This window comes from Papilio xuthus, unplaced genomic scaffold, assembly GCF_000836235.2.
Source record: "Papilio xuthus unplaced genomic scaffold, Pxut_1.1 DF827542.1, whole genome shotgun sequence".
In the NCBI taxonomy this organism is placed as follows: Eukaryota; Metazoa; Arthropoda; class Insecta; order Lepidoptera; family Papilionidae; genus Papilio; species Papilio xuthus.
This window is the reverse complement of record NW_013531107.1, coordinates 3,431,522-3,575,700: the sequence shown is the minus strand read 5'-3', so window position 1 is coordinate 3,575,700 and position 144,179 is coordinate 3,431,522. Positions and strand designations below refer to the sequence as shown.

At 32.9% G+C, this 144,179-nt stretch overlaps 10 protein-coding genes and 1 non-coding gene across 23 annotated transcripts; 5 read left to right on the top strand and 6 right to left on the bottom strand.

Annotated features, from left to right (window-relative positions):
- Nucleotides 1-15,633: 15,633 nt before the first annotated feature.
- Nucleotides 15,634-15,714, bottom strand: TRNAI-AAU (transfer RNA isoleucine (anticodon AAU)). The gene is given in 2 exon segments: nt 15,634-15,669; nt 15,678-15,714. It is a non-coding gene; the product is annotated as a tRNA-Ile (tRNA).
- Nucleotides 15,715-21,182: 5,468 nt separating this feature from the next.
- LOC106119172 (uncharacterized) lies at nt 21,183-41,445 on the top strand. The gene is made up of 46 exons (XM_013314075.1): nt 21,183-21,270; nt 21,441-21,594; nt 22,097-22,343; nt 22,629-22,738; nt 23,305-23,480; nt 23,782-23,851; nt 24,182-24,313; nt 24,799-25,009; nt 25,301-25,479; nt 25,838-25,915; nt 26,007-26,114; nt 26,341-26,482; nt 26,593-26,735; nt 27,242-27,415; nt 28,148-28,375; nt 29,069-29,170; nt 29,414-29,575; nt 29,758-29,859; nt 30,128-30,219; nt 30,293-30,410; nt 30,803-30,922; nt 31,311-31,409; nt 31,776-31,883; nt 31,964-32,059; nt 32,150-32,238; nt 32,885-33,008; nt 33,205-33,399; nt 33,749-33,808; nt 34,123-34,351; nt 34,438-34,491; nt 34,598-34,749; nt 35,370-35,489; nt 35,772-35,987; nt 36,270-36,344; nt 36,926-37,121; nt 37,285-37,362; nt 37,539-37,666; nt 38,144-38,296; nt 38,758-38,891; nt 38,971-39,088; nt 39,313-39,437; nt 39,775-40,040; nt 40,165-40,229; nt 40,313-40,472; nt 40,825-41,021; nt 41,252-41,445. Exons 1-46 carry the CDS (start codon nt 21,224-21,226, stop codon nt 41,360-41,362), a joined length of 6,243 nt encoding a protein of 2,080 aa, XP_013169529.1. The 5' UTR covers nt 21,183-21,223; the 3' UTR covers nt 41,363-41,445.
- A 231-nt stretch (nt 41,446-41,676) lies between these two features.
- LOC106118867 (ubiquitin carboxyl-terminal hydrolase 7) lies at nt 41,677-46,581 on the bottom strand. Of its 3 annotated transcripts, none has more exons than XM_013313624.1 (10): nt 46,309-46,581; nt 45,445-45,764; nt 44,933-45,096; nt 44,571-44,830; nt 43,830-44,004; nt 43,456-43,648; nt 43,055-43,208; nt 42,629-42,762; nt 42,103-42,209; nt 41,677-42,004 (listed from the first exon to the last, which is right to left on the bottom strand). In XM_013313624.1, the coding sequence occupies exons 1-10, from the start codon at nt 46,363-46,365 to the stop codon at nt 41,865-41,867; spliced, it is 1,704 nt and encodes a 567-aa protein (XP_013169078.1). In that variant the 5' UTR covers nt 46,366-46,581; the 3' UTR covers nt 41,677-41,864. The 3 variants fall into 3 exon arrangements, with proteins under 3 accessions (XP_013169078.1, XP_013169079.1, XP_013169080.1); XM_013313625.1 differs by having other exon boundaries at nt 41,678-41,897; nt 42,113-42,209; nt 46,309-46,579; XM_013313626.1 differs by having other exon boundaries at nt 41,904-42,004; nt 42,113-42,209; nt 46,309-46,578.
- Nucleotides 46,582-50,597: 4,016 nt separating this feature from the next.
- LOC106118921 (boophilin-G2) lies at nt 50,598-52,782 on the top strand. The gene is made up of 5 exons (XM_013313683.1): nt 50,598-50,872; nt 51,152-51,230; nt 51,793-51,902; nt 52,000-52,087; nt 52,593-52,782. The coding sequence occupies exons 1-5, from the start codon at nt 50,671-50,673 to the stop codon at nt 52,708-52,710; spliced, it is 597 nt and encodes a 198-aa protein (XP_013169137.1). The 5' UTR covers nt 50,598-50,670; the 3' UTR covers nt 52,711-52,782.
- A 17,181-nt stretch (nt 52,783-69,963) lies between these two features.
- On the bottom strand, nt 69,964-84,065 carry Usp7 (Ubiquitin-specific protease 7). 6 transcript variants are annotated; one of them, XM_013313795.1, is made up of 23 exons: nt 83,833-84,065; nt 83,614-83,743; nt 81,955-82,076; nt 80,038-80,366; nt 79,522-79,685; nt 79,020-79,137; nt 78,644-78,785; nt 78,210-78,384; nt 77,828-78,020; nt 77,409-77,562; nt 76,992-77,128; nt 76,778-76,874; nt 76,430-76,666; nt 75,829-76,102; nt 75,462-75,553; nt 74,484-74,641; nt 73,944-74,051; nt 73,222-73,402; nt 72,836-72,957; nt 72,516-72,651; nt 72,259-72,417; nt 72,045-72,138; nt 69,964-71,945 (listed from the first exon to the last, which is right to left on the bottom strand). In XM_013313795.1, exons 2-23 carry the CDS (start codon nt 83,690-83,692, stop codon nt 71,830-71,832), a joined length of 3,387 nt encoding a protein of 1,128 aa, XP_013169249.1. In that variant the 5' UTR covers nt 83,693-83,743; nt 83,833-84,065; the 3' UTR covers nt 69,964-71,829. The 6 variants fall into 6 exon arrangements, with proteins under 6 accessions (XP_013169249.1, XP_013169243.1, XP_013169245.1 ...); XM_013313789.1 differs by having other exon boundaries at nt 69,964-71,930; nt 83,833-83,919; XM_013313791.1 differs by having other exon boundaries at nt 73,222-73,384; nt 83,833-83,919.
- A 1,097-nt stretch (nt 84,066-85,162) lies between these two features.
- asun (integrator complex subunit 13 asun) lies at nt 85,163-89,985 on the top strand. The gene is made up of 13 exons (XM_013313569.1): nt 85,163-85,500; nt 85,720-85,794; nt 86,002-86,147; nt 86,453-86,599; nt 86,762-86,852; nt 86,990-87,118; nt 87,312-87,422; nt 87,616-87,776; nt 88,002-88,142; nt 88,347-88,497; nt 88,745-88,887; nt 89,243-89,391; nt 89,726-89,985. The coding sequence occupies exons 1-13, from the start codon at nt 85,285-85,287 to the stop codon at nt 89,968-89,970; spliced, it is 1,905 nt and encodes a 634-aa protein (XP_013169023.1). The 5' UTR covers nt 85,163-85,284; the 3' UTR covers nt 89,971-89,985.
- Nucleotides 89,986-90,124: 139 nt separating this feature from the next.
- On the bottom strand, nt 90,125-97,558 carry Amun (protein amun). Of its 4 annotated transcripts, XR_001227948.1 has the most exons (8): nt 96,990-97,556; nt 96,536-96,814; nt 94,489-94,585; nt 93,752-94,063; nt 92,903-93,092; nt 91,900-92,059; nt 91,439-91,633; nt 90,125-90,395 (listed from the first exon to the last, which is right to left on the bottom strand). XR_001227948.1 is itself a non-coding variant. In XM_013313931.1 (7 exons), the coding sequence occupies exons 3-7, from the start codon at nt 94,531-94,533 to the stop codon at nt 91,531-91,533; spliced, it is 810 nt and encodes a 269-aa protein (XP_013169385.1). In that variant the 5' UTR covers nt 94,534-94,585; nt 96,719-96,814; nt 96,990-97,558; the 3' UTR covers nt 90,125-91,530. The 4 variants fall into 4 exon arrangements, 3 of the variants coding, with proteins under 3 accessions (XP_013169385.1, XP_013169384.1, XP_013169387.1); XM_013313931.1 differs by having other exon boundaries at nt 90,125-91,633; nt 96,719-96,814; nt 96,990-97,558; XM_013313930.1 differs by having other exon boundaries at nt 90,125-91,633; nt 96,990-97,555.
- A 2,258-nt stretch (nt 97,559-99,816) lies between these two features.
- Ucp4A (Uncoupling protein 4A) lies at nt 99,817-114,289 on the top strand. 3 transcript variants are annotated; one of them, XM_013313770.1, is made up of 7 exons: nt 99,817-100,035; nt 110,594-110,747; nt 111,164-111,240; nt 111,881-112,076; nt 112,401-112,577; nt 112,948-113,170; nt 114,086-114,289. In XM_013313770.1, exons 2-7 carry the CDS (start codon nt 110,645-110,647, stop codon nt 114,258-114,260), a joined length of 951 nt encoding a protein of 316 aa, XP_013169224.1. In that variant the 5' UTR covers nt 99,817-100,035; nt 110,594-110,644; the 3' UTR covers nt 114,261-114,289. The 3 variants fall into 3 exon arrangements, with proteins under 3 accessions (XP_013169224.1, XP_013169226.1, XP_013169225.1); XM_013313772.1 differs by lacking the exon at nt 99,817-100,035 and adding an exon at nt 104,510-104,778; XM_013313771.1 differs by lacking the exon at nt 99,817-100,035 and adding an exon at nt 108,959-109,233.
- A 3,632-nt stretch (nt 114,290-117,921) lies between these two features.
- Nucleotides 117,922-130,461, bottom strand: drk (growth factor receptor-bound protein 2 drk). Its single transcript, XM_013313773.1, has 6 exons — nt 130,156-130,461; nt 129,974-130,071; nt 129,611-129,730; nt 123,691-123,856; nt 119,878-119,988; nt 117,922-119,051 (listed from the first exon to the last, which is right to left on the bottom strand). Exons 1-6 carry the CDS (start codon nt 130,231-130,233, stop codon nt 118,989-118,991), a joined length of 636 nt encoding a protein of 211 aa, XP_013169227.1. The 5' UTR covers nt 130,234-130,461; the 3' UTR covers nt 117,922-118,988.
- A 351-nt stretch (nt 130,462-130,812) lies between these two features.
- Nucleotides 130,813-133,144, top strand: sta (stubarista 40S ribosomal protein SA). The gene is made up of 7 exons (XM_013314089.1): nt 130,813-130,918; nt 131,093-131,220; nt 131,400-131,633; nt 131,895-132,059; nt 132,300-132,461; nt 132,583-132,735; nt 132,990-133,144. The coding sequence occupies exons 2-7, from the start codon at nt 131,122-131,124 to the stop codon at nt 133,101-133,103; spliced, it is 927 nt and encodes a 308-aa protein (XP_013169543.1). The 5' UTR covers nt 130,813-130,918; nt 131,093-131,121; the 3' UTR covers nt 133,104-133,144.
- A 1,619-nt stretch (nt 133,145-134,763) lies between these two features.
- spag4 (sperm-associated antigen 4) lies at nt 134,764-142,754 on the bottom strand. Its single transcript, XM_013313525.1, has 6 exons — nt 142,683-142,754; nt 141,336-141,423; nt 141,176-141,231; nt 136,857-137,046; nt 135,908-136,025; nt 134,764-134,976 (listed from the first exon to the last, which is right to left on the bottom strand). The coding sequence occupies exons 2-6, from the start codon at nt 141,416-141,418 to the stop codon at nt 134,764-134,766; spliced, it is 660 nt and encodes a 219-aa protein (XP_013168979.1). The 5' UTR covers nt 141,419-141,423; nt 142,683-142,754.
- Nucleotides 142,755-144,179: the final 1,425 nt, after the last annotated feature.

Genomic DNA, 144,179 nt, shown 5'->3' with positions numbered 1-144,179 from the left:
ATGATTTAATCAAAAGTTTTCCAACTCGACGTTTTAAATTTTCTACGTTATTATTAATTCTTTGACCAGCTTTGGATAAGACAAAAATCTGTACGTGAAGAACTAGTACTTTTAATAAATACTTCGTTAACATAAAGTTATCGTAGAGACTCTGAAATGTGACAAGTTATGTTATATTCATGTTACTGTAAAAGCACGAACTCTAGTCAATCTTAAGATTTACCAACTAGATACGACGTACAACCGAAAAGTCACGTGATCTCGTTTATTTCGATCACTTAACACTATTCACTAATGAGTTAAGTATTTAGGAACTAGTTTTTTACTAGGCAACTTTTGAAAAATATAATAAATCGACCTATCAGTTAAAGAAACTCTTGAAGTATTAAACTCACCCTTGTGCTGATAACAGCTGTATCATAGAGAAATAGAGTTATGTAGATAACTCCTGATGAAAACATTAGTGTCATCTGAAAACGAAAAGGATTTATTAAATATTGCGTTGATATAAAATACTATTTGTCGATGGGTCATATGCATTATGCCGTAACTCATTTTTCAGCAAAATTACATTTTTTTGTCTCTCTCTCTCTCTTATAGTTGAAATATTTTATTTCAATAAAAACAATTTTAATGGAATGTCGACTTAACATAAAAAAATGCAAATATAATTTTGATAAAACTGAAGTAACTTTCCTGAAAAAATTTAATTTTTGTCTTACTACAATATACATAGGAGCCGTAACTACGAGTATAAACAAATGTGAAACAGTTTAAAATACCTGTAAACTGAATATCTTATTAAACATAATAATAGCTTCTGTGATAAAAGTGAATACATCAGACCACTCTGTTGTTATATTTTTGTATTGAATACTCATAGAGTCAGATACAATGTCCGTCTGTACAAATACAGTGGCGACGAATGGTTTTTCTTTTATAATTGATCTTAGTATACATTCCAATTGTTCCGATATTAAATATAATATTACATACAGTATATAATAATTATAAAAGAAACGCAACTCATATATTGAAGCATTGATCTTAAGAATAACAATAACAAAGAAAGGTAAACTGTGTCCTGGCATATTTAAATATCTAGAACTAGCCCATGGTAGTCCTGTTTTTAACACTAAGTATGGTATCAATGTTAAAAGCAATATTATTTTTCTCTTTTCGAAATTCTTCAAATATTTATCATCCCTCGTAACAAACGTGTCATTAGAATCCAAAAAGTTAAACATAATTTCGTAATGTTTTGAATGATAATACGATAATAATATGAATAACATCGAATTAAAAAGAGATAAATTAAAATATATCATATCGGGAAAGTGAAAATATAATTTGTAATATGCACAAATAATTCCATTTGTAAGAGAAAGAAATATTTCTATAAATATTAATAAACAGATAATGACACGTTTTCGTTTATTCAAAACATATAAATTTGGAAATAAAAATAATATATTTCCTAAAATAAAGAAAATACGCAGTGCTTTTAAAACCTTCATTCTTATAAGACTAATAGTGACTATGATAGAATGAATGGTCAACGCATACTGATCGAATTAAAGTGCTACATTTATTATGAATTCTCGTTAAATGGATGATTCTATATTAAACCATTTCCTTAATAACCTGGGTAACTATGACAACAGAATTATCAATACTGAATCATGCAGAAAACACATTAAGACTCCAATAGTATATATTATTAGCTTTCTTATACCCTTTTTCTTATGCCCTACTTCTCTTAGACTACATGTTACATGGAGGCGTAGTCTTATTTATATCTTACTAATTACTAATATTATAAATGCGAATGTTAAGAAGGATGGATGTTTGTTAGAAAGTATCTCCAACTGCTAAAAGGATCTCGCTGAAATTTGGCATAGATGTCGAACATAGTCTGGAAGAACGCATAAGATGATATTTTTTTTTAATCACACGTATATGGAGTCGCTGGCGACAGCTAGTAAAGTAAATAACTTGAAGGTCCATTTCGATGGGAAAGAGAATTAATAGAGAAAGAAAATGCGTTACAGCTAAATGTCATGTTTAATCTAGATCGCTCCAAAGATTGTTACCATTTATTGCATTTGTTGATAATATTAACTAGAATGTACGTTTCATATTATCAAATTAATGGGTGCAAGCTTTTAAAACTAATGTATTCCTAGTCACGGATAAGAGATTAATATATATTTGAAAGTACGCTGTAGCCCGGACTATCATATTCCAATTTGCATTGATGTCCCTCGTTTGGATCGCAAACTTCGTGTAGCAACTGGATCCACTAAGTATTAAATTTATAATCCTAATCAAACATAAAAAATTGATTTCCTTGTAAATTTATTATCTTCGAACACTGCAGACAAAACTTATATTATTAAAATGCCAAATATCTAACAATATTAAAAATAATTTTAAAAGTAAAAATTTCAAATGGAACCTCAGTTGTCATTCATCATCATCATCATCCTCATCATCAGCTAATTATACGTCCCTACCGAGGCGCTCGGAGTCTACCCTAAGTAAGGGTGACTAGGCCATTGTCAACCACGCTAGCCCAGTGCGGATTGGTTGACTACATATCTTTGAATTTTCTTCACAGATATGTGAAGGTTACATCACGATATTTTCCTTCACTGTACAGTTATCATTATTGTATTTTAATTTGATGAAATTATTTTACAATTCTAAGGTCTAGTTTAATTATTAACAACATCCTTTATAAAGGCAAATTTGACAGCTAAGAATTTATATTACCAAAATTGCGTCATAACTTTGACAATGTTGATAGTTAAAACGATGTCGTTGCAATTTTAATAGCGTCATAAGATTATAATAGTGCCCGCATAAATACCGACACTGTAACGGCCGAATTCAATAATCGATCTACAACCATTGTGCTTATTTAATATTAATCCTATTGATTCCTTACTTGATTTAAAATTCTAATTAGCAACGGGAAAACCTGGTCCAATGTATATTTAATCATTTTTAGTAACGCTACCTAACGTCCGCAAATCTATGCGCGTGATAGCTATTATTAATTTAAAAATAAACTTAATTATTAGCCTATGTGTTCTTATAAACTATTTTAAATCTATGCCAAATTTCAGCGAGATCTATTCAGCTGTTCTGGAGATATTTTTCATAAACATCCATCCATCCATCTAAACTATCGCATTTATAATATTAGTAAGATAGTAAGATTAGTCTTTTTGATTCTTTACTCGATTTAAAAATCTCGATAGCTGTAGGAAAATCTGGTCTATGTACTTTTAAACATTTTAGTACTTACTATAATTAAAATATTGTAATGTATTAATTTTACTGTTTACTTTTTAGTTACCGTAGTTACGAAGTTATAACAATAAAGTAGAAGGTTATGAAAACAATATTCTATAAGCTTCTACGATATTAACACTTCTACGGAATTATGTAATAATTACAGTTTACTTCTAATACTCGGTTAGATAAGATCTCCTAATAATTTATACTCGTACTGATATTATGAAGATTTTCAAACCTTTTAAAATGTTGTTAATTATAGGAAATATTTTATTTCTATTCAGAAATATATGCTTTGTTCGTACAAGAATTCGTGTACTTATGATATTTGTTGTTTTTCTAGAAATATCTATATCTATATATAATTGTTTTATAATTGCTTATTTTTATTTATATTATCATTTAAGCGATTTCATAAATATATATATGGTATTCTGTAATTCGTTGATTTTTATATTATTCTCATGTTACTATTCGAAAAAATTTCAAAAGTTAATAATCTATTTTAATAAGTACAGTTATTTTTTTACTAAAGATGAATTGTATTTGAGAAATATTAAAAAAAAGAATCGGATTGTGACGATAATTTTTATTTTATTTGTTATCTTAAAAAGTATATTTGTTATTGTCAGTTTAAAATTTTATTATCTTTTGAGAAGAGAATTTTCCGTATTTTTGACGATGTGTTTTCGAATCAATTCATTTTTACATGATATTCGTTATTTTTATGAATATTTATTGTTATTCTCACTTTTGTCATTAATATCGGATCAATTAGATTGCGTGATAAGATCAATAGATAAAGAGATGGAATACATTTCTTCGAACCTTGAAACTTTTGCTATGAAAACTGAATCCTACGAGAAGAATATCAAACTATGGTCAAAGATATATTCTGGTATAGCGGATACTACAGATATATTCAATGACATTTTCGGCATACAGGTATATTTTTTTATCTTGAAGTGGCAAATGAATAAGCGGCGACCTGATTTCGCCGAAATGGCGAAGCAACTGCTCTCAAAAGGCATACGCAATAGCGGATGTGTTGCCCATAATTGATATTGTTAAGAAGTGCTAATTTCACAAATTAATTGTGGAACTATTATGTAACAATTTTGAAATATTCTGAAAGTTTTGTTTTCTTTTAGAGATTTTCTTTTTTTTATATCAGGTGGCAAACGAGCGAACGGCTACCTGAAATCGCTGAAATAGCGAAGGGACCGTTGCTCATAGACATACGCAATTGCATATGCGTTGCCTACCTTCAATCGACGGAGGAGAGGATGCACAAAAAGAAAATATTTTCCCTTTCCATGCATCCTCTCATCCGGAAAGTCCACTTCCACTTCCCATCCTTTCCTTATAAGAAAAATGGTGGGAAGGGAAAGATGATTAAATTAGGCCTCCGGGACGCATACTCATCAGACGAAATGCGGAATTGCTTCCAATTCACGCCTGTCTTCTGTGTGGTCGTGGTATTTCACCGGGCGAGCTGGGCCAATTCGTGCAAAGGTGTTAAAGCGGGCTCTACCACTGTTAAATCTTATATTATCTAATCTCAGCAATGGTTAATCTATTAATTTAAAATAAAACGATCTTATTGTTCCTCAGATGACAATAATGTTAATCTCGGCTGTTACGTACATCACTATTTTTCTATACACAATTACATTTCTAAGTGTATATGTAAGTATTTAAATTGTTTTATTTACTGGCATTCCATTCCTGAAAAACTTAACAAAAACATGACTCAAACATCTCTCTATCATTGTAATAAAATTAGAGCGTAGTATGTATGTAAAATCGAAAAAAAAATATTTCGTAAACATCACGTATTTGCTTAATTTTACACAACGAAAATGTTTGTCTGTATGTTTGCTAGACCGCTTTTGTTCGCTTATAAAAATAGCCGATGCAGAGACTCTACACCGACATAGTCGCGTGCCACCGCTAGTCACATTTTTTTGTAGAAACATTAGCAAGCTACGCTACACATTCTCTAGACTTCAAGTTAAAAGCAAATTGAAAGATTACTTTTGATATGTTTAAATTCAACCAACCCGCACTTGGCCAGCGTGGTTGACTATGGCGTAGTCACCCGTAGCTTAGGGTAGGATCCGAGCCCCTCGGAAGGGTCATATAATGAGCTGATGATGATGTTTAAATAATGACTTGTTTCCAGGGCTTGTACGATACTGCCACATTGGTTGTTTATGTTCAAAAAACAATAATCATGCAAATACAAATTTTACTTTTATCATACAAAGCTCAAAAGATAAATAATAAAGTGGAAACTCTGAGACGACGTCTTGGCAGACTTTTACTTGATTCACTAAACAGTAAGTATACTTTACTTCTTACTAATATTATAAATGAGAATGTTTAATGGATGGATGTTTGTTTGATGATATCTCGATAACAGCTGTATGGATCTTGCTGAAATCTGGAAAGAAAACCTAGGCTACTGATTAAGTTTTTTTTAAATACCGCGCGGACGTAGTCGCAGGCGACATCTAGTTTGAGGTAAAATTAAAAAACGAAAGATTACTGAATTATTTTAGTTGCACACGAGTATCTGTTTAATTAATAATTAAGTCTAGAAGTAGGTATAAAAATATATTATACTTAAATGTTTTTTTTTTATTTCCCTAGAACTATAGAACTAAGAAACACAATGAGCTAGATACTCCATATAAAATACGTACTATTTTTGTATTAAAACTGTTAAATAATTTTACAGACTGCAACAAATACCGAGCGACCAAGGATCTGTTGCGTTTTATAACTCATCGTCGATTGCGGATCAAAGCGTTCGGTTCAATTCCAGTGGATATGACTTTACCTCCCAGTTGTGTAATGCTGTTCACCTCGTATACTGTGATCGCTTTACAATTTAACAATGTACTTTAATTTATCGTAAAATTATAAACAGGAAATCTTTTATTGTTTGTTTGTTTGCATTGAATACACTCCGAAACTACTGGGAAGCCAGACTATCCCTAGTGACATAGGCTATACTTTTTACTAGATTTTTTAACTCCATGGAGACGTAATTGCGGGCAAGTCCCAGCGCTTACTAATTTGTTATATGGAATTTCAAAATATTAAAATAAAAAAGTAACTGCTTCGCAAATTCTTATGGTCAATATAAGTTTAAGTTTTATGTTATCTTATCTTCCCTCTCATTTTCATAAAAATAAAAGAGATAACAATAGGTTTTTGTACGGATGTTTCTACAATGGAAACTCAAAGTAAAACAAATCTGACAAATAACAGCATAGAGCCTCCACGACCCTAATCTTTGGCGGACAACTAAAGCCCTTTTGATTTATCATCCGACGATAAATTTCTTGCGCAGGAAATGACTAACAATTCTTTTTAATTCGAAAAGCTTTTCCTTGCATTTATGTAGATACAAGAATAAACATAAGATTGACTCTACGACTCTGGGTTAAGTATTCTTTGATGTCTAATAAGATTTCTATTCATCATGCACTTAACCTGCCACTTAACTATGAACTCCAAATAACTGATTTAACTATTAAAATAATAAAATAGTCATTAAATGTTAAGTTAGGAATAAAAAGTTATGGATATATAATTTTGTGCCTTAAGTTCTTTACGATTGAGTATGTTTTACAATGAGTAACGTGAATTCGGAGTCAGTGACAATCAGCGAGTATGCAGTAAGAAAACAGTTCGCTAATGAGATCCTTCATCCTCTCATTTCCTTTTTATGTAAAGCCGCTCTTTGCCGACATATTTTTTTCTGTATTGTAATGCAGCGTCATATAGGCCCATATATAGTACAGAAAACAACGCACCTAGCTTATAAAATATTTATGAATTATGTTGAGCGTCGGTGGCTCAGGGGTTAAGCACTTGACTTGTAATCTGCAGATCGTGGGTTCAACTCCTGCCATGTACCAATGCGTTTTTTCGATGTTCGATTTACATATACAATTATCCGATGTTCTTACGGTGAAGGAAGACATCGTGATGCAACCTGCACATGCGAATAAATTCAAACATATGAGTGAAGTCAATCAACCCTCACTGGGCCACCGTAGTTACCTAGTACCTCTTAACTTAGAGTAGGCTCCGAACCCCTCAGTGGGGATGCGGATACACAGAGATTTAACAACTAAATTTACTGCAGACAAACGACGAAGTATCAAACTGTTCGGGCCCTTTGAGTCACAAAACAATCAACACAAACAAACATCCAATATCTATTAGACAGGCAATATTTTATTAGAGAATTAAAAAAAGGAAACAGAAACAAGATTTTATCAATAGTAGCGTATTTAAATAAAGTGTCATAAATATGTCACAAAATAACATTTTTTTTTTCGTGCATCATTAATCTAAAGCTATAACAATAAATTCCAGCTTGATACCTTCACCCGTTTTGGAGAAGAAAGGGTTTTGACAGACAGACGGACGGACAACAAAGTGATCCTATAAGGGTTCCGTTTTTTTACTATGAGGTACGGAACCCTAAAAACAAAACTTTAACGGTCGTTATACCGTGCTCTATTTCCATAACTAAGCTATTAAAACTTATTTTAAGATAGAACATTATATTACTTTGTATCTATACAATTAAAAACATCCCGAAACATTAATATTTATATGTTCTAGCGGTGGAAACCAAACAATTATTTTTCCACCAAATGAGTTCCATTATGCACTAATCTTAAAATATGACTCTTTGGTTTCAAAGTTATGAGTCTAAAAATCTTTTTCAGCGTTTAAACAATATTATTAAATTGCAAAGCAAGTATTGTGTATGAAGTGTAGAGCATTATAAAAGTAGGTGCCAAACTCATCTTTATATCTATAGAGCCGAAAGCTTGTATTCGCGTCTCGCCACTGGAAATATGATCTAGAAAATCTTCGGTAGCCTTATAGAATTTGTCATCTGAAAAATATTTTACTAATATTATAAATGCAAAAGTTTAGATGAATGAATGCTTGTTAGAAAATATCAACAGAACAAACAGCTCTACAGGTCTCGCTGTAATTTGGTATAGATGCAGAACATCTTTCAATACCGCGCAGACGAAATCACGGATAGCTAGTCTAAAATGAAACGTAAAATTATGTTATTACAATTAAAAATACATACCGGCTAAAGATAAAATAAATATTTTAGCAACACAACGTTTCAAGTGTTCAACATTATTACACAATATTTGACCAGTTCTGGATAAAATGAAAATCTGAATGTGAAAAACTATAATTCTCGATAAATAATTGATGACGATCACAATATCAATGTGACGCTGAAACATTAAAATGATAATTTTGTTAATTAAAACAAACTTTGCATTGCGTAAATATGTTACAACCAAAGGTATTCAACAAATGTAGACAGGACACGAACCGAAGTGCAATCGGGTAAGAAGTCTAGTTTCTACTTTTGCCCACTAAAATGCACGACGCACAAAGTACAAGTAAAAAACGTATAGATTACTAAAAAAATGCAATTATTTTTTTTGTAGAATGTTTCTGTATTTTAAGAAACTATTTTTTTTTGAAAATCTTTGATTTTAACATATCTTTAAAATAAAAATATAATACTTACGTTCACAATTAGATCAGTCATCTCATACAAGAATGAAGTTACATAAAAGATCGTAGATGATATCATGATGGAGAACTATAATAAAATGAAAAGGTCAAAATGTTAGTGGACACAATATAATATATATATATATAAAAAAAATTAAACAAGCCAACTCTATTTTATTAGGCATACTACGTAGTACAAAACGTGTGTAACCGTGTGTTTCTAAGACCGAAATCTTCATTTAAATTATATTGTTATCTCTGTTTTGTCAAATAACTGACAGGGATGTATATGTTTTATACAGAGATTTTTGTCTCAGAAATCCACGGTTAGCCGTTCTTAACTAAGTAAATGTCTCGCATTTTTTTAATGAAATTAATAATAAAATACCTGAATACCAAAAATCCCGTTAAAAAGCTTAATAGCTTCTTCAACGTATGAAAATGCTTCGGACCATTCCGATAACTTTTTCAAATACTGATTTTGTACTAACTGGTGTAAAGATGTATCCGATATATCAAAGTTTCTGGCAATAAAACGTTTTTGTCTAACAACAGACCTGATAATACATTCCAACTGTTCCGAAAATGTATACAGTAACGCACACATCAATAAATATTCATAAAAGAAACGAGCATCCCAAAACAAAGCATTAATTTTAAGTATAATAAAAAATAAATTTGGCTGATCGTGAGTACTATAATATCTCGAATAAATTAATGATGGTATTATTTTCACTACCACATATAAAATTAAAACCAAAAAAAACATTTTTCTTTTCCTTTCCAACTTTTTCAAATACATATCATCGTTTTCCATAAAATCGTTGTTAGAATTCAAGACATGTAACATATTTTTACATTTTTTGGAATGATAAATGGATAAAATTATTAAAACTATTGAATTTATTAGCGTTACTTGCAAATGCAAAACGTCTGAAAAGCGTTTATATAAATTAAAATAAAAACATGCGATACTATTGAAGATACTAAGCGTAATATCTGATATAATAATGCAATAAATAATATAACGTGTCCCTCGACTTTTAAAAGAAATATTACGAAATAAAAGTAAAAAGTTTCCGAGAATGAATAAAAATCGTATAGGCTTCAGAATTATCATTATTATTATTTTACGAAACACAATGTACTGATTACACGGACGGAGAAGTTAGTTTTAACACCAAACAAAAGGAATACAACGTTTTAAATTAATGAATAATTTCCTTAATGAATAATGTGACAATGACATTAATATTATATGTTTTTCGATGATTGAAGAGTTATATTTACTTATGTATATACATAAAACGTATTAAGAAGAAATTATTTAATAACACATGTCATTGTAAATGTAATTTTTTGACTCCCACCTTCCCATTTGTGATATGTCGTGGGGTTTTAGACTACTTTCCCCATGCCCAAAATTGCATCATATGTAATTTTTACTACCAATAAATATTGGGTTTTTAAAGTACAATCTTTAAATACAGATACAATGTAATTGAATTTATTTTATTGCCCTAAAAATACTCGTGATATCTTATTTTAAAATTCCCCTTTCATGATGTTTCTTGATTTTTTTCGGAACACCTCCGCCGCCTTCTAACCTAATGGTATAATGGACGATCGCTTTGCAGATTATATGCATTATGTCTACTATAACTCTGATTTAATAAAATAAATAAATTGAACTAAGTAACTGTAAAATAACAGTATTATTCTCTTTTTTAAGAGAACGAGAGAGAATAAAATGTATTTTATACAACTGTCGTAAGTATATCGTCAATGGAAATCCACAGTTATGAGAAGTTCTTAATGTTTTAAGAACATGTTAGGTGTAATTCGAGGCCAGGCAGTTTAGTAAAGTGTAACCAAGGATTGAAGTTAAGTTACTGAAGTTACAAAAAAATCGAGAAATAGAAAATTAAAGAGAAATTATTTAAATATAGTCTTTATTGATAAATGATTAATTTTCCTTTTTAATTAAATAAATTATCTCGAAAATATTACGATATGTTTTTTATCGTCGTACCGTATCGTATACCTAATTATTATAAAAAAATTAATTACATAACCACAAATATCGAATAATTAGATTATTAAAATTGTTAGCTTGTGGTATTTCCCTTGTTTCTCTGTGTTTGAATTGGACTAAGCACTTATAATACACGTCATCGATTTATTAACTTACAAGATATTGATTTGTCAACTGACTAAATAGATGTCTTGTAAGTCCGTGAAATTTAAATCCACAAACACAATTTTTTTATTTTCAAAAAAGATAAGTATGTAAATATTAAATTATTCTAACTTTCGTGAGCGTTATACTAAACTGATATATAAACACGGCTAAACACTCACGTATATACGTCCGGTGGCGGCACCGACTAGTTTCGAGCCCATCGGGGGCCCTTCATCAGGGTTCTCTCAGGGCTCATCACTGTGTGAGCGACGGGCCGCGTCCGCGAAATAATACCAGTGCCACTCATCCTGATGAAGGGCCCCCGATGGGCTCGAAACTAGTCGGTGCCGCCACCGGACGTATATACGTGAGTGTTTAGCCGTGTTTATATATCAAGTATGTAAATAGTTATGTAACGGGATCTTAATAAAATTTAACATCAAGTTTGCATCGTACTTTGTTTTTTTTCACCATGAAGACAAACAACATAGAAAATTTAACATTTAAATATTGATTTATTTCCTCGTATCATAAAGGTATATGGTGTATTTAAATGAATAGGAACAACTCAATAAATAAACACGTGCATTTTAATGATTAATATCCACCATAAAATTCTAAATATGATTTTTACAGTTTACAGTACGTTATTAAATTGTAACGCAAGTATTGTGTACGAAGTAATGACCATTATATAAGTAGGTGGCAACCGCATATCCACATCTATAGAGCCGAAAGCTTGAATCCGCGTCTGACCACTCGAAATGTACTCCAACATGTCTCTTGAAGCCTCATAGAATTTCTCGTCTAAAACAAATTGAAGGAAAGTAGATTTTAATTTGACCAAGATATTAGGTTACTTACTAACATTAACATAATGAAGGCATTTAATTTTATACATTGATATATATACATACCAACTAATGATAAGATATAAATTTTTCCAATACGTCGTTTCAAATGTTCCACATTATTAAGAACTCTTTGCCCGGCTTTGGATAAAACGATCACCAATATAAGATTAATGACAAGTCGCAAAATATACATCACAATTGCCACATTATAATAGTCATGCTGGAACATAAATTATAAGTACTAAGTACGTCACGTGGTCGGATTTCATAGGTTTACGTTGCCTCGTCTACAAAGAGATTTAGTCTTCCTCATACTCACCTTGATACTTAAAGATGCTATATCGTAAAGAAATAAACCGACGTAAAAAGTTCCCGATGTTAACATCACAGCCAACTGGAATTAATTACATAAGATTAGATTACAACTAAACGTGAGTTTCACTGCCGTAAAAATATAGCAAAAATATTTTTGTGATCATTTGCATTGGAGTTTTGGCAGTAGAATCTCACGGTAACAAAAACATCAAATTGTATTATAACGGAATACCTGTAGACCGAAAATAGTATTAAACAGCTTTATAGCTTCCGTAACATGTGTTAATGCCTCAAACCATTCTGATATCTTTTCTACGTACTGTTTACATAAAAATTCATTTGGTAGTGTAGATGTTAGCTGAAAATTAGCTGATACACAACGTTTATGCTTAACAACCGATCTTATTATACATTCCAATTGTTCAGAAAACATAAACAATACTGCAATCATTAACAAACATTCGTAAATATAGCGAAAATCCCACCAAAAAGAATTTATTTTTAAAATCATCATAACATAAAGAGGTAAGCCATGATCAATAGTGAAGTATTTAGAATGAAATATAGGGAATGTTATTTTTAGTAAAAAATACGCGATTAGAACTACTGTAAAAATTGTTTTCATCTTTTCGAAATTCTTCAAATAAATATTGTCTTTATTAATAAAATCATTGTTTAGTTCCAAAGAGGTTAACATCTTTTTAAAATTATCGCCATGATAAAAAGATAAAAATATAATGAATGTAGAATTAATACAGAAAACATTCAAGAATATAATATCAGCGAAACGAAAGTACATTTTGAAATAAACACATGCAAATATATTACTTATACTTAGAAATAAATCTAATAAAATAACAAAATAAATATAATAAACATTTCTTCGACTCATGAAAGATACATTGCGAAACGATAGTAAGATATTTCCTATAATAAAAAACAAACGAAAAGACTTTAGAATTTTCATTATATTTCCACAAAACGTAATGTTACGAAATTCAATATGAAATGATCAAAAAATAGCTAGCTGTTAATATTCAAAAGTAAAAAATAATTTAGTAATGAATAATTTCATTAAGTTTGTAACTATGACAACGGAATTGTAAATATTTCGTTGTTAATCATAATTCGTATTTTCTACATATGGTTTTAGTATTTAACTAATGTATGAATTAGGAAATATGTGTAATCCGACATTATAAAAAATTCCTAAATTGCCGTTTATATGTTTGTATTAAATAATCTTTGAAACAATATTTTCTCATCATCAGCTCACTATACGTCCCCACCGAGGGGCTCGGAGCTTATCCAAGTTACGGGTAACTAGGCCATAGTCAACCACGCTGGCCCAGTACGGGTTGTGTGACTTGACACATATCTTTTTAATTCTTCTCAGATATGTGCAGGTTGCATCACGATGTTTTCCTTCACCGTAAGCACGTCGGATAAATGTACATATGTAAATCGAAAATCTCAAAACACATTGGTACAGGGTGGGATTCGATCTCAGGACCTGCAGATTACAAATCAAGTGTCTAAACCTCTGAGCCATCAACGCTTCCTATATGTACTATATATACGAATAATTTCTACTTAACGAATATCTATACATGTGTTAAAAATTGTATGTTATATCTAGGTTTCATATATTTACGGTAACGTTAAAGTTAATATTTTGTTTCCATATATATCAAGAATTACTTTGAAATTATACACCAAGGGTTGTTATTAATTTTTTAATGTTGGTTTTTAAACATATGTACAAAGAATAAATGCATTTTTAATTTTCTTTTTATGTCGATGGAAACGAAAAAGTAAAAAAGAGTTAGAAAAAGTAGAAATAATATTACAAAAAGTAAAATTTAACCAATAAAATGCCCCTTTACAATTTGAAAATGGAACAATTTCTCTGCTTTTTTCGTATATGTCTCGATTAAATAATTAAAACAAATCGTTGACAAAATTTCAGATAGAACAATCAGACGAAGCCATTAATTTGCGGCCGGCAAGTTAGGACCGCTATAATTCAAGGTGGATTTATTTGGCTACATTCGCCGCCACTCAATCCTATTCTGTTTTCTATTTAACGCAATCAATTTAAATATTTAACAAATTAAGTTCAATATATTTATATCTTAATCAGATATTCCAGACTTAAAAAAAAAACAACGTAACTCATACTTCGTTGGGTTGTTAAAAATACATAAATTTTGTTAATACTTCGGAACTAAACTAAATATGAGATTTTTGTGCATTTCCCATAGTAATTATTAACCCTCGTTTCACGTAACTTACCTTCAGCAACAACCTTAGCATTACAACATCATTTATTTATCTATCATATTCTTAATATAGTAAAATAAAAAAAATATACAAAATATATTATATTAAAAATATAGCCGACTGCATAATCCCATGACTCAAACAACCAGTGGTCAGGGCTACAGAAACAGGAACCTTCTCGTGATGCGCGCGGTGTCTATGATAACTGCCTTTTGTATCGGGCCCTTAATTTTTTTTATATCATAAGGTGGCAATAAGCGAGCGGCTACCTGAAATCGCTGAGATAGCGAAGTGACCGTTGCCCATAGACACACGCAATTGCATATCCGTGTATCTATTATCCTTAATCCAACTGTTTAGGGAGATCTTCTTGAGATGTTAGTCGAAGCTCTTCGCGTACAACTATTAGTAAGTTCATCTAAAACTTTCTCTTTTTAACATAACCGTATATAAATGGAGAGGCGATTGCTAGCTTTTGTTTCATTCTGATTTACACGCGCTGTTAATGTTACGTGACAATTAATGCCCTCTATATTATTAGTCAGAATCTACACCATCGCGCCAAAGCGGAGAAGATCAGATAAACATAAAACATTACGTTTTATATCCAGTCCATTTATAGAGATCAGTGTCTGCACGCCACAATGGAAAATTATTTTGTTTTCTGATTGGTAATTGAGCTGAGATAAGCTTATCCAAACGAACTGCAATAGTAACAGATAGCACGTTATTATGGATTACATTGTCCAAAGATAAACTATGAAAACATTATTTCAGTGTTTAGAAATGTAGATAAATATATAAATATCATTATAGGGCCAAAATTATACCTAAATAAATTACATTAGAAATTACTATTAAACTAATCCTAAAAATCCCGAAGTATAAAGCAAGTCATCGCGTGATTTGGGCTACATTTTTAATAGTGAAATCCGTAGTCTGGAATAAAAACAGTAACACGACATTATACTAAATTTAACAAATGTTTGCGCGTAAAATAGAGTTATTACTACTGGACTTTAAACCATGAACTTATTTCAACCGTATTAAATACTTCAAAAACTTAAAAATGTGACCCACAATCCGTAAATATCCAATAAATGGATGAAAAAAAGACAGCTCGTGAGGGATTTGAACCCCCGACCACCAATATTTAATTATATTAAACGGGCGCTCTAACCGCTGAGCTAACGAGCTCGTGCTTACAATTATTAACATTGACATTGCTACAAAACATTTACATTACTGTTTCAAAATTGTCCGTAAAATTTTCTTTTATACAGTATAGTACACTTTCGTTATAGGCAATAGAGGGCGTAAGATAAAGTTCCTTTATCTCTTTGACTACACAAGCAAAAAGTTTATCGCGATTTATACTAGATTACTTAACGTATCAAAACAAAACAAATGCGAATCGAAATATTTAAACAAGAAATGATTACTATAAAAACATGGCATTTGTTTTTACACTTGTAAATGTTAACGTTCCTATCGATTTACTTTCAGCGAACTGGCAGAAAAATATACAAACTTTTACTTAAAAAAATAAATGACCGGTTGTCAATTTATAAATAAACTAGCTGTCGCACGCAACTCCGCCTGCGCGGATAGTAGCTTATTCTCAGACCTACTGAATATGCATATAAAATTGAACATTGTGATACGAGAATGTTATATATAATTAAAACGGTCTAACGCCCAGTCTAACAATTTTTTTAGGATATAATCATGTGCTCACGCTGGCTGTGCGTACGCCGTTAAAGTAAATTAATGACTGAATTAAAATTTGTCGTCCATGCAATACAAACTGCGGCAGCTATTAATTCTACTGCAATGGAGCCAAAGCAAGGAATTTATGCCGCCGTAATGGCAATAACTTTAACCATTATGTATCATTATTCTAATATAAAATATCGTGATATCGTTTACATAAAATTATTAGGTATTTAATACGAGTAGAAAATATAATATTTGTCAAAGTAAATAATTCGTAATCAGACTTTTAAAAAAATAGTTGTATTCCCTTCTTCTCTACAATAATTTTAACAGTTTCAAGTTGCACCTTTTGTCAATTTCTTTTAAAAATGTGTCTTTTTTTGCTTACCATTATTATTATTAGACGATTATGCGAATATTTGGATGATATTTGTTAGTAGTTAACTCCGGAACGACTCTCTGAAATTTGTCATATATGTAGAACATAAATTATATTAACATTGAAAGAACACATAAGATACTAATTAAGTTTTTTTTTAATCCTGCGCGGACGGAGTCGAGGGGTATAGCTAGTCTATCATATAAAAATGTATTTATAATGATATTTTGCACAACTTTGCAGCCTTTTTAGCGCTATAAATCCTAGATAATGGTTTTCCCGCTACCGGATTAATGATATGGCTATGTATTGTGCACGGTTGACCGGCCTACGTGCATTTTATATGGATGTAAATTTCGAATTTACATAATTTTACTTAGTATGATTAAGATGTGTTAAAATTACAAAATATCACAAAAACCTCGGTAAACACATCGGAGTTTCATGAGATTTACTCAAAAACTACTAAATTACAGTAGTTTTTAAGTTCGGAAATGTACAGTTTTATTGTTCTATTCATAGCGTTAATTTTATTTTAAAATGTTTTAGACAATGTATCTTGAATTGGCGGCTATGGGTTTAAGCACTTGACTTAATCTGCAGGTCTCGGGTACCAATGTGACTTTCGATTTATATATGTACCTTTATCCGATGTTCTTAAGGCGAAGGAAAATATCATGATGCAACCTGCGAAGAAATTGCCAGCTTGGTAGACTGTGGCCTAGTCATCCCTTACTTAGGCTCCGAGCACCTAAGTGGAGTCGTATAGTGAGCTGATGACTGAAATTGTAATCAACGTATGATACGTAAACCTAAACACACTATTTTAGAAAACATCGCTGGCCTAGACAAAATGCATTAAAGTTATTAAACAGTCTCAGCACTCTGTAGATAAAGTTTTCACTAAACATAAAACATTACACTTTTGAAAATTGCAAACCTTTTATATTATTAAATTTCTGACTGCAGCTTTTAATGCGGGTACGCTTTTGACATAAAGTTTGATAAACCACTATCATATGATGATTAAATGTGTATATATTCCAGACTATTCAACAGAAATCATATTTAGTAAGAATGTTATGTTCTTGTTAAAAAATAAAACAAAAATATACTCTGACTTTTATTAAAATCTCCGTTTTTGTTATGGTAGTAACAGTGTTAACACTAGCAACTGCTTCAGTTGCGCAAATCGAGCCGTCTCAACCGGTGCTACCACGACCACACAGATAACAGACGTGAAGTGGAAGCAATTCCGCGTTTCGTCTGATGGGTTTGCGTTTGCGAATTCTTATGAGGAAGGGATCGGAACTGGAGATAATGGTGATAGGTAATGCAACTGAAAATGGGAATATCTATGGGGTGGCGGTCACTTCGCTCTTTTGGCGAATTTAGGTATAACAAAATACTGCAGTGAAATTTGTTTTCTCTTAAATAAGCAGTCTTCAATGTAGATTTCTCACTTTAAGTGTACACTTATGAAATTCCTTAGCGACCATTCAATCACTCTGAGTACAGCAGTTAGTTATAATCTTTGGAACGTAACAATAACGTTACATCTGCTTTTCTTTCCTTCAGTAAACACTTTCCAGAGCACCATCGTTAAAGATGAGACGCGTTGATTAATGTCTTAAATGAATGGATGTCTCAACAAGCTCAGCCTTTTATTTTTAATGAACGAAGAAAAATCGTTTTACTTCTTGACTTTTAAGTTTTTATCTTAAAATTAAAACTAAATTTAAAAGTAAGGTAAAATGAATACTTTTAGTAGCTGTATATCTTTGAAATCTCTATTGAATTTAAAGAATTTGTAAGTAAAAAAACTACAAATATTAAATTAAAGCATAAAGATTTCTTGAAATTAACGAATTGATTACGATCCGAAGTTCACTATTATGGCGAGTACACAGTATATCAGAGTATGTTTGTATAAATACGTTGCTATCAATACCCAGTCTACACTCCAATCAATCGTTTCATCCTCATCGTTGCGTTACATAACCTAACAATAATCTTTCGATTTGTTTTCTCAATTCTTATTTATACGTATTCGTACAGATACAATCCATATTATTTTTAAGATTTAAACCAAGCAAAATAAAAAGAAAAACATTTAAGACCTTGTTATATGAAAGTTATAACTTCAACGTACTTTCAGTTCGAATAAGAGATGGCACTGTTTTTAATTAATTGAAGACATTGTAAAGAAAATTATTTTAAATACCTTTTCAGAATCATAACTCAGAATATAATAAAAAAATAATTATCTGCAATCAGATTAATTTTGATTAATATCTCGTAGAATAAAGTCAATATATATTATTTATCTTAGTCTTTTATGTTCCATCAAATCTTGTAAATTTATTATAGCGCCATCTTGTTTGTATTGATACAAAACAAGAATAAAAATGGCTAAATTATGTAATTACTTTTTAATTACATAATCTTGTTCTAATATTGTATAGGATGATATGTACATAATTATATAGCTATTAAGGCGATGTAAAATTTTCATATGTTGTCAATTTTTGTATATGAAGCCATACAGCTTGGTGGCTCAGCGGCCCAGAGCAAAGCCACGACCACCACTATGACATGGGATATCCATCTCATAGTGGTGGTAGTGCTTTTGTTCACCAATTCTTTTTTTTTTCATAAACTAAGAGTTTTTAGTAATTAAAATTTTTGCACAACATTGTAGAACCTTCTGCTACGTTTTGGCTTTAATAAAATGTAAAAAAAAAATTATGTACTATACCTACGTATAACTTTATTTTAACTTGTATTTTTTTATAAAAATTTATAGAGACTGGTACATTAAGAGATGCAATATGTATATTTAAGCCATATAAAAATCTTGCATATTTTATTTATAACTAGCTGTCGCCCGCGACTCCGTCCGCCTGGAATGAAAAACAAATTAATTAGTTCTTGGCATTTATTTGAATTTATCTCACCTTTTAAACCTTCCCTTGACCTCCACGAACATTACAAGACCAAGATAAGATAAATACGTTCAGCTGTTCTCGAGTTTTAGCGAGACTAACGAACAGCAATTGATTTTTATATGTAAAGAAAAAGATATCAACTAATCATATCAAGTTACAATATATGACGTAGAAAATAAGGAACGATTGCGGAAGAAACTTCGGCTTCAAACTTAGCATTCTGTTTTAACCGAATAAAATTCCTTATAAATTTAATTACCATAGTATTGACTTAACTAAGACAGGTTAAATACACAAAGTATACTGTTAAAGATTTTCGTAACGCTTTTAAAAGAGTTAAACGCAGTAAAAGGAACATAAAGGAAACGGTAACACCGCTAATTAGAGCAGCAAAGCTTTGCGAGGTAAAGTCGATGAGTTCTTTGTGAATGAACCGGTCTTTAGTTAACAATGCAATTGAAAGCTAAGTTGTTTATAATATAGCTAGCTACATTACCACTACTACTAGTGGTTGTTACTACATATTACATCAAATACTAGAGGTTTTCTACAGTTTTGTACGAATTACATATTTACGTTTCATATTTAGATGTTTCATCCTTTCCGATCAACTCTCAAAATATTTGGTGGCCAGTAACGAAACATCTGCCCGAAAACATGTTGTATCTTTTTTAAAAAGCATCTTCTTACTACTACGGCACTGTTGTTAAGTTGTTATTGTAAAAATTTTTAATTATAATCAAAAAAATAATACTCTCTCAGCTCTTGAGGGTTTCGGGAAACATGCGAAAAAAAAGCAAAACTAGACTTTAAATAATTCTCCCCTCTGGTTATATAACCTTTGTTAATTAAACCTGATGTTCAGTATATTTTGACGATTACTTTCGTTTGGTACATAAATAAAATGTAGAAAGTAAATCTGAGTAGAATTTCGCTAGGAAAATTACAAACAGAATATACGTAATTAGACTTACATTCCTATATGTAGTTTCGGATCTATTTCATCATCTACTTGGATTGCTTCACATTGAGGCTTGATGTTAAACTATTCACATAAACATTGTTCCAAAAATGAGAAGTTAAAATATCAAAACATGTCACCACGTTCAATAGAAGTAGGTCATGCATATCTGACCTGTCGCACTCTGCGCTACGGCTTACGTTAATCCGCTTTGTACTGCCGTTTGCAGCCTTCACAGTTCAACCGCTATTCATCCGTTTGGATTTTCGATATTTTGACAACGATAATATCTAACTTTATCTTCCATTCTTATAGAAGAGTAAAAATTATTAGTGTGTTTAATACTTAAATTAATTGAATACAACTAAAATTCAAAATACCTTAAATGTTATGTTTGAAGATAAATTTTTGATATTCTAACCGTGGGTTTCCTAGACCAAAATCTCTGTATTAAACACATCGTCATCCCCGTCATTATCTTTGACAAAACAGAGATATTGAGGATTTCAGTCTGAGAATTCCGCGGTAAGAAACAGAATACAGAACATGTTAATCGGCGTATAAATAGGAAAGAGTTATTGACAAAATAATAAACGTTCTTAATTTAAAACTGTTTTAAAACAAACCTACTAGATTATACTCTATTAGGTTACGGCATATATTGCCTTTGTATTTTAAATAATTATTCTTTGAGATACCGTAATGCAGAAGAGCTTTAGTGAACCCTCTTTAGGAACTATCGGAACTGGGTGAGAATTTTGTTGAACATATTTTGGTTACGTAGTTTAAATAAGTAGCAACTGATCATTAGTAAATTAACTTGATTTGAACAGTAAAACAAAAATAATCTAGAAACATACTTATAACAGCATTTCAATAGCATGGATAAATGGATGAAAATATTTGTATTTTGCTCTAGAACGATTTCCTTAAATGCAATTGCAATGAGTCATATGAGTTTACATCAAAACAAAATAAAATCAACAAGATTCAAGGGTAATTTTATGTGGAATGGCCGAATTGGAATCGTTACAAGTTTTATGCTCGACCTTCCATGGAAATTGTCGTGGCAGGTAAAGGCTTTTGTCTCTAAAATAATAGAAAAAAGTTTTTTTTTACGTTTGAATATATTTGAATACTTTTGCGGTTTTGCCAAAGCCCATTTGCTACTTTAAAATGACTTTTCAGCAATAACAAGCTAGTTTCAAGCAACTTATAAATACCATATTTTGTATACGTTGTGCTGTGGGTTTACACTGTTGAAATAAACATACACAAATATACTATCGTCTTTCTCAGTTTCTTTAAAAACACCTAGATATTGTTGTATGTTTTATGTAGATGTTTAGCAGTGGAAACACGGTTATATAGGGAAAATATTTTCTTTCTGAGCATCCTCTCCTCCGTCGATTAAAGGTAGGCAACGCATATGCAATTGTGTATGTCTATGGGCAACGGTCACTTCGCTACTTAAGCGATTTCAGGTGTCCGCTCGCTCGTTTGCCACCTTATGATATAAAAAAAAACTGAAATTACAGAAAAAACTACTTATTAAATATAAAGTTGTATTTACAGATATTTATACTAGTGTTGATAATCTATAAATTTATCATTCATCTACTCGTCGTATATTATTTGGAGAAGACATTGTTAATATTGGAAGCAACACTTATTATAGCCGAAGTTTTCTTTACGGTTGACGTTATTTTACATTTACTTCACGCGTTTTGGCCTCTAGTCAGACTGCATATGAGAGTCTTTAAAAGGAACTACGTCGTGCTGTTTTATGACGTCATATCTTTAGCGCCATTATCAATTATATGTAAGTAAACGTACTCTTCATAATCAAATGATTACCGCATTTAAAGTTATTTAATGGTTGGTTGATTTCTGAAACCGATATATCTGTTTCAAACATATTACTACCTCTGTTTCATCAAAGATAACTACAGGGATGAAAGGATTTTGATCTCAGAAACCCACGGTGACTATCATAGTTATTGTGAGAAATCCACACTAAGAGTCTACATCCTTAGTGACCAATTATGTATTCTGAGTGCGTCAAATAAGCAATAAACTAGAGTAAATATGGCCATATTATTTCCAGTTAAATACAACCCAAATTATATATATTTAGCAACGATTGGCAGTTGGTTGGGTGTTGGAAGAATTTATAGAATGTATGTTCTATTTACAAATATCAAAGAAACAGTAAGTGTAAGTATTTATAATCAATTATTACAATAAAACAACGATAAATTAATTATTTAACTTAGTGTTTGTGCAAGTGTATATATTTGCTACCAATTTATAGTAGCATATTAAGTTATTTTTATAGATGACTAATTTTATAATATACAAATTTTTATATTTGTTTAACTTTATTAATTTTTTTTGTCATCATTATTTTAGATTTCTTGTGATTGCTTTATTCTTGTTATTTAAATTCTCTTTATTTACTTTTATCATTGCTAGTGATTAAAATTATACTTTTATTGTCATTATAATATTGAAATGCTTTTAATGTTTATATGTTAAATCTTTATCTAAACATCTATATATATAAAAATCAGTTGCTATTTGTTAGTCTGGCTAAAACTCGAGAACGGTTGAACGGATTTATCTTATCTTGCTTTTGAAATGTTTGTGGAGGTCTAGGAAAGGTTTAAAAGGTAAAAAAAATCGAATAGTTGCCGGGAGAACCCTTTAGAAACCTTTTTTTTTAATTCCGCGCGAATGGAGTCGCGGGTGGCAGCTAATATTAAAATATAATTATATTTTAGATGCGAAGCTATCGTATGAAAGTATATATTACGGAACATGTGTTATCAGTGATCTTGTTATCACACATCAGCACATGCCTGTGGTACTCAATGCACGTGCCACAATCTGATATGAAAGAATGGCATAAGCTCGGATATCCCGAACATGTTAATAGAAAAAAGTTGCAATTTAATAGGTAAGTTTTACCATATAATATAGGCCAACTACTAACCAACGCAGGGACATTTTAGTCAGTCCCTACTTCGCTTAGTCGGCTTCCGATTGCAACTTTTTTTTCATATCAAGTTTGTACCTTGTATGTTTTTATGCGAGGTAATAATTTATTTCAAACTATATGCAAGAAGTATATAGCATTGAAATATATATGACGGTGCCTACAAGCTGGAATTCAGAACGTGGAAATTACAAATGCATTAACCACTACGCTATCGATAAAGATAAATCAAAATAATGTTATGTTTTTGGCCATGTTTCAGTTACGAATCTTGCTGGTATTATTGTACGTGTCGGTTATTTAATGTAATTTTTGGCGATTCTTTTCCATTGGTAAGGAGAAAATAATTATTTAGACCAGTAAATAATTATATTTAGTCGAATTCTGATAAGCGAGAAACTTCTAAAAGGGAGATTTATTGTCCGGTCCCGACGAACATCCTTGATAGGCGAAAATTCTGGTTAGAGAGAAACCTCTATATACTATATAATAAACTCTAATAAACTCTCGCTTACCCAGGTTCGCCTGTATTACTTTTAGTTATCCTTTAAAACATCTCTTTTTGAGTCTTAATAAAGTTTTAAAAGTCAGTCCTTTTTTGTTAAAATAATATCCTGGACTGGTATTATATGCGTAATTCCAGCAACAATGTATTTTTTCAGCGTGCAAGTGAAAAATTGCTTACATCATTTTTAATGCTATTCGGTTGCGTTTTCCTGCGTTACCAATTCATTGGAAACTTAACATGGGAAATGGTTCTGAAGCAACGGCGATGGTTTACGTTCGTAGATAGAGTGAGTAGAAATCATTAATTTATTAAAAATACAATAATCTAAAGTGCAAATAGCCTATTGCTTTACATTCCACTACATGCTTGTAGTTCAAATTTTTTAAAGGAGTAGGGGGCAAACGTGCAACGAATCTCCTAAAATTATTTGATCCGACGCCCATGGACATCTGCAACGCCAGAGGAACCGCAGATCCGTTGCTGGCCTTTAAGGAAGGTGTATGCTCTTTTCTTGAAGGCCCTAAGTCGTAACTGTTTGGAAATACCGCTGTACGTAGTTTGCTGTGGAAGTTGTGTAGTTTTAAATACCTATATTTACTTTTGTTGAGTCACAAATGTTTGTAGTAAAAATCAATGTCGGGTTAAATGAAATGTTTAGGGGAAGTATTGTTATTAAGCTCTAAAGCTAAGGTAATTGAAATTGTTACAAGAAATATAAAAAAAAATACTAATTAAGTAATTTTATTAAGTAAATTTTGTAATTATTTCCAGTATCACCACATGATAAACTATTTAAAATTACGCGGAGCCTCGGCTACCTTGACCGAACAGACTGAAAGATATAAGACTCAGCTTTGGAAAATGAAAGACGGTATCCTAAGTTCGAATTACTTTCGCCAGTTACCGATTTCCTTACAGATGGAACTTATATTTGATATTAATGTTGGACACTTCCATGATACAATGCTTTTTAGTCATTGTGGTATGTTATATTGTCTAACTTATTTCTCAATATAAAGTAATTTAAACTCAAACAACACCAAAGTTACATGTGTCAAAAACGACCAAATCACTTTAGGGAAAAGTAATGTTTGGTCGTACTCGCTTAGGCGAGGAAACTGCGAAGCGGTCAGAAAACTAGTGAACCGAGTTGAATAAAAAAAACTATTTACTAATAGAAATCCTAACTATCTCCGCAACATATTTTTACTCTACCAAGACGAATCCAGTATTAAGTAGAATTAAAAAATAATAATAATAAGTATATTTTTAGATGAAGCATTTATGCGTCAAGTTTCCTTACTAATGAGACACGAGATATATTTAAGCGGTCAGCAAATCTGGTGCCAAGGCGTAGTGAAAGGAGGAATGATATGGATAAAGAAGGGTGTCGTAGAGTTATTGTCCGATGAAGATGATGAAAGTCCAATGATCGCATTTAAAGAAGGAACCGTTAGTAATTTAAATAACTGCTGTAATCTTTCTTCTTACTTATATTATAAATGCGAATGTTTGGATAAATGAATGGATGTTTATTTAAAGATATCTCCAGTACGGCTGAACGGATCGCGTTGAAATTTGTCATACGTATAGAACTTAGATTGGAAGAACACATAGACTACATTTTTTTTTAATTCCGCGAGGACTGAATCGCGGGAGACAGCTAGTTAGTCAATAACTTTAGGAGTCTTTAAGTGTAGATATAAAACTGTAACATCTGAGGAACGCCAACTGGCCATTTACCGACTTTGAAAGTTAAAGAAAGGTCTATAAATAAATTTTATTAATGTTATTCTTTGGATTTTTATAGGTTCTTGGAGAGATATGTTTATTTTATTCAATTCCAGCGAAAGTAACAATAAAAGCTGCAACTTATGTAGAATTACAGGTAAATAAATAAAATTCTTTATTAAATCATACTTTTTTAAGCGTTAAAAGACGTTATTCGTAATATTATTAAACATTTTCCATCTAAAAAGGTGCTACGTCGAACAGAATTTTTAAGAGCAATGAACGAAAATCCAGTTAAACTCAAAGGAATAAGGGACAAAGTTGAAAGTCGTCTTTCAAATTCAAAGCGGAGACAAGTAATTAAATTTTGTATTTACAACTTAAAAAGCTTACTAGATTTACTTAATAGATTTAGCTAAGATAATTTAAAATATAAACATATCCTAATAAACTTTCATATTGTGTATGCTACTGAGATTTATTGTTAATCATAAAACGACTGAATATGTTAATTACAGGCATTTCATTATAAAACATGCTAGGAATTTATATTTATTAGTAAGTATAGTTAATTTCTTTAAGGAAGCAATAACAAATTATGATAAAGGTGATTCAAGACTTATAAGAACACGGTATCGACCTATGAAGGTATTCAAAGAACATTTATCTGGACTTGAAGAGGAAGATTCTACATTCGTAGATGATTCCCATTTATATTATAGAGGTAAATAATATAAAAAAAAATATAGTTTAGAAAAAACTTATTTACGAGTTTGAAAGGCAAATCACTTTTACAGAATTCAATTTATTCTAAAACGCTTTATTCCATTCTAGATGAAAATAACGTTCGTCAAAGAAAGTTTACAACGGAGTACTTGGAGCTTTATAAAATTTCTGAGAACGTTACAACGATGGATGAACCAACCATTTGCCTTAAATCTAAATTTCCATGGATTCTAGAGCCCAATACTGATTTTGTACGTCAACTTATCAAATTTTTTTGCAGTTAAAAATGTAATAATATCTATAAATTAGCTCACGAGGTTACCAACATATTGCGTGTGTAATCGACTACCATTATTCTGATAGTCGTATCAGTGAATGGACTAATAGCGAAGAGCTTCGACCTTAAGAAGCCCTCGTTAAACAGTTGAATACGAAAGGATATTATGGTAACCTCGCGCATTACGAGGAGGTTTCTTTCTATGCAGCCCTGATCACTAGTTGCTTGACTTAAAGCTTTCCGCAGCCGTTGGTGTACTAGTTTTTATTAATATACTAGCTGTCGCCCGCGACTACGTCCGCGCGGAATTAAAAAAAAAACATAATAAGTAGCCTATGTGTTCTTCCAGACTATGTTCAACATCCATGCCAAATTACACTGAAATCCGTTGAGCAGTTCTGGAAATACCTTCTAACAATTATCCATACATCTAAACTTTTTTATTTCTTATATTAATAAGATTATTTTTTTTATTTTCAGACATTAATGTTTGATATAGCACATTTTGTTATGATCTTATATGTTTGCGTAATGTCACCGTACTTGGCGATTCGAACTCACGAGAAGAGTTGGGAAAAAGTGATGACTACAGTTGTATTTAGCGGTTTGTTATTTAATATTTACATACAACTTACTACAGCTGTTGTTGATAAGGTATGTTTCCTATACCATTGTTATTACATATTAAACTAGCTGTCGCCCGCGACTCCGTCCGCGGGGATATATAAAAAAACTAAATATATAGATAAGTTAAATAATAAGCAGCTCTTCAAGGCATAGATTCAAAAAAAGAATAAATAGTATCGTATGTCTGTCTCCTGGCTCTAAGCTACCTCCTCACCAATTATGAACTAGATCGGTAAAGCCGTTCTTGAGTTATAAATAGTGTAACTAACACGCCTTTCTTTTATATATATAGATAGATAGATTAGTCAGAAAGAATCCTTTGGCATGAATGGCGCTTTCGTTACAAAGTCATATGTCAGAATGATTAGTGAATGGACATAAACGTCGCAGTTTAATAAGGCTAGTGTTGCGCCACTACACCGACAGTGTCGGAATTTCTTCCTAACACTAATAATATAAATGTGAATGTTTAGATGGATGGATTTTTGTTAGAAGGTATCTTCAGATCGACTCAATTCGCTGACATTTGGCATAGATGTAGAACATAGTCTGGAAGTACACATAAGCTACTAATTATTTATTTTTTAATTACGCACGAACAGACAGAGTCGCAGGCAACATCTCTTATAAAGGGATCATTGCACATCTTAAACATTGTTAATTTTAATGTTGGCACTCTTATCTGATCTTTTTATCTACATATTTACAAAGTTTGCTTTTAATTATATGTAAATCTATCTGTCAATTTCATATTTCCAGAATACAATAAAGGACACTGTGAAAGACATAGCCGAAGTAAAGATGGCGAATCTAGGATTTTACTTAGATGTTTTATCGATATTTCCTTTGCATATATTTACCGATACTCTTGACCCAAAAAGGGAATCAATTTTAAGTCAATTAGTGGTGATGCTACCTATTCTCCAAGTTTGGCACATTTGGAGCTACCTGTCTAAATGGGAAAAAAACTTTAATGTTAGCGTCAGGGTAAGATTTTTTTTTATATCATAAGGTGGCAAACGAGCGGGCGGCCACGTGAAATCGCTGACATAGCGAAGTGACCGTTGCCCATAGACATACGCAATTACATATGCGTTACCTACCTTTAATCGACGGAGGAGAGGATGCACAGAAAGAAAATATTTTCCCTTCCCATGCATCCTCTCATCCGGAAAGTCCACTTCCACTTCCCATCCTTCCCTTACAAGAAAAAGGATGGGAAGGGAAAGAGGACTAAATTAGGCCCCCGGGACGCACACTCACCAGACGAAACGCGGAATTGCTTCCACTTGACGCCTCTCTTCTGTGTGGTCGTGGTATTTCACCGGGCGAGTCGGGCCAATTCGTGCGAAGATGTTAAAGCGGGCTCTACCACTGTTTGGATTATTTAAAAAAATACTCCACAGATAATAATATAGATTGTTATGATACAAAAATCGTTTATATCGGATATTACTAAGACTTGTTTTAATAGCTTGCTGTTGACGTAATCAAGTCAAAACACGTAAACAAGTATACAGTGAAACATATTTGGAACTTTATTTCTAAGATGTTAAGATTGATTTTCCTCTAAACATTTATGTTAGAGTGTGTTCAGATCTGGCAAATACACCGCGCCGTAAGATCTGGACGCATCGTTACAAAGTGATCAACAAATGTTAATAATAATTTTTTCCACAGTTCATTTGCTTATTAAAGTACGCTCTACTAATCACGATCTCCTGTTACTGGTCAGGATGCTTGCTTTACCTTATTGCTTGTCCAAAGAAATTGTGCATAGATGTGAGTACATATTTTATATTTTTCTAATTGTTATAACATACTAGCCGTCGCCCGCGACTATGTCCGCGTGGAATGAAAAAAAAAATAGAATTTTTCTCACGTTTAAACCTTCGCTAGACTTTCGAGAACATTTCAATAGCAAGATAAGATAAATCCGTTCAGCCGTTCTCGAGTTTTAGCGAGACTAACGAACATCAATTGATTTTTATGTATATACATTATAACCAAATGAACTCTTTCCAGAGATCATGGATGGCTCAATTGATCTATTGGGAGACAAAAATCTTCGTCACAAACGACGCTAAGCACGAAAAACCTATAATAACTGCACTCGACTTCGGAACATCAATTTTCACAGGCAGTGGGACTTCGGACTTAGCTCCAGGAATAAGAGATCTAATATTTGTACGTATGTTATACAGTAATCAATCATGCAATATTAAACCGTATTAACATGAGTACAAGACATATTTTCGAATGCCAATAAATGTTATAAAGTAAGTAAAATAAGTACTAAAGAAAACTTCATTATATCTTGATATATTTGAATTCGTAAGAAATAATTTCAATAAAAAAAGTATTTTCAGGTAACTCTCTTGCTCATCGCTGGATCTTACTTAGGTTGTTTTTACATCGCTAAAGTTTGTAGCATTTATTTACTTCTTACACAACGAAAATTAAAATTCAAGGTAAAATTACTAATTACCATTTACCGTGTATTTCTGAGACCAAAGGCTCGTTTAAAATATATTTTTATCTCTGTTTTATCAAATATAATGACAGGGATGACGATATGTTATATACAAAGATTTTGTTCTCAGAAACAAAGTTTGTTGCTATTATTACCGTGGATTTCCACTGCTCAAACACAAACAAAAACATACTGATTTTTGTACTAGATATACTTCTACTGAAAACCTACTGTTATGGAGTCTAATTGAGTTTACATTTTAACAGGAATCAATGCGTGAATTATTTTATTTTCTATCTGTGAATCACGTGAGCAGCAAAATTAAAGCTCGCGTTAAGAAGTTCTTCTGTGTGCAATGGTATTTTTTTAATGAATATAACATATATTTTATACATTTTGAAGTAATTTCACATTTGCAAGTATATTTTCAGGTATTATAACAACGCTGTATCAGCCGATGAAATTTTCAAAGACATATCTCCGAATTTACAACAAGAAATATTGTCTGTAGAAATGGTAGACACATTGCTATGTTGCACATTGTTTCAAGTATGTTTTATTTAATAATTTTACCTAATTAATTTACAAAACATAAAACAACTATTTATTATTAATAGTGGTATAATACGTACTTTATGAGTTTCCAAAATTTAATATGGTAAAGGAAAACATCGTAATGTAATTTGCACGTATCAGGTAAGAAATTCAAACATACGTGTGAAGTCAACAAACCGATACTAGGCCAACGTGGTTGATTAGTTACCCCTGACTTAGGGTAGGCTTCGACACCACCAGTGGGAACGTATAGTAAGCAGATGATGATTTTGGGAATAACTTGTACAAAAACTGACATTCCTATCGTTATTGTCTTTGTTTTAAGACAGTAAATATTTAAAACTACGTTTATAACAGGAGTATTCCATCTATAAAACATATTCCAGGAATCCAGTCATGATTTCCTACAAACAGTAGCAGCAAACATCAAAACAATTGTACTACCTGATAACGAAATCGTACAACATGCAGGAGATATTGGCAGAGATATGTATATTTTATCTAAAGTTAGTTATGAAGTTTTAATGTTACGATTTTTTATACGCAAATAAGTGTAAATAATATAAAAAGAGAGCGTTGGTGGCTCAGGGGTCAAGCCAAGCACTTCACACTCATTCAAGCATTCTGTAAGTCCTGGCTTCGAATGTCGCCAGGTACCGATGAGTTTTTCGATTTACATATATACATTTATCCGCCGTCCTTACTGTGAAAGAAAACATCGTGATGCAACCTGCACGTATCAGAGAAGAAATTCAAAGATATGTATAAAGTAAACCAACCCGCACTGGGCCAGCGTGGTTGACTATGGCCTAGTCACCCTTGATTTAGGGTAGGCTCCGAGCCCCTAGTTAAGGACGTATAGTGAGCTGATGAGGTAATATAAAATTATTTTAGGGTCATTGCAATGTAATTAATTACAAAGGAGTGACAGTTAACAATGGTGGACCTGGAAGTAAGTTCGGTGTATTCGAAATGCTATATGGACTTCCCAAAGTAAGAACATACCATCATTTACATTTCTATTTTACTAAAATCTCATTAGGATCGGTTTGATTTTGGTGGAAAGTTGATATGATTTAACTGTCATTAGACATACTTGATCAAACATTTGTAGAGTTGATGGTTTTTGCTAAAGAAACTAAATTCTTTATGTCAAAGTTATAACCATACTGGCTGTCAAGGCAGCTGTGTCCATACAGAATTTATAGCCTTTGTGTTCTTCCAGACCATGTTCTTTATCTATGCCAAATTTCAGCGAGATCTATAATTCTATTCTGGAGATATCTTCTAACAAACATCCATCCAAACATTCTCATTTATAATATTAGTAAGATTTTTAATTAAACTTAATTTATACAGGTGTACACTGTAGTTACATCAACCAATTGCATTTTATTGCATCTCGACTACCGCACCTTGGTACAGTGCTGGAGTATATTTCCTGACATCAGTCACATTGTTATGACGGTACAGAGTAATAGATAAACAGAGAAGTCAATTTTATTAACACAATGAATTTACTAGTTAACTTTCTTATTAATTTACAGGTTCTTCATGATCCTGTAATTTGTGAGCAAGCTAAATTATTTGAAAATGCAAAACCACTAACTGGTAAACTCGATGTTAAAACAAACAGAATAGCTGTAAGATATTTTAATTATATTAATGTTAATGTAAAATATAATTTAGATAAAAAAATAACATAAAATAAATTCTCTTTATTTATTTTACAGCAAGAAATTAAAGAGAGTTTCATAGTTATAAATGACCGTGAAGAGAAAACGCATTATTTAAAAGCTTTCGAGCAATTAGGAGTTATGAGGTATATATCTACATCTACACTAATAACATAAATAGGACAGATTTGTATTTCGTATGTTTGTAACTTATAAACTTAAAAAATACTAGATCGATTTAAACAATTTTTTACGTTTCAAATGATACATTATCTCTGAGTAACATAGGATATTTTTTTTAATACATATTACGCTAGGACTAGCTGCCAGTTCTAATATATGTACATGGTTATCGTTATTGCACATTTTTCATTTAACAGTGGTAGAGCCCGCTTTAACATCTTCGCACGAATTAGCCCGGCTCTGCCGGTGAAATACCACGACCACACAGAAGACAGGCGTCAAGTAGAAGCTATTCCGCGTTTCGTCTGATGAGTGTGCGTCCCGGAGGCCTAATTTAGTCCTCTTTCCCTTCCCACCTTTTTTCTTATAAGGAAAGGATGGAAGGTGGAAGTGGACTTTCCGGATAAGAGGATGCATGGAAAGGGAATATATTTTCTTTCTTTGCATCCTCTCCTCCGCCGATTAAAGGTAGGCAACGCATATGCAATTGCGTATGTCTATGGGCAACGGTCACCTCGCTATTTCAGCGATTTCTGGTGGCCGCTAGCTCGTTTTCCACCTTATGAAATAAAAAAAAAATTGCAATTTTACTGTTATTAATTTTTTCAGATTGCTTCGATATATATTTCTACCAATATGTATCACCCCGCATGGTATATTTTTAAAGTTTTGGTGCACTTTACGATTGGTTGTAGCCATCTATTATATTTTAGTCGTTCCTTATAATATTTCAGTAAGTTTTAAATAATATTTAGATTACCTTTAAACAAATATTCGAATCGAATAGTTATACTTTCAAACCCGACATAACTTTTTTGTTTTCCCCGAAGAGATAAGTATACGTTAGGCATTTCCCCGCGATAAAAAAATGCTTTTGTACATTTAAAATTTTTGGCATTTATTTTAAGTTATAATTTTAATATTTTTAGACTAAGCAACATAAATATGGCAACAGTTATATTTGGTCAGATATATTCCTGTACCTCGACATTGTCGTGATGGCGTACGTCGCGTACTATGATGAAAGATACTTATTAGTAACACATCCTTTGCTGACTGTAACACGATATTTGAAGCATGCATTTGTCTTGGACATTATAAGTGTCTTTCCCTTCGAACAATTGGTAAGATAACCACTAAAAACCTCGTTCAAATTAATAACATCATAAATATGATCAGATACACATCCCAACTTCCCTGAATTAAGGTTGACTTGACTATAGTCAACCAAGTTGGCCCAGTGCGGGTTTCTTGACTTCACACATATCTTTGAATCTCTTCTCAGTTGCATCACGATGTTTTCCTTCACCGTAAGAACGTCGGATAAATGTACATATGTATATCGAATATCGAAAACACATTCGTACATGGTGGGATTCGAACCCAGGACCTGCATGCAAATCAAGTGCTTAACCCCTGAGCCACCGGCGCTTAACGCTTAAAATTGATTTTAAATCCTTCTCTATTTTACAGTCGAATATTATAAATGAACATTCTGATACAGACTTGTATAGATTGAATCGCATATTACTGGTAAGTGAAATCCTGCCACAGGCATCATTTAACCTATTGGCGCTATGTCGCCTCGCCTATTCGTTCTCCTAACATATTTGGATCAGAAACCAGAGGTGAGGAGTGTTTTTATAAGAGAAGGGGTCAAACGAATCGCCAACGCCAGAGGAACCGCAAATGCGTTGCCGATATTAAAGCAATAGCGTACACCTTATGCTATTGTTGTTGTATTGACTTCTTTAACTTTAAAAACATAAAATCCTTAATCTATGATTATTGCTTAGTGTATATTTCTCACTTTATACATGAGATATCTGTTTTTTATTTTCTCTTAGGTGACCCGAGTATTAGGGGCATTTTCGTATTGGGAGAATGATATAATGAGAATTAATCAAGCAGTTGTATTATTCAAATTCTTGCCTCTTGTTGCGACTGTGGTCAACTCGGCTACTGCGTTCATATTCACCAGTTCCTGTCAGCCATTCCTTCCTCCAGATTCTTATTATGTCTTAGTGAATTGTTCGCGAACATTCGTTATATCTGGCAATACATATGAGATTAAATGTAAGTTTAAATATCTAACTTCAGCGATATACAATTAATTATTAATATTTTTATTACTTTGATTTTTCTATAATTTTTTTTTACAGATGCAATAACGGAATACGTTCATACCTTTTATTGGGTGTTTGAATTATTTGTTGGTAAATAAATTATACTTTCTGTATTCACAAAATAATATCATTTAATATAATATTAGTTGTAATTTCTTTGTGTATAAACGTATTAATTATACAATCTCTAAAATAGGTTGCGGATGCACACCAATTGTGCTATCGAATAAAGCGGACGTTTGGTTAAGTATGGCTCTTCAAATAACAGGAGCTCTTTATTTCGCTTTTATGTTTGGATATATAGCATCCACACAGTCAACTGCATCCCACGCATTATTAGAACATACTGTAAGTATTGTTAGGAAGAAAATCCTACACTGTGCCGGTGTACTGGCACAACACTAGCCTTACTAAAATGTCGACGTTTATGTCTCCTCACTAATCTTTCTTATACTTGATGATTCATTACGAAAGCGCGCCATTCGCGCTAAAGGATTCTAACTAATAATGTCTAAAAATACTTACAATTCCCAATATTGTGTATCTTATATATAAAATTCTTGTGTCATAAATTTCGTTCCCATACTCCTCCGTAACGGCTTGACCGATTCTCATGAAATTTTGTGAGCATATTCAGTAGGTCTGCGAATCGTCCAACATCTATATTTAATCCCGCGCAGACGGAGTCGCGGGCGACAGTTAGTATTACAAAAAAATGTAGTTATAATTTTTTTTGATACCGTGTTGTATTATGTTAGTGCATCTAGTATTTTTACAACGACTTAAATCATTGCATTTTCCATATTAACCCTTATTGTGGCAAGATATCTTTTTTGAAGAAAAGCAAAAAACAAAGTTAAAAATTATTTTATAGTGATCGTATATTTTTATAAAGTTATATGTATGGTATACTATACAAAATAAACATAAAGATTAAATTAAAGTTATTGTGTTATAAATCTTTTTAGGAACAGACAAGCGACTTGGCTGATTTTTTATACCAGCAAAATGTAGATCCGACGATCACTATGAAAACACTGAAATACTTCGAATATGTTTGGAAAAGAACCAATGGCAGTAACGCACAGGTAAATCTCATATTGAGTACTGGGTTGCCAATGATTTTCGTGCGTATGTATAATTTTTTTCTTGAGGTATCCAGCGTAAGTAGTTTGACGATTTTTTAGAGTTGTTTGCAATAACAAAACATACTAATATCACAGGTTTTTCATTCAAAATAAGATGCAAAACAATGTTTTAGTATTTTTGTTTCGGCAATGTAAATTCATTATAAAAATATTCGTAGTTACCCCCCACATATCATAAATATAATGCTGATAGGAATAATAACAATTACGTGAACCCCACAGCAAATATGTCGAGGACTTAACTCTGCATTAATGGAAGATACTTTAGTTTTTATGTATGAGAGAGCATTAAGAGAGGTGCCGCTGTTCGGTAGAGTCGAACGATCGTTCATCAGAGTCATCACGCAACATTTACACGAAATGTACTTTCTTAAAGGAGACACCGTTATACAATGCAAAGATGTACAGAACGATATATTTATTATCTATAGAGGAAAGGTATTTAAATGGCTAGATTATTAACATAAGTAACTAGCTGCAGCCCGCAGCCCCGTCCGCACGGGATTAAAACAACCTTAGTAGTCTATATGTTCTTCCAGGCTATGTTCTACATCTACGCCAAATTTCATCAAACTTCCATCCATCCATTCAAACTTTCGCGTTTATAATACTATTATAATCAGTATAATGTTAGATACTATTATATTTTTTAATTCTTGATAATCCATCGCTTATAATAGCAACCAACAAAGGTTTATGTTTGTGTATTACGATTTTCAGGTCGACGTGTTAAGTACATACAACGAAATGATAACATGTATGGGACCTGGTGGCATGTTTGGGAATTTCACCGGGGTAAATATAAACATGTATTTCGCAATATAACTCAATTCGTATAAGGTTGACGTATAGGTAGGACGAGAATAATTAACTCTTACAGCGAGCAATGATTCATCAATATGTTCGCTAGTCTATTTGACAGAGAAATATTTTTAGTATACTGTAAAAGAAAGCTACTACATCATTCAAGTAATGTCTTGCGTTGTAAAAGATGCATATATATAGAACCTTATGTAATACCTATATAATTTTAATCAACAATAAAGATATCATCATCATTAGCTTACTATACTGGGAGGCTACGAGTCTACCCTAAGTTAGGGGTCTCTAGACCATAGTGAACCTTGCAGGTCCAATGCGGGTTGGTTGACTTGACATCTTTAAATTTCTTCGCAGATATGTGCAGGTTGGACGATGTTTTCCTTAACCGTAAGAACGTCTGATAAATGTAAATATGTGAATCGAAAAACATATTGGTATATGGCGTAATTCGAACCCAGAACCTGCTAATTACAAGTCAAGTGTTTTAATCCCTGAGCCACCGAGGCTTTCAATTAATGTATAGTTAAGAAAGATATGTAAATAATATATTACAGCAATCAACATCATGTTCTGAAGTAGCTATTTACGCGAGTAGAAGCTTAGACTTGTTGGTTTTACCAAGTCAAACATTCTTTAATTTGGTCAAATATTATCCTAAAATACAAGAACCATTGCGCAAAGCATTTGAAGTGTCAAAAGATTACATACTACCAATATCGATGGACGTAGATAGCGATGATGAATCTACAGGTATTTAAACAAAACTTATACTTTTGTAGATATTTCATAAATTAATATATGAAAAAAAATGAAGTCGACTAAAAAACTAATAAACAAGTTTTACTAATAGTTATCTTCAGATAAAGTTGCTCTTCGAAGTTAGTAGTGTTTTTAATGTTAATTTATTTTATAGAAGATTCCGACTTTGATCTGCAATCTCAAGATTCAGCTATCGATTCTAGAAGTGGGTCAAGCCGATTTGAAGTGCCAGGTAAAGTTCCTTTATAGTTATATAACTTTAATCCAAACTAGAATCACAAAAACGGATATGAGCATTCCCGTACATTAAAACAAATGTATGTAAAATTTAAGTTTGTAAGATATTTGTGACATTTTTATTTTAGGGATATAAAAAGGAAAATAGTATTAAATATATATTTTCCCCAGTAGGACAAATATCATTGCGAAGTTCTCATTCAAACATCAGTCAGTCTAAATCAGCAGCTAGTGTTATAAGCTATCAGAGTTATATGCGTCTGTCGAATCTGTTCAGACCTGGGACATTACTGTTTCAAGTAAGTAAACTTTATCACTTCGGTAACCACAAGAATTTTTTTTATTTATAATATTAGGTGGCATAGGGGCAAGCGGCCTCCTAGATTCGTCCAAAATAGCGAAGCGACCGCTCCCAGACATCCGCAATTACAACTACAAAGCAAGCAACTGCTTCGTCGAGGTTGAACTGAACGAGTTTATTTACCTTTGTCCAATCTACTTCTTCTTCCCATCCTTTTCTTATAACAAATGATGTGAAGGAAAAAGACTAAAATTAGTCCTGCAGCACGCACATTCACCATATGTAAGGCGGAATTGCTTCCAATTCACGCCTGTCTTAGGTATGATCGTCGTATTGCTCCGGCCTACTTCATGCCATACATGTTATTGTGCTGGTGTCGGTCGACTCCCACGTCATTGTATTCAATATTAATAACATACAATTTTATTACTTGTACAATGATCAATGCTTTTTAATTACCATAATATTGTTTTAGGCATTCGGATATCTGACATGTATTATGGCTACCGCTAACTATGTACTCATACTGTACGAGCTTGTCACGCTTAATGATTGTTACATCATATTCTGGGTTCAATCAGCATTCGATATATATTTTTACTTGAAGATCTACACGTATATGCATCAGGTATTATGTATTATATTTTTAAACGTCTTAATTAATGCCTTCTCAGTACGTTAATACAGTGAAGGAATTAAATATAATAAATAATTTTAGTTGATAGTTTTAGACAGTATAAGTTAGAATCATTTAGCGTGAATGACGTGCTCTCGTTACAAAGTCCAGTGTAAGAGTGAATAATTAGGGGACACAAACGTCGACACCCTAGTTAGGTTAGTATTGCGTCAATTAACCAGCACATTTTCGGAACTCCTTCCTAACAATAGGAATGAAAACTAATAAACCATGTTTTGAATACTATTATTACGTAAACGGGAAGCTAAAATTTGACCTTAAAAATACGTGTGCGTGTTTTGCCCTCCTATGATTATAAAAGAAATAAAAATATTATTAATTTTGTATTTGGAATGTGAAGTATGAGAGGAAAATTTTAACCTACATATAAATAATAATCTTATCACTGTCAGGGGTATCTTAATAAACATGGAGAGTTAATATTGAGTCACTCTAAATGCCGGCGTAGATATTTCAAACACAAACTCTGGGTATGGACCGATGTTATTGCCAATTTCCCTCTAGAGCTCTTCGGATTTTGTTTTTCGTAAGTAAACAAATGCATTTTTATTGTTTCCATTTTTTATTTAATTTTATGCTAATCTAATTGTTTACATTCTTTATAGAGATCCGTTGAAAGCAATGCACTACTTGCGTGGTACCAAATTGTTAAGATTGAAACATATATACGACTTTTATTGCAAGACTGCCGCTGAATTAACAAATAATCTAACAACTTTACAAGTAATTGGATTACATTTTTATAATTTGTAGTTCAAGCTGTAACATTGGCTTCTCATCAGCGCTCTCTATCTATTTTATAACATGTATCCTAATTTTTACCAACCCACACTGGACCAGCGTGGTTGACTGTCGCCTAGTCACCCGTAACTTAGGGTAGGCTCCGAGCGCCTCAGTGGGGAATTATAGTGAGCCGATGATGATGATCTTAAAATATACTTTTTCAGTCGATGACCACAGTTTTCTTGGTGGTACTGTTTATACATACATTTACTTGTATCTGGCTGGTTACACTGATCGCGACATCGCCTTATCAATTTATTAGGACTTTAAAAATGCATCTTATCGACGAGTGAGTAAAGTTATTTAATATTTTATGGTGAATGTTATACATTTTACAAAAATACATTTCCGTAGTAGTTAATGAAATTCGCAATATTTATATCTTACTACTATCATAAATGCGTATGTTTGGATGGATGGATGGATGTTTGTTAGAAATTATCTTCAGAACTGTTGCATGGTTCTCGCTGAAATTTGGCATAGGTATAGAATATAGCCTGGAAGAACACACGGGCTACCAATTAGGTTTTCTTTTCATTCTGCGAGGATGAAGACGCGGACGACAGCTAGTATTGGTATATTTCAAATTAGTACTAAAATAGAAATTAAATATTTATCTTTTTTAGAGACACACCACAACAGCGATGGGATTACACCACATCTTTATATTTAGTGATATCTGAATTAACTGGAACCGGTGGCGATGAGATTCACATTGGCGATATATTTCCAATGGCGATATTAGTAATTTGTCTTATTTGTGGCAAAATGTTAGCGGCTATTGTTGTCGCCACTTCTATACAAATCGCCTATTCCACTAAATATGCATTGAATAGTTACGAAATGAAAACAGAAGAGTTAATTGATCTACTGAGGAACCAAGGGTTATCGGGTAAATAAAATTCTATAATACGTTTTTTTTATTCACGTAATTTACACATGTAAATAATAATAATATCATAATTTTTATAAACACAAGAGCTGATAAAAGAATAATTTAATATTTTATATTTCAGATTATCAATTAAAAAAGTTTTGGAAATACGTTCGACAGCTATGGGTCAACGAACGAGGTCGTCAGGTAAACTTTGCTAACAGTTCAGTCAAAACTAACTTTATTAACTTGCAATATTTCTGAATATCTAAATATAATATCCGGAATAGTTACCAGATTTAATGATGAAAACACCGTACGTGTTGCGCTGCGACCTCATGACCGCTATGTTTGGTCACCATTTGAGGAACTGTTATCTTTTTGCTGAAACCGGAGAGCCATTTCTACGTCAATTGACCGCTGCATTGAATTACACGGTTTTCTTTCCCGGTAAGATCCTCCGTTGCATAAATGTTATTCTAATTTAGAGTTTCTACTGTCTTTATATTTTATTATAAATATAAAGATTTTTGTAAAATGGAATCTTCAAAACAGCACAACGGAATTCGCTTACATTTGGCATTTACAACATTGTCTGGAAGAACGTCTAGGCTACAAAGTTTCTTTTTTTAATTCCGCGCGGACAGAGCCGCGGGTAAAATCTAGTTGTCTATAAGAAAACAAAGATAAGCAAGTTGTGCGGACATGATCAAACCTTCTATTAGTTTGAGTCTTTTATCCCTTATAGATAATTTTTTGCACAATTACTTCCAGAATATAATAATGTCTATCTTTGATAAAGGTAACTACATAGTGGTGGCAGGAGACAGCGAGGCATGTATGTTTTGGGTAGCGTCAGGCGCAGTGTCTGTGGTCTCGGTGCGCGCAGATCTCACGGAGACTACACACGAGACACTCAGCGCTGGCGACGCGTTCGGTATGCTGCAGGGACTGAATCGAGGCGTATCTCATTACTTCTCATATAGAGCTGATACTAAGGTATAATTTATTAAATCTTAAACCATATTACCATATGCAAACGTCTATAATATTTTATGTAACCTAATCCACAGCACTTTGCAGTGTTACCCCACTTTGAACCATCGAACCTTAGAGTAAAGAAGTTTGATACATCAAAAGATTCTTAGAGCTTCAAAAGAAAAGCCTATAGCATTTCCTCGTATCTGTTGACTAGCTACAATACTTTTAATGTTGGTATATTGTTACAGGTGGGTATTTTAACTTTAAGTCTAGATTCTTGGATTAACATTCTACCTTACTTTCCTACTGCTCAGAAAATTATTTCGGAAAGATCAGAAGTCTTATTTGCCCAGATTTAAAGATATATTTTTTTATGTTTAAACATATGTACTATTTAGTTTGAGTAAATAAAAATATGTAATAACTGCATATTATACTTTTACTGTAAAATATTGTTAAGGTTGCGGAATTACGGGTACTTGGTCTAGTGCGGGTTGGTTTACTTCACAGATATTCTATTTGAATCTTTGAATTTCTTCCTTCACCGTAAGAACGCTACTGACGTTCTCAACAATCGATTTCGAAAAACGATATAAAAAATATAAAATAGTCATTTAAGCTTGGTATTATATAACAATACCGAAAAAAATTGCTTTTGGAAAAACATTTATTAACAGAAACACATAAATAATTACAATAAAATATACACAAAGTAAAGAGCTATATTGATTTAAAAATATCCATGGAATTTACACGAAATCTGTCACCATCGGCGTCATGCTAATTTAAAAAAAAAAGAGTAAAATTAAACAAAAAAAAACACAAAGTAATCAATCACAAAACGGTGTTATGGTGTTCGTTCTATCTTCCTTTATATTTAGAGCTCGCTAAAGCCTGTAAAGTGAAGAATTGCTTTAATGCACTGAATATCTTCGCGTAGTACTTAGCGGAGCTTACAGATGTGTCTGATTTAATTTTTCTGCACTTTACTTTTCTGCCGCCTGAAATGGGCAATTTAAAATTGCATAAAATAAAAAAAATTAAATAAAAAAAATATAAACACGTATACATGTCGGTCATGCGAGAGATCGATATTTACATGTTCTTACCATCTCGTATCTCATCTCTTCGTTGATCCGCTCGTACAAGTCCGCTGGGATATCGTTTTCTGTTACATCTTGGAGGACATAGTTCAGTTGTGATGTTCTAGAAAAAGCAAAAGTTCATTCTTAAAAAATTTAAAAAAACACCTGCAAGCAAAACCTTTCGAAAAAAATCAAAATCGGAGCATCAGGGGCGGAGTTACGCGGTAACATAAAAAAAGAGAACATGCAGATTAATAACCTCCTTCTTTTTGTAATCGGCTAAAAAAATCAATTCTAAAACACATTACTATCGCTGTGGACCAACAAATTTATATTAAAATTAAAGTCGTAAAGGACTCCAGAACACTCATACTAATTTTAACGATGACGATGCGATGGCGATCGTCACAAATATTCATAATAGGCTCACTATTTTTTTCATAGACAATGAATGAATGGGATGACGATATGAATTACGCTTGCACACGCAACTAGTACTTATAAAAAATAATAAGACCAACTGATTATTACTGTACTTACTGTATATAGATAAGCATGTATGCACTCGTAGCACGTCTCGCTAAATAAGGCGCATCCTCTTTGCCTCCAAAGTTGTACTCTATCGCTTCTTTTTTTCTGCACCGCGACACGACGTCGTCGTCGAACTTACACCACTGAAATACGAGTATTAATTGATATAAAGCATGTATCTAAAAACTTAAAAACGATTTAATAATGTAAAAAGTAGAACTAATATTTAAACCCGCCTTATTCAGGAGGCTAATGTTTTGCGCGCATGTTTTAGTTGTGCTTACGTCAATTTTACTATCACATCCTGTAGGTTTAACGACTAAATTGATTTTAATACGTTAAGTGATATTCGGTTCGTATTATTTCCATAAGTGTCATAGAGGAGTCGAGGTTTTTGTACTCTACTCTTCTTTCGGTCGGTTAATAACGACGTACCTTTCCATCCCCTTTTGGATTGATGAAGACCACATAATGACCTCCATGATTATCACCAGAATGCACCAACACAGCATGTAATGTGTAATGTGCAGGCACTTGGGGAATCTCCTGAAGGTACGGATCCAAATTTATCTCTTCGTAAAATTCAAACCTGCACAAATAATAAATAGATTTGAATGTACTCGTTCATTGTTGCTACTGGTACTCCATAAAATCTTTTACAAGTTTTATAAAAAACAAAAATGGGACACGGAAATAGACAGTGTAGTCCTGCTGACTTTAAATGTTCTTATTATGATGAATACTTTTTCGATTCCCATTTAGGTCGTTGACTTAGTCAAACAATTTTTTTCGATCCAGCTATGGCCACAGTCTTCAAATTACCCATATAAATATACCTGTCATTGAATTTTACGGAAGCATCGCTCTGCGGGTCGTACTGGAATCTCATGAGGTGTAAATGCAATACTGGTGGAAACTCGTCAAAACGCACTCCCTTCTCCGCCTCTTGCAGGCCGTGCTCGCCCGCATCGTATTTGTTCTCACCATCCAATGTTTCCGTACTGATATAGTCTTTGAAGGATTCGTATACTAGAAAAGATATAGCACAAATGTATCAAGCAATTGATTTATAGCGTTAGTTATCGTACAGCCAAATGATGTAATTATTTTTTAAAGAAGTATCATAGCTCTGTATTATAAATATGACAGAATTCATAGCAATCAGTGTAACGTAAAACTATTTTCTTTTAATTCTTGAATACATACTAACAATTATTTTTGCCCTTCACACTTAGTTGAATGTCATAAAACGTCTCCACTCGAGTGCTACTGCAATTAACGTTTTTGCACTTAATGAATGACGTCATTTTACCCTCGAACAGCTTTGGAACCGTGCCTTCTACTAAAGTACCTTTCATTTTATTCTCTAACTTATCTAATAATACCTGCAAATAATGAATATTTAGTTTGTCACAGAATGATTTGAAAAATGTTATTAAAATAAACTGCTTATTAGGTTAGTATGTAAGAGACAATTTTTTTTTATATCATAAGGTGGCAAACGATCGAGCGGCCACCTGAAATCGCTGAAATAGCGAAGTGACCGTTGCCCATAGACATACGCAATTGCATATGCGTTGCCTACCTTTAATCGAAGGAGGAGAGTATGCACAGAAAGAAAATATTTTCCCCTCCCTTGCATCCTCTCATCGGGAAAGTCCACTTCCACTTCCCATCCTTTCCTTATAAGAAAAAGGGTGAGAAGGGAAAGAGGACTAAATTAGGCCTCCGGGACGCACACTCATCAGACGAAACGCGGAATTGCTTCCACTTCACGTCTGTCTTCTGTGTGTTCGGTGGTGGTATTTCACAGAGCGAGCCGGGCCAATTCGTGCGAAGATGTTAAAGCGGGCTATACCACTGTTATATAGACAAGTAGATTAATTTGTTTTCTTTTAATTAACTATTCTAGATCCTAGTAATATCAAAGTAATTTAGTTCATAAACTTACTCGAAGAAATTCTTGAACGTCATGTTGCATAAAAGAATCTAGTGTCTCCCAACCAAAGCTCTTTGTCAGCTTCTTAGTTGCAACTGGCTTCTCAGAAAATTGTAGGTCAAAGAAAACGCGTTGTAGCGCAAAGGCAACAGAACGGGAACTATCGTCTCCGACGGTCGGTATTTTATAAACTGCCTTGCGTAACACATTAGTAAAGAAAAGAGTTTGCAATAACGAGTTCATGTAGCAAGTCGCTCCTTGGTTCTTAAGACCTGGAATGCACTTGGTTAAATTATGTTTACGTATTGTTCTAAAACATTTAAATAATATCAAAATTCTTTGAGTATAACTAGAGAAAGATTTTATCTTCATACCAACATATCCGGTGTGTTTTTTAGAATCCCAAGCCACGCCGTGCGGTGCCTCCGCAACCACGTGTGCCTCTATTGTTATAGCATCGTCTTTTACGAAACCATTTTCGATATCCAAAAGATCTTTCCACGATATAAAGTGTGTAAATCCCCAATCATCTTCCTTGCTACAATTTGAAAATGAAATTTATCAAATATTGTGTTACTAGCTGTCGCCCGCAATTCCTTCCGCGCGGAATTTAAAAAAAAAACATTAATGGCCTATGTGATCTTCCAGACTATATTCTATATGTATGCCAAATGTCATCGAGATCAGCTGTTCTGGAGATACATTCAAACAAACAGCCATCTAAACATTCGCATTTATAATATTAGTAAGAAGTGAGATTTTCTAGAGGTAGTGGGTCCATAAAATTCGTATATCCTTGCCAAACTCACTAAGATATCTTATCCTACGTCTACACTATGGCTTTAGTCTAATTGAAGCCATTATAAGTAAACAATAGTTACGTTACCTGTGATACATATGGTGAACTTTTCTACACAGATGTTGGCCATCTGGCTTGTACGATAAGAGTTTGATTTCACCCAATCCATAGCACGACCAGCCAGGAGAATCACAGTCGCCATTACACTGCAGAAAGATACCAAGACCCTTTTGTTGCTGACGATCAGGGGTGGTAGTGTTACGTACAAGAACTAGAATCTTCCACGGCAGACATCGGATATAACATGGCGGCGATAGGACCTGTTCCTTCAGTTGACTGACATTCTGGACAGTGAAACGGAACGTAGCTTCGGGTCGGGCGATGTCATCCTCGTCATTTATTACGTCCTGGAATTAAATTATAATCATTGCTTTATTTTAGTCCTCTTTAGAATTTGACTGAGAAGAGGCGCATGAGTTAGGGAAATGTCCCTTTTCTGTGCGTCCCGTCCTCCGTCGATTAAAGGTTGGCAACGTATTTACAATTGCGGATGTCTATGGGCAGCGGTTCGCTTAGCTATTTCGGCGAATTAAGGCAGCATGCTCGTTTTGCACCTTATAATTTTAAAAAATATATTATAAAAAGCAATTGGAACTACATGCGACAGTTATCGAAGGAAAGCTTGGAATTAGTGCATCAGGACCCCTCGAAAAGTACATCGGAATTATATAATATATAAACGCGGTACCATGACAAAATTTCTATTAAAATACATACGAGTAGATACTTTACACACTGAGGCATATTTCACATCCGACAAATGTTGATAATAATCCAAATATGTAGAGCCGTAGAGTACGTAACCCTCCTATATTTGTAATATTTTTACCTTTAATGTGGTATACTTTGATGTCTCCATAATGCTATATATAATGTAATAAAGGTTCTTACCGTGGTCAAAGGAATTAAATCTGTCGTCGTATTCTCAGCAGTACTTGTTTCAATCATTTTAAAGTCTCAAATTCTGACAAATTTGACAATAAATCATTTAGAAACCAATTCCACTTATTCGTCCAGTCTTAACGTTACAGTTATATTATTGCGTCGATAATTTTAAACTTTAATAGCAATTAATATTATAAATATTTAACTATGATTAAATGATTTGTTTGTATGTAAAGGTCATAATGGTTATCAAATAAAAAACACAAATTTTGTAGAGTTCAGGCCGATGACATGTGTCATTTTCAGTATTTTAAGACGTAACAACTTTTCGAAATTTAAAAAGAAATTATTAGGTTTTAGTAGCTTGAATAATAAAAACGAGGCGCAATAAAAACTCTTTTGATTGTTCCTCTATTTGTGATTTGTTGAAATTATGTGTTTATTCTTTTAATTAACATTTTTATTATAATCATATCTACATTGTCTCTTAACGGTAAGCGAAATCGTGGTCGAGCGTGATATTATTAGTGATAAAAAAGCTTCTTTCATTAATTTGCAATCCAATATCACAAAACCTTACTTTAATCGTCGCAGAATGATATTATTTAAATATACTTAATATAGTTTTAAAATTAATTACGACAGCACTAATCCTCCGACAACATTGTGTCAAATTAAATGGACCAGCCGACGGCCGCGCTTAATTAAATTTTGTAACGGGCCTTGTAATTAAAATGTCGTCGGGGAATATCAATCCATCGTAAGGCCCTTCTTACATAAGGCAACGTAAATCTTTGAAACTGTGATTTTGATCGCTAAGTAAACTTACACGATACAATGATAGAGAACCATTTGTCGCCGACATTTTGTCCTATCATTAACAGGAATGTTGTTACAGACTGATTAACTGTACTGACCGAATAGGCGACGCACGTTGACAATTCAATGTTCGTTGTACGGATCGCGCGCTACGCGTTACTGACTACTAAAGGCTGGAACAAAAGTATTTGAATTTTGGGTAGCCTTGTGTACGATGGGTCTAAGATTGTAAGAAGACGATAACATTTAATCATACTCCAGTTTTTGAAGTGAAGTAACAAAAGAAAGTGTCATATACCTTCATAAAAAAGAAAAGACAGTCTTTCAGCAAAATAATTACGTTCTATATTACAAAGTATTTAATTTTTTCATTATTTTATATACAGTGCGACATCTATTCGGCCTAGGAAGAAAATTAAGGTGCTCAAAATATGAACATAACATTTCTTGAGTATAACTTAGGCCAATCAGATCAGATAAATTTGTCGCACTATTCTCTCTCTCTGTCTAGCTCGTATCTTACAAGGTGATAGGGTTGGTCCTAGTCTCTTCCACTTCGCTCTGTCCACGACATCTTCGTCTGAAACTTGGCACTCATCATGTTACACACACTAAATTTTTTCATAAATAGGATATTGTCAATAAAGAATTTTTATAGATAAAAATGTGAGTACTCACCTATAATACTGTTTCTTTTAATATTATTAGGGTAAACGATGGTCTAGGTCGATGGGGCCGCAAAGTCCTAGAGTGGCGGCCACGGACAGGTCGACGCAGCGTGGACAGGCCTCCCGCAAGATAGACCGATGACCTGGTCAAGGTTGCGGGACCGTCCTGGATGCAGGTGGCACAAGACCGGTCATCGTGGCGATCTTTGGAGGAGGCCTATGCCCAGCAGTGGGCGTCTCATGGCTGACAGGAAGGAAGGAAGGAAACGAAACATGATTATGTTCAGCTTAAGTGATAGACACATTTACGGCGTATCGTATCGTATGCTAGCAAAATAATAAGACCATGTAAATAGTTACAGTTAATATACAGCATATTGTCAGCTAATATAATCAAAGTTGATGAAATGTCTTCATGATTAAAGAAGCAAGCTCGGCTAATTAGAAGTTTTTGCCTCGCGGCGAGGATTATGGCCGGCGAGACTGGCGGTAATTGCTCGTCTGCTCGTCGGTCGTCTCCCTGCCCTTAATCAGTTTTAGCTTCGTCGCCGGCAACTTTTCCTAAATTAACAATACTTATATAGATATTTATACATCTTTATTCTATTATTTTACTGAACTGACAATAGTCAAAGGCTTATTAAAAAATTGTCTCTTACATAAATTTAAGTAATTTTATATATAGAATAAAGAACTTTATGCTTATCTTTTCGGGGAACGCTAACAAAATGTGGCCAGGTATAGTGTTCGGCGTACAAAAGATAGGAATTTTTTCTTTAATGTGACTTACTTATGCCCAATGCGGGGATCTCAGTGCGTTCTTATATCTTCACGTGGTGGTTTTTATGCATGATGCTATTATACGTGCAGTTACCATAACTAATACTAAATGGCACACTCAGTCATTAATTGCTCGATAAGTTGGTCCCTTAGTGCAGATTTCTCGTACAACATTAATGGATGGAATCTGAGTGCTACTGACGCATACAGAAAGGCGAGTGTTGTTTGTAATTGCTTTGAACCTTCTCATCGATGAAATATCTTCGTTAATTAACGTAAAGCTTGGCTATTAATTAGGTTTTTTGCGTGTCGGAGGGGATTATAGTCTCAGTCCGTCGCAGTCTGTCGTAGTCTGTCGGTAATTGCTCCTCCATCAGGCCGGGCTTAATCAGTTTAATCCAATCTCGTAAATTCATTGGATCTACGGTTATATCTCTTAAACGCTTTTTTGTATTGATTGAAGTAGGTAACTTATTAATTGTATGTATAGTAACTATTATATTTGTTTAGAATTAAACTAAGTACATTAGTGTTAAAAAAATCTCACTTTCACTTTTTTATTTACTTATCAGTAGGATATTACTAGAAGTAAGATTTTTTTATGACAAGAAGTGTTACATTATTAATAGCAGCATCACAATAAAGAAAGAAAGAAGTTTATACGCCTTTTGCTTAAACTGCATTTTATGACTATTGTATTCCCACATTGACCAGCGTGATGTTAAATTCAACCAAAGTTAGAGTAAACAATATATGTTTTTAAATCTTAATAGAATCGACTTTAGAAAATGTTTAATTTTACACTCACAGTCGTAAAATTAATTAAACTTAATTAATATAGAGATATAAAGTATCAATTAATTTAAAGTTCGTTCTAATAATATTCATAAAAATATACTTTTAAATACCTAATTGAAATTTTACAAACTTCTCATTCGTTATTAAAAAGTTTTATTTAAAGCTAACTAACAAACTAATTAAATCAAAAATAATTACCATAACTTGAGACTTGAACACACCGTTAATTAATCCAAAAACATTGCTCCTAATTAGAGAAGTTACAATACGGATTGTACGATACTGATAATTGAAAAGTTCTTGTTAAAACTTTAACCGCGTAATATTCCACGAAGATAGTAAATATTAATACAAAATATAATACTAAATTATTTAAAATACAGGATGTGTAAAAATTTTTTCCTTACAATAATACAATTAAATAACTAAACTTATCTTTTAAACGATATATTATCAACCTGTCACTCCTACGGAGGGTGGGTACGGTATGTATTACCCCTCCAAACATCTCTATCAGCCGTCATTTCTTAATTCACTCCCTTCTTACGCATATTCCGTGTCATATAATCCATCCATATTTTCTTTTATTCTAGATACAATTTAATAATTTACTTAATTAAGTGATTAAAGTAGTCATAAATTAACTTAGTTTAATGTAGGTATAATTTATTCTATACTTTCTTATTTCATTGCAAATGCCTCGTATGAAAACAGGTATATTGTTTAACTTATCGACCGATACGAAAATGTTTGTGTAACATGTCGTTAAATGTAAATTTTAGTTCGCTATATAACATGCTCTTAACGACATAGTCATTATATTTCAAACAACAATAAGTTAATCAACAACAATACGAACAGAAATCGCTTGCATTATTTTAATTAACTGAAGGCACATCGTTAGTTTTAATCCGATTTGCATTCGAACATCCTTCCGGATAATACGAATATCAGCTGCGGTATAACAGTTATATGTTCTGATAAAGGGAAAAGGCGTACTCCAGTATCTTGTGCCGGTTCTTATTGCACACATCAGTACCTAACCAAATATTACGCGACAAATAAACGAAGGCAAAATCACGTACCGTGGACACCTATCTTAAGGTACAATATTAGTGTTAATCATTATAAATGAACAAAAAAAAATCAAATGTAATATGAACGTTCATAATGTCACAAAATATTTTTCCATTTCTTTGTAACTTGCAGAATGTTTTCACATAAAATATTTATGTGCGATTGTAAAATTTTTAGTGTTACAAGTTTCACAAGGAAATCAAACATGCCGTGAATTGTTGTAAGAATGTATTACCAGCATTGTATAATTTTAGTCTTAGTTTATGTGATGGGTAAAGTGGTGCATAACTTTACGTTGACTTCACCTACCATACGACAATACGTGATACCGAAAACAACGAAATTATTGAAAAGACGTAATATGGAATCAGTTATGTTCAAATCAGCTCCACAAATTGAACTACCGGCTATAGATAGAAGAAAAATCTGTTAGTTGTATTTTTTAATCTTACTAATATTATAAATGCAAATGTTTGGATATATAGATGGATGGATGGATGTTTGATAGACGATATCGCCAGAACGCCTCAACAGATGTCGATGAAATGTGGAATGTAGAAGGACTGGAAGAACACATAGAGTACTGAATAAATTTTTTCTAATTCCGCGCGAACGGAATCGCGGGCTACAGCTAGTCATTAATATATTTATCAATTTGTGTTGTTTAATCGTAATATTTTTTCTTTTTCAATATAATTAATTAAAAGCACCAGAAGATATTTGGAACTGGGACTATTGGTGTAAGTTGCAACCGAAATTAGGAAATTGTTCCGATTTTGTTACAAGGTGAATATTGGTATATTTTTTTTAATTTAGAAATTTTGAATCTAAAATAACCTAGTCTTATAAGAATGGACGCTATGTTACGAACTGTTTCTTATACCAGTTACTTATAACGAAATAACTTTAAATAACTGATGTTGCAACTTTTAACAGTGGTAGAGCCCACTTTAATATCTTCGCACGAATTGGCCCGGCTCGCCCGGTGAAATACCATGACCACACAGAAGACAGGCATCAAGTGGAAGCAATTCCGCGTTCCGTCTGATGAGTGTGCGTCCCGGAGGCCTTATTTAGTCCTCTTTCCCTTGCCACCCTTTTTCTTATAAGGAAAGGATGGGAAGTGGAAGTGGAAGAACTTTCCGGATGAAAGGATGCATGGGAAGGAAAAATATTTTCTCTCTGTGCATTCTCTCCTCCGGCGATTAAAGGTAGGCAACGCATATGCAATTGCGTATGTCTATGGACGACGGTCACTTCGCTATTTCAGCGATTTCAGGTGGCCGCTCGCTCGTTTGACACCTTATGCTATAAAAAAAAACTATGGTAATAATATTATATTTTTTAGGTATTATTATGACACGCAAATAGACCAGTGTGTTAATTTCACGTACAGCGGATGTGACGCCAACAAAAATAACTTTGAATCTGCAGAAAAATGTGAACAATATTGTCACGGTGTGTTAATAAAGTCTCATTCATTTATTATATTAAAAACTTATTTACAACTTCTGCTCTAAAAACTATTTTAATAAAATGGTATTCCTTTTTACAGGTACTACTTATTTGTCACTAAGGGAAGAAACCTCAAATTATTGCGCTTTGCAACAGGACGCCGGGATTTGTCTGGCTCTAGTTAGAAGGTAAGTCACAACAAAATATTCCTTGATAATTCTGAAACTGTATACAGCGCCATCTGTTACAAAAATATAGTTTTAAACATATGAAAACTAGAATAAGTTCATACTTTATAAGCATGAAAGTAACGGCTCGTTAGCTTAGCGGTTAGAGCATCCATCTAAGAATGGTAGTCGGGGGTTCAAATCCCTCACGAGCTATATCTTACAATTTTGCATTTTTTTTTATTTTGAGACACGGTATTATGAATAAGAAAAAATGACACTTAACATGTCAAAATCTGTTCAGTTGTTATGGTTGTAGGCAGTTACATTTGACATACAAAAAACCTTTTATACGTGAAAAAATTACGTTCCTCCTGTATCAATCATGTAATTACAACCAATGATGAGCTTCCAACACATATTGAAATCCACTGACATTATTTACTTTGAGAAAACTGTGATATGTATGATTACTCTTTTTGTACAGATATTTCGATTTAAACTTTTAAAGGTACTCATTTTTCAGGTACTACTATGATATAAACAAAGATAAATGTGTGATATTCCATTACGGAGGCTGTGGAGGAAATCGTAACAGATTTAATACTAAAAGTGACTGTTTGAATGATTGCAAAGGGACTTAAATGGAAATAATCAAATTGATCATAATCATAACATAAAGCTTTTTAAATAAAAAAAAAAACGACTTCAAACGCATTCATAACATGACGATGATTCACCATTGAGTTTTATTTCTTTATACCGTAGTTCACCGAACTTGTTGTTGTTTGAATTTTAGGAAAGAAAAATAGAGTACTATGTTTAAACATATGTTTCGTCAGTGGAAACTGACCGTTTTACTTTCTGTGTAAACATACAATGGATAGAATTTATCGTCATGCAAACAAAACATCAACCGCTAAAGCCGTAGAGTAGAGTGCATTCGAACGAATAGAGAGTCGTTAGCCGTAATGTGCTTTGGGCATTCGAGAATTTCAATACTTGAACACATTCAGTCGCCCAACGCTTCGAGTTTAGCAACATTTGTAAATGCGAAGAGAAATCACCAGCTTGACGTTATCGTAAATGTGTTTATGGTAATACTTTGTGATTGTGTATGGAAATGTCTGATTCGGCTTGAACTTTCAAATGACGAATTTATATTCGCGACCATCTCGGAATATTTATTTAATCTACTAGTTGTCGCCCACGACTCCGTCCGCGAGGAATTAAAAAAAATCATGAGCCTATGTGCTCCAGAATATGTACTATGCCAAATTTAATCGAGATCCGTTCGGCCGTTCTACAGGTAACTCCAAACAAACATCAATCCATCTATCCATCTAAATATTTGCATTGATAATATTAGTAAGATGTCTATTTAAATACTCAAATCATATTATAAGAAGTGGAAATTGCTGTCTTCACAACAATAGAGCTTACATTACCAACAACAATTTGTTTAATTCATTAATAAAGCATACTGAAGTAACATATTTTATGATGTACGCTTATATGTGAACTTAATCGCAACTTAATTAATATAATAAGCATGTTTACGTTGTATAAGCTTCCAACACAAAGCTATTTGTTCGGAGCTATAGACAACAAAAGCTTTCCACCCGACAAATTCATAGAACGCTAGTAATGTATGAAAGAAGAATCACTTATTTGCAACATGCAGTAAAAATATACGTTATAATAAATATGAATAAACAAAACCTAATGAACTTACTACAAAGTCAAGTTTACAAATTATATACTCTATTTTGTGGGTCAATTGACTTTGTGTCCTTTGACTCGACGAATATCTATTCAATAAACTATTTGTGTGACACCATTATGAGTACCTAAGTTTTTCCAAGAATTGTATTTAACTGTGGCTCTCGTAATTAATAAATTAAGTAATATATCCACTCTAATTTTCCACTGAATTCGTACTCTTCTTTTTAATATTGTCCCGTCTACGTTTACAAGTGCCGTATAAATACTCTTTATTCGAGACGTCACGATGTCTGTCTATATTTGCGTTAGTTTTAGATCTCCAGATAAAATTACTTTGACGGTATTCTCAGAGGAAATTAAATCTCGAGTTCTCATTAAATTATAAAACCTCTCGAGATAACAAGTACACTATATATTAAATAAATTTGTACATTTAATATTATAAATGTACTGTTCGAGGATAAATTTGAAAGACGTGCTTTTTTAATTTATTATACCTATGTTAATAGTATATCTTAAGATAAGTTTCAATTCTTACATTCAACATGTAACTAAGTTTACGAAAATTTTCTATAAAGTAGTATTAAGTTGGTTATTTTCCATTGACTTTTAATTCTGTAATTTAATACTGGCTGTATACAAATAAATTAAGCAAAGGTAAAAATTAAAATTAATAAGACGGAGTGTAGTCTACAAACGACCCGAATCTCTTCATTATTAATTACAAGTAGGCCTTTAGAAAGGAAACAAATTGAGTTATATTTTTCTATCCTCTGTAATCATAGCTCCGGGCCTTTCATTAATCGAAGATCCGATGGCTGTCATTATTTATGTATAGTTCGTATTAATTATATGACAAAGAAGAAATAAATTGGTTGCTTTAACCATTTAATCAGAGGTGTATTATATTATATGTTATGTTTACTTGACGCAAATACTAAAACATTATTTTTTATCATTTCGTAACTTTCATCATAAAAACTCAGAACAAATTCAATAGATAATCCAGCATATAGAAGTTTAGTTGTAATGTCAATTCTCTTAAAACAAAGCAAATTATTTGAATTATTTTAAAAATAACTTTTTACAAGCGTTGCCCTCTCGCTTTACCGCATTTTAATAACAAAATTAGTAAAAGAGAACATACAAAATACTCGTAGTAAATAGTTTAAATGTGCTTTGAATCCATATTTTTACCTTTTAATAATAATCATAAAATAATTTACCACCAATAATTACAAAATTATGCATGGGTTTTCATGTAAATAAAAGTAAACATCGATTTATTTCGGTTTATGGTATAACTAAAGTTATCTTATACCAGACTATACAAATATTATGCGTAATTGTGTTTAAAAAAAATTAAACTGGCTCGTGAAGGAATTGAACCTCCGACCACCATTTGAGAATGGATGCTCTAACCGCTAAGCTAACGAGCCGATATTATGTTGCATGAAAGCCTTTATTGCATTTATTTGTATTACATAACAGTATTGCATTCTAACTTCGCGTAGGTGAATATTTTATCAGTCTGTTAGCAAGAGATTAAAGATGTTAACTTTCTGCCAGCTCTAAATTATAATTAAATAGCATTTACTTTAATTTTAGCTTAAGGTTATTGTCTATTAAATTTAAGTAACCTTTATATAATTCATGTTGAAATTCATACATTAGAAGAGGAAGATACTTTTCCAATTTTTGTAACAAATAAGTATAAATCAGTATACCTATAAATCGTAGCAAACAACGCTACATTTCTACAAAGTACGATGCTACGGTTTTCGTAGATACGCTTTAGATGTTTTGACTCCCAAAGGATCTGATTAAACATTTCCTACTCGTAACCTCAGTACAGCTACAAAGTTGACGAAAGATGGCGTTCTACACATTTTGTAATATTATTAATAATTATCTTTTAAGTTTTCTTTAATTCCCTCATAACTTTATCTGTCGGTAAATAATGTAAAATTACTTAAGAACGGTACAAAATTAAAAAGTCAGTAGTTCTTACAAGCTTTTTGAAAATCTTTAAAAGATTCCTGAAAATCCTGAAACTGATTTGAGCGTCATCTGTAGTATTGCGAGTCTAAATGGAGGTTGTTTTGCAGAGGCATAAATTTCCTTTTTTGTTTATTAGCTTAAGGCTTTTTAAATTAAAGTGAATAATCTAGACTAAATCTAGTTTTTAAATTCGAAAAAACTAGAATAAGTTCTTATTTTATAAGTATGAAAGTAACGGCTCGTTAGCTTAGCGGTTAGAGCAACCATCTAAGAATGGTCGTCGGGGGTTCAAATCCCTCACGAGCTAAATTTTTTTTTTAAGTTTTTGCATATTTCTTCATTGTTGTTCAGTTAATACTTAATAAGTAATCTCTTAGCTAAATAACCAATATTTGTGTAAATCGGGACCATTACTTTAGAAATAGAACGTAAACAATTCAGTTTATATAACTCATAAATAAATAACTTATATTTAATAAAAACTTTACCTTCTAATTTATTATAAAAATAAGTAAACTCATGTAATTAATACACAAATTAAAAATACGTCATAAGTAACTCAATCTTTAGTAAAAGTCAGTATCAATCGTAGCTGCGCGCTGAGTAGAGTGCTACGTATTCATAGATCAACCTCTACGTCATCCGTTTTGATGCTACGGTAGAGAGAAATAATTGAAAGAACATAGCTACAATGAAGTGTTTGCTACGACCAATAGTGAAATATATAGAGATAAAAGATATAAGAGAAAATCTTTTTTTGTATTTTTAGATCAGAAAAATATACATTAAACAAAATTAGAATTTTTAAACATTTACCTTCTTATTATCCTTGTATAATTACATTGTTGATTGAAGATGACGTTTATTTGGTATTACCTAATTTATTAAATTTTCTTTCCTTTTTAAATTGTTTCTATTTAATATGTACGCTTTCGGTGTGATTAACTTTACCTTTACTTTTCGCAAAACAATTGACATTACTATTACTACGAAAAATAAAAATCTATAAGACTTATGTGTTATTAGCTTTTTACAAATTCGAAGAAACGCCTGAAAATCCGTTCTTGATTATCCAGAAAGTGTATTGAGCGCCATCTGTTGTTAAATGCACATTTAATGAAAGGTAGTACTTTTAACCAGAAATTCCTTTTTATTTTGCGGTGTAATAAAGTTTTCTCGTATTAAATTGCTTCATTATAAATAATAATATCATTTTTGAATGTGTAAAACCAAGAATAAGTTCTTACTTTATAACAGTGAAAGTAACGGCTCGTTAGCTTAGCGGTTAGAGCAACCATTTCTAAATGGTCGTCGGGGGTTCAAATCCTTCACGAGCCTACATTTTCATTTTTGATTTCCTTTTTAAAAAATACAGTAAATTATGACTTATTTTACATTATATTTAAAGTAAGTGGTTTTCATTACATTTCGTAAAATATTTAACTTCACACAACGATAGAAATTGGGCAGAATTGGAAAATAAAAGTCTTAAAGGGTTGTTTGATAATCCTGAAATTGATTTAAGCGCCATCTGTAGTGACATGCACATTGAAGGAAGAATTCATGTCAAGGGCAAATTCCTTGTTATTTTTCAATGGAATGTAGCGTTCTAAAATTAAATTGCTTAATTTTTCATGATTTTATTTCATTATTGAATGTTTAAAAACCGGAATAAGTTCATACTTTATGGGTATGAAAACAACGGCTCGTTAGCTTAGCGGTTAGAGCATCCATCTATGAATGGTCGTCGGGGGTTCAAATCCCTCACGAGCTAAAAATATTTTTTTTTAAAAAAGGGTTTTTGCATATTTCTTCATTGTTGTTCAGTTAATACTTAATAAGTGATCTCTTAGCTAAATGACCCAATAAATGTGTAAATCGGGACCATTAGTTTTAAAATAGAACGTAAACAATTCAGTTTATATTCTCATAATTAAATAACAAATACTAAATAAAAACTTTACCTTCTAATTTACTTTAAATTAAAATAAGTTAACTTTTGTAATTAATACACAAATTCAAATTATGTAATAAGTAACTCAATCTTTAGTAAGTCAGTATCAATCGTAGCTGCGCGCTGAGCATAGTGCTACGTATTCGTAGATCAACCTCTACGCCATCCGTTATGATGCTAATCGATAGAGATAAATAATTGAAAGTACATAGCTACAATAAATTGTTTGCTAAGGACTCATAGTGAAATGTATAGAGATAAAAGATATAAAAGAAAATCTTTTTTTTTATATTTTTAAGATCAGAAAAATGTAAAATATATTAAACCAAATTAGAATTTTTAAATTGTATGCGTGGCGTTTATTTGGTATTATGCCTCATTTATTTAAATTTCTTTACATTTTAAATTGTTTCTAATTATTATGTACCCTTTCGGTGTGATTAAATAACTAAATTTATTTTTAACTTTGCCTTTACTTTTCGCAAAACAATTGACATTACTATTACGAAGAAAGATAAAAATGTAAATAAGACTTATGTGTTAATAGATTTTTACAAATTTGAAGAAACGCCTGAAAATTCATTCTTGATTATCCAGAAAGTGTATAGAGCGCCATCTGTTGTTAAATGCATATTAAATGAAAGTTAGTACTTTTAACCAGAAATTCCTTTTTATTTTACAGTGTAAGAAAGTTTTCTCGTATTAAATTACTTAATTATGAATAACAATATCGTTTTTGAATGTGTAAAACCAAGAGTAAGTTCTTACTTTATAAGAATAGAAGTAACGGCTCGTTAGCTTAGCGGTTAGAGCATCCATCTATGAATGGTCGTCGGGGGTTCAAATCCCTCACGAGCCTACATTTTACAATTTTGATTTACTTTCAAAAATACGTAAATTATCTCTAATTTCTTGTAATTTTACTTAATAAACGACCTTCTTTCTTATCTTTTATTATATTTTCACGTAAATCCTCATAATTATGTTAAAAATAGAATCTTTTTTAACAGATTATTATAAATAAGTGGCTTCTTATAAATATTAAATAATTTGTGTACCCTTTAAGACATTCTAACTGAAATTCAAACTGTAGAATTATTTAGAAAAAATAATTGTTAATCGAATCTACAACGCTAAGTTTCTACGCTGCTACGTTGTGTGCTACGAGTTCGTAGAAGCAGGTCTACGCCTGACGACTTAAACCTATGGTAGAGATTTTAATTGTAACTACTTGGTTGCAGCGAAATGGTTTGATTACGAATGCATTTTGTAAAGTAGCAAAATTATAGTTACAAAGGAAAATCTATCATTGAAATACTGATTAAGAAAAAACTACATTAAAAACGTTAAAACAATAATTATTTTTTTGATATTTTGGAACAATATATTTTAAGTTACTGCTAACTTTTATAATACATTTTGTATAATATTTTACCTAGCACAACGATAAAAATTGAGAAGAACTCCGAAAGAAAACTGATAAAACGTTCTTTGATAATCCTGAAATTGATTTGAGCGCCATCTATATTAAAATGCATATCGTAGAAAGAATTCATGTCAAGGACAAATTCCTTGTTATTTTTCAATGGAATGGAGCGTTCTAAAATTAAATCGGTTAATTTATCATGATTTTATTACATTATTAAATGTTTAAAAACCGGAATAAGTTCATACTTTATGGGTATCAAAGCAACGGCTCGTTAGCTTAGCGGTTAGAGCAACCATCTAAGAATGGTCGTCGGGGGTTCAAATCCCTCACGAGCTACATTTTACAATTTTGCATTTACTTTGAAAAATACATAATTATCTCTTATTTCTTGTAATTTACATAAATTAGCTTTTTTTCTTGTAGAATATTCCGTTTTCACGTGATTTACGTCTTACGATCATAATTAAATTAAAAATAGAATCTAAACTAAACAGTTTACTATAAATAAATAATTTGTAATTAACTCTAATTCATTACAAATTATCGTTTATATGTTGCGTACAGTTTATGCAATGCAGACTGAAATTCAAATTGTAGAATTACTTAGAAAAAATAAGTGTCAATCTTATCTACAACGCTAAGCTTCTACGCTGCTACGTTGTGTGCTACGGATTCGTAGAACCACGACTACGCCTGACGACTTAAACCTATGGTAGAGATTTTAAGTGTAACTACTTGATTGCAGAGAAATGGTTTGATTACGAATGCATTTTGTAAAGTACCAAAATTATAGTCACAAAAGAAAATCATTGAAATGATAATTAAAAACTACATTAGAATCGTTAAAACAATGTTTTTTTTATATTTTTGATTGTTTGATAATCCTGAAATTGATTTAAGCGCCATCTGTAGTGACATGCATATTGAAGGAAGAATTCATGTCAAGGGCAAATTCCTTGTTATTTTTCAATGGAATGTAGCGTTCTATAATTAAATTGCTTAATTTTTAATGACTTTATTACATTATTGAATGTTTAAAAACCGCAATAAGTTCATACTTTATGGGTATGAAAACAACGGCTCGTTAGCTTAGCGGTTAGAGCATCCATCTATGAATGGTCGTCGAGGGTTCAAATCCCTCACGAGCTAAAAATCTTTTTTTGTTTTAAAAAGTTTTTGCATATTACTTTATTATTATTCAGTTTATACTTAATAAGTGATCTCTTAGCTAAATAACCAATATTTGTGATAATCGGGACCATTAGTTTTAAAATAGAACCTTATTTTTTTGTATTTTTAGAGCAGAAAAATGTATAATATATTAAACCAAATTAGAATTTTTAAATTGTAGGCGTGGCGTTTATTTGGTATTATGCCTCATTTATTTAAATTTCTTTACATTTTAAATTGTTTCTGATTATTATGTACCCTTTCGGTGTGATTAAATAACTAAATTTATTTTTAACTTTGCCTTTACTTTTCGCAAAACAATTGACATTACTATTACTAAGAAAGATAAAAATGTAAATAAGACTTATGTGTTATTAGATCTCTACAAATTTGAAGAAACGCCTGAAAATTCATTCTTGATTATCCAGAAAGTGTATAGAGCGCCATCTGTTGTTAAATGCATATTAAATGAAAGTTAGTACTTTTAACCAGAAATTCCTTTTTATTTTACAGTGTAAGAAAGTTTTCTCGTATTAAATTACTTAATTATGAATAACAATATCGTTTTTGAATGTTTAAAAACCGGAATAAGTTCATACTTTATGGGTATGAAAACAACGGCTCGTTAGCTTAGCGGTTAGAGCATCCATCTATGAATGGTCGTCGGGGGTTCAAATCCCTCACGAGCCTACATTTTACAATTTTGATTTACTTTCAAAAATACGTAAATTATCTCTTATTTCTTGTAATTTTACTTAATAAACGACCTTCTTTCTTATCTTTTATTCTATTTTCACGTAAATCATCATAATTATGTTAAAAATAGAATCTTTTTAAACAGATTATTATAAATAAGTGGCTTCTTTTAAATAAATAATTTGAAATTTTTTACATCTTATTATTAATTTGAAATTATAAAATATGGTTTATAATTTGTGTACACTTTATGAAATTCTAACTGAATTTCAAATTGTAGAATTACTTAGAAAAAATCATTGTTAATCGAATCTACGCAAGTTTCTACTCTGCTACGTCGTGTACTACGGATTCGTAGAAGCACGTCTACGCCTGGCGACTTAAACCTATGGTAGAGATTTTAATTGCAACTACTTGATTGCAGCGAAATGTTGATTACGAATGCATTTTGTAAAGTACCAAAATTATAGTTACAAAGAAAAATCTCCTGTCATTGAAATGTTAATAAGAAAAAATTACATTAGAAACGTTACAACAATGATTGTTTTTTTTTGTTTTTGGGCAACAATATATTTTAAGTTACTGCTGGCTTTTACATTAAATTTTGTATAATATTTAACCTCACACAATGATATAAATTGAGAAGAATTACGAAAGAAAAGTGATAAAAGGTTCTTTGATAACCCTGAAATCGATTTGAGCGCCATCTATATTCAAATGCATATTGTAGGAAAAATTCATATCAAGGGCAAATTTCTTGTTATTTTTAATGGAATGTAACGATCTTAAATTAAATTGCTTAATTTTTCATGATTTTATTACATTATTGAAAGTGTAAAAACCAGAATAAGTTCATACTTTTTGTTATCAAAGTAACGGCTCGTTAGCTTAGCGGTTAGAGCAATCATCTAAGAATGGTCGTCGGGGGTTCAAATCCCTCACGAGCTATATCTTACAATTTTGTTTTTATTAAAAAAGAATATTCAAATTTCTATTTTTAAACAAACTTAACGTAGGTTTCATCAAACTTCGGTATTAAGTACGCGAAACTGTAAAGTAATTATAGTACATACTATTAATTATAAATTACTAAAAAAAAAACATTTTTTAAACACTTTTATATTTTTTGTACATAAATTATGTATGTTTTAATGGATTCTACGAACGCAATACACATCAATATAAAATGAATGAAAGCCAGTCCTCCATGCAAAATAAATCGCCTCTACCGTTATTAATCCTGTTGCGGGAAACCCATTAGTCGGGGATTTATGACGTACAAAAACTGTGCATCGCACCGCGATACAAGCATTTCTCTGACAACGAAATATAACAAGCTTTAACCCAAATAGGGTAGTCAGCGATAACAATTTTTATTTAATGATGATATTTCTTTCTCTTTAACACCGGCTCTGCCAATCTGCATATACTTTTTAATTGTATATTTATCTATTATATATAATCAATAATAGAAAATTTAGTCAATCGATTGGATCAAGTCTTTCCATTAATAGTGCAAGAGTTTTTTCAAAATCCACAACAATGTAATTGACAAAGAGGATGAACGAAAGACGATATTATGTGTCCCCACCTCTGCCAAATCCAACTCCCGTTCTACCTACATTACGATAAAAAGGAAGAGGACGAAAATTATTCCTTCGGAACGCAAATTCAGACATATGTGTTTCAGTATTTGACCGTCGGGTGGTTGGTTTCTCTACCACTTTTAAAAATATTAAAATAAAATAACAAAGTAATATCGTAATATTTACATAATAATAGTAAAATTTTAGACAGTACCCATTTCGTAGTAAAAATTGGCTTTTATGTTATAGAGAATATAAAAGATAAAACTGACGCCAAAATGGAAAAAACACTCTTTAATAACTTTAAAAGTGTTTGCAAAAATATACTCTAAACTCAGTATGGCTACAAAGCCTTCAAACACGTTTTTAATTACCGCTCTGTAGCGGAGATTTACGTTTAAGGAAAAAATGTTATATTAAAGGATTTTTCAGAATTAATGTGTTAATACTTGATGAATGGAAAACGATATACAATCTTAATTACCAGAGGTTCGCATTTTATATAACCATAAAAAACCGTAGATAATATTATGAATCAGTTATAGGGCCAGTATTTTATAACTAACATATTGTTAAGTTGTTTATTTTTTATATCTTTTATCTATTATTTTGTTGTAATATTTTCGCTTTATTTACTTGTAGAAAGCGGCCGATCGTATATTGTAGCATACAGGACGGTCTATGTTCAACAATAGACTAACACTGGCACCGTAATGACTGCTTACGCGTTTGGATTACTTGCCTGAGGTAACACCTAAATTCGGAGACATCTGCAATTGCAGATACTTTGCTTCCTTTAATCGACAGAGGCAGGGACGCGAAGGAGGAGGATATATCCTTTTTCAGTGCCCTCTTCCGCGAAATGCACACACCCTTCGCAATCTTTCCCTATGGGAAACCTACCTAAAGTAGAGAGGCAAGAGGACTAAAATTACGTCTACGCTCACTCATCAGATAAAACTCGAAATTGCTTCCACTTCACGCCAGTCTTCGAGTTGTATTTTTATTTGGCTGATAATAATGAAAATGGTGATGATGATACGAGTAAATCTGTTTATATATCTGAAAGTTATATCATCATTGCAACACAAATTAGCAGCGCATTGTGCCCGCATAAACAATGGCTGCCGCAATCCGCGTCACGTCGAACAACTTTAATTCATTTATTTAATATTCATTGCGATTGCGTATGCAAAAATACAGGTAAAAATATGCAATTCTCGTACCGTATTTTCAACAAAAGCGAAATAAGGTTTTTTATAAAAACGACACATGTGATTTTTTAATTCTCCTGCAATGCGCTCAGAGAGGAATTAATTCGCCGGTTTAAAGTAACAATTGTTTATTTAATAAAGTCTCATGAATATTTTTAGATTCGGTACCTCACCTCATTAATCAAATTAAATGTCAAATCTGCGGTAGAAGTAAAAATAACCTCAAATATTTGCGACCCCATTTTGCAAGAAAAAAATGTTTAAATTCATTTCCCGAAATACCGATTCTTTCATAATTTATTATAGAGTAACATTTTTGTACTCTCTAGTTTGGCTTCCCGTTAGTAATGAATATAAAAATAATAAATTAAATGTCCGCTCCACCAAAACAAATTGCTACGGCAATTAATCACGTCGCTACTAAATAATTCCATAGAAATATTCGCTGCAGAGACGTTGAATTTATCTTTCATCTCAAAGAGAAATAAATCAAAATTTATTTGATGGTTTACATTTTCAAATTTATAGTACGCTATTCTAATAAAGGAAATATAAGTAATAAAAAAAAATAAAAAAATCTTTTTCGGCCAAATTAATTTAAAAACTTAAAATACTATGTTACACAACATTTCATTTAAAATCTAAAGCCAATATCAAAATTGCATTTAAGCAATAGCTCACTCGATCTTAAAAATACCTTAAGCGAAATATCGTAGCAGTACGAACACGTGTTTCTACTAAACTATTACGTTTTATATTTTTATTATGTCGTATTGTGAGTTGCCTCATAAAGATATTTATGAGACAAACTTAGATGAAATCCCCACATTCGGCATTAGACATAAATTACTTGGCAATTACTAATTAATAGAGAAAAATTATAGTATTTAGGAATCTTATCTAGGAATTTATCTATAGAAATATTTTAGTCGACATTTAAACGGTCAAATTGTGATCATACAGAGTTACTATAAATCAATAATGAAAAATCACTTCAAAAGGCCACCGCATTGTTACCGAACGATTGCGTTACGACACAAAGAACGGAATGAACGATTCAATTCTATTTGCATTTCCATTCGGCTGGCATTGTTACGCCCCAAGAGGCCTTTCAGACACTGACCTCTTTTCAGACTAGAATAGTAGAATTTTACTCAGACTTTTCTTCATTCAAATAAAAGGTTCAAACTTATTATTATATTTAGGAAGCACTAATTAATATCTACTACATAAATCTTATAGACTCCTGTCTGCTCAGAGACAGCTTAGATATAATCACAAAGTACTGTAGGGACATGCTTTCACTTGAATTGAATCTTGCGACTTTGCCGTGTTCCTTTTGACAGTTCATTATGACGTCAGAGGAGTGACGAGTGACGAGCCAGACTTTTTAATTAATGAATCTTTTAAAAGATGCAGTTTCCTACTTTGAAATATAAAAGCTCATAATTTTTTTTTATTTCTTACTAAGAAATGTTACTATAAGTAAAATTAATACAAAATGTAAATAATTATACTACTCAATAATTTAGTTTTCTCCTAGAAAAAGGATTAAGGATAAGAAATTCGAGATATCAGTAAGATTTTTTTACAGAGTATCAAAAAAACACGAGTCCTCCCATCAAAATGTAAATAAGCAATTTGCTTGGTTGAAGACTTGAGTAAAGTGAAAATTAATGTATAAGTCATTGATGGAAAAAAGAGAATAAATATTTAATACACACCCTGACTCAGTGGAAACGACCTTTTAATTTAGTTTAAGTGTATAATTTTTATTAATATCAGTTTCCAAGTGCAATGCGTAACTAAAACTAAAATAACATAATATATAGTTGTTAAAGTGTGATGATCGCTTTATATCTTACTAATATTATAAATGCGAATGTTTAGATGGATGGATGAATAAATGTTTGTTTGAATGTATCTCTGGAACGGCTCAACGGATCTTCATGAAATTTGGAAGATGTAGTCCGGAAGAACACATAGGCTACTAAGTTTTTTTTTAATTCCGCGCAGACGAAGTTGCGAGCGTCAGCTACTTGATGTATAAAGTTACCAACAAACTCCGATAGTTACTAATTTTCGTTATTTAAATGAAAATTATGATCGTAATTTTATTGAAACGTAATATTGAAAAGAACAAATCTTTTACTATTGACAATTCATATAAAAGTACTTACTGGATATTAATTTAGGACAAATTGGAGCAAAACTTCTTACCATTGAGAATTACGTTACTGCTAAACTAATTGGCGCCGGACTTGTCTCGCTTACAAACTTAGTTAAACTTTCTTACTTAATGCCTTTTGAGTTATTTACAATGTATTATGTATTCATAGAAGTTACATTATAATTATATATATATTATACTAAATATTTACTTCATAAAGTAGATGATAAATTCAATCGAATTAAACTCGATAAATATTAACGTTCCACGCTTTGCAATCGACTTTTCTTAATTATGCAGCTTATAAAGTAGCCAGTCATTATTTTATAAATAAAATAATTTAGAAGCTATTGGACAGAGATTACGGACCAATAGTACTGCATAACGTATCTATTTTTTTACCATTTAATATTTATGATTGATTTAATTTTATTTTATCTTATATCTTTAAATGAGCAATTCTTGTATAGATATATATATATCTCGGATCGGTTCCAACGATTTTCATAAAATTTTGTATAAAGGGGGTTTCGGTGGCGATAAATCAATCTAGCTAGGAATAATTTTTAGAAAATGTCATTTTATTTGTGTTTTATCGATAATCAACTTAAACATAAAGTTAAATTTTTCTATCGGTAAGATCGAAAAATATTATTCATATTTCATCATTTTATTAGTAATTCGTACTTAAATATTATATAATTTCCAAAAAACACAATTTAAAAAAGAAAAAAAATACCGAGCAAAGCTCGGTCATCCAGGTACTAAAAATAATTTGTCGTCATCGACTAGTTTAAGATTAATCGAAAATCATTCTTTAGGTTGAATTTTATTTATTTTCAAAGCGTTAAATAAGATTAAATTACATATTATTATTATTATTTTGTAAACTAGAAATAAATACATTTCAATGATACAATATTCTTTGGTAGTTCGTAGCAAAAAGGTTTTACTAATCCTGTAAATAACGACCAGTATACCTCGCTGCTGTTATCTGCGTCATGAGGATTAAATCCTTGTGATTAATTGTTCTCCGCTTAGATTAATTGGATAGAAATAAAATAGCGAGATATCTCGCAGACAAACTGCTATTAATTATAACTTGAGTATAATTTTGTAATGTTGTTATTTGCGCTATTAATTATTTTATTTCTGAGTTTTTTTTTTATATTAGAGACGCTTGAAATAACATACGTTTATTTTGTTAGAAGAATAATTAAATGTTGGTATATTAATTCTAACCGTTATATTCCACTGCCGTAAAACTTGTTTTAAATAATTATATTGCCTAGTTTTACTATCTATGTTTTATAATAGAATAAAGGGAGTAATGTTTATGCCAGTGTTTCAACAGTGGCAACCCACTTTAAAATCAGACATTTATACGTGTTAAAATAAAATTTCAAAGTACCTACAACCAATAAATTAGGGAAAAGCATTTGACATGCTATGTATCATAGTAATTTCAGTTTGTTTTTTCTTTACAATATTCTCTTATGAGATATAAAGATAAAGACTGAGCCATGATTTCCTCGGGGAATTTTTCAGTGTAATTTTTACCTTGCAGTCTTTGTAAGGTAACGAAAATGGAAGCCGTGTTGTTTAAGATAACAAAGGTAAAAACATGTTTGATATTAATAAAAATTAATTTAATCTTTAGAAAAAAATACCTAGAATTTTAAGTTTGGCGCTTTATCTTTATATTATTATTTCGATTTTGTTGTAGACTTTATTACTACCATTTGATAATGTTTAGCAGTGGATTTATAGATTACAAAATGTCGCCCGCAGTGGCAGCATGGATTAAATTGGTATTTTAAATTTAATACTTGTTCTAGTAATTGCCATGAATTTCACAAATATTCATTTAAATTCAATAATACTCCAATTTGTAGTGGTCGTGTTACGATCTCTCGAATGCATTAACACTGAATGACGATTGGTAATCCGATTAGCATACACGCATTCGGAAATTCCAATACTTTGGAGCACTCTCTATCTATTAGTTCAACGGAATTTCTATTGGAATTGGAAGTACTGCTACTCGTGCACAATATCACCGTAATTTACAAGAAAATTAAGCTTTTTTTTTAACCACATGTTCCCAATAATCTTGACCAAAAACATATTTTCTTTTGTTTTGTTTTTAAGATATGACAACGTGTTTATTCCTCTATTTTCACTGGCTTATTTTTGGCTGGAAATTTTTTAAAGTTGAGAGTTAAAATGAGCTTAGCATCTCGAATATGCAATGTTATACGCATTTATCAACCGTTTTTCATATTTCTGCATACATTACAGCGCTGGAACTATATTTCAAAAACATTGCTTTCGAAAAATTATTTATACCCTTTCGAGTATATCTAAAATACAGAGTTTTCACTGTGGAAGTAGTAATAGGAATGAAAAAAAGTGGAAATTAAAATGTTCCATTAGAATCCTCACGGATGTAAAGTAATAAAATGCTGCAGCGTATTTGCAAAGTAGTTTTAAAACAGTATTACATATTCATTCCCGGTCGTGAATGGGGCATTCAAATTTTTTTACATTCATGCTCGGACCGATAAAGGTCCTTCGGATGAAAACAATGGACTTTTTGATAGTAATGGTTTTGATGAATGGAAAACGCGCTTTTAGCTGAATATAAAACAATGGAGTGCGGCTTGCAAGTGCGGTATTTCATGCGCAACGAAAAAAAAGAAATGGCCAGACGTCTTTTAAGTGTAATTTTTTTAATTGTAACATCAATCTTTTTACTCTTTTAGTTATTTAACTCATGGACAAATTGATTTCTGATGAATTGTGCTAAACAGAAATTAAAATATATTTTGAAAATTGTACTAGAAAGGTCGCGCTAAGGAAATTCGTAAAATTAGCATAATTAACCTTTTCGCAGCCAAAGGAATAGCCTTAACATGAGATCTGTGGTAATGTCAAGGTTACCGGTTCTAAAAGCTATTTCTTTCAGACCATACTAAAGTGTTATAATACTTACAGTTGCTCCGCTTACCAATTGGTGCTATGAAGTCTCGGATGCCATCAGCCGTTGAATATGTACCAAATCAAATCTACAAGCATTTGTTATTAAAATGGAAGTCGGGATTCGAATGTTCGTGTACACGTTTCTTTCTTTTTCAGGATATTTCTATTTATCGTGATTAATACAAGACACTTATCTGTAGGCACCTCGTTCATAAAATATAATTTTCAAATATACAAGCCTCAAACAGTGCTTCTGGGAAGAATACAATCCGATGGTTCTAGTAGTCACAACTTTTAAGTATAATACAAGTGAAGAAAAAAAACATTACTCAGGATTTATACAGTTCTGTGAAAGAACTTAACCATTACTTAAATCATCCCTATTATTTCATGTATCATATATTTATCGTATTTAAAAGGTCTTGATGAGTAGCTGGTGCTCGAAAAATCTATATAATAGTATAAATTCCTGCTATTATTTTATCAATCCTTTTATTTAATTCATCCTCATTCCTAATACCCTATTTTTACCATAAAATGTCTTCATATATCTAAATTATACTTCTAAGTAAGGAATTGGCTGTAAAATAAACCAAATTAAACAAATATAGGATTATATTCAGTGAAACATTCAAATCCAACATAGCGGACGTTCGGAACACGTTCCGAGCGTCAGCGCAAGCTGTGTACACTCGCCTTTAGGGCCACTACACACGATTCCGAAGGTAAATCAACATCGTACAATAATCCCATATGTATATAGTTATTATTTTCAGCAATTATTCTATACCACTAATTCTCTAAATCCGTCTCGAAGTACCTCAAACCGTGTTAATGAAAACTGCGTAACCGACACACATTGTTAAATTAAAAAGCCAAAAAAAAAATATTTTGATCAACTGAAAATATCATCTATCATACAAAGGCGTTACATCATACACAGCGTATTTCTTTTGCTGCGAGAAAAAAGTTTTTTTTTTAAATAAAATAACACTATATTAAAATGTCTAGTCTAGGGCATCTTTACGAAAACTTAGTGTATTTTTTTTCTTAATTTATTACATCATATATATACATAATTTCGACATAATTAGTTTTATTAACGTAACATTTGTGGCAGGTCAAATAGAAAACATAAGTGGTTCACAAATTCGTTTACAGGCCGGGCTATGATAGTGAAGACTAAGTATGAAGTATTACCAATAAAATAAAAAATACACGTGCTATGTGCTAAAGCGTATACAATAGAATAGTTCCAAATAATTTATCAATTTTCTTTGTCATCTTATATACATCAAAAGTTTGGCAATTCGACAAAAATAAAACATCTATACAATAGTTAATATTACAACGCAATATACTTTTATAACATGAAATGGCTAAAGAAAGCTTATATTTTTCATTATATTTATTAATATTAAATGGCCATAAGCATTAAATATAAGTTTAAAAAGAAATCAAAGAATTAAACAATATTTTAAACAGGGATTTTGGGCTCAGAAACTCACGGTAAAACATTCATATAAGGGGTAACACAAAGCGACTACACGTCACCACTACAAATATTTGCAAGACTTCTTTAGTAAAAAGTCTTTATATTATTTAATCTGTATGTTTTTTTCTTCAACACAGGCCATTAAGTGGGATAAGAGTTTGTCTGTACTCTCAAAGTTGATAGTACAGGAAGCATTGATTATAAAAATGTAAGGACTCGTCTGTACACTAACATTATTAGGCTCAATTCAAATCAGCTAGCTAAAGGAAGGAACCAAATCAGGAACTACAAGTAAAAAACAATCCCATGCAAGACATATACATCGTGTTCACAAATTAAACCAAAAATATACATACTCGTTTTATTTAATAAGACAGGAAAACATTTTAATCTTAGCAACTGCTGTATTATGTATGATCGAAACTTTATGAATTTGAATTACAAAATGAATAGAAATTTTCAAATCATTCGAACATTCTAGATTCCAACAATAAACTGACCCGACTTCCACAATTGAAATTAATTTTATGACACTCTTTATTCATTAAATAAAACAAACATTGTTTTTTAAGTGAAAAAATGCAAACGATTACTAAAAATCAATAGAGGTATTTCAACACTTTTTTTACTTTTAATACAATATTAATGTTTAATTTTGCCGAATCACCAAAAATAAATCTAACAGTTGGCACAGTATGACGTCTTAACTTCATACCTCACCAACCGAGACAAATAAGATCACTTTAGTTATTTTCAAATCCGTATAACGATCGCTTTTAGTTTCATTTATTTAAATCGGTAGGCACTTTAAGCACCTTTCTGCATAATTATATTTAAAATATTAAACGAAAAATTCTCCGGTAAACACAAGCCTTACTATCAAAAACATTGAGTATTTATATAATTGAAACTAAACGCGATTTACTTCAATCGTTTGATTGCGTTGATAAAAGTATACATTTAAGGTTAAAAGAAAAACAAGATTTAAATACTCAAGTCGAAAAAAAAAACAAAATTTACAGAAATATATTATTGCAACGCAAACACAAAGCGACTGTTACTGTGAAATAAATAATAAAAACTAGAGGAAATGAATATTGACTGCTGCATTGTGTCGACAAAGTATTGCGTATGAATGTGGCGAAGGGAGTAGCGAAGGGAGTCGACTCGGCGTTGTACATAACGTGTTAGTAAGGCTATATAATTCTATGTCGCGCGACAGCTATCGAGTATCGCCAGTCGCTGGGTGCCGAGTGCGTGCCTCGCGTGTGCCGCGCCGCGCGTGTGCCGCGTGTGCCGCGCGTGTCACTCGCGTGTGCCGCGCGGCAGGGCCCTCACCACTCAGTTGTATATCTTGATCGCCTTCTCCAGGTAGTTGGCGCGGGAACGTTTCGGCGTCTTGTTGATGTGCTCCAGCCCCAGCCAAGGCCGCCCCGTCGCGTCTGGAAGCGACATATCTTCAATTAATATTAGCACGCAGTCCAAAGAGGATTGGATGCGATATAAACCAACAATTAATCAAGTACGGGTCTATTGTTTATGTATTTGGTACTTACTTGCATTACTGCTCGGCCTAAAGTCGAATACGTTGATTGTCACTCCTTCGCTTATGTAAATAGGTCTGCCATTTGTCACTATAGCAAAATTGTACTGAAAATAGAAAAAATATTGTTAAATTATTATTACACACTTTACTGAAAAGACCCATATATATAATATTTTTCTCTCTACGGCCACTTCTAAAAACATCGATAAGTTTGGTAAGCTTACCTTTTCCCACTCCTTGTCGGGTATGTCAAGCTTCTTCTGGAGGCGATCCTTGACAGCCTGGAAGGGCTCGAGGTGCTTAACGCGCGTGTAGAATGGCACGCCGAACGTCGCGTACACCTGCTTGTAGAAATGCGCGCATGGCACCAGCACCTCGTCCTCCTGCACGTCAAAACACATTACCAACTAAAACTAGTACTAACAACAAACAAGTACTATTAACTTACTATGATAATGTCCATATAAAACAAACAAGTTACCTGTAGATGCAACTCGTCCTTGGGTATCTCCTCTATTCTGTAGAGTCTGGGCGGCGAGATGGTCACCTGGTCCAGCGTCAGCTCGGGGTCGGGACCCGGCAGAACTTTGTGACACGACACTTCCACGATCCGCAGTCTGAAATAAAAACACTTCGAATTAGGCTCATAAGTTAAAATAAATATTTTTATTTACTGCGATTAAAAAAAACATATAAGAATTTTTTGGCTTAAATCTGTACTTTACTAGTGATTCTAAAAATATCACAACGCGTATATAATTATTTGAAAGGTACTTTAAACGTAGTTTTTCAGTCACACACCTGCCAGAGCCATCTGGTGACATTTCCACAACCTTGGCGGCCTCCTCTAAGATGTCCGCCACCTTACCACCCTTGTTGGGATATAAAATTAATTCTTTATCTTCTTTGTAGTTTGGCCCAACCTGTGAAACAAGAGTTAAAAATTATATAGCAAAAACAAAATAAACAATGACAAAAATTTTATGCGTATATTTCGAATTTAGTATGTAAGGAATAAACTCAACTTCAACTCAAAAACTACTGAACTTCAAAAGTTCGCTTCCCATAAGAAAGCTATACATCATCACCGACTAAAATATGCTATGTTTACTATTACTTTTTTTATTCCGACAGACGAATTCGGAGGCATAAGATAGTCACAAATTGAAAAAAGTTTTAAAACTTACCCACAAACATTTGAACTGCTTCTTATTATCCAATTCATTAACTTTGATAGATAAAATCTGATAAAACAATTTTTTAGGGCACTTTGGTTTACAATAGACAAGCAAGTCCTTCAGTATTCCGTCGTACGAATACCTGAGCGGTGGTCCAGGAGTATCTTTGTAGCTGCAACAGGAGACACAACTACTCAAGATTATAGATACGTGCACGCCCCGGGCTGTGCCTTCAGCCCTACGGGAATATTATGAATTATGTGAAACTATCTACAATACTATATAATATTGTAGATACTTATATAATACAATTATATTAGTTATATATATAACTATCTACAATTATATAATTATGATTACTATAGTATAATTTAATCTTCGTGATATTTGATTACTTCAAATAAATGATATTCTGAATCGAAAGCCTTGAATAGTAATTTGAACGGCGATAGTGAAAATTAAATTGTTGAGCTTCTTTGTCACCAATACTACGGAAGAACTTAACAATAGCAAACTTACTAAATCCAACAATACCCTAAATTACAAGAATAGAGCTACAGTAATAATATAATATTTACAATAAGCCGGACTCAGCCATTATTGATTACTTTCACTCGATTATAAACAATTATTATTGGACAGTTTGCAACAATCTATATTTTTTAACATCTAGTTGATTGTGATAATGATGTGAAGTAAAGTTGTTACTTTATACAGGATAAGCAACTTACTTCTGGCATTTAAAGAACTGTATTAAGTATGGGTCGACGTTGAGGCGGTGTCCGACTGCGCGCGCCATCTGATCGTATCGCATCTGCATAGACAGCTCCATGGTGAACCTGACATTGACAAAATTTCAAAATTAAAACAATACTAACTTAAAATATTTTAGATTAATGTTGAAATGGCATAGCTCATGAAATCCAACCATTAATTCCATGTCCTTAAGGCAGGCGAAGGGCTTGGGGTAGGCGAGTTTCCACTTTCGAAACATCAGCACCAAAGACATATTTCTATCTTTGTTGTTTAAAACGTTTTGTTATATATAAAAAGGTGGAAAAGGAACAAGTGGCCGCTGCCCATACGCATGCGAAATTGCAGATGCGTTATCTACCTTTAGTTGACGGAGGAAACGCGCAAAAAGAATATTTCCCCTCCCTATGCGTCAAGTTCACTTCTCCTTCTCATCCTTTCCTTATAAGAAACATGTGTAAAGGGAAAGAGGACTGCAATACGGCGTCAGCACGCACTCAATATTTGATTTGACTGACCCGGGATCGTTGGGCATCGTCTTGTCGATGAACTGCACCTCGACCTTGTAGAAGATGTACTTGAAGTAGTCCTGGCAGGTGGGCAGCTCGAGCTCTTCGTGCCGGTGGTCGGCGCGCTCGAACACGATGATGTCGCCGTCCATCAGTTCGTCCAATACCTGGCCGCGTGCACACGACTCAACCCGAGCGGAACACCACACAGGGGTCGACCGCAGGGGGCGAGCCCGGGGGGGGTTAACACGCTCACACATAGTCACAAACATTGCAATCATTTGCGCACAACCGTTATAGACAATGATGAAGATGATCAGTCTCCACTATAAAAATTACTTAGTAATTTAGTAATAGTAATACTGCTAAATATCATATTGGTAATTAATGAAAATGCATTAATACCTGAAATAACTAAACTACCACTTAATGAGACTTGGTAATATTTTAGCTATAAGCTAGTGATGTAAAGCTATAAGCATACATACACCAAAAATAACATTTTTTTCTTTAGTTAATGTGAAAAATTAAAGTGCCTGATTTCCACAAACTATCTCACAAATGAAAAACTTAAAAACGTAAATCTACCATACCTGTTTTATACCAGTAAACTATATAATAAACATTAGTACTGTCCAAAACAATATTAGTAAATATAAACTATTGAAAATTTTCTATTTCAATGAAAGGATGAAAACATATCTTTCATAACCAAACATTTTATCCTCAAAGTCTTGGGTTCAATCTAGCTTTATATATTTTTAGCATTTATTCTAATAATTAATAACTTTGCTGAATTTATAAATCTATAAGACCTCATTTGTAGATTTAGCAGAGTTTCCGCTTCAAAACAATGTCATTTCATTCAATTCAGTTCAGTTCAATTCAGTGGTTTAACCATAATCATCACATCATTATCATTTTCAAGTCGAATATATGACTTATAATATAAAGTAAGATTGCCTGAGTAAAACTGATAAATAATACCTTTTCAAGAGGATCATTGTAGTTGTTCAGCTTCTCCACAAAGTCTGGCTTGATCTCTTCGTAAAGGACGAGAGGCGTGTCGGGCGGGAAACCTTTAACAAACATCATCTTTAGGTTATGGAATTAAGAACCTTAATAAAGAAACATAAAACACAAATCGGAAAAATTATTAGCTAAACATGTTCTCAATAGAATAATTATTAACTTGATTACAAACTTAGCTCTACTCTACCTATCTATAAGAACAAACGAAGTAAGAAACATCTTAAAGAGGACCAAAATAACTAAGAAACTGAACGACCTTGATCTTGAAAACCGCACAGAATTAATGAAAGAGAGAGGGCTAAATATAAAAGTTGAATCATACCTGCACGTTTATTGAGTATTGGTATGAGATCAGCGGGCTTGCTGGCAATCGAGAGGTAATGATGTCCGCAGTAGTGGATGCGCTTCTGCTTCGGGTCGTAGTACTTGAAGAACAGGACCACGTCGTTCTCCTTGTCGAATGGCGGCAACGAACTGAAGCCCGAGTCGGGAGGAAGCATCTCCAGGAATATGTTCCACGGGTTCATGTTCTCAGACACATCGGATACTGTCTTCATTTGATCGTTCACGATGTCCAAGCAAGTCGGTCTGCATGTCTATTGATAAAATATATTGATAATTAAACCAATAAAAAATTATTAAATCTCATATTTCCAGTAGTCATATGTCAGAAGATAGGCATAGAGTAGAAGTAATTCCGTGTTTCGTCTGATAAGTGTGCGTTCCGGAGGCTTAATAGTCCTCTTTGCTTTCTACCCGGAATTGATGGGGGTTAGCGCATAGAAAGGGGAAATAATATATTTCTGTGGGTCCATTAAAGGTAGGCAACGCATCTGCAATTGCATACACCTAAAGGCCGTAGTTGATTCGCCCTTTTGGCGAATTCAGTAGACGGTTTAAAATATTTAAAAAAATGTGCAAACCTGATTGGAACGCGCGCTGAAGGGCCAGGGACGTATATGCTTGAGTGGATATCTGAAGCTCTCTGCGAGCATGTCCATCAGCTCTGCAACGGTGGCCTGCTTGCGCACGCGGAACACGCGGCAGTGTGCGCGCTCCGGGTCATAAAGGTCGTTGCCTTGGTAACCGTCGAAAGCCTCCTCCAGAACCACGTTCACGTTCATATACAGGTGGGCTTCGTTGCGCTCTTTGCGACGTATCTGTGGACATACGATGCAGTTTTATTGCTTTTTCTAGTTTTTTAGCAATAAAAAGTTATTGAGTTATAAGTAGTTTTTAATTATTTATTTTTTTCGGAAAAAATTACTCACGGTTTCAATTCTCTTCTCTTCAGCCAACCTCTCACTGAGTTCTGTAGGTATGTCAGCTTGAGTAACTTCTTGCAACACAGTCTTTAATTGTGAATCCCTGCAAAAATATTAGTCAGCAAAATTTTATTACTTTTATGACAGCTCTAATTATACGTCACGTCTTAAAACTTACAAGTATTTACAAATAATTATACATATAAGTTTGTACACTAACCGTATATAGACCAACATGTATGCGTTGGTGCAGTGGCGCACGGTGAGCGTCATGTCCTCGTCGTGGCCGCCATAGTTGTACTCGATGGCCTCCTGCTTCGTGCAGCGCGACACCACGTCGTCATCGAACTTGCACCACTGACACACAACATAAACTAAGTCAAACACCAAAACTCAAGATTACAATGCTTCAACAATAGTTAACAAAATCAATCCCGACTGTCAAACCCTATGACAATCTTTGGAAGAACGCGAATCGAATGACACCTCTTTCATCAAAGAGGTCATAATGGAATTGATATAAATTAAACTTACTACTGCCAAAATTGAAGAAAAAGTGTCTCCATAGACAATAGAAGTTAGATTAGAATTGATCAATGATTACTAACTCCTTATGTACTTATCTATGTAAATGTACCTTGCCATCGCCCTTGGGGTTGATAAAAACGACATAATGTCCGCCATGGTTGTCACCAGAGTGCACGAGCACCGCGTGCAGCGTGTAGTCCGCCGGCGTCTCCGGCTTCTCTTGTAGGTACGCGTCCAAATTTATATGTTCGTAGAACTCGAACCTATAACAGATTATAATTTCAATATATTTTAAAGTAACTGCTGCCAATAAATATCACATTTCATAGAGATTCGTTGATATCCATCCATCTAAACATTCGCATTTATAATATTAATAAGAAGATATGATGACACATATCGCTATTTCTGTTTCTTCAAAGAGATTGAGAGGGATAGCGATGGTTTTGTCTCTAATGTTTTGATGTAGAAGTCTATAAAAATGCCAAAATAAACACTAACACACTAAACAATTGTAGTAATACTTGCCTGTCATTAAACTTGACCGAGCTATCAGTAATGGGATCATACTGGAACCTCATGAGGTGTAAATGCAGTACCGGTGGGAATGAGGCAAATATCACACCCTTCTCCGCCTCTTGAAGGCCATGTTCACCCGCGTCATATTTGTTCTCACCATCCAATGTCTCCGTACTGATGTAGTCATTGAACGACTCATCAACTATAAATATGACAAATAATTTAGCATAAGGTTGTTCAAAAAATTAATATAACGCTCGAAAGAAATCGATAAATTACGCTAAGGGTAAATACTAGTATTTAAAAGCGAAAAATGGTTCTCCTCAAAAATTGCATATTTCGGTTACTGCTATAATATTTTAGCCCCTTAATTATGTATATATATACTTACTATTTTTCTTCCCCTTAATATTCAATTGTATATCGTAGAAAGTCTCCACGCGAGTGCTTGATACATTGACATTCTTGCATTTGATATATGAAGTCATTTTGCCTTCAAACAGACGAGGTACAGTACCTTCCACACAAGTGCCTTTCATTTTACTCTCCAGTTTATCTAGAAGTACCTTAAATAACATAAAAGTTTGACTTACAATCAATATTAAATTAAGTTTTATTTCAATATGACACGCCCGTACAATATATAATATATATATATATATTTTAATAGGGAAACTACATATTTTTCATTAATAGTCAAATACCAAAATTTCCCGGTAAATCGTTTCTATTATTAATTATTTTAACAATATTGCTATTAATTTAATTTAGGCATAGGATTGTGATGAAATATGAAGGCATATGAAAATGTCATTTTGTGCTTACCCTCAAAAACTCCTGCACATCATGCTGCATGAAAGAATCAAGTGTTTCCCAGCCAAAGCTCTTCGTCAACTTCTTTGTTCCTACGGGTTTATCCGAAAATTGTAACTCGTAAAACACTCTTTGTAGTGCCAAAGCAACAGATCTGAAAAAACATTCACTTTTTTAATACTCATTTAATTTTATCAAGTTTACAAATTGTTTCTTATTTATACTTTATCATTATATAAATATAATCAAGGGTTTTTACTGCCAACAGATCATACAAAAATAAAAGAAATGTGATCCTTTTCTTTGAAAAAATTACTAAAAAAACTTTTTTTTTGAATGGATGGCGGCAGTGGAAGTTCAATCTAAAACTGAGAGTTGGAGTCATTACCTTGTACTATCGTCAGATTCAGTTGGCATTTTATACACAGCCTTACGCAACTGATTTGTGAAATAAAGAGTTTGAAGCAAAGAGTTCATATAACATGTTGCGCCTTGATTCTTCAAACCTACAAAAAACAAACAATTATAAGCAAAACATTTTGTACAAAATAATCTCATCTATCATAAAATGTAATAACTTATATAAAATTTAACCAACCTTCATATTTGTTTACTAATTTGAACCTAGTAATTTACCATACAATTTGTTTTTTTTTTAAATATGACATTAACTTTTGTTCAATGATAATCACTCTTTATGCTATGTCTATGATTAATTACAGTCTTATCTATTGCACAATGGATTGTAAAACCTTTTTTCCAATTTAATACAAATTTGCAAATGTACAAATGTTTCTATATAACAATCAAATTAGGCCTGAATTAATACTCAATTTTTATTTAATTTTTACCCTCACATCATCCTAGAGGAAGCAACATAAATCACTTACCAACATATCCAGTATGCTTCTTAGAATCCCAGGACACACCATGCGGGGCTTCCGCAGTGACATGCACTTCAAGAGTAATTGAGTCATCCTTGATATATCCCTTCTCTGGGTCCAATACATCATTCCATGACATGAAGTGAGAGAAACCCCAATCATTCTCCTTACTGTAAAAATATTAATGAGTTAACCTCATTTTATTTTTATTAACTACAAATAACATCGTTTAATGGCAACAAACTAGAAGAAAACTCAAAGTTAACTTTTGACTAACTTGGACTAACTTTAAAGTATTTTATTATACAAAATACTTCAAGCCATAGAAAGTGTGTTACAAAGCCATTTACTACACACATTTATTTAATATTCAAGAAATTGTTGCCTTAAGGAATGAATAAGAAATGAAAATAATAAAATCAGTCGAGTGTTAAACAAAATTTAAAAGCAAATTATTAAGAAAGAATTAAAAATATATCAATAACATTACCACAGAAAAATGTCTATAATTAAAATACAAACCTGTAAAACAGATGTTGAATTTTTCTGTAAAACGGTTCAGTGTCCGGTTTCTGAGAAATAAGTCTCAGTTCAGCCATAGCATAGCAGGACCAGCTCGACGACTCACTCTCTCCGTTACATTGAAGGAAGAAACCCAATGATTTCTGCTGTTGTCGATCAGGTGATGGCGCTTGCCGTGGCATCACCATGATCTTCCATGGCAAATTGCGAACGTAGCATGGTGGTGAGAGAACAGAGTCCTTAAGGCTCCTCAAGTTTTGTACTGTGAAACGGAACGTCGCCTCCGATCTAGCCTCATCATCCTCCATTTCAGCATCAAGGCCAGTCAACTAAAGCAAGCAGATACAAAAATCAATCTATGTTGAATATTTTGTATATTTATTGAAGTGCTACATAATAATACAGAAGAAACCACTTAATGTGAATGCAATTAATACAACATATTGCTTATCTGCCTCATAAACAATACAAAATTGATTTATAGACTAAGAATAATTACTGTTTTCCAACAATATTCTGATTATATAGAAAGATTGTTTAAAGCAATACAAAACGTTTATAAATCATGCAAATGGATGGATGGATGGATCAATGTTTGAAGATATCTCCAGAATGGTTAAACAGATCTCAATGAAATTTGGCATACATATAGATATAAGGATGGATAGACTACTTACGCGCGGCCGGAGTCGCGGGTGACAGCTAGTTATTTATGTATAGATAATTTAATGTGGAGAAGTGCATTAAACTATTTTAAATCAAAAAAATTGACCAGTAGACTCGGCTAGAAATAATAAATAGTCTATCCTTGTTTTATTACCTCATAGCAAGGTTAGATATATATAGAAGCCAACTTTCAACCTAAGCTTATTTGTAACAAGGTAATTTCCAAAGATCTTATTTATAATCTAAATACTTTAAAAGTATTGTAGAAAATTATGAATATGTATCAACATTTAATTACCACTCAATCACTATTGATAAAATGAAAATATTAGCACTTATTAACATTCGTAACCTAAATACACAATCATTGCAAACATTTTACTTGTATTTAACATATTAATTGAGTAATTCAAGTTAAACAGTACACATCACATAAAACACTGACGGACTGGTCATGTGAACAGGTGGTTGTAAATCAATAAACACTTTATCCAATTGTAGCCAGTCTATAAATAGATATGATGAACATCCACAAGTTATTTGTGACATTACCAACAAAACATGTTGTACCATTTTTATGAAGAATTTTAAAAAGCTCTAAAATGAGATTATATTGTTCCAATTAAATAAAAAGGTAAGTCTATTTTATAATAATCTCTTAAACCGATAATATTTAAAGTTAAATAAAAATATGACAAAAAATTGCTGGATTCTGTGTTAATAGAACTTTATGTCCTTCTAGTATCAGGAGATAAGATATAACTAGACAGAGAAAAAGATTTTGACTCATTTGTAATCTTCAAACCATTTTATTACAATTGTTAATAATTCTGAATACACAATATTACTTTTTTTTATCAATCAAAAATACTAGGTACGTTTGTAAATTACATATTTTGTTAAACTGGTTTGTAAATGGCAGTGGAATAGTGTATAATGTCATAATATAACTTTTATTTAAATGTAAAACATATTTAACACACAAACTGCAGAAATATATATTCTACTTCATGACTATGGTCACAAGATTATTGAAACTGCAAGTTTGGATCGCCAAAACCACAGACACATATTGTCATCCCTCTCATTGTGTTTTAATAGACAGAGACAACAAATGTTTTTACAGGTGTTCAGAGAAAACCCATATAAGATTGTTATCTTCAAAATGAAATGCTATTGTTACTGGCACCAATGTTAGTAATCAAATAATAAAGAAACAAAAGTATAATATGAAAAAAGTAATTAAATTACCGGAAACTCTGCAGCTGCAGTCTCAGGGTTCTTAATCACTTCCCCCATCACTACTTCACCGTTAGAATCCTTAACAAACTCTTCATCCCAGATCTTCTCGGTAGCCGTTTCTACAGTCTCCACTGAAATAATAAACATGTCATATATTCTCATGATGAAGGAAAATTACGTGATGTAGACTACACATATTTGTGAAAAAATTCAAAGATGTATGAAGTTAACTAATCCTTTCATCTATCCTATCATCATCATAATCATATTATCATCATTCACCAACTAATCAATTAACATGGACCAGCTTGGAAGCATAGTATTGTGCTGACCCAGTGTGATTAAGTCTTAATTAAATCTAATTTATCTTAGGTTCCAGCGCCAAGATGTATAAAAGCTAACAATATGTAGCTTGCCTATCTGCTTGTTTTTTTAATCCTACCACATTCTGTAGACATTCAAATCATCATCAGCTCACTAGACGTCCCCACCGAGGGGCTCGGAGCCTATTCTGAGTTAAGGGTGAATAGGCCATAGTCAACTCTAACTTAAAATAGAGATTCAAATATAAGCACTTTTAATATAACCATTTGATAATTATCTAACAAAGATTTAGGTATCTGCTAACACTGACACTCACTTATGCAGCAAACATTTTCTTCATCTTTCTTTCCTCCTTCCTAATATATTAAATAGCTTTTTTTATGAAGGTAGTAATTTGAAAGCTAAACTTAATTCAATTTTGGAACATTTATGTATCACATTTTCTAAAGAACTAAGTTGAATTCATTTAAATAATAATTCTGTAATGCAAATAAAGAAAAGGCCTCACTTGGTAACAGAATATGTCTATTGTTTTTATGACATTCATTTTGAAAATTTGTGACATGTGATATTGAAAATACTTTTCATTGTGACAGCCAGTTTGTTTTAGACTTGTTTATGGTACAAGATAACAAAAAAGTTTCTATACATTATACAAACATTATCAGATTTCACACATAAATGTTACACATAAATTATAATAAGTATATAATATTAATTGCTAATTAACTGCTAATTATTCCAAACAGTTTGTTTTGTTGACATTTGAAATCCTCAGGATCAACCGAATATGTAATTAAATGTTATTTTATAAAAACTAAATCATTAAAAGTTGATTGACAGAAAACAAGAAATGTTTGATACACTCAATGTTTGAAACTACTCAGTGACATTTAAACAGTCATATGATTTTCTGAAATGCAAAATTTTCTGTCACTACATAAACAATCACAATTAGATTTAAATATGGACAAGTTTTACATGGCCAACTAAAACAAAGCAATCTATATATAGATTTTACATACTTTGACGACTTCATAACAAAGAAACTCCACAAGATTAGGTGTTATTATCAGAAAATAAGATATTATATACAATGAGATAATCAAATCCATCAGGTTTTAATATTTTTGAAGTGAATGCAGCAAGCAGAATGTAAAATCGTATTAAGTAAAATGGTAAAATGGAGGTTAAGAGTATAGAAAATTTGCGAAACAAACACAAAAAATGCTAAGTAACTATGTATGTATCATTGATTATTTGCAAAAGACTATTGGACTTAAACAATAAATTGCTAAGATAATTCGTTTTAAGTAAAATATTTAAAAATGAATATTTGCTAACCTTCTTGTGTCTCCATTGCCTCAACCTGATTAACATTGGAGTCCTGCTGCGGCCTGTCCGGGGCAGGCGTGTGGTTCATGTTAGCCGGGCGCGCCACCGGGGACTGTCGCCCACAACTTTTAGAAATTTCCTGGACAATTTGTACCCACCATAAATAATTTCGTAACACATTACCTAATTATAAAAGTTCCCATAGCCCATTTCTTGCACTGCACATACCTTTAACGCCAGAGGATCACTCCCTCTACACCTGCTAAATAGTCGCTGAACAAACTTCAACGAACCTTTCTCATCGACTCGGATGCCTTGTGAAGTCGGGATTTTGATTTTTTTCGAAGACAAGGTGTTAATTTTACAAGAGTGTTTACTAGCGGCGCGGCCGATGTCTGCAATTTTCAATACAAGGGTCCGAGAATAGTGTACGCTAATAGCACATTCTTTATCTAATAACCATTGCCAGATTTACTTAATCACGGTGTCATAAGATAGTGTACAAAATTTCACTTCAGTATCCGGTTGAAAAAGTATTTTCACGAAAATAAACAAAATGGTGGATGTCTAATTTAATTTCTGGCTTCAAATGTGTGGCCCGGTTTGATCGACGAATGCACCATTTTATCATTCTCTCACATTCACCGTAGGGAGGTACCAAAATGCTATTTGTACCGATTTTTATGATACAGACTACTTAAATTACCTAATACAAATAGGAAAAAGGGTAAAACAGAAAAATAATTTGGCTTAAAATAAAATAACATTAGATATCATGTAATTTTAAAATTCTGAGTAAAATGAATAATCGCATGTCACATATTCATTGTTCCATAAATAACGTTTAATGACATGAATTAGTATAAGTTTATAGCAAGTTGTAGAGAAATCAAATACAAATAACAAAACACATAGTTTTCTAACTTGGTTTTCCTCTCAATTCGCTTTGTTATTAGCCTTTTTATCTGAAATCAATTATAATATTATTTTTGATCCAAACAACGTCTTCAACTTTTCACATTTCGATTTGTAACTTAGGTTTTTAGGTAAATAAAAAAGGATTAAAATTAATTTTAAGAAATGTGTTTGTATATTTACCGGGCTTTACAACTATTGTTTTATAAGTTTTTAAACATGGTTACATAAAGGCAGGGAAAATATCGATTAAAATAGTTTGAAAGTTAAAATTACATGCGACTGATGCACAATGATACAAACCTAAACCTTTGACTTTTAAATGTCAGGATCTGGTTCCTTCTATAAAAAAATGAGCAATTCTTACAAATTTATTGTAAACAAATAAGCTTACTTGCTTGCTGTTTGTTTGGAGTGTTAATTTTTCTGTTAGTATGTGTTCATAGAGACGTAAGGTTCAGCATGATTTGCACATTTGTTGTCAAATTATCATCTTCACCTCGCTTCACGCGAAAAGTGGCGCGGTTTTATAACTGTTTCTCCAAAGAGTTTCTCTGTAATTAAATACCTAACCCGTGAACTCTATGGTTCTTGTTCACTTGACAATGACATTGTCAATCAAATCAAAACTTCATTTTTCTGTCAATGTCAAAAATCATGTTTACAATTTACATCTGATACTTGGCGTGATCTAAGTTTGGTTTAACGCTATTGACGCGAATTTACCGAAAAGCTGTAAATACATAGACAGACAATTGCCATGCAATGTTTCCAACTAATCATAAAACAATATTTGTCTTAGATCACACTCCTTATTTCGGAATTTCTTCGGATTTTCCGATAGAATTTGATGTTTCCAAAAGTCGAGGTCCAGGCTATGTTCCTTTACCGCCGGTTTGCAAATCTTTATGGACGTGCAGCGTAGAAGCGGCTGTCGAATATTGCAGGATTGTATGGGATTTATTTCCAGAAGGAAAATTGGTAAAACCCTTCTTTATTATTTTGTTATAAACATTTACTCTTATTTAAATATTTAAAGATGGGCTAAAGATTTTGTTTAATTTTATACCTTATTAACTTAATTCCATATTAAATTCTAATCAAAATTGCTTCAGTATTTTGTTATTAAACTGCCATTACCAAATTAGGAGAACTATTGTATTATATTAAGTTCTGTAAATAGTTTTTTTTTCGTTGCAGATCCGATTTGTTGTTAGTGATTCAGCAGCACATTTACTCAACACTTGGACAGAAGCACAACAAAATTTAACACATGTAATTATTCCATTGCTTATTTTTTTATATATTCCTTTGTCAATCATAATCATAGATATTCCACTGCACATTTTTTACAATATAGTGTAATAAACATATAACTTTTACTCCTTAGGAAAAGTAAATAACTAAAATGTAAGTTATATTGTTCTTAAATCTATTGTAAGACATTGTAATTAATTCAACTTGATATTGATAAACTTACAGATTCTAAATGGACTATGTCTTGTTGGTCCTGTGCGGCGTGGAGCGGGCGGCGATGTTGTGGGATTGTGTGCAGCCATTGAGGCACTGGGGGAACCGTCACCCAATCAGTCTTCAAGACCCACTACTGAGAGACTTTTCCAAAATCGGTATGTTACAATACCTGACCCAAATGTACAGCAAAAGCTCCCATTTCTCAAAAGCCAACAAAGCACCTGTTGAACCTCTGGTGATGCAGATGTCTGTAGTTGGCAATGATCATTTTGTTTTCTTACTTGGCTGCTACTTTTTATGTTAATAACCAAAGGGGGCAAATTAGTCCACTTGTGTGATTAAAAAGAAGGTACTATTCCCATTTTATTTCATGTAGAGGACTAAATTAAAACGGAAAATATTACATATTTGCTATTCTGTCTTTATCAAAAAATTAATTAAAAAAAACTATTTTTTACAGAGGCCGCATTATCTGCATTACAAGTGCAAGGGATGATGACTCAATCAGGAGCTTGGCAGAGATAGCACTTAATGCCTTAGTTCAACAGAACAAAAAGTTGTCTATGGTCCCACCCACTACTAGTGCTGATGCAACTGCTAATACACAGTATGTACATTTTGTTAAATGTATGTTTTTAAATTATTTTCTATTTAACAATATTCATCTTGCTTTATTTCATGTTCACTATTTCGCTATTATTTAATTTCAATTATATTTAAAGTCATAAGTTAAAGAAAATAATTTAAAAAAAGGGCTTTAAATTTCCAGATCCTTGGTTGTTCACTATTGCCATTTGGTCATAGTAAATGTTACGCCAGAAAAGATTGAAACAAGAGTTAACAATCAACCACTTACAGAGGTGCGTATAAAAATTGTGTATTATCTTTATATAGCTAAGCCCTTTTTTTTGTGAGTTTTATATATCCTTTTTATACATAAAATTTTGTTATGTACTAATTTGTATGTGTATGTAAGACAATATTATGTTCCTATCAGATGGGCGGTGGCCTAATGGGTGTGGAGGTTATAGTCTCGCGAGCAAGCGCACTCGCCAACCTACTCGGCCGTTTAGTGTTGCCACACTATAAGCTGGCAACAACCACTGTTACTGGCATACCTATGAAGGTAATCTATGGTATAATATAGTTAAAATTTACCTAATATTTTTCTTACACTCCAATCTCTGTAATTACAGATTATAATATTTTTTTGTATTCCTTAAATAGCTTAATGTCAAATAATCACTATGGAGTAGCAGAATATTTTATTAAAAACGAAGTAAATTCGATTTTTTTAACCAAAAACGTTTTGTTTTAAGGAAGAACAAAACGCAAGTTCAAGCGCCAACTATGATGTGGAGATAATTCACTCCTTAGAGGCGCACGCCGGCTTGCGGGCGGCGCAGACTGCGGCAGAGGCGCTCGAATCTGTAAGAATGTTTACAATTTTTGTAATTAATCGTGGGTTTCTGAGATTAAAATCCCTGATAAGAAACATATTGTCATCTCCATGATTATCTTCGATTAAACAGAGATGACAATATGTTTTAAACGGAGATTTTTGTCTCGAAAACCGACGGTAAATAGTTTTATAGTGGTATGCGATAGTATGGTATGTGGTAGGTGGTGTTGCGGTGGTGGACGCCGCGCGGTGCGGAGGGCGGGGCGAGCGGGTGCAGCGGGCCACTGTGGCGTGTCACGCCCGCTGATGTCGCGTCACGCCCCTCCGCCTGTCTCGTCAATTTCCTGCTCAACGGACGCTCTGTCACGCTGGAAGTGCCGCGGTGAGAACTAAGTTAGCCCTTACTTTAAGTTAAGTAGTGATAGTGCATATTGAACAGATACTATTGTATTAAATTACCTAATTCTCTGACTAATATTAATTCAAATCCTCACCACTGCCAATCACTACAGTAAGCATCAAAATAGCGGAAATCAAAAGGGCACAAAATATGACCTTTTATAACCTATCCATTTATGTCAGTGATAAAATTAGTTTGAATATGCAGCAAGGGCGGCGGGCGGTCCGCGTCACACGTGCTTGCGGCGCAGGGCGGCGAGCTATGGATAGGCGCCCTGGGAGGTCGCACGCCCTACGATGATCCGCCTGCACTCTCGGAGGGCGCTGGAGGACGCATCACTGACTATAGGTACAAATAATTCAAGACCTTAGATAGATGACCATAGGTCCGTCCGAGCCCCGCCCCGCCTGTGGCACAAGAGCATGGACGCCGAGGGTAAGTTAGTAAATACAAAAAATGGTTCGACGGCTAATAGTCATTTTAAGAACATTTGAATGTTGAATAACTCGTTTTTAAACTCAATTCACATCGTGTTTTATTTGATATTTGCAGGATAAAAGAGTTCGGTAGCGTGATGCAGCAGAACAAGTTGTTGCCGCTGCGTGGTGCGGGCGCTAACGGCCGCGCGCGCGCCCGCCTGCAGCGACACACCACCTACTGGCCACTTACAATCTCTTCTACGATTATATTTAACTTAGGCCCTGTAAGTAATTTTAGTTATTTTCCCTTTCAACACTTTTCTTATAAGGAATGAGTAGTAAGGGGAAATAGTGTCTGTGTGCCTCTCTTCTCCGTCGATTAAAAGTGGGCATCGCATCGCTATTTCGAAGAATTCCGATGGACTCATGTGTCGTTTGCCTACATTATATAACAAAAAAAACATAGTCCTGAAAATACTAAATTATACCACAGCTATGCTCTAAAATGTATTATTTTGTATGGTATGCTAGGTGGTGGAGCCGCTAAGCCGGCTGGTGGTGCAGGAGACGCTGTCGGAGGCGGAGGTGGAGGCGTGCCGCGGCGTGCTGCTGTCTCTGCTAGGCATGGAGTCACGTCACGAGTCTCCCGCCGCGCCCCTGCCCTCCAACGTGCGGTATGGAACATTTAAACAATATTTATTTTGCTTGTCATATAAAACATTGGAAGATACCCTACATATAAACTTTTATTAGTAAAGTTTTCTATTGATTGTTATCGCAGCCATCGAGTTCAGACAGAATTTAATATAGAAATTAGTATGATGTGTAAGATGGATCAACCTGTATATAAGGTAAACAAACGGTAACATTTTCAGTGCTAACTTTCACACAAGGGTAGAACGCTCAACTCAACACAATACAGTACTATGTTATATCTATTTAATTATTTTGTGATGTTTTTTTTAAATTATGGCTCCTGTTCTGTCCTCGTGTGCAAGAATTAGTATCAATAGTAGTATTGTATTTTAGTGTGAAGTGGTGCGGTCGTCGCGAGGATCAATGGCGGCAGGTGTGGGGTGAGCTGGAGGCGCTGGTGCGTGCTCATGCAGCCTCACCCGCGCACCGCGCTCTGCTGCGCACGCTGCTCGAGTGCCGCGGACATAACCACAGTTCAGACGGTACGTCCGCTGGTTTCTGAGACTAAAACCTCTGTTTAATACATCGTCATTCCTGTCTTTGTCTATGACAAAACAGAGACAACAATATAAATTCACAGTTAGAGACCGATATTCGCATACATGTACTGAAAATAATTTGCAATATCGTCCACGATTTAAATTTTTAAAAACATTACTTTTCTGCATAAGCACTCGAAGAAACAGTCAAATACATGGTGTTCGCGAAATACGTTTTTTTTATATCACATACAGACACTCTTATTTTATTAATTGTTAAAATAAATATTATGATCACCAACTGTAGAAAAAAAGATGAATATTATTCAATGTTCAGGTGAGTCGAGAGCGTCAGTGATCCGTGCGACGACGGACTCCCCGCTGTCGCCTGTGGGCGCGGGCGGGGGAGCGGCGGGGAGCAGCGCGGGGGCGGGCGACGTGTGGGCGCCGCGTAACGCGCTCGAGGCGCTGCTGGGCGCCCCTCGTCCTCCGCGGCGCCCAGACTTCGCGGGCCGCATGGCAGCAGGCAACAGGATCGCTACGTTGTACTCACATTTGCAAGATGTAGAAGCACAACATTAGTATTTTATATGTAATTTTAAGGAAATATAATTATGTTGTCTAAAAGTTTTTTGTGTATTATTTTAATCACCTTCCAAGTTAAATTTACCTTAGACCTGCATTAAAGAAAATGAGATAAACTAAAAATGAATTGGGTGTAATTAAAAATGCGACATTATAAAATTAATATCTTATATTTGTTCATTAAAAACTACATTGTGGGCCCGTGTGCCCGGCGCCCGGGTAACACGACCTTTGTATTATCTTGTTGCATATAAACTCTGCGGGCAGACTGTGTCATAAGGCAATGTGAGTGAATCTCCAAGGCATCTGGTCCGGATACGAGGCGGCGAGGCACGTCCCCTCCCCTTCCCGCGACTCCCCTGACCGCCCCGCCGACCACGTCAGTTAACAATTACTGGAATGTCACTCGGGATGCGAACGTCCTAAGTACGGAACATATACATAGAGGAGATTAGAGTCACAAAACAACAGACCCGTTTTCAGCGACATTGTAAATATGTTCCACGAAAATATTATTATCACAAATTTAAATTTTTTATGACATTATGAATATTTAAATTGTTTGTCAAGTTATACTTTCTTGTTCTACCGAAAACAGGCCTGTTAATAAACACTGTAAAGGTCTGGACATCACAAGTGTACAAGATTTGTCAAGTTGTCGTCGTTTATTCTATACAATAACAGAAAATGGTTTAAAAAATAAACATTTTTCAGATATCACATTGATTGTGATGTTATGTATCAGTCTATTGTTATAATACATTGTGATGTTCATAAAAATTTGCATCTAACCGTAAGATTCCACTGACTATTAAACATTGAATTATCTCCTCTTTGTATATGTTTCGTGAATCAAACAAATCTACAAACGAAACCTAACACTAGATTCGGGTTTTTAATCAGCCGCTGTGACTTGACAGTTTATATTCTATCAGGTAGTTAGTGATGTTAAAATTCGAATTCTTTATAATTAATTAGCCTACGTTTAAAAATAAAATGGTGGTTTGAATTCATTTCAATTAAAATTAATCAAATTATATTGAAGTCATTATCGATAAAAGATTTTTGTAATAGTATACATTTCAAAATATTGCATTTTTCATATTACTTATAGATAAAGTATGAAATTTTTGGCTCGTTCAAGTCTTGAAAAAAAATCATGAGTATATTTCAGACATCAATATAGTTTGATTAATTCCGTTATAATTCATTGCTTTCAATTACATCATTAAAAAAATTATATACGACGTATAAAAATTGAATTTGAATCTGTCACTGAACATCAGCTAATTAAAATTCATCCCGTCGGCCCATCGACCACTGTACACATTTTGTACACACCAAAAATATTCGCCGAGTCAGTCCAAACACATACGAAATACCCTATAAAACTTACAAAAACCGGTACTCTTACAACTTAACACTATTTTTTTTTATAATTAAACGGAATTGAAAAATAAATTACCTAGGTACAATAAGTTTTAGTCTAGAAAGCTATTTATATTCGCACGTGTGTGGTGCGGGGCGTGCGGGGCGGGGGCGCGCGGGGTACGCGTGTCAGTGCGTAGCCTCCCGCAACTTCTTGGCCATCGGCGGCGCCTCCGGAGCCGGCGCCTCACCCAAGGAGTTCTCCTCCGCTGAACTCGCTTCTTCTATTTGCCTACAACGAAATATTCACAGTTAAATGCCATCAAAATACCCTCCAGCTTACTAATATCAATAAATATACGAAAAGTCCGATGTTAAAATATTGACTAATCGATAACGTAGCGTCTGTTCGAAACACAAACTCTTAACTGCTCAACTGAATAAAAAGTTTTTAAAGGTAAGTTTAAATTTGTTCCAAAGAAGTTATCCAAGAGTATGGTTATTAGAATTAATTTTCCTTTTTTTATATATAAGTTGTTTGCAATAAATGCATGTTACCGTTTGGCACGCGGCGTGCTGACGGCGGAGTCGGAGTTGTCGGAGGGCGAGGCGGGTGTGGCGGGGGTAGCGGGGGTGCCGGGCGAGGCGGCCTTGGCGTCCATGGAGTCCTCCGTGCACGACGTCGTTGTGTCCTCGTTCACTGACTCAACAAGTTTACCTAAAACAAAACATACATATTATTGCCACAAATTACAAACAAGGATTCACCATAATAAAATTATTTTTATAATTTAGTGGTAGCTTGTAATTTTAAGTTTCAACGACATCACGACATTGTGAGGTATTAAAGTTAGTACCATCAACTCAGATGAAATCAACTTCCTAACGGTATGAATAAATGTAAGGACACGGAATTTGCTAAATACATCCAAATATTTTAATATACTTTAGCACCAAACTATAAGAACTATAGAAGAAACTTTCATAAATCATTTTAAAGGTACGTTAACAGGTAAAGGTCCAAGTCTTAGACCATAAACCGTAAAAAAAACAAATTTGTGTCGACTAAAATACAAGACAATTTGTATTCCGCAGTTAATGCGCGGGCGCAGGTAATGAGAGGTTCGGCCATTGTTAGCGAGGCCGCTTTGTCTTTGCCCGGCTACGCATTGTTATTCAAACTCTGACAAAATTCACTACTGAGAAGTAACCGTACTTTTTTGCGGACAGCTTACTTTTAGGCAATTGTAATGTTTATAATAGATTCTTAGTTGTGAGTTAGTCATTACTTCTTAGTTCTGATATTTCTATAGTTTTGAGTTTAGCTAGAAATTTTTAACAAGTTTAATAATAATAGTATTTCAAAAAAATAGCAAATTGCTTTACAAATAAATTATTAAAACTAACTATGTTAGGCATAAAATGAGATGGATAAAAACATACTCTTGTTACCAGTGATTTAGCAGTAAATAATAACATATACAGTAGTGATAGTATATGTATATATATATATACACTATACATGTGTGTGTATGTATATATGTATGTATGTATGTGTTACCATTGCCGTTGGTGGCTGGAGGCTCAAGGTTGCTCTCATCGCTGGGCAGAGGCGAGCCGCCGTTTGCAGGCGCGGGCAGTGCAGGCTCCTTGCCCAATAGCTGCGGCTGCAGATCCGACACTATATTGTGCGTCCATAGCGCCAGCTCCACCATGTGTGGTGACCATTTCTTGCCGCAACCGTTTTGTTCCTTGAAAAATATATAATATTCAGTTAACATGATCAATGTTTGGTGAGTTGGTGGCATTGGACGCTTACTAGTGACTTTTAAGCATTTTTATATAAATTATAATATGATTTTTTAGTCACTCTAACAACTTTTAAATTTGGGCTTCGTTCAATGAGCTAAATTACTGCTGTTTGACTCAACAAAATTGCTTTTGCTATTCCAAAACTATTGCAAGAGACCTGTAAACTGTATGATTCGGATGGCTGCAAATATAGTAAGAAATTCGTACCAGTGACATAGATATTGCATGCCACTGTGACTCAGAGTCTCAGTAGGAAGTTGACACACACAAACTAATTTGTTAAACAATGTTAGTCACACTTGTGTACTAAGCATAATAAATACTTTAAATAGGTGTTACAAAATAAAGGTCTTTTATTTTTTTTAAGTTATTTAATATACAGATTTAATATGGGATCGAATCTATGACACACAATCAAGAGACTGCAAAGATAGACACTTTTTGTATTGTCCTCAATTAATATGTACTACGGAACTTGTGGTTAGATACCAATACCAGGTCAATAGGTCATATCTACACGCGCGACATAGTATACAAATAAAAATTATTGATATAGATAAAAATAATTACTACTGAAGTCCATATAAAAACTCCTTACCTTATTTAATCTATCACAGACGTTTCTAATATGTTTAACAAAGTTGAGGTATTCCTTGGCAGTGTAATCGCTCCCTTCCATCTCAGGTATTGCCTGTATGCATTCATCCGCCATGAAGGGAGCTATTTCAGGGCTGGCTGCTGCTAGTAGAGCTGACGCAGTGGCAGTACCTACACCCTTCAGGTTGCTGAGAGCTGTCATCGCGGATTCAATGTTGGGCAACTTCTTAAATGCTTTCTTTGTTTCCTGCATTACTGCTCTCGGTGTGTTCACTTTGATTAGGTACGACAGTTGTGGATAAAACCTTCCCCTCTGCGAAAAAATTTAGTTTGAATAATTACAATCATAACTTTAATAGTCATGTGTTTGTTTAAAAGAAAAAAAATTAAAAAACTAGTAAGTAGTACTGCTAAATAATAATCTCTTTGTCTTTTTCCCTACAGAGATTCAACAAAATATGTATGAATGATAGTGTACCAGTACTCTTGTATAAAATAAAAGTAAAAAATGTTTTTTGTTACATTAAATTTAACAGATCCTTGGGCCTTTGTCTTCTCAAAATCTGAGTCTTATATCTCACTCCTATCTTCCAGATATCCTCTCTTGCAAGTAGTTGGTAATTAATTGCTTTGACAGATTATTTTATTAACATGTGTGTTTCTGTAGATGTATTGTTATAGCACAAAGTATGTGAGACAAAGACATTATGTTTTGAATATAAAAATTATTATACTCACGGCTTGTTTCCATTTCATAAGTTGTACCAATTCTTCATGTATCATGTGAGCATCTTTCCCTCTAGATTTGATTTTCTTTGGCAATTCATTTTGATACCTGAAAAGATATATATTTATATTATAAAAAATACAATAAATAATTATTCTATATATTGGTTATTTAAGCATATTTGAATTCTGATTCTTAGAAAAGTCAAATAATGCCTTACAATAATGCATCCAGATTTAAGAATAATTGTAAAATTTTATTTTATTTATTTATTAAACAACTTTTTCATTAAATATGAGATTGCCCATAGAAGTAGAAACATTAATTGACAATTTAATTTTTGGAATAATAGCTGCTTGAATTTGTAAAGGGAAAGAAATATGTTACAAAAATAGTTTCCCATAATATTTATCCTTTCATAAATTCAAAGAAGACTATACAAATATACCATGCTATGATATTTATTTTTATTGTTATGCATAAATAGGAAAATGTCAGCTATTTGATGACCTATTGTGTTAGAAATGTAAATAGAATTTACATAAACAATTTATTATGCCTTACTCATTTTTTTTATTTAATTAAGCTTTAAATTTATTTATGGAAAAGTTCTTTAATATTTATTTTGTATAATATCACATATTTTGCATTCAAATTTATAATTATAAACCAACATATAAGATATTAGGAGGAAAATGAAATGTATTGTAATTAAAAAAAATACACTAAAAGAAAATATTCTTAATAATAGCTTCTGTTTGGCTTAAAAATGCTAATTAATTTGTTTTAATATGTTTTGTAGATGTTTATTAAAACATTATACAATTAAAATGATTATCTTGTTTACTACAAGTATTTGTACATGCAGCAGCTGCAGGAAATATTCTGTGATAAATATTGTGAATTTATTATTTAAATCCGATCTGTTTAATACAACTCTTTAATATTTATAGAGAGTGAGAGAGACAGACTCAGAGAAAGAAAGATTATGTAAATGTTTTCAGTTTAGACTCACCATTACACATTTAAAATTAATGTCTACAGTAATAGTAAAATAAAGAGTTTATTAGTTATTTTATATATTATTAGGTATTTTATTTTATTTAACCTTAAATTTTATTTTATATTTTTTATAGTGAGTCATCTTTGAAATAACTTATTTATAATAAAATACTAAATTAAATTATAATATTAATAATAATTTCTTTTGTTAATTCACATATATTATCAATAAATTGAAAAGGAATAATGAAATTATTTACTCATTGAATTACAGGCAGTATGACTGGTTTAATTTTAGCTGTTCTGATTTAACAAAGTATTTATTTATTAAATATATAAAAATAAAATATGGAAATTAGTTTAAAGTATCAAATAATGTAGAAATAATAATATAAAGTTATTCAATTGTTTCCAAAAAAATTAAATTCAGTTAAGTTTTACAAAAGTTAGAATGAAAATTTTATAAAAGTTCAAACTTGATGACTCATTACTTGTATTTTTTAAATATGTATTTAGAGGCCTAAATCATTAATTAGTTGTAAATAATATCAACACTCAATTATTTGCCATTAAAACAGTTAAATGACTACAAAATACTTTATAAATGGCAAGTCACCATTTTGAACGGATGTGAGAACAGCATTAAACAAAGCGATGTGTATTTTACTAGCTACAAGCAGTTTCAAATACAATAACATATTATTATGTGTGTTATCTAGTCTCGTCTAACCAAAGTATCTACGGAATAAGCGAAGAAATATTCGTATTCATCCCAAACTAAAAGCATATACGAGCGATGATACGTAAAGGACAGCCACCATTTTATAACGCCTAAGCGCGGTGATATTTTCCCCCACACTGGCTTCAGGAAAAACGATAGTGTCAATTTGACATCGATCCCACGTGACGCAGTGATTTTAATGAGCCGTCCGCGGACTAGAGATGCAGTCCGCGAGGGAGGTAGCTATCAAATCAGTTTGCACGGATACACACACAATACAAGTTCATTGACACGCCACGGCCGCATTTTCTCCACCGAAAGACGTTTGCACTTACCAATTGTCCAATTTTATGAGCTCCTCTGGTTTCTTTGTTTTCTGTTCAGCTTTAAGTTTGATCGCTTGTGGGTATAACTTTAAAACACTGTCAAATTGTTTTGAATCTGCCTCCAGAAAGAAAGTAGACGTGTCTTTCGCGGTAGCCATTGTGAACGTTCTAAATGTACAACACTCTGCGTACCTATTTAGTTAGCTATAGCGCCGAACTCGACGCGGCGGCAGCACCTGGCCAACTGGGCGCCCTCTCCCCACTCGCCGCCATCTTGTCGACTGTATACTTCGCAATGACGTTCAATATTATTATTCGAAATCGTGTTTTAAAACATATTTTACCACGAAAAACACTTATTTAGGGAATATTATAACTGATCGTTTAGATACTAACATTATTTATGCACTATTTGGCCATAGAAACATGGTTAACTCGTCATAAAAAAGTATAAAAAACTTACTTGCGATAACAAGGTTATGTAGGACGCGCGCCGTGTCGTGGCGTCGGACATCGGTCGGGCATCCAAGGGGAATATTGAACACGGGAAATGTAACTTTCATCATGTGTAACTCACTATAACTTGGAAATAATAACTATATAAATGAAATTTATCAGAAATTACAATATATAGTACACGATAATGCTAGTCACGTCGACCTCGGCGCACTATCAATTTCCTTAAACGTGACGCAACACACGACACCGTTCTACCGAAACGACTTTGGTAAACACGCATATTTTCCGTTGCATTGCAGTACACACTGAGCTCGGAGTAGTCATGAAGTAGTAACTAGCGGTGTACATAAGGCATTTAGGTAGTACGACGTACATATCACCGGGGTGGAACGTCACCACACCAATCGGCTTTGTTGTTTTGATAGACCGCCATGTGCTCTACTCCCTCTTTATAAATTTTCTTAATATTAAACGTTTGGCGAATTAATGAAACAGCTGGCGCACTTCGTGACCTTTGTTTCACGTTTACATTTCTTGTTACAATGCATAAGTCTTATTCAAATGATGAAATCATTTTCCTATGTTGTTATGTTGCATTTTATTATTTCTTTTCAGATTTTACGGTTACATTTTTTGAAGAATTCGACGTTAAAATATCGTTTTAACCATCCATTGGCGCATCTATATATTTTGAAAAAATCAAATTCTTAGCACCTATAATTTAAAAACGTGTAAAAGTTAAAACTAAAGCTCAAGACAAAGGTCTTCCACCATCTTCCATCATCCAAAACATTGCAATAGAAATTTGAAGTAAAAAAAAACTCAAAACATTGTTTTCAACCAGATATCGAACCCGCATTTTCAAAGTAATTTCACCACTGAACTATGCTATAATAAAATAAATAGAACAAATATCATATTTCGAAAATTAAAGTTTGAAGACTATTCCAAAATACTATTAAAAGACTACTATTAGATTATTTTTCTATTTAAGACTTAATAGAAAATACCTTCTATTTTATTTACACTTGTTACCATTGACAATGTAGACTGTGAAAGTATGGTTGAACAACAGCGTATTTCTCAGACTCAGAGCTATAGGTGTCCAGGACTCAGGACCGGGTAAAATTGTCATCACTATCGCAGAATTACATATGGCACGATCCTGAAAAACCTCTCGCCTTTTACACTGTCTATCCTTGAATTCGACGGTTATAAGTACTGTTTAAACCGGTTTTCTTTATTACATCACGTATTTGTTCCGAAACTATAGCATATTTCCTTAATAAAGAATTTAACTTAATAAAAAAGTAACATCCTTTATCTATCCCACTAGCTGTCACCCGCGACTCAGTCCGCGCAGAATAAAAAAAATAATAAGTAGCCTACGTGTTCTTCCAGACTACATTCTACCTCTATACCAAATTTCAACGAGATCCATGCAGCCGATCTGAAGATACCTTCAAACCAACATCTATCTATCCATCCATCCAAACATTTATAATATTGTAAGATAACGCATTAAGTGCTTCACAATATATTTTTTACAGACATGTTTGCTATGCTATGTTTTTCAGCATCCAATACGGCATTGGAGCTAGTTTCAAGTATTATGTCTACTCAATCGAACTTGTTTTAACACAACGCATGATTAAATGTGAATTTATTTACTATCTTGTTGTTAACTTCAGTTTGTTTACTTGTTATTTTTGGTCGATTTCCCCTGTTTCAATTCGATGTTTTCGAGTATTATTTTCATGGATATTTATGTATCTCTTCCACTACAATGTCCTGTAAGCTGAACAGTTGAAACATAAGGAACATTGGAAGGGGGCAAGGGCAACTGCCCTCCGTACTGCCGACCGTGAGAATCGTAAAAATATAAAATACATAAATATATATAGTGTACTTGTAAAAACTAAGATACTTAAACTCCCTATAGGTCGACGTAGAAACTCAAAAACTACTTGTCAGTTTCTCCTATATCCTAGCCAATAACCACCACTCTCTTTGGTTGAACCGTTTCTCAAATGGTGTCATCAGATTAATATTTTGTATTGTTTGTCTTAATTTTATTGGTATATTAAATTAAATATATCTTAATCTCTCGCTTCTACGAGAGGTATCAGGACCGCGCCAACTGAATATCTGTAGTCTCTGCATACCCCACTGGGAAACATACGTGAGTTATGTTGTTGAAAAAAAAAATCCATTGCTTGAACATTTTCAGTTTTATCAAGTTTTCTAATGTTATAAGAATAATTTAAAATTAATATCTGTAACGTTAAGTACAACGCGACTACAATAACTTAAGACTTTTATGGTATGCGATGTAACCATAGAGCATAACAAATCGTTCTGCATACTGAATTTATTGTATAAATAGCGACAATGCTATAATTATGTTCGGTTTGCTTATCAACATGTAACTTTTTTGTGCACTGTACACACCGTTGTGATGTTATCGAAGTCTCATTGTAGAATAGCATAGATAAAGTAAACGTCTGTAGCGGTTGATAATAGTTATCGTGAGTTCTTTAAATGTTATCATAATATGTATTGAACATCTTTGAAAAATTTCTCTCCTGTTAAAATGTATGTTAAAACATCTTAATAATATTATAATATAAATGCGAATGCTTAGATAGATGGATGTTTCTTTAAAGGTATCTCCAGAACGGCTACACGGATGGAATTTGGCATACATGGTCTGGAACACATAGGGTACTATTTTTTTTTTAATTCCTCGGCACGGAGTCGCGGGCAACAGCTAGTTCTATATAAACAATAACTCAATACTTATTTCAGAATTTTACTGTCAAAATTTTAAAACTAAAACATAACTTCATTCTTCATAATGGCAGAACTAAAGTAATGACAGAATTTAATAAAATAAATTGAAAAAATGTGACTAAACATGTAAATTTTCAATAGACTCAAAATGCAACATCAGCAAAATTTAATATTACTACAAACATAATTACCAGCATATACAATCAACATAAGAACAAGACAATACAGCAGCCATCCATGCCTAATCAACTCTAAGGGTAAGTTATATTCCCTTACTAGCAGTTGCCCGAGACTCCGTCCGCGCGGAATAGTAAAAAAACATAATAATTAACATATGTGTTCTTCTAGACTATGTTCTATACGTTTGCCAAATTTCATCGAGATCCGTTAAGCCGTTCTGGAGATACCTACAAACAAACATCCATCTAAACATTCACATTTATAACATTAGTACGATATATAAAATTCTCGTGTCTCAATGTTAGTTACCATATTCCTCGGGAACGGCTTGAAAGATTTTTAAGAAGTTTTTTTTTAATAGATCTGAGAATTGGCTACTATCTATTTTTTAATCTCGCGTTGACGGAGTCGCGAGCGACAGCTAGTTTTATATTAAAAATGTCTGTATGTTTGTCTACTTTTAGTTCTCAAACCATTGATCTTTTTCTAATGAAGATAAATTTTATTACGGTGTCCTAGGGATGCATGCAAGGGTTTTTATTTAAAAAAATCTGTGCATAGACACGTTTTTTTTTTAAATGCCTGCTTACTACTAAACCTCAACACGGTTTTCTGTGTGGTTCAATACAAAAAGCAGTGAAGAAACTACACTACAATATACGTAACATTGTCATAAAGATAAGAAAATATACCTTGCAATTAAAACTAAAGCACAGGCTTATTTTGATAAGCCTATACTATTTACTGCGTACATTTTCCGTTATAAAATTTTAAATATACAACCATGGCACAATCTAACTATACAGAAGTATCTAAGACAGACGTCTAACACTTATTAATAACTACTTGCACCCGCGACTCCGTCCGCGCGGAATTAAAAAGAACTTAGTAGCCTATGTGTTCAGACTATGTTCTACATCTATGCTAAATTTCATCATGATCTATTCAACCGTTGTGGTGATACCTTTTAACAAACAAACATCTATCCATCATCATCATCATCAACCTGCCCTTATCCCTATCAAGGGTCGGCACAGCATGTACTACTCCTCCATACATCTCTATCAGCCGTCATATCCGAGTCTACCCCCTTCTTACGCATATCCTCTTTCACACAGTCATTCCATACTTTTTTTGGTCTTCCTCTACCCTTGTAGCCATCCACATTCAATCTCATTACTTTTTTGCTTATATCATCATCATCCCTCCTCATAACATGTCCAAACCACGCTAATCTTTTACTCCTCAATTTCTCGATCACTGGCGCTACTTTCAAACTTCCTCTAATATACACATTATATACAAACATCTATCCATCTATCTATCTAAACATTCGCATTTATAATATTAGAAAGAAGTAAGATATTAGTAAGATAAAATTTTAATAAACGATCACACTACAATAAACATTACTTATTTTTATACTACGACAAGCTCGTTTTTAAAGCTACGAACACTTTTTAGTGTAAATGCAATATTAAGTTATAAATACATTTATTAAGTTATAAATAAAAGTATCTTGTTTCTTCTAAACAATAGATTTTATGCGCACTATATTTAACAAGAAATTATTCTAAAAGTCGTTAAAATATTCGTTAAAGCAGACAAATGACAAAGCTGCCAAACCACCCTTGGTGAAGAGAGAATTAGAACCCAAATGTAGCATAATTTTGTTAGGGGCCCGAACCCGCATTAAAAGGCACAAAAGAAAAAAGGTAATGCTTTGAAGTATGGGACCGAGCGCGTCACAAAAACTAGGAAGGGTATGGGAATCGTACAGAGCCATGTGTACGATTTAAAATGTTTATTTTTTTAAAGTTATATTTTTTTGTTGATAATAAGACATCAAATAAGTAACAATATTTTAATTAGAGATTAAAAATCAAATTTCTTAAGTATTTAATTTAATTTATTACAAAACCTGTACAGAACTCAGATTGATGCACATTGGAATCGAACTTCTATCATTTTGACGTACGAAACACTTATGGATGTAACGAAATATTTAAAAAAAACTTTTTTTTTTAAAACAACTCATATTAGGTGCTTAGTTATGTTGAACAATAAACACACAATAAAATTACTATCAAAATGCAACTGCGTATATAAAATTAACATTCAAACTTAAATGTGCATCGGTTTGAGAAATATTATTTTATCGCTTCCCAAATTGTTTTTGCAAAGTTTAAATCACACAACTACACTCTTGCCATCCCGTGGCTTGACCGCAAAATGACCGTTAAAGACCATTTTTTGCTTAAAAGCGTTTACTAACTTATATAAAATTCGACCGCAAAAATTTGATACTTTTGTTTAGAAAAAACCTATTCTTCCATCAAAAACTTCATGTTTTTTTGTGATTAAGTGTATTATTTGCGATCTGATAGGTTTTAAAAATTGAAAACATATTACTTGTATCGTTTCGCAATACCTACGCGACATTTTAAGATGAACACGTGGTGCATAAAGTGCTATAATAGACGCTACACGACAAATAACACGGTAATAATTAATAATAATTTATTTTCTTCCATACTTATAAACTATAATAAAAGCTACGATTATTTTAAATGGTCAGTTAAGGAAATTTTTAGGTTGGTCACATAGTTAGCCATTTTCATAAAGGTATAGTAGGTATTTCGTCTAAATATATTGTAGATACGTACAAGCGTTGACCGATGTTAACAAAAAAAGTACCTAACGTTCTTATTTACGGGGAGGAATGCAGATTATTGACTAAATAAATTCTCTCGTATTTAAATTATATGATTATGTCCGCACTTAATATGTAGCGTGGTACTGTTTTAGAGCTTTAGAATATTTAATATCGGATATTACTAATACTCTTTAGTATGAAAAAACTATAGCAATTATATATGTTTCTCTTTTTATGTCAAGGTCAGTGAGTTGACTCGCTCGAGTCGAGTTAAATGCTGCGCGCGCGCCAGCCAGTCGCAATACTCGCAAACGCGTTGTTGGGACATGAGTGCCAGTCATTCGAGATATTTTAAGCATTTAACAACTGGCGCCATCTGTTATCGGGTTTTGAAATTATCTTCCAAAATATGATTTAAATATTTTAAAACAGAGTTTCCCTTTTCAATAAAAAATAAATTATTACTTTAAATTAAATTTCCTATCAAATTTAGTATTTATACCGAACTAAAATAATATAGTTCTATATATTTATAGGTAGCCTACTTACTTATTTAAATTAATTTAAATTGTATTCATTTATTAACATAAATTCGATAAAACGTGTAAATCAAAAAACTAGCCATGCTTATAAATTATTTTCAATATATGCTAAGTCGTGTTTGAAATAAACATTTATGTATGAAACAAATCCATCATTCATCCAGTCCTTGAGTACGCACGGAGTGAGTGGGTCACTGGAGTAGGTCATTGACATGGGAATAAAGTTTACGTAAGAATTGCTCCAGTAGAGTGCTTAAAATATTTGTGAGTAGATTTTAACGTTATATGTTTTTATCGATAATTTTCTGCTTTCTTCATTAAGTTTAAAAAGGAGTAAAAAAGTTTTTATATTATAATACGAATGTTCTTATTCTAGTTCCTAATTAAGTAAAATATATTTAACTAGAATGCAATGCAAGATCTACTATAATTATCATTGTATTGACAATGGTTGGATAAAATATTGGTCTGCATCAGCAAATCGTACTTCTTACTAATATTATAAATGCTAATGTTTAGTTGGATGGATGGATGTTTGTTACTACGTCTCTCCAGAAAGGTTCATCGGATTTCGTTGAAATTTAGCATAGTCTGGAAGAAAACATAGGCTACTAATTAAGTTTTTTTTTATAATTCCGCGCGAGCGATAGCTAGTTAAATAACATCCACGTAGGTATGTGCTGTGATTTTGACTTAAGAGTTATGAAAAGAGTACGAGAATAATGATACGAAGGATGTTATTTATCAAGAAATTTTATGTCATATCATAGGTACTGCTTTATAGTGCAATAATGACTAAATCAGATTTAAGAGTAACAGAGAAGCATGAATGAATTCGAAAGTTTAGTAATAGTTTCTTATAGCTAATATTTTTGTTTAAGCTGGTTTTCAGTTATACCAATTTTTTATGAAGATAAAGTGAAGAAGTCGTGTTGTAGTTAATTTATAAAAAAATCACAAAATGTGCAGGGATGTTCGATCTTCAATCATAGTTTTTGGAGCACAAATTTTACCGAACAAGAATATGGATTTATATTTCATAGAAGCTGCTTGGCAATAATTTAAATATTTTGGGGACCGTAAAACTGTAATTTGCCTTAATTTTAATAGTGTGTCAAAAAAAACAACTCCATTTATTGAATGGAATTTCTACACATTTCGAATGTCTAAATATCGTAACGTCTACGAAGGCGGTGAATCACTTGAAAACTGTTCAGTTCAATGAAATTCATTCACCGATGACGAACAATAATAATAATTTACAAATCGTTCTATTTACATTCTTACGAGGCGAATGAAAGAGATAACAAGGCAGGCTCTTTCTTTTAGCTGATAGTCATCGTGTGCTGAATGAATGAGTAGTCACAAGTCGGTAGCGATGGATAACGGACGTAGGCATTCGCTTCTTGTGTTCGCGCTCTTTCGCGCGGATAGATAACCGCGAATTAGGGCCAGACCTCACGAATTCTATTTTTAGTCTGTACGTTCAGTCCGTCTCTTTCGGTCGTAATGCATTACCTTCATTGATGGAAACAGTTGATTGTTTACATTGTAGTGCAGTGAGCGTGCGCCGGTATTTTTATTTAGGAGAGGTCAAATTGGAGTTCACCTTTTCGCGCGGGGTACATTTTAAATGAATCATTTTTTTTATTTTGTTTTTTCGTTGTATTTTTATTGCCTCACACCGGTCTGATCATAGCAAGTTTATTATCTAGATTTTGGTTAAATATTTAGTAACCCGTTAATTTATTAAAGAAAGTCCCGACGAGAGTTTAGTTTAAAAACGAAGTCTCTTAAAAACTAAACTAGTAAGTGGTTAAAATCTAAAAAAAAAGTTTGTACTTTGGTGAAATTAAATAATCATATTAGTCTAATAATATTTGATTTCAAATGCGATAAAAAATTGCCGTCCATCTAACATTTGTGCAAGAATAGCTTGTTTCTTACATAACCTATTACTTAAAAGATTCTTTTACATACATTATCAGTAATTTATGAAAAGCTAATACATTTATCGAACGCCCACCTAAATATAGGTTAATATTAAAGACCACATGACAAAACATTTACGATATCAATCGATAAATGTACACCGTTATTAGTAATTGTTACTACAGTTAGATTACACGTTAGTAACAAGTTCGTAATATTTCATAGATATTACACATTTACATTGCGTCAGAATCGATCGAAAAATCGATAGTAAATGAAACATTTATTTTATGCCAGGACAGTAGCGCTCAAAAATCTACTACGACTAGAGAACCTCCTTTTTGAAGTAGGTTTAAAATCATCACTGGCTGGCATAATATAAATTAGCCATTTAGATAAAGAAATAAATATGTTATCGCTAATAAATCTGACTGCGATTTTACATCGAAATTAAAAAAGAATTGAATAATTTCTTGTTGCCCTTACATTATCTCCCAAAACCAGAGATAACAATTGTTTGTACAGGTGCTTCGGTAGTGAAAACCCACGGGTGTAGCAGTAATAAATTAATAGTCTATTGAAATTATATACTTTGTTAGGTAAATACATTTGAAAGGTGCGCAAAGCTTTCATCGCAACGTTTGAGCACTCTTTCGTTTCCATTGAAAAGATTGGGGACAAGTTGAGTTGTTTGCTGCGAACGGCTGCTTTCGATTTTTAATATACAACCACGCGTATTTATATCTACATAGCTGTTGCCCGCGACTCCGTCCGCGTGGAATTATAAAAAAACTTAATAAGTAGCCTATGTGTTCTTCCAGACTATGTACTACATCTATGCCAAATTTCAGCGAGATCCGTTGAGCCGTTCCGAAGATACTTTCAAACAAACATCCATCCATCCAAACTAACGCATTTAAATATTAATAAGAATTTTCCTTATTATTGTAAATAGGTAAATAGTTACAAATGCTGTAGACGTTACGTAAGGTAAATTAATTAAAAAAATATTTTTAAAATGCTCAAAAGAAAATGACAATCAGAGTCTAGGGAGGAAAGCAAACCTTTACGTAACAACGTGTTTTTTTACCAAAGAATTATTTAATGTGTTAAATGAATTTTGTTATCGGTGACGTACCTGAAATATTTTGGCATAAATTTGCTATCTATGGTCTAGAGGAAGACACGGTAACATTGTGAAGGGTGCTATTCTTAAATTGAAAAATAGCGTTAAAAAAGTCAAATATTAAATTTGAATTCTTTCTTTTCGTTTAAATTAAAAAGACTAAGTAACATTTGTTTTTTTGTTAATTAACATTAACCCAGTGATCCTGGAAAAAAGTACATTAATTTATACTTATTACACAATTCTTGGCCTCGACTCAAAGTAGACTCGACTTTCCAGGCCAGCCTTCGTCTGTTCTAAATAATAAGTCACGCTGTTGGCAACAAAAATTGACTTGTAAGAATAACTTTGAATATATTTTTACGTATTGATTTACAAAAGATTCTCAGTTAACCTTGAGAGACTGAGATATATGTACTAAAAGAAAAACTAATTTGTTACTTTACTTTTTTTGTACAAATGCGCTATATTTAAATTATCGACGTTAGGTCTGTTGTAAAAGCGAATTGTAAGTTTTTTTGCTGGAGTTGGTCAGTAAAGATCGCTCTTAGTGTATACTTAGTATGAGAATGGTAAGGGACGATTTACGTAAACGACGTGTGAATTTAGAATTCAATTTTAGACCCCTATTAGTAAAAGAAGTGTATGGCTTATGATAACGTCAATAATCGACCCGTTTGCTAGTCTTATCATGGGTCTCATCTGTGAGGACACCTGTATAAAAACATGGTCATTTCTTTCATTCTCTTTGATTAAAAAGAGATGACAATATGTTTCACAGTTCAGCAGTAGAAAATTAAGTTATGAAATGTGCATATTTCAATGCGAACAGTTCTACAGACCGCCGAAGAGCTGTTCCCTTGAATTGTAAAACAAACAATTGACAGTTGTTCCAAGTAACAATACCATTCTTCACTGTATGTTTACTGGCAGTGCTAATGACCTGTTTTTATTTTATTTTTCTTTATATTGATTAATTAAATACAACATTGTTAATCGAATAAAACTATTAACCGCTACTTTGACCGCATGGTATTAAAAAAACTTAATAAGTAGCCTATGTGAACTTCCAGACTATGTTCAATACATTAATGTCAAATCAGCGAGATCCGTTGAGTCGTTCCGGAGATTATTTTAAACAAACATCCATCCATCTAATCATTCGCATTTATAATATTAGTAAGAAATTTTAGTTTGAATTACTTTACTCTCGATTTTCCTATTTTACTACTCGACAGACTCACGAAGATAAGGATTTAGTTGAAGTGATTTTTTTTTCGTTAACAAATAGTGTTTTTTAAACTTCTATATAATTTTTTACATTTTTTATTGAAACAAAGAGAACCCGCAGCCCAAGTACCCTGACCCAAACATGTTAGGGCAACGAGAGGGCGGCATAGAGCCGCCCAAAAAAAAAAAAAAGCTTCTATATCGCAATGGACTTTGTAAAGTTAATTGAAATGTCAATATAATACATTGCACTTTGTACTTTGCTCAGCCTTGTATTGACATTAAAACAATTGGGGCAAAGGTTATTGTCGTTGTTATTTATCGCAATCAACGATAACAATCACAATATATCGACAGTTACATTCAAACCTCATGTCTTTTGTTTGTTAATCTATATATATATAAGAAAGTCGTGTTAGTTACACTATTTATAACTCAAGAACGGCTTTACCGATATGGCAGAAAATTGGTGAGTAGGTAGCTATTTATTCATTTTTTTTTCGATTTTTTTTAACTTGTGCACATGCACAGTATGAAAATATTTTCCCCTTCCATGCATCCTCTCATCCGAAAAGTCCACTACCCATCCTTTCCTTATGAGAAAAGGGTGGAAAGGGAAAGTAGACTAAATTTTAGGTCTCCGGGACGCACACTCATCAGACGAAACGCGGAATTGCTTCCACTTGACGCCTGTCTTCTGTGTGGTCGTGGTATTACATAGGGCGAGCCTGGCCGATTCGTGCGAATATGTTAAAGCGGGCTCTACCACTGTTAAAATTTCGGAGCATATTATATGCAAACAAAATTGTTTGTTGGAAATCATTCCTCCTTATATTATTGAATAGAGTATAGATGAAGCATGTAATGTATAATAACATTGTAAATTGATCTTGTAATTTGCGGTTTAATAAAGAGATACGATTTTATACCATAGATTGGTCCGTGAATTAAAACCAATTTCTATTAATAGGCCCGGTAATTAGGTAATAGAAAAGTAAAAGGTTAATAACATACGTAGCAATCAATTCGCTCTACGTCATTTTTGAACGAGACCTATTGAATTTTGTTTTTTATTAGTAGACAATATTAACGAGGCAAAGGTCGCAATTTTCTTATATCGCTAGCAATTCTATTATTTAGAGTTACGCCTACCATATTAAAATATCCTTTTCTAGGCATAAATTACGTAATTTTTTAGACAGGAACTACATCATTTGGTGTTCGCATACGTAAAATAGTGTCAATTAATGTCATTTATCCAAATTAGCGGTTTTCCTACGTCAACATTATATTTAAACTTTGTACTACGTTACTGTAGAATTCCACTGCCGTGGTACTAGATTAGCTATATATTGTCATCTCTTTCATACTCTTTGACAAAACAGAGACCACAATAAGCATAATACATCCATACTAATATTATAAATGCAAATGTTTAGATGGATGGATGTTTGTTTGAAGTTATCTCCAGAACGGCAGAACGGATCCGGCTGAAATTTGGCATAGACGTAGAACATAATCTGGAAGAACACATAGGCTACTAATTAGATTTTTTTAAACCCGCGCGGACGACACGTCGCGGGAAGCAGCTAGACCAACCAATATATAAACGGGTATGACGACAGTGAAATACTACGGTTACATTGTATTTCGTTTAGTCCGAGTTATTTGATGCACTTACTATTTGAACTCGAACGTAATAGTAACTGTTTATGGAGCGATTAATATCTTATCAGTTGAGCTTCCGACATCTGCAAGTAAGATCGTTTCTTGCTATCTACGTAATAAGGTAGGAAATATAGATATTTATTATATTAAAATAGGTTTTTTGGAATAAAAATCTTACTAATATTATAAATGTGAATGTTTTGATGGATGTATGGATGTTTGAATTTATTGTTCGAACGAAGGAATAGATGTAGAACATAGTCTGGAAGAGCATATAGATTACTTATTAAGATTTATTTAATTTAATTTCGTGCGAACGGAGTAGCTGTCAATAGCTAGTTAATGTATAAATTTAAATGTTTAATTCAGTTTAGTATTTTGTTTTTTCCCGTCATATGATTTCTATTATCTTATGGTTTTTATTTTATGCTATTTGTATTATGACTTCTTAAATCTTAAATTAAAAAAAATATATCTTATTTTTTTTTTATTTCATTGTGTTTTGAAAATAACACTTGGTATCGGTGTGACAAACACACTCAGCGCCAAACCCAATGCGACCGTATAAAAAAAAACACTTTTTTTTTTGTTAAGATGTGTTTAAATACAAATATGTGTATTCTTTTGTTAATACACAGTGTTCTAAACACTGTGCTACAAAAAGATACTCATGGCGCTTAAGGTCTTAAATTATAATTAAAAATTAAATTAAAAGTGTTTAATTTTCGAGCACAGGCAAAGGTTATCGAAGGATCGACGTCCACGCCGACGTAAAACAAAACTCAAACCGGTTACAACAATGCCTATATCATACAAATTAATATTCAAAATGTGATTTGCTGGCTATAATCCAGATTATATCGGTGTACTCATCTATATAATACTAGCTGTCGCCCGCGACTCCGTCTGCGAGGAATTAACAAAAAAAAATCATTAGTAGCCTATGTGTTCTTCCAGACTATGTTGTAAATCCATACCAAATATCTTCGAAATCCGTTGAGCCCTTCTGGAGATACATTCAAACAAACGTCCATCCATCTATCTAAACATTCGCATTTATAATATTAGTAAGATAGAAAAGAGAAGTTAAAGAGTATAAACTACTTAAGCAGTAACTTTTGGTTTCCGAAACCAAAATCTCTGTATAAAATATATCATCATCCCTGTCATTATCTTTAACGAAACAGATATAACAAAATGTTTTAAACGATAACTTTGGTCTTAGAAACCCACGATTATTCATTCATTCCAAAATGATAAACTATGCTATCACAAAACTAGGTTATCGTTATTTCATAGATCTACATTTTGATTTTGTAACCGTTATCAGCAACATATTTTAGTTTAGTAAATTTTTTGATTTTAAAATCGAAATTTTGAAACTGCATAATTGGAATAAATTCCATGTTAATAAATTCGCGAAGTTTTAAACATTATAAGCAACACTATGTCCTTGTAATAAAGTATGAAATTGTTCGCAGGTGTTATGGAATACTACAATAGTTAACACAGGTATCTTCAACCATTAAATCATGGCAGTACTTCGCAATGTCGACAACCCTGCCAATAAGGCGACCGACTCTGTGACCTTGCGATACGCCGTTGCAGTACTCGCCGCTTGGGCGGCTGAATTAGGTAATATAACTTTTATAAATAATTATATTTTGTAACTATATTAATGTCTATGACTTAGTCCGCAAAAATAAAATATGTTCGTCCAGATTGTAAATACCTACTTTAAAAAATTGATCCTTTTAAACTATGATAAGTTCATTTGATCTTTTCATTCAAATTTTAACATTTATAATATTAGTAAGATTATAGATTCGTAGAAATAATTGCATTAACTGAAGTATTATCAATGTTAGAAAGTATTAAACATAGTTTGAATATCCACTTCCATTACGTATAATATATAGAAAAAGATGAGTAACAAAAAATGGTAAATATCCAAATAAGTTGCACCTTAAGCGAACGTATTTAATATTTTTATAATATTGTATAGAAAAGTTGCAATTATATAATAATTAATTGTTTTTCTCTTTCAACAGTTACGTATCCATTTGATTTGACAAAAACAAGACTACAAATTCAATCTGAGGTTGCCACCGCGAAGCAAGGCTTCAAGGTATGGTTTTATATAATTACATACTGTAATCAACTATTGGATTAAAATTGGCAATTACATTTGTTAAAGGCTATTTTTATTTTGTATATTGTAAGGTTGCGTTCGTAAAATAATGCGTTGTATTCAATTTAGTCGGCTTATAATTTTGTAATCAAATATGTTGCCAAATTGTATCGCTATACAACATTAAACACAAAAACAACGCTATTTGCTGACAATTTGTTGGCACTCCGCAGTACTGTAGGCTCCGAAAGGGAAATATTGGCTTGTTTGTTACAAACAAAACAACTGAAGATCATTTTATCCCACAATATTTGCTGTCTTTTATTAATCCATAGCATATAGATTTTCTTAACATTCTGTGAAGTCGATATCTGTTTAAACAAATCGTTATCGACCAAGCGCGTCTAAGCGTGTACTTTGACCTAAACATACGACCAATCGATTTATTAAAGGTCAAGATTCTTAGTACAAGGTGACGACAAACTGAGCTTGTGTACTTTAAATTCAATGGGTACGAACTTAAGTGAATGAATAGTTATTTGGAATTTATAAATTTTGAAATGATTACATTAATCTTTTTACCTAGCGGAAATATATACTTTATGTCATTAACGATAAGGTATGCTTTTTTTTGCAGCTTGAAAACATTGGTATGATCGGTACAGCTTCTAAGATAGTGAAGAACGAGGGAGTACTAAAACTGTGGAGTGGTCTGAGTCCGATGCTGCAGCGGCATGCCATCTATTCGGGCTGTCGGCTTATCTTCTACGAGAGGTTTCGTAACGCCTTCAAAGACAGTCAGGGCAACACCTCTCTCGTCGCGCAGTCCTTCTGTGAGCTATTTATATTTGATATTACGCTTTATAGACTTTAGCTCATGAATAGAAGTGTATATGTTAAAAGGTTATGAATGAAAAAAAAAACCTAACCAAACTACGTGTATTGTAGACAGTCTCGAACCAAATTTATTTTCTATTCTGTCTTGTTTGCTCTATATTACCTACTATATAAACGTTAAAATTATATAAATTTATAAAAAGAACACCAACCTCCATCAAGTGACGTCACCAGTCATATCACATGTGTAACGTCCACTCCACATCACAAAGTTTGTAGATGTGAAGTTATAAAGTTGGTAACATTGATAAGTCCGACAGGTGGTGCGTCCGCGGGCGCACTCTCGCAGCTGATCGCGTCTCCCACCGACCTAGTGAAGGTGCAGATGCAGGCGGAGGGACGCCGTCTGCTGCAGGGCAAACGGCCGCGCTTCTCCAACTGCCGGCAGGCCTACTCCATATTGTACTCCGAGAGCGGCATCAAGGGTTTCTGGAGAGGTAAAAAATTAAGAATCAAATACCAGATAGTATGTAATAATCGTAAACAAAAGATGTCAAAGCATTTACCCAATTCGTATTTTTCCAGATTTATTTATGAGGCGTAGTGTTTGCTTACTTTCACAGCCATAATAGTATTGTGAAACAATATGACAGATGTTCCTGTTGCTATTAACATTTCTTGTCTATCCGACGAGTATGTTTATTCAAGTTTTGTAAACTACGTCGGTTGATACGTGGATTGCATTATGGATTATACTTTAAGAATGTCTCCTAATGTTGCGTCTTCTGCGCCTCTGGTGCAATCAACGTTCAATGCTATTGATTCTTCACCAAAAATCGTAGTGACATGGAATGTGTTGTCTTGCAGGCGCTATCCCAAACGCGCAGCGAGCAGCGCTGGTAAATCTCGGTGACCTGGCGGCGTATGACTGGTGCAAGCGGATGTTGGTACGCGATATGGGCATGGCAGATTCTCCGCTAGTGCACACGCTGGCCGCCTTCGCAGCCGGCTTCGTCGCCGCAGTCATGGGCACACCCGCTGACGTCATGAAGACGCGCCTCATGAACCAGCCGGTGGGACCTGACGGCAGGTATGAAGGATACAACGCCCATTTGCATCTACACATAATTTTGAAGACTGAGAGATATTAAAAAAAATATTTTTGAATATTGCCAATCGCACAAGTCTTACGTTTTAATTTTGAATACGAAGTGATTCAGGATTTGAAATTTAAACAAAACATTCTACTTTATTAAGTGTGGATAGTCTGCAGACAATTTAACTAACTAATTAAAAAGGGACTAACCTATATGCATATATGTATATGCCACGTGATTCCCTCTGACCTATTGGTAACAGAACTAAGAACGCGTGGCTTGTACGTCAATGTTTTGATGCATTATTTGTAGCGGGGCGTAGTGGTATAGGTACCTACGAGCTAGAACTTCACGCGGTCGAGGTCAAATAACCGGGTCAAAGTCGCGGCCCGCGCACGCTCATTGACAATTGTCCTTTTCCTTTCGTTTTAGAATATTTCCTAGTCAACTTATCAAGGACATTTGATTCACAATCAATGCTAGTTCACATCTCATAATGATATTGTGTTATCTGTTGCGTAATAATTACCAAAACAAATTTACAATCGTTAATTTAAAATGTAGTACTGAGATTGATTCTTGGAAATTACTAGCAATACTTTCTCAATTACACTACGTTTACTTTAATATAAACATTTTTAGCATCTTTTATACTATAAGATATTATTTATGAATGGAAATATTATAGTATTATGATATTAGATTATCTAACAATTAGGTAATATCAATGACCTTAAAACGAAACAATGATGAAACCACCGCCACGCTAGTCTTTCACAGTAACGCCATCTTTTATCGATCTCGGTCAAAATTAGTTTTAGTGTAAAGTATTCAGAGTTATTACATAGGTGGCACTAAAATCGTATACTACAGTTATGTGTTTTGCATTATTTGTTTTTTTTTCTCAGGGGATTACTATACCGCGGTCTGGTCGATTGTGTCCGGCAATCAGTGAAGAATGAGGGCGTCTTATCATTGTACAAAGGATTCTTACCGACTTGGGTAAGAATGGGTCCGTGGGCGTTAGTCAATTGGATTGCCTTTGAAAATATTATGCTCGCTGTTGGGGGTAAGCCTTTCTGAAATGGATCGAAATAGTAACTAAAAATATTACATTACTACATTTGACGAGTTTCATAACAAAAACTAGTATTGGCATTTAACATGTTACGTTGTGTCAATTCATCATAATTTATTAATAAAGAACACTTCTTTTCTATGCTCGTTGGTTAAAGGTATCGTTTAAATCTGAATCGGCCTTGTCATCAACATACATAAAATATGTATGGGTCGTTTCAATTCAAAATAAGATACCTTGGAGGGAACGGTTTTTCACAGTTATCTTTTCAAAAGGTACTTATGTTTGTACTTACTGTTAACTTTTGCCCACTTTACAATAAATTTTGAAAAACGTGAGTAGGTAAAAAATCAAATGCAATAAATTTGAAAAGAAATCCTACTATATTGGAGTCAAACTGTAAATTAGAAAGTTAAAAATTTTCATTCAACTTTTAGTGGTCTTGGGGTTTTGTGAGCAATATTTGAATAAGTATTTTGGAATAAAGGCGTACGGAATAAATTTTTAGCATAGTCTGTGGTGTGTATTCGCTAATTGTCATTGTCAAATTGCATTGTCAAAGCGTATACAAGCTTGTGATTTTTGAAACTATGCATCGAATCGTTCGCCTTTTTATATAAGTATTTAGGAAAATATATCTGCAAAATATTTAAAAATATAAGTAAAATACTTATTCATGTTTAAATAAACTAAAAAGTTTTACCGTTATAAATTACGCGTAGAATGTGACTTGTAATTCTTTGTAAGCGTATTAAGTGGTAAAACATTTTTAATTTAAAACAGGAGACTCAAGATCGAATCTCGAAGTTTTTTAAACATTGACTAAATGCAATACATTAACCAATTAACCATGTAATTGTTGAATTTATAAATATTTATAATTTTCTACCGAATTTAGTAAATTGATTAACTTAAATGGCTTAAGTATTTAATAATTTTAATAGGAAAACTATTTTCAATTCGTCTGTATTTTTTATTTTATTTTATATCATTTAAAAATTCAAGGAACTATTTAACCATTAAAATTGGCTCTATAGTTAAAAGGTGATTGTAGACCAAAGTTTTAATATTAGAATAAAATTAAGTATTTAGCAACATGCATTTGGCTTAGGTTTGAATTGAACAAAATATGTTTATGGTAAACGACATATGGTTAGATGGAATCTTGTAAGGATAATAGATAAATTTATAGCACAAATTTTACAATTATATTTATAGAAGTATTTATAATGTTGTGTATTAATTGAGTATTATTTATTGAAAGACATTATTATATGAACTATTTATATTGTTACTTATCAAATATTTATAATGTTATAAAATTAAAATAAAGTTACCTAACTGTTTTTATCTTTTTTTTATCTCCAATATTTCTTTTTTCAACAACTTTTCTCATTACAATGTAATAGGGTTAAATCAGAGAGTTAAACATTATTAGTTAGAATAAATTGACGAGAATGGCGCGCTTTCATTATAAAGTGTCAGAATGATTAGTGAGGGGACATAGATGTTATCATGTAAGGCTAGTGTTGCGCCAGTAAACCGGTGCAGTGTCGGATTTTTTTTTAACATTACAAACTTTCCTTTAAATAAGAACCTTTTTCCATAATGTCCAAGTAAAGAGCTAGATAACTAACAAATAAATTAATTGACACATAATAGTATATCAAAAAAGTTTACATTAAACGCGATAGATGACATTTTGAAACAAGCCCTTAGTATAATCGCACAATCTTAAATTACACCAAAATACCAGTAGTAATTTTTTAAGCATACTGGTTTGGATTGTATTCTCCCGTTTATTGATTAAACATGTGTTAAGGTAAAATATTTCTAGGTTAAAATAAAACGCGCGAATACAATATTAAATTTATTAGTAAAAAATATTATACATCTTCCACAATATTGGAGAATTATAACTTAATTAATTAAATATTTGATTATCATAGATTATAGCACTTCCAATTTCTTATAAACATGCCTTCGTACTCGTCACTACAGCGAGAAGCGCAATACAATGGCCTCTAAATGCTTCGCGAACGCAAACACAAAAATGTCACTTATAGCGTTTACTTAGAGGCTATATTACTTTAACACCTCGAAATGTGAATAAAATCGTTTTGACTCTATTAATTATAGTAATTTTGTGATACATTACGATAACGAAAATAAATATCTACGATTCGATACGAGCACTCGTTCGTACAGTATCGTATTTCTCAATCTATTACACTAGCTAAGTACACCGACACGAGTGCGTCGTATCAACGTTAACGTTAGGGTAAATACAAATTAAAATAGCGCGACACACCAACACAACTTCAGTTTCCACTGCCGAAACATTTGTACAAAATATTATCTCTGCGGGGCGAGACAAAGTGCATTCGCTCCGAAGCGATTCCACGACAAACGTGGCGTCGGGGACCTAATTTTGGTAGTCTTTTTTTCCCCCAATCTTTTCTTATAAACAAAGAATGGGAAGGAGAGATGGATGCGGCAGAGAAGGTATGCATAGTAAGGTGAAAATTTTGCTTCCCCTTCTTTGTAGACTAAAGGTAAGCAATGAACATCCAAATGCTTGTCTATGGGCAGCGGCCTTTTCGCTTCTTGAGCGAATTTAAGTGACCGTTTACTTGTATGCCACCTTATACTACAAAAAATCTACGTTTCTTTGGAGGAATGAAAGAGATTACTATACTTGTACAAGTATTTCGAGAGTTGAATTCTAAATGTATTACAAAGTTGGCTATCGGCCGCGCTATTTCAATCTGGTCGATCTATACTACCGTATTAGTTTTTTTTTACTAATTTCGTCCTAATTTTAAAGATTCATATTGTATTATATTTAAGTTTAATTTTTTTTGTAGTATCATATTAATAGTGTAAAAATAAAATGTTAAAAAGTTAAAACCGAATTAAAACATCCAAATCAAAATACGAGCGTGTATTGTACTAAAAAACCTCGCTGTATGTATATACAGTTAAGGAAATTATTTTCCAACCCCGGTGAAATTACATTTGACGTTCACAATGCAATTAGGTCGAAATTTGTCATAGCATCATACAAACTTGCTAAATTGTGACAAACGATATTCGATCGTAAGTGGGAAGCGAATTTAATTATTTGACTGTAAATATACTAGCCATAACAATGCCAATATAAAATCTTTCGATTGAGTTAGTATATTGGGGGCCTTTACATATTGTGCGTAACGCAAACCATCGGATGCCTAAATCTAAAAAGAGCTAAGCTTTTAAGACGCTATACGCGACATATCAGTTTTCTACACGACTATGGTACCAGATTATATACGTTATATAAATATATGTATACATATATATTTACCTGATTGTTGTGAAAATAAAATTGAAACAAACTTAGACCTATATACTTAACTATAATGTAAATGGTAAATATTTAGAAAATGAGCATTATAAGCTAATATGTCGATAAATAACAGTCGTGTGTTTGAAATTAAAATCACATTATTGTAAAAAACCACGAGGACGCAGTTCAGCAAATACCACTGAATTGATCCCAATTATATGTTTAAAAAACACTAAGCATTATTTCTTCGAATCTACAAATTATTCTGGCACGTTTTAGGACAAACAAAGACGTCCAATATAAATGTCACGCTAAAAAAATAAAAAGATTTAAATATATAGATAGGCCTCAAGTACGATGATATATTTAATTTTTAACTGAAAAGGGAAAAAATTGCCCTCACAAAAATGTAAATTATAGATATAAAACACAAATTATAGTATAAAAACCTATCTATGTATTAAAATCTTTTGAAAATAATATAAATTCGTCACATAGCCACGTATAAATGATAGACACGGCACGTATGTAAATTTTGTACTACCATATAGTTGTATCGTTGCTAAAATCACTCATATCACGCACGTCATACGGGCCATTGTGGCGTGTGACGCGAATTTCAAGCTTCTGCTCAAAATTAATCATCTTGTTATCAGCTGTAGGACATGAAGCACCATAAAAACACGTCAAAAACATTACATATAAAATCATACTCCGGTCATACCTCCATTGCGTCCTGATACACCGACGTCCGTTCTTCTCCAACTAAAATCTTAAGCGCTAAAAATGTATATATAAAAATTCGACCACTTGTACGAAAGGATAATTATTGCATAGTATACAATGGCGCTCGTCTGAAATGATATGTAAATATAGCATGGCATAACCCACTTTACTGAAATATAAGCCCCACACACCTCCGCTGCGGAATCTTTACCGATCCGCCGTAATTTCGATATTGTCGAATGCAACTGCCTGTTCTAACGCATAGATTTCAGTATAATTCTATCTCTTTCTTCGCGTACCGTCGGATCTGCTCCCAGGTCAGCCATAGTTTTGTTTGAGCATTTGTTTTGAATATGGATGTTGCAAACGACAAAATAAAAGCCACATTTTTTTTTAAATGGACATCAATTTTACAGAAAAAAATTCTTGTGATGTCCATTTCCACTAGTCAATGTACATTTGATCCAGCAGAATAAATCCGGTGGTGCTGGTACTTGCATTTCGCGGCGGAGGTGTGGTAAGGGTTCGTGTAGAGGAGATGTCAGAGAACACTGCCATGTTCTGTAAGTGTTGGGGGTCTGGGGGGCGAGCGCGGCGGTGCTGGGGGTGCGGGGGGCGCGGGGGGCACATAACACAAGTCAGCGGCGGTAGAGAGGCAAGAGGTGAGGTCGCACTGACACTATGAGTGGTACGCTGTTACATACGACGCCGGGAACAGTCCGCGCCGGTGTGCTATCTCGCCCTGGAATTAAATATTAAAATGTAAAAAAAACGTACAAAACAATTATTGGATATAATTGGATAAGCACTTTTATAATAGGTTTCCGAGTCTAAAATCCCTGTTTAAAATATATTGTTATCTGTATTATTAAAGATGAAAAACTGGATGATATATGTAATACAGAGATTTTGTTGTCAGAAACCCACAGTTAGATGCATTGCCTTTTTATATTGTAAGACGAGAACATCACACAATAAAATACTTCAAAAGTGTGGATGAGTTTGTATCAGTTTACAATCTCATTGGTACTCTAATGGAGAGAAATATATTAAATATATTACAAAAATACTCTAATAGCAGACACAAGAACATATTTAGCACTACGAAGTTATAATTGTTACTGACGTACTACAAGTAATTGTTTATTGTCTTAGGTCATGATATTACATTAATTGTTATCTGTGGTAATATTATCATTTTAGATACTTATATTCATGTGATTTAAGTAATAAAACTTTTCAATCCTTTTACAACCTATAAAAATATGTTCGACTCAGGCAAAGGGCTAAGAGCCGAATATCTGCAATGATATTTTTATAACTACATGTGTTTAGAGCCTTATATACTAACTCAGATAGCTATGGCCTAATAATTTGGGCTTGTTCGAGGATTTTAATTTCCTATCCATTTCAGTGCAATGTTTACTCCAACTTATCATAGCAACATACAAACGTATTAAATTGTAGTGCTAATTTTTTTATGCAATATTCGTTCCTAGTAAAACCTCGTTGAACTAAATTTAACTTAATTTTATTTCTTTGGTGTATTATTGCGATGTGTGTCTTACCTGCCACCAGTGCTGGTCGGAGCGGTCGGTGACTGTGATGACGTCACCGCGTCTGAACTCCAGCTCGCCCGCCTCCTGCGGCGTGAAGTCGTAAAGCGCCTGCACCAGCATCTGAGGATGCAGATAATAAAATACTGTTAAAAACGTATGTCTAAATTTACTAAGAAAAGGGATACCATATTACTGGCATAATGTAAACACTAACTAGCGCCTGTGAGCCAAAACAGTCCTAATGTCCTTCTAAAGGTACTGGCATAATATAATCCAGGCATTCAGTCTAATTTTGACTATACAAGCAAGACCTTGGTTAGACTTTAGTAAAAGAAATGCATTGTATCTCCTATATTTTGGGCGTATGACTGTTAAAGTCGGAGCCATAGACAACTCTACATATATGGATTATAAATCTTACTTCTTACTAATCTTACTAAGATTATAAATGCAAATGTTTGAATGGATGGACGGATGTTTGTTAGAAGGTATCTCCAAAACGGATTCATGGATCTTGCTGAAATTTGTCATAGACGTACAACATAGCCCATAGGCTACTAATTAGGTTTGTTATTAAATCCGCGCGGACAGTGTCGCGGGCGCCAACTAACATTTTATACATAAAATGGACATTGCACGAACATAAATAATATCGAGACATAAATGTTTCATTAACTATGTTATTGAGTGATATAAGTTTATTCAAATTAAATTTAATGATTATTGTTTATTTAAAGCCGACACAATGGCACATTGCAAAAGATAAGCACGACATTGGCTCACGCTTTGCGACTGTCTTGCTACCTAATAATACTACACACTATTATTAACATAATTAACTATTATAAATAGCCAATCAAAATATATTAATAACTATTTTTAAATATACATCTTTATTATGGTGTCACTGCCGTTCCGTACCTCATAGGAAAAAAACGGAATCCTTATAGGATCACTTTGTTGTCCGTCCGTCCGTCTGTCAAGACCCTTTTTTTTATTAAAACATGTAAATGTAATAGAGTGGTTAACAGAACATTTTAAATTGAGCAAACACAAGGAAAAGCCAGAAACATCGATGCTTCTTTATTCTGTGTATCGAAAACTAAAATAGAACCTAAGAAAACAAATAAAATTTTTACTTTCAAATTCGAATTCTATCAGTTTCTATATTACGTAACAAACTTTTTAAGGATGGATTACATGTGATCGCTAAATGGGGGTTTAACCCATCTCTGACTATCCAAACATCGAATGCGGGTTATTTTCGTTACTGTATCAGGGTCATAGATGTTTGCGAGGCGTACCATTCCACGCCGTTCGATGCTTTGTAAACTCGTAATATACGTGACCTGTGCGAATGGAATTTACTCTTGTACTTTATACAATCTAATTAAGTAATATTATACAAAAAAGACATTCAAAAGTCTGTTAATATGCGTTTAAGTAATCATACTAATATTAATACTAATGTTTGGATGGATGTTTGTTTGAAGGTAACTCCAGAAGATTGCATGGAACTCGCTAAAAGGCATAGATTCAAAACATAACGAAGAACACATAGGCAATTAAGTTTTCTTTACGCGAGGACGGAATCGCGGTCGACAGCTAGTCTTACTAATATTGTAAATGCGAATGTTTAGATGGATGGATGTTTGTTAGAAGGTGTCTCCAGAAACGATCTATCTATCTCTAGAACGTCTGATCAGATCTCGATGAAATTTGGCATACATTTAGAAGATAGTCTGGAAGAACACGTAGGCTACTAACTTTTTAATTCCGCGCAGACGGAGTCGCAACCGACAGCTAGTAAAAGATAAATGTTATTCCTATAGTGATTGTTTATAACAGAAAATTATAATTTCTTGATGTTTATCTAACCAAAGCCGTTTGTTCCTGGGAACGATAATTAATTTCTGCAAGAATCTCAAACAGATCTGATATACGAATAGATTTAAAATGACCATGTCTTAAAAATTAAAGTTCTTACAATAAAATATCGACAAGGATACATAAATCGTTTTTTATTCTTGTCGGGTTATTGTGGTTTTGTCACGCGTTGAACAATACAAATAAGATATTGTATTATTTTCTAGAATAAAATTGAACGGACTATAAAAGTGGTTTAGGTTTTATTTAGTGTATAAGAAATTCATTGATACAATTGCTTATTTCTTGTCTACTACAAAAACTGAAGCACAATGTAAAAAAAGTTACAACAAGAAGTATTGAGGATTTAGGTGCTTTAGTAAATTACGTAAATATAACGCTTTTGAAACAAACTTCAACAACATTCATTAAATGCATTGACATGCTTTAACAGTGGTAGAGCCCGCTTTAACATCTTCGCACGAATCGGCCCGGCTCGCCCGGTGAAATACCACGACTATACAGAAGACAAGCGTGAAGTGGAAGCAATTCCGCGTTTCGTCTGATGAGTGTGCGTCCCGGAGGCCTAATTTAATCTTCTTCCCCTTCCCATCTTTTTCTTTATAAGGAAAGGATGGGAAGTGGACTTTCCCGATGAGAGGATGCATGGAAAGGGAAGATATTTTCTCTCTGTGCATCCTCTCCTCCGTCGATTAAAGGAAGGCAACGCATATGCAATTGCGTATGTCTATGGGCAACGGTCACTTCGCTATTTCAGCGATTTCAGGTGGCCGCTCGCTCGTTTACCATCTTTTTTATAAAAAAAACATTATTTTTGAATGAAAATATTTGTCTTATGATACAGTAGGTGTCGCCCGCAACTACGTCTGTGCTATGTTCTACATTTGTGCAAAATTTCATGAAGATGTTATGCCGTTCTGGAGATACCTTCTACCTACCATCCATCTAAACTTTCGCATTTATAATATTAGTAAGATGAAAAACGTATATATAGGATGGTTCATTTACGTCTTTCATTCAACGAGTCCATTATATATTTAGTAGTTGTAAAGACAGAGCAAATATTAAATTACTTGCTATTGAATGGCCTAAAGCTCTAGTGTATTCATAATATGTTAACAAACGTTAACCTTTTATTATAAAAACTGCATAGCAACCTTACAGTTACAACCAATTTGACACTATACGCAATTTACTTATTACCTTTTTCAAAGTACTTAAATAATTTATTATCTTTTGGAATTCCCACATTACTATATAAAGGAAGGATGTCCAATACGACAATGAATGTTACTCAATAAATCCATTACAAACGAGAAAGCAGATTTTCTATAGGAGAATAAGGGCTACGAGTCGTTTATCTAGTTCTTACCAAGTTTGGTAACTCGGTGAAAACAAGGCTTAGGCTATACTTGGATATTTTGTTTCGAAAAACAACAGACATTAAAGTAAAATATACAAGCTTTGTTATTACTAATTTTCTTTAATTATTCGCAAATAATACTTAAAAGTTTTTTGGTACCTTATCATAATACGAACGTATTTCTACAGACCGATTTATTCACTGCTCCATTAAATATTGGAATTTAAGAAAGAAATGATAATTTATCAGCGTTTGTGAAAGTATTTGCTATGGACATAATATCTTTGGCCTCTATATTTTAAATTTACGACGAATCTGTCGCCTTCGACTCCGTCCATGCGGAATTAAAAAAACTTAATTAGTAGTCTATGTGTTCTTTTTACATCTATGCCAAATCAGAGATCGGTTGTGCTGCCCCGGAGATAACTTCTAACAAACATCCATCCATCACAAAATTTGGTGATTATTAATCAAAATAGTCAAAACGATTAGGAACTCATTTATTTTTAACCCTACTCTGAGTTACTTCGTATCTTTGGGCGTGTGTATAAGAAGCATATGTTTATCCTTACCTCTTCGGGTACAACATCTCGTAGTTTGACGTCTTGCAGGCGACTGACTGATGCGGTACGGTGGTAATCGACCAGCTCATTCAAAGAGTTGAACTTCACCACCCATAGGAAGAATTTGCTTGACGCGTCGCGCAGTACCTTGAAATGCTGAACACCGTCTGGACATCTAAGGAAGTAATAACATTAAAACCAATATAGTTTTGCTGTCTTCATGGAAGGAAACATTGGATTTATTTTGCAATACTTTTACCAAGAACATATTAAGCCTTTAAACGTTAAACGTAGTAACATAGACTCGAAAAGTGGTAGAGCCAGAGAAATGTCAGCAGTGTGTTTGTATGCATCATTTTTTTTATTCTGCAAGCTTACGCTATTGTGATAACAGGAAATTGAGTCATAAATAAGCGTGAAGTAAAACTTTATACCCTCATACATAAATTCGACAACATTACTTTAAATAAATAACCTATTTCATCTGTCTTTTTATGAAAAAAAAATTGCAAATTTTTCCGCGACTCCATCCGCGCGTAATTTAAAAAACTTTACAGGTAGCCTATTTGTTCTTCTAGATATTCTATATCTGTGTTAAATTTCATCAAGATCCGTTGAGCTGTTAGAGATACCTTCAAACAAACATCCATCCATCCAAACTTTCTCATGTATAATATTAGTAAGATTTTGATTAAATATCGTTCAAACGCTGCGTTTGATGAGTGTTTACAAAAACTGTGACGTCATCTGAATGACGTCGATAATTAATTACAAGATGAGTCACGCAAACAGTATACCCAATTTCCTCGAATATTAATAACAAGCGGTCAGCCAAACACTCGTCTCTTACCAAAAGTTACATGAGATATCCATTTTGAATATCAATAATAATGCTAACATTTTGCATATTTTATATTAAAGTAATAAAGCGGAGAAAGTTAATATGGTTTCGTAAAACTAATATTATAATAGCGAAATGAGACGAGTTTTTCTAGATAAAATTAGTTTGGAAATTTCCAAAATTTTGTAACCATTCCAAATATGTTTATGGTTGTTTTGGGTTCACGACAATAGTCCAATTGCGGTATTCGAAGGCTACTTTTAATTAGGTATATTAGTTTAATCCATTACTTCTACTACCAGAAGAGTTAGGTCGTAGATATTTTTATCGGATCGTCAATTTTCTTAAACACATAATTTTTTATGTTATGCTACTTACAAAAACCTAGACTTGTTAAGCTTTTGAATAATAGGAAAGATATTTTTCCAAATTAATTAAGTAATCATTTATACTAGGATAAGGAAATATTACGCAATTATTTTTATAGTAAGAACGTACCGTGTAACCTTATGAATAATCAATTCGCCACATTTTACATGTAACTACTACGTACGAATGTCCACTCCGGTGTTAAGGAAAGTGTAAACATTTAAAATTCATGGATATTTCAAACAATTGTAACATTACGAAAAATACATTTATTGATGTGAATAATTGTACAGATGATAACAATTTTTTGGGTAACGCTTCAAAATTTCATCATATTAACTATACCAAATAGATTTACTTATATCCATTACCCAAGATAATAAAATTTATAATTTAAAGTGTAGAAAAAGCGGGAGAGGCGTTTCTGGATCATACCAGGGTAAAGGCAAATTTTTAGTTGCTCAGAAATACGCTGTTTATTCATGTATAGAAAAATTTATTTACAATGGAGTTAATACAGAAACCATCTGGAATACATAACCTAAAAGATGGTGAAAACCGTATTTTAATCCGTTTCATACTTTAGAAGTTTTGACTTAAACAGCGGACACGAAAAGCGACTTTCATTTATAAGATTTAAAGATGTCGAATTTACAAATAAACGTTATTTAAGTTTATTAAGATACTAGCTGTCGCCCGCGACTCTGTCACGCGGAATTAAAAAAAAAACGTTGGTCGCAGCGTAATGCTATATAGCCTAAAGTCCTTCTCTATATATAGACTATCCAACAAAAAAGAATTTTCAAATCGGACCAGCTCCTGAGATTGACGCGTTTAAACAAACAAACTCTTCCGCTTTATAATATTAGTATAGATAAGCATTTATTAAGAAATAAAATTAAGAATAATTCTAAAAAGTGATAAATATTAACATAAGACAGTGAAACGATACGCTTATGGTTGTTTGTCGAACTGTCATCAGTTCATTAACTTTCTAAATACTTTGCAAATAAACTAAACTCAAAGTCAATATTAGTATGACTGACAGTATTTATAAACGAGTATGCGATAGTTTAAAACTGGTTCTATACACAATCCCCACTTCGACTGATTCATACTGTTTTAGAACAAACTCGTTTAAAATCATACAAGAAATAGATTTAAAGTACAAAAAATTAGTTTCTTAATCAGCACATACACGATGAATGACTAACGATTCTGTTGAACAAATCACATCGACCTGTAAGTCACGATTAGCTTGGGTATCCACTGACCAAACACAGATGCAACAAAAATAATCTTTTAGTTAATAGCAATGGAAAGTGAGCAATGAAAACCCACTTTAATGCAATATACACATTACTGAGTAGATATTTTTTAAAGATTTTGTTTTTTTATTATATAAAGTTTTATGGATTTTGAAACTGAAAAAGATTTTAGTAAAACGTCGGGTTTGTGCCGACAAAAAAAGTTAAAAGATAATTCAGACATAAAAAACCCCGTTGGCAAGATTCAATGACTCACATACCGAGTCGCGTTATTTACTTTTGTTATCAACCAATTTAACATCGAATAGTATTGCTTGCGACTAGGGTTGCCAGGTCTCCAAACCCAATAGCCGGACAGACTAGCCAGTTTGTCCGGACACCCTACATTATTGAGGACATTCTCGTTTGCGGTATTTAAAAAGACTAAGAAACTCCGGACAACCCGGACACGGTTTATTTTTGCCGGACATGCAATAAGAGCCTACCAATGTCCGGCTTTATCCGGACGCCTGGTAACGCTACTTGCGACGCATGGTCGCTCATTAGCGCATGCTATTTGACGATCAATTACCAACAACTGTGACACTTCAGTGGTCATGAACTCAAATCACACAACAAATAAGTATTCCACTTAGAATGGAACCAAGGAAATTATGATATTTTTAAATCATTGATTAAATTGTACAAGCAATTTATTTTAAAATTATGTTTATAGCTTATCAAAGAACACTAGAGGAATCATTTACCATCTCTCTTCAATCAATGTAAATTATCCCAGTCACCCCTGTCTGTAAGACTTGCTGTAAGTAATTTTTAAAAGCAGCAGTGATGATAATATAGTCGAACCTCTATAAGCGAGAGTCATTGTCCAGTCCCCACAGACCACCTTCATAAACAAGAAACCTCTATAAGCGAGAAACATATTGCAGTCCCTTCAATTATCTTTGAAACAAACTCTTCATAACAAATAAAAACTTCATAAACAACTTGTTATTGTAAGTAATCAGATGGCTATTTATATATACCAAAACAATTATTTTAACAACTACAAAAGTTCTCACATAGAAAAGTTAAGATAATATGTCAACATGATAAACACTTTATCAGTTGTTTCCAACAAATTATTTGTCATCTGTATTCTTAGTGACTATTGACTGGATGTCATGATAACAATGATTAATATACTTTGGGTTTCTTCTATTCTTTTCCAGTCTGTATTAATATTAAATTGCTAACAATGGTTGCATATCTAGCAACTTACTCCACATATTTTGTTTAAATCATGAACAAAACACTACAAAAGTATAAAATATATATCACTTTAGTTTACTTGGCGAATTATGTGACAAAAAGTATTCTGAACTTCAAATAATGAATTAATCACAAATTATTTTGTATTTTCCCACAGGAATTAGTAACAACTTGCTTTATTATATTCACTGCTATACACTTTATAAGTCATAATTTTAAAATAAGACTTTGGAGGACTTTTAAAGCCATTAACATATGGTGAAGTCATTCAGTAAATCCAACTAATATTATAAACGCAAATATTTGGAGGGATGGATGGATGTTTTTAGGAATCTCTAGAAGAGCTGCATAGATCTCGCTGTACACATAGATTTAGTACATAATCAATTACTTCTGGAGCAAATGAGATTAAATATCAAAATGTTTTATCAAAAGCGTAAAGTTGGAGACGAAACTTGATCAATTACACATTACTTTAATCAATTAATATTGCCATGTTTTCAATCCATGGCAGAGATATTGCGGTTGGAATATAATTACTTTTATAACTTTCCTACAAATGTTGTTATCAATAAAGCTGTTTTCATAAGAGGACTATCTATACACATGTACAAATACATAACAATATTTTCCTTGGTTTCATAACAGTATTTCACAATTAAACATAATTATATGGGAATGTAAAATCTGATGGTTATTATATCTGACAATGAAGTATTGATAATGTCACTGGACCCTACTCTTTGCCTATCTTTTGTTTTCTTTTTTGTTATTCCTATAACTGAAATGCTGACACTGGCAACTTTTTCATTTCTAATATTACTATCTTAATTAATTAGCTGGCTTGTTTTGAAAAAAAAAAAAATAGGTACTCTTCCTATACACCGTTTTAACTGTGTAAAGCTAAAATTAACAATACTATATTAATATAACAATGACCACACCTTATAATTTCATTGTTCTAATTTTAGTTAATTGCTTAAGGCCCTACTCGCACAAAGTTAGATAATTGTTATGTCACAGGTCACACTTCAGCTAATTTGAAGCTAATTAAATTAAAAGCTAGTGACAAAGCATTCGCAATAAGCACATGTCACTTGTATGAAATTATTACAAAACACTACTACTATTTATACTAAGTACTACAAAAGACATGTTTGAAATGGATGACAATGATATTATAGCCATATTATTATCATTTAACCATATGATCTTCTTACTAATATTATTGACTTGTATGTTTGGATGGATGGATGTATGTTTGAAGATATCTCCAGAATGGCTGAAAGGATTTCACTGAAATTTGGCATAGCTGTAGAACATAGCCTGGAAAAACACACAGGCTACTAATTAAGTTTTTTTTAAACTGCGTGACAGAGTTGTGGTCGACAGCTGGTATATGATTGTTTATATTTCTACTAATTTAACACGTTGACGGACAATTGCGGCTATAGCCGTCAAAGCGAAGTTCACAATGTGGCATGACTGCTATAGCCGTCCAAAACGAAACCGTCGTTTTTAGACACTACGGCTATAGCAGCACAAATGTGCACTTACTGGCGTATACGTAGAAGCATAGTGTCGTGTTTTGAAAACATCTTTTTAGGTTGAAGTTCATATTTCACCTGTTATACGAGTTGCAGATTCAGTATGCACGTGGTTGTGAAGGGAGTAGTATTTTTGTTTGATTAAGAACTAACATTTCGTGTAAAACTCCCAAAAATACTTTGTTGCATACAAAAATTGCTTGTTTGAACCATTAAACCTGTCATTTACGTTTTTAAATTTTTGCTGTTATAGCCGCCATCGTCCTATCACTTAGTGTATAGAGTCCGCTGGCGCCATGACGGTTATAGCCGCAACCTAATTAAAGGTACTAAATTAATCAAAATTAAGTTTATTTAAGCAGAAAGAGTAAAACTATACTTCTAACATTCTAAAAATCACAAAAACATATAGTGTCAATTTTCGAACTTCGCTTGTTGAACGAATTGACGGACGTCAACGTGTTAACATATTAAAATTAAGTTCATTTTAGAAGAAATTAATCCATACCTGAATTAACATTATTTCATGGGTATCCCTATCCATCATATCATGTTTTGATATTTGAAAACTTAAATATAAATAAGGGTGATTAAGGTGTTTTATGTAAATAAATAAATGACAAGGCAGACAAAATTAGATATAATGTACTTACTTTACAGATAAAGAGAAGTCACCAGGGCTTGATTCACTGATCCTAATGAGAAATCCTCCTTCTGGTTTATTTGCTAAGAGTTTTTCTGCATCTGCTCTTGTAATTCTACCATAATACCAACTGAAAAATGTACTTTTAGGTTAAAAATGTATTGCAATCCACATCAATAAGAAAATTCGTATTACAGGTTAACAAAATTGACATCCCGGTAATTTAATTCAAAAGTCATGTTTACGTATTTATACCAAAAAATCCCGGCAATTTCAAGTAGTTGGAAGTTACTGCCGAGTTAACTTTTTAAATGTAACATTGGTTACATTTACGCAAAGGGTTAAAAACAGCAGTTTATATTTGCACACGTACCTATGGCTTTTCATTTGTATGTAGTTACTAGGAATAAGTCCTTCTTTGCCGTCTAACTCAGCCCTGTACCAATTCATATCGTCCTCCATGTTTAGTATCTGCAACAACAAAAATTCTAGAAAAAATCCGACACCTTCTATTAGAGGACTTATTCACAAGTGTTTATAAAATTCAAACCATACTTTGAGTACTTGATTTTTCTTAAAACTCAGCTCATCATCAGCAGTTGCAGTGAAATCGTGTTTTGCTATAGCCTCCATGTTCAAATTAGGCACTTCACTGAAATGTCACTGGATACCAAAATAACTCACAAAGTATATCACTTGACTACAGCACTTGAGGTCAGGGAAGTAACGTAATCATAATGCATGTATTTTTAATGAATAACTTTAACCTCAGGATTAAACGAAAATACGCGAAACAATTTTATATGAACTCTGTCTACACATCAGTCAAGTCACACACACACTATCACCAGGGTTGCCATTGCCAGAGATCTTATAAAATAAAATTCTAACATAAAGTTATAAGTCAATTTCTATCTCACATTTACATTTTATTGCAATTTATATTTTTGGTTTCTTTTCAGTTATTTAATAACTGAATAGCAACAGTTGCATCGATTTATAACCATCGCTGCACATGATTAATTTAGCCCATTCTTAGTAAACAGTCGACATTTTAATAACGAAATAAAACCACTTCTACGTTGCGTAAATGGTTAAATTTTGTAAAATGTTGTATCTACAATTCTATAAATGTAGTGATTAGTTATATAAGAACTGCAATATTACTGTATAATTAATTTAATGTTCTTTTGCTCCATAGCCATTTTACCGATTTTTTATGCATTGTTAAAGACATCACTACGAAAAAAACTACAACGTGTCAAAGTCATATTGACAGTTCTTTTATGTCCATTCGCCTCCCAGTGGCATTACACGCGTAAGTTATTTTTCAAATCTCTATTAAATATAGAAATCTTTTATCGTTTTTCCTACACGAAACCAACGATGAGTTGTACAAATTCTTCTTTTAACAAAAAGTAATATATTTTTGGTACATTTATCTTTGTTATGGTGTTAGTAAACCCGGTGTTCACGAATATTTGGTTTTCAGGTTTAGTCGTTACTCCAATAAACGCAACGATGTCGGGAGGATTAGATGTCTTAGCCCTCAACGAGGAAGATGTCACTAAAATGCTTGCAGCAACAACCCATCTTGGGTCAGAAAATGTCAACTTTCAGGTTAGTTTTGTTTATACTCGTGGTTAACTTAAATTATATTTGTATGATGATAAGAGAATCCGTTCCATTATATCATCCGAATTTTTTGAGGATCAATTCTCCCAACTGAAAACCCCATGTGATAATCATAAATTTTGAAATAGCGCCATATTTTTAACAACTATGTATTGTTTTTGTAGATGGAAGCGTATGTCTACAAGCGCCGTGCGGATGGTACCCACGTGATCAATCTGCGCCGCACATGGGAGAAGCTCGTTTTAGCCGCTCGTGCTGTCGTTGCTATTGAGAACCCAGCTGATGTGTTCGTCATCTCGTCCCGACCTTTCGGGCAGCGCGCTGTACTCAAGTTCGCAGCACACACTGGTGCCACCCCTATTGCTGGACGTTTCACTCCTGGTGCCTTCACCAATCAGGTTAGCTATGTGTTCCTTATTTTAGTACATGTAATGAATGAGAGGTTAATCTACAATCTGATTGAAATAGAGAATTACGATTATCATTATTGTATGGATTAACTGTGGATAAGTTTTTATAATATTTAAATGATGACAAACAAACTAAGGAACCACTGATTTCTTTTAAAAGAATAAATGATTAATACTTATCTGACCATCATAAATACTTTCTGTAACCTAACATTATTTTGTACAAACCTAATGAGATTATCTTTACAGATCCAAGCTGCCTTCAGGGAGCCACGTCTGCTCATTGTACTGGACCCTGCTCAGGACCACCAGCCTATCACTGAGGCTTCCTATGTCAACATTCCAGTCATTGCCTTCTGCAATACTGACTCTCCACTCAGATTCGTTGACATTGCCATTCCATGCAACACCAAGGTAAATATCACATTAGTTTATAAAGAAACCCTTTTTCCGTGTCCCCCCTCCCCTTTAAAGGTAGAAGCAAGCAATGCATCTGATAACACATGTCAATGGGCAGAAGTCATTTCGCTATTTGGACAATTGGCGGCTACATGCTTGTTTGCCACTTTATTCTAGAAAAATGTGTAAAATTAAAAGTTTTTTTGAGAATTATGCATTGCCCTTATTCAATGCCATAAAATTGTATCATTTCAGTCATCACACTCAATCGGTTTAATGTGGTGGCTTTTGGCCCGTGAAGTTCTGCGTCTGCGTGGTGTACTCCCTCGTGACCAGCGCTGGGATGTTGTAGTGGATCTTTTCTTCTACCGTGATCCTGAAGAAAGTGAGAAGGAAGAACAACAGGCTAAGGAACAGGTAAGATTAAAAAAATAGATTACTGGTAATTATTAAAAGTACTCACCTGTCACAAAAGTGAATTGTTCACAAAGTTGTCTGAAGTGTGTTGGCATTTATAACAAGTTTTTTTTTTATTTAGGCTGTTGTTGCGGCCAAGCCTGATGTACCACCACCAGTGCATGAGGACTGGAATGAAACTGTAGAGCCTGTGGTATCCTGGGCTGAGGAATCTGCACCAGCTGCAGCTCCCGCCTTCGGAGTAGCCGCAGTACAGGAAGACTGGGTTGCCCAGGTAAATGACGTGCTTTTATTGCAAGCTTATTGTTTATGCTGTTGTTTTTTATGTTTGAACATTTTAAGTAAAAACACCAAAGGATCCTTTCTAAAAACTTGAATTTTCTTCGAAACCCTGTTCATAAAATTTCTAACACAATTTAATATGAATAAATATTATTGGGACATTGTAGTAGCATGGAATATGTTAAAGAATAATTTTAAGTGTTTGATCTTAAGTAACAGAGTAATCAATGTAATGTTTCGTAATAGGTGCAAGACGAGTGGGGCGCGAGTGGCGCTCCGCCCGCGGCTACGCCCGCTGCCCCCGCAGCCGCCGCCACGCCGTCTTGGGGAGGATCCGCACAGGACTGGACCGCCTCATAATCGACAACATCTGTTGCGCTAAATAAACTAATTAAAAACTATGTGTTTGTTTTATTTATAAAAATCAAATGTTATGATTGTTATGAATAAATTAAGTATATTAGCAACTCGCTATCGTCCGCGATTCTATATCTATGGTTCTAATAAACTAAAGTTGCCTGTGTTCTTCCAGACTATATTCTACATCTGTGCCTAAATTCATCGAGATCTATTGAATTGTTCTGTTGATACCTACTAAAAACATCCATACATCGAAGCTCGCATTTATAAGTAACATAAGGTTATGGGTTTCGACCCTTTAGTAGTGTAGTAAATTAAAATTGGAGATGGTCGAAAACTGCATAAGATTTGATTGACTAAGCTATATCATTAACTTATCTAGGTTCGACTTATACTATTTGGCTTTTGTACATAAGTACAACTAGACAAAAAATAATTGTTGGTATGGAAAACAGCGACGCTTTAGTTTTTTTTTTATAAAAATTTTTTTTGCATAAGTATAGAAATGTATTTCACAGCACGTCCAAAACGGCAACTTGTAATGGTATGATTATTCATAACGGATTTATCCTTTGTAGCAGAGACGAGAGTTATTCGTAGTGCACGACCTTTGTTGCGCTTTTATGTTATGTTAATTTTGCCATAATTAATAATTTTTGAAGAATTCAGATTTCAGAATTGCTATTTTTAATGAATAGGGACCAATTTTTTCCATATACTCGAAACAAATTCCTTATCTATGATGGACTGAGAGTTTAGTCCTTGAGTAAATCGATTCATAAGATTATTTTTTATTTATATACTTCCCATAATGACTACTTGATATGTGAGCCACTTATAGTATATAGGAAATAATCTACGTACTAAATAATGCACCAAGATATCAAATTATTGAATTTGGGTTACGAAACGTTGCCTAACTCGCCAACAGACATTCTGGCATTGAAGCAATTAATATCGGTATCTCACAAAGGTCCGATGATGTTTGAAAATCGTCAACTATGTTACCACGGACGTCTAATGCACTATGTACAGCAAATACATTGTCATCCCTATAGATTCTCTTTGATAAAACAAAGACTACAATATTAATACTTGCAGTCGAAACCCAATTATGCAGCAATCTGTCTACTGTTTGTAAGGCATTCCGTACATAGGTAATGTTGCAGTTACGTATCATATTGGTAGACAAGAATTAGGCCACTACTATTGAAACCAGAATACTCAATTATAGGTATAATGGGAAGATCTGTTTGTAATGGTTAAACTTTGAGCTAAATGACGCGATTTTAATAGTTCTTTCAACATTAGAAAGCTATTAGGGTAACAGGCTTAGATGATAGTAATCGAGCTTAGTTATTTCTCATAGTTTGCAGTCTGTCCCTTGTGTAACTTTAATTAGTCCCTTATTTATTAGACTCTATTATTACTGTTGGAATTATTTTAGCCAATCTATAAAAGTTATTTCAGATAACTGTCCCAATCAGAGACGATAAGTGGTTTCTTTTAATGTAGATTTAGTATTAAAAATCTACACTTAAAGTAGAGCATTGACTAATTCACCATAGCCAACGTAGGAAGTATGTTTTATTGAAATTTAGATATTAATAGAAAAAAAACAGTTATCGATAACGTTAATTTATTAATAAACTTGAAGTGTTTAAGATGAAATATTTTGATTAGTTTCAAGAGTACCATACAAATGTATTCGATATAAACACGTGTATCTTTCATTGCCCTGGTTAGAGAGTACTGTGAACGCAACGCGTCTGACTGGAATCCTGGCGGTTAGCGGGAAGTATTGTTTGGCGGGCCTGTTGTATGTGTAGGCACCGCGCGCGCTCTCCACCCTTGTGGTATTGTCAAGAATACTCTGTATGCATATTTTAATATGATTAATGTAATACAGCAAATATAAATTCACGGTATTATTTTGTATGTTAGTTTCTTTTACACTTAAATCCGTAAAAAGGTATCTACTTATTGTCCGGAAAAGTAGAAATTCCAAACTTTTATCAATCCCAAATAAACTATATAGTAAGCTGCTATAATTAGAAAATGTAAAAATATTACTTGAGATAGTATTCATAATTCTTATTTTCTTAGTGAAATTAACTTTTAAAGATTTAAATTCTAACTCGGGAAATTAGTTTTATAAAAACAAAATAATCCAGATGGCATAAAAGTGAAAGAAAAGAACCGTTTAATTAATTTAAAATCCAAGTACCACTGTCTCTTAACTAATCAAAGAGATAAGCATTTTATTATGTCCCAATACTTTCATCTCAGTTGAAAAGTTCAAGATTTAATCTTGACAATGTCGTTGAACTTTCTCAAATTATTTTTAATTCAAAACACAACCCGTAAAGACGATTTCAAACCGAAAGTTAATAGATTAAATCATTATATATTAAATCAAATATAATATTAAACAGTTTGAAATTTTAATGGAGGTAAGTAATATACAAGAATTCGACTTCAAAAACTTATAATACGACGATATAAGATAAATATAATGATTTTTACAACAAAGGAATGTCTTACGTTATTTTCTTTCGTGTTTATTTATTTAATATTATTAAGAAATTTATGAAATTTTCAAAAACTGATACTAGAATTCGTTTCTACGTATACATAAATACTAAAGTTGCAATAAATAAATCTATTACGAAAAATAACAAAAAACATATGGGATCATAGCCAAGAGCTGGGTTATTATAAAAGCTAGAGTTATCTATAGTTAATTAAAACATGGAAACAATTATTCAAATAAGATAAGATTGTGTTTTAAATGCATTACTTACGTATACGACGAAGTTCTTGGGCGCGCTCCGGGCAGTATCGGGACGCACGTGTTCAACGCTCAGCTGGCTCAGTCTCGCTTTACGTGATAACTCGATAACAACTTCGCCTTGTGATCCGCTGTTGACGACCTTACATCAATAATGTGCTCCAACACCTAACTGATTCAGAGTCGAGTTAACTCTATTTAAGTTGCCTAGTACTGGTTCGCTTTAAGTTTTATAATCTGTTACAGTAACCCAGCTAACATTTCCCTTGCAGTTTGTAATCAAATTTCGATAAGGAAACTATAATCATGGGCTAATAACGTGTATGTATGATCATCATCATCTTCAACAGCGTTATCTGCCCGCTGCTGGACATAGGTCTTGTGTATGATATACGTTTGAAAATATTGCATGCATAGAAAGCCTATGCCCATGACTAAGACTACCAAAATATCTACAAATGCTAGAATAATCTTACACTACGATGTTTATTAGATCCTACGTAAACAATCATATGATTGAAATATAAATCTTGCAAGACTTTAAACATTAATTAATAATGGAACATCAAACAAACATACAAAAGACAACTAAATTTTATAGTTCCTCTTCATTCTAACGTTACATTTAAAATAATTAAATTAGTATTTATCAAGTTAGTTTGAAAAACATAATACGTAAACCGCAAAAATGTAGCTAACTATAGTTGTACATAGGAGTCATCAACTTTTGCCTCCTAATATTAAAAATACATGTCTCTATTTAAAGTATTATTCACTAAGTCGCTCTCAGAGCCGTGAGGTGAGCTAAGAGCGTCGCTTAGTATAGATTTAGTATAAGATACACGAAGCAACTGACTGCAGCGTAAAGAGAGCGACCATTAGAGAATGGAATAAAATAAAGGGAACTATTAACGTTGTAATAACAGAAGTGCTTGTAATGTGAAAAGTGGAATGTGATTCACCTGAAAGGCCAGCAGTCAGCTGGCACGGGCGGGCGCTGCGCGAGCACGGTGTCTGGTGGGGGGGCGGCGCGCCACAACGGCAGCACCCCCCACAGCGCGACCCGACCCCCCCACTCCCTAGTGTCGCTGCCTTTTGAAGCCCTCGCCCCGGCTACATAGCCCCTTTGCATTACGCTTTTGTCGCTCAATTCTGTAAATAGTAACAGATGAAATGGCAAACACTTTTTTTCTAGAACGTTCATGCTTCAAACAAATGAAACATTGTAATAATAGGAGCACATTACAGATCGTTCACGTAAGTTAGAAAAATGCTAAGGCAAATTTTTTTTACAGAAGAGTTTGGAGTAGCTACTGGCGTTTGTAATCTATCAAGATTGCAGGAAGCGTCGGGTTTTGTAAGTTTAGCTGTCGATCAAGAAGAGCGGAGTGATACCGCGACTGCTGAGTCAGCACAATCATTCATTTGATTCGAAGTCGACGCCGCATTGCTATCCCACGCCATTACACGATGCTGTTACAACTTAAAGTGAGTTTCCATAGCCAAAACATCTCTACAAAACATAGTTAACAATCATGTTTAATTTTAGATCTTTCGGCAATCGAAACCCACGACTTAAATTGATGTTTTGTTTTATTTTTACTTCGATAGGATTTTAACCAGTTTTTAGATACATAGTAATAATTTATATTCAGTAACCAATTTGTATGACTGATTCTAATCGCGTATGAATTACTTAAAATGTTTAAAATATCGTAATATCTAAATCACGTCAATCATCACTTTAGTTTGATTGCGTGCTCGTGTCTTTAAATTCACGTAGTTAAAACGTACACAGGGCTAACCCGGTCAAGTTTGTGACCTATTTATGAACTATGTACTCGTAGTTTCAAATAGTAGCGGTAAAGCGTTGCTACGCAGACTTTCAAAGCTTAATCCGACGGATTTATAAGAAGGATTTTATAAGTTTCTAAAAAATTATGCTCCTTTTAGAGTTTTCATTAAAGTAAAAGAATAACGCTAAGATTAAAATATTAATTTATCGTTGCACAAATTTATTTTAAATATCAATAATATAAAAATTCAGTTAAGAAATTATGTAACACTAGGTGCCACCGACGACTCCGTCCGCGCGATTTAAAAAAAAAACGTTATTGGTAGCCTATGTGTTCTTCCAGACTATAATCTACATCTTTGCTAAATTTTATTCACATTTATTTATAATGTTCTACGAGAACGTTATTGTTATCTCTATTTTGTCCTAAACATTGAGAAGGATAGTAATATTGTTGTAATACAAGTGTTATGACAGTCAAAACTCAACGATATAATGCACATAATTGCTTAAGATACAGGTCTAAATTGTAACTATCGAAGACAGACATAGCTGTGACAATAAGTCGATTAATACCTACACACAAAGACCAGATTTACCTGAGAGTATGTAGGAAAATCGGATGCGTTGATTATTAAATTGAAATTTTCATAAACAAATTTTATTCTGTTAAATATTTCAAAAGTTAAAGCATCAATCTATTATTAATTAATAGTTAATCACTATTATGTATAGCTACTTGCACATATCTGAGAAGAAATTCAAAGATATGTGTGAAGTCAACCCGCATTGGGCCAGCGTTGTTGACTATGATCTAATCACCCTTAACTTAGGGTAGGCTCCGGGACCCTCTGTGGGGACGTATAGTGAGCTGATGATGATGTATATGCCAGTACGAACTATTTGTATGAAAGTGAACTAACCAAACAAATCGGTAGCCCTGTACATCTTAATCTTGTAAGCTATATTTAAAATATTTAAATCCTAACGTAGTTTCTTCAAAGAACTAAGAACTCCAAATCTTAGACATTTAAAAAAGAAAAATATGTGTTTATAAATACCTTCTCCAATTTAATCTACAGCCAGTACTATAGAGAAATGTGCAAATTGACAACAATGCAGATTGCCGTTATCCGTAGTGCAGCTATGTAGTAGTACTCGTATATCTCCGGCACGAGCACGGATGTTCAACGGCCGGTTGAATTGGTGTTGCGAAATCGGGTTAAGTATGAAGAGGTATATTTTCTTTGTTTTATTATATTTTAAAAGATATAAATATGTCTATATAATTAAATCAATGTATATTTCATCATCATCATCAGCTCACTATACGTCTCCACCGAGGGGCTCGGAGCCTACCCTAAGTTAAGGGCAAACTATTAGACAGATTTTGATATTTAAAAAAGGTTTGTGCCCAAAAGCTACGAATAAAATAACAATGTTTTTTTATGTAATTTAAAGAGCGGCTGAAAATGCAAAAGCATGCAAATACAGGGGTCTAGGCTCCGAATATCATTTTGTCCCATTCGGCGTCGAGACCCTTGGCCGTGGGGTCCTAGCGCTTTAAGACTTTTTAAGGACATTTCCAAAAAATTAATCGACATCACAGGGGACCGAAGAGCTGGCAGCTACCTCGGTCAAAGAATTAGTTTAGCTGTACAAAGGGGGAACGCTGCCAGTATCTTCGGGACCTTGCCTAAAGGGACTCCTTTTAATAACATATTTTAGTGAACTAATCGTTTTTTTTTTAATATTTTATTTTATATTATAGATTTAAGACTATATGTAATCATAGAAATAAGGATGTATTTATAAGATATGTTAATTTAAATAAAGTTATATTAGTAAAAAATTTAAAGAGACAAGAAACATGTAAAAAATATGTTCATAATCTTTAATTGGTTTGTTTAAACTACAATAATGTTGTTATGAGAGCGCGGTGTCATGCCCGGGGCACGGGAAATTGCAATTAGGGTATATGCTCTCTGAATTTACCGAGCGGCAGCTGAGTACTGATAAACGTCAAGCCCATCCGTAGAACTGTAAACAGTCTCGTCTAGGAAGTCCGACTAAATGTCTAGCACTAAATGTGTTTGGATTTCAAATATAACTTTATGTACGTACAAATTCACTAATGGTTTTATTGGATACATCGTAATAAAATATTTCTATTTAAAGCAGATTATTATAATAAGTTTTTATTTAGTTTTTTTGCAAATTAAAAATCCATTTCCTGGTTACTGATTGATAATGCATTATTATGATGACATGGTGTTGATCTGATGATGTAGATGGAAGGAGGCCATAGGAACTTGCAATAGAACGACACAAGCTTAACGAGTTTGGGCTCATTTGAATCGCCTTGAAGAGTAGTTTGCCTTTTTTAATCTTTAGTTCTTTTAATGAACAGGAACATAAGAAAAGCTGGTATTACAAATATTTATATTTTTAAGTTTGTGTATGATTCTGAAAAGCATAATAAATTATCCCGAATAAATATTATTTTCTAGATAGGTAAATAAAATTGAATTCTTAGAAATATAAACCATTTGTAGAAGAGTGCTTATAAGATTCTTTGATACCTTCTAATTAAAGCCAAGTTGAAGCCGGTCTTCGAGATAATTATGTTTTAATTAAACGATAATAATAGGTTCTAGGAATAGAAAACATAAAAATAAGATAAATCAAATAATATTGGATAAGTATAATAATAGATTATTACGAAGATTTATTATTCTGTAGTAATTAAGAGACCCAAGTACATTCATCTTACTAATATTATGAATGCGAATGTTTGGATGGATGTTTATTTGAAGGTATCAACAGAACGGCGGAATGGATCTCGATGAAATTTGACATACGTATAGAACATAGTCTAGAACAATATATAGGTTACTAATAATGTTTTTTTTAATTTCGCGCGAACGGAGTTGCGGGCGACAAGTAGTATAGTAATATTTGCCCTTTTACTCTCTTCCAATTGACTTAAGTATTTTTTAGTTTTGGAAACTCTAATGCCCAAAGACATCAGTATCAATTGAATTATATTGTTTAACATTTTATATTAATAACGCCTCTATTGACAACGATAAAATACATGCGTACATTGGAATTATATAAAAAATAGAATACAGAATAAGTATAAATGCAAACATTAATATGATACTCTCCTTGTTTGCCTTTCATCTTGTTGTTTGTTGTTTGATATTCAATAGATCGGCTCAATTATAATATGATAGTATATGTATAGTATTTTACTGTGAATTTCCATTGTGAAAACACTTGAATAAAGATAGAGATAATATGTTTTTATATTTACTTTTGGCACAGACATATAATAGGAATCATATATTCTTAAAACATACTTCTATTCATTGGAATTTAGAATTCCAACAATCGCTTAAGCTACACGATTTTCTAAGATTAAAACGAAATACGACACTGCCATGTCTTTACCCTTATTTAAAAAAAACATATGAAAATTACCTGGTACATAACTTTGCGTGGTGTGCATTAACGTTCTTTTCAATCGCAACGTCGCTCTGTAATTAGGGAAAGGATTTTTATCATAAAAAAATGTTACCACTCGAAAATAATTAAATTCATATGCTTCCAGCGTCGAGACTTGTAATGAAAACTCTGTTACCTGAGTGCTCGTTGAGTCCGTGACAATTCTCCTGCTAAGTGGCCCATCCTGCGGCGACATTCGTCGACAGATGCCTCATCCATGCTTGCTGCATAAATTACAAACGTCTACCTCATAAACTCTACATTCACTAATATATTAAACTCGGTACTAAATCAAAATTTAAGCTCCTACATTTACATAGAGTGCGTAAGCCTAATACTAACGTCTTAGCTTGTCTAAGCACAGATAAGTCACAGAGCGACTTAAATACTCTTTAAAATTTAACTAAATATTAAACATTAAAGGTCGATGTCTTCATGAACTCTGTTTTCAATTTTAACCATTTAACCCCCCGGGACTGAACTTTGTATTCTCAACAAAGTTCATTTTTACAGTTCAAATATCATACATTCAAAATAAAAATTTAAGCGTAATTTTATGTAAGTAAATACTACACAAAAACTAGATTTACATTTGATGATAACTTTAACCGTAGGGTTCTGAGACCAAAATCAAGAGATATTATATGTTTTAAACCAGTCTTTCCCAAAGTGGGTGATAACGCCCCCTTGTGGGCGCTGCAGGTCTCAAGGGGGTAAGAGACCCAGAAAGAAAATGGGGGCGTTGTGTAGAGGCCTGGGGGGTGATTTGTAATTTTATTTAGCTAGGAGGCCTCTTAGACAACGATTGCATGCGCTCTCGACTCTCAACAACAACTTGTGAACATCAACTAATATGATAATAATATGGGGGCGCTATAAATATTTATTCTCAAAGTGGGCAGTAGACAAAACAAGTTTGGGAACCACTGTTTTAAACGGAGATTTTGGTCTCAGAAACTCACGTTTAGTATTGTAACGGGAATATACAGCGGGATTAAAGGTTTATTCACTTCAATTAATCTTACTAATATTATAAATGCGTATGTTTAAATGGATGGTTGTTTGTTTGAAGGTATGTCCAGAACGGCTGTATGTGTCTCGCTGAAATTTGGTATAGATGAAAAACATAGTCTGAAATAACATATAGGCTACTAAATAAGTTGTTTTTATCTCTTCTTATTTACAGCTACTATTAGATATTCTTAATTAAAAAGTTATAAAAAACATATAGAAAGACCTATATCGAGATTTGCAGTAATAAACATTTGCATGGATTCCCTCGATGGTGCTAATCACATCTCGAGAGCTATATGTATTTCATTCAGCGCTATTGACTTTACAAGTTCAGATATAAAAATTTAATTAGACTTTTAATAAGATAAAACTAAAATTAATTATAAAAATGCTTTCTACATTGAAACTAGTAATTTTATAATATTACAATTTGTAAAAGATTGTCAGTAAAATCAATGATGGTACTTACGAAAGATGAAGGTCGTTTTCTTAATAACTTTCTGTACTAATTCCCTGCTTTCAAACAAATCGTATTTCCATATTGCCACTATAAGATTACAAGCACAATTAAATTTGGAGAAAAATTAGCAAACAAAAATTTACTTGTATTATTACTAACTTGTACATCCTAAAGCTAATATGAGTAATATAAATATTTTAAGGAAGCTAATTCCGTATCTTTTGTGTTCGTTTTTGTGTTGTTTGTTATAGTTTTTAGCATATCCTTGACTGCTGACAATTTTGTGTGAGTCTTTATCGTCATGTAGATATTCACAGTTGTTTCGGTGTAGTTGATAAGAGCGTATATCCAGTTCTGGAATAAAACCTCCATTTTTCCTACGCGAAAGTCGTCCTGTTGAAAAATAGACAAGACATATTTAAGTTTACCAAAAATAAATCGTACGAGGCGGAATTAAGCAGCAAAAAATACAGTCTGTTTACAGTTTATCAAGAGTTATTTTTTACAAGTATTGTTATTTAAATATATCAAATTAGAACACCCTGGAGCTTTCAAAGAAAACGTTATAAGTTGGTACAATTCTTTTTATCCTTCGTCTACGTTTAAATTAATCAAAGTCTAGAAAACTTATCCGACAGTTTTATATCTCTAACTATCTCAGTTGTTTTATAAGCAAAGATTCTTTCGAATTAGTTCAAATATACATCGTCCCTTCGTGTCTAAGAACGCTCAACCTTTAAAAAAAACACTTGTAAGATCGGCTAAATTACATTGGATTGAATTTCAGGTGTTTTTCAAAAACTTGATGGGTTAAAGGTATGGTTAAAAAGCTTGAGAATTCCTTGTTTTAAGATAAGTTTTAGCTTATATTAATAAGATATAGTTAACATATGTGCGTTGGTATTCAAAGATGTGTGTGAAGTCAACCAACCCGTATTGTACACGCGTGATTGATCAAGACCTAGTCTCCTTTACCATAGCCTGGGCTTGTTCTACTTGGTCAGGACAAGATGGCACTAAGATATAACCTAGGGATTTGTATTATGAATATATTTAAAATTTGCGATGTATTATCGGGTTTCAGATTTTTAGCACATAAACCAAATCTTGTAGTAAAGGGTATTAAAACGAGGGAAGTATTACAAAAAAATTCAACGGATATCCCTTGATAGAAAACGGGATAGGAATATTGTTAGGGAAACAGGGGTCGGAAGGAAAGACCATTCATTATTCATATTTTTCTTTCACAAGCAAAATCTATATTTTATCCTTTTTGTAATGTGTTATTGTTCTTCAATAAATTCTAATAGAATATATTGGTTTGTATTGTTTGAATATTGTTAAAACTATTTTCGATCGCCATATTTTTGTTTGATTAAAATTTTTATGTTATTAAGCAATGAAAGGGAATTAGTTTATATTTGCCCCCCTTTTAAAACAAGTTATTTCTTATGGTGTACTTTTTAAAATGTAAGATGTCTTAGTGTTAGTTAAATGCTCTGAAAA

Coding starts and splice junctions, on each gene's coding strand:
- Usp7 (XM_013313795.1), bottom strand. CDS start 83,692: ATGAACCACACGCCTGCCCCGGACAGGCCGCAGCAGGACTCCAATGTT. Junction 75,554..75,828: donor AATACTCAATAAACGTGCAG/GTATGATTCAAC, acceptor TGTTTGTTAAAG/GTTTCCCGCCCGACACGCCT. Junction 72,652..72,835: donor TCACCAGATGGCTCTGGCAG/GTGTGTGACTGA, acceptor TTTTTATTTCAG/ACTGCGGATCGTGGAAGTGT.
- LOC106118867 (XM_013313624.1), bottom strand. CDS start 46,365: ATGATTGAAACAAGTACTGCTGAGAATACGACGACAGATTTAATTCCT. Junction 43,649..43,829: donor TGTGAAGGGCAAAAATAATT/GTTAGTATGTAT, acceptor TATCTTTTCTAG/TATACGAATCCTTCAAAGAC. Junction 43,209..43,455: donor TCCGTAAAATTCAATGACAG/GTATATTTATAT, acceptor TTATTTGTGCAG/GTTTGAATTTTACGAAGAGA.
- sta (XM_013314089.1), top strand. CDS start 131,122: ATGTCGGGAGGATTAGATGTCTTAGCCCTCAACGAGGAAGATGTCACT. Junction 132,060..132,299: donor CCATTCCATGCAACACCAAG/GTAAATATCACA, acceptor GTATCATTTCAG/TCATCACACTCAATCGGTTT. Junction 132,462..132,582: donor AACAACAGGCTAAGGAACAG/GTAAGATTAAAA, acceptor TTTTTTATTTAG/GCTGTTGTTGCGGCCAAGCC.
- spag4 (XM_013313525.1), bottom strand. CDS start 141,418: ATGGATGAGGCATCTGTCGACGAATGTCGCCGCAGGATGGGCCACTTA. Junction 141,232..141,335: donor CGGACTCAACGAGCACTCAG/GTAACAGAGTTT, acceptor CCCTAATTACAG/AGCGACGTTGCGATTGAAAA. Junction 137,047..141,175: donor CACGCAAAGTTATGTACCAG/GTAATTTTCATA, acceptor TACTATTTACAG/AATTGAGCGACAAAAGCGTA.
- asun (XM_013313569.1), top strand. CDS start 85,285: ATGTTTCCAACTAATCATAAAACAATATTTGTCTTAGATCACACTCCT. Junction 87,777..88,001: donor GTCACGCTGGAAGTGCCGCG/GTGAGAACTAAG, acceptor TTGAATATGCAG/CAAGGGCGGCGGGCGGTCCG. Junction 88,498..88,744: donor TTATATTTAACTTAGGCCCT/GTAAGTAATTTT, acceptor ATGGTATGCTAG/GTGGTGGAGCCGCTAAGCCG.
- drk (XM_013313773.1), bottom strand. CDS start 130,233: ATGGAGGCTATAGCAAAACACGATTTCACTGCAACTGCTGATGATGAG. Junction 130,072..130,155: donor AGAAAAATCAAGTACTCAAA/GTATGGTTTGAA, acceptor TTGTTGTTGCAG/ATACTAAACATGGAGGACGA. Junction 119,052..119,877: donor CCGACCAGCACTGGTGGCAG/GTAAGACACACA, acceptor ATTTAATTCCAG/GGCGAGATAGCACACCGGCG.
- Amun (XM_013313930.1), bottom strand. CDS start 96,684: ATGGCTACCGCGAAAGACACGTCTACTTTCTTTCTGGAGGCAGATTCA. Junction 93,093..93,751: donor TCTGTGATAGATTAAATAAG/GTAAGGAGTTTT, acceptor ATATTTTTCAAG/GAACAAAACGGTTGCGGCAA. Junction 91,634..91,899: donor AGCACGCCGCGTGCCAAACG/GTAACATGCATT, acceptor ATTTCGTTGTAG/GCAAATAGAAGAAGCGAGTT.
- LOC106118921 (XM_013313683.1), top strand. CDS start 50,671: ATGTATTACCAGCATTGTATAATTTTAGTCTTAGTTTATGTGATGGGT. Junction 51,231..51,792: donor TGTTCCGATTTTGTTACAAG/GTGAATATTGGT, acceptor TATATTTTTTAG/GTATTATTATGACACGCAAA. Junction 51,903..51,999: donor ATGTGAACAATATTGTCACG/GTGTGTTAATAA, acceptor TCCTTTTTACAG/GTACTACTTATTTGTCACTA.
- LOC106119172 (XM_013314075.1), top strand. CDS start 21,224: ATGCAGAAGAGCTTTAGTGAACCCTCTTTAGGAACTATCGGAACTGG. Junction 30,923..31,310: donor ATATGTATATTTTATCTAAA/GTTAGTTATGAA, acceptor AAATTATTTTAG/GGTCATTGCAATGTAATTAA. Junction 31,884..31,963: donor TCAGTCACATTGTTATGACG/GTACAGAGTAAT, acceptor ATTAATTTACAG/GTTCTTCATGATCCTGTAAT.
- Ucp4A (XM_013313770.1), top strand. CDS start 110,645: ATGGCAGTACTTCGCAATGTCGACAACCCTGCCAATAAGGCGACCGAC. Junction 110,748..111,163: donor CGCTTGGGCGGCTGAATTAG/GTAATATAACTT, acceptor CTCTTTCAACAG/TTACGTATCCATTTGATTTG. Junction 113,171..114,085: donor CCGGTGGGACCTGACGGCAG/GTATGAAGGATA, acceptor TTTTTTTCTCAG/GGGATTACTATACCGCGGTC.